This window comes from Pristis pectinata, chromosome 44, assembly GCF_009764475.1.
Source record: "Pristis pectinata isolate sPriPec2 chromosome 44, sPriPec2.1.pri, whole genome shotgun sequence".
NCBI classification, from domain to species: Eukaryota; Metazoa; Chordata; class Chondrichthyes; order Rhinopristiformes; family Pristidae; genus Pristis; species Pristis pectinata.
This window is the reverse complement of record NC_067447.1, coordinates 1,197,304-1,341,482: the sequence shown is the minus strand read 5'-3', so window position 1 is coordinate 1,341,482 and position 144,179 is coordinate 1,197,304. Positions and strand designations below refer to the sequence as shown.

Sequence of the window (144,179 nt, the reverse complement as noted above, 5' to 3'; positions counted from 1 at the left end):
GTGATTTGTGCTATTTGGAAGGTTAACACAGTTTGGATTGTCTCTACTGAACTTACCCCCTCTCACCTTACATGCAGGCCCTCTGGTATTGGATCGCTCAATAATGGGAAACAAAGAAATTGATTGTCCACCCTATCTATGCCCCTCATAATTTTATACACTTCCAACAGATCACCCCTCAGCCTCCGCCGCTCCAGGGAAAAGAGCCCAAGTTTGTCCAGCCTCTCATGATAGCACATGCCCTCTAATCCAGGAAGCATCCTAGTAAACCTCCTCTGCACCCTCTCTAAAGCCTCGACATCCTTCCTATCGTGAGCCGACCAGAACCGAACGCAATACTCTAAATGCGGCCTAACCAGAGCTCTATAGAGATGCAACATAACTTTTTGACCCCTATACGCAGTACCTCGATTAATGAAAGCAAGCCTTCCATAAGCCTTCTTAACTACCCTGTTTACCTGTGTAGCCACTTTCAATCAGCCATGGACTTGCACCCAAAGGTGTCTCTGCTCTTCAACACTGTTAAGGGTCTTGCCCTTAAGAGAGTACTGCCTCTTGGAAGTCGTCCTACCAAGGTGCAACACCTGACATTTATCCGGGTTAAACTCCATCTGCCACTTCTCTGCCTACGCCTGCAACTGATCTATATCACGCGGTATCCAGCGCAAATTGTCTACACGATTCACAATTCCACTAATCTTGGTATTTCTGCAAACTTACTGACCCATCCATCAACATACTCATCCAGGTGATTTATCTACATCACAATGTTTGAAAGGTCGTTGCTTTGAGTTACTTGCAGATTGTGTGACTTGCTACACAGCGGCTGATATCTTTTCAGGGTGCTCGATTGTTTTATAACATACTATTTTTTATTAGTCACATGTGCATCGAAACTCAGAGTGAAATGCATCTTTTTTTGCGTCGAGTTTTCTGGGGGGCAGCCCATAAGTGTCACCACGCTTCCAACGCCAACATAGCATGCCCACAACTTCCTAACCCGGACGTCTTTGGAATGTGGGAGGAAACCGGAGCAGCCGGAGGAAACCCAAGCAGACAAGGGGAGAACGTACAAGCTCCTTTCAGACGGTGACTGGGATTGAACCCGGGTCGCTGGCGCTGCAGTAGCGTCACGTTGACCACTACACTACCGTGCCTGCGCCGCTACACCACCGTGCCTAACGTCTTCCATGATGAGGTCTTGTCTGCTTGTGCTGTTGACTTGTTTGTATGGAGGTTGGATGGTTTACAGGGCAGTTGCTTGCTTTTAGGGCGTTGTCTTGTGTGGAAGCGTGTTTATCCTGTTTGCAGCGCGGTTATACAGTTGTGTTGTTCCCAGGATGGTTTCTTGTTTGCAGGGGTGTTGGGATCATTGACAGTGGTTGGATTGGTTGCATGGTGGTTGGCTTGTTTGCAGAGTCGTTGGCCTGTTTCAAGGGCTCTTAACGTGCTTGCAGTGGGGTTCTGTAGTTTGCAGGGTGGCTGACTTGTGGGCAGGGTGACTGTCTTATGTTTAGGCTGGTTGCCTTGCTTGGAATGCGGTTGGCTTGTTATCAGGTGCTTGTGTACCTTGCAATGCTTTTATTTTGCAGCGGCTCTATTGATCGGGGAGCTGGTATTGTTCAGAATGTGGTTGCACTGTCTTCATGGCTATGCAGAGAGGTGGCTTGCCTGCAGAGTGCTTTATATGTTTGCACAGTTTTTCTGTTGAGTGGAGGACGGTTGACTTGCGTGCAGGGTGCTGGTCCTGCTGCGAAATGATTGTCTGGTGTGCATTGTTGTTGTCTCGTTTTAACGTATTTTTGTTGGGATGTTGCCTGGATTGGAGGACTTTATCTGGGTGGGGACTTTGGATCACCTGGGCTTGTTTCTCCTGCAGCAAAAAAGGCCGAGGGGTGATCTGACAGATGCAGACAACATCATGAAAGGTATAGGCCGATTGGAGTGCCAGAATCCTTTTCTTTTCTCCATGATTGGGCTATGAAAAGGGGGTGTGAACCGAGGGCAAGGAGCTTTAAAGGGGATATGAGGGGTATTACCTGACACAGGTTGTGGTTGGGATCGGAACGGGCTTCCAGAGAAAGTGGTGGCATCAGATACAACCACAATGTTTAAAAGGCCTTCAGACGGACGCATAATGGACAAGACAGAGAAAGATACGATGCTAATGTGGGCCAATGGGGTTAGTGCAGGTGGGCAAAGAGGTCAGCATGGGGGTGGTGGGCCGAAGGGCCCGTCCCTGTGCGGAACAACTCCGACTTTCTCTGAGATGGTTGGCCTGTTGACAAAGTGGCTGTCTTGATTGCTGGGTTTCCGTGGGCTGACTCAAGAGCGTTGTGATCCTCCTCACTACCAACCGCGCCGGACAGCGTTTTAGATGGGATTGGCCAAGTGACTAAGTCTCACACACACACACACACACACACACACACACACACACACACACACACACACACACGCACGTACACACACATACATACACACAGACATACACACATACAGTGGGTGCAGAAGTGTGAGGGGTAAGGTTTCAGTGTTGACACACAGGGTGCTCAGTACACGGGCTTTGTCAGTGATCTGAGGGACAGACAGAAAGTGTCCCTTTATTGACAAGTAGGCCCTGATTCTGGCTTCAATGCGTGTAATTCGGCAACTTCGAGGTTAACGGGCTTTCACGCCTGACCTGTCTTGCACAATAACCTCACGCCTGGCTGCGTTTCATGAGCGTTACATCACTCTCAGCTCCGGGTCTCATCTGTCAGGCGGAGAAAGTTGTTTGTCAGTGAGCAGCTAAACCCTAGAGAACTTCTCCCACCGGGACCGCCCAAGAAAGGCAAACATCTCGAGTGAGGCCTAAAGATTTCAATCCAACATAGTACAAAGAAAATCACTTTTCTGTCTAAAATGTACTTCTTTTAGAAGAAACCCAGGGCTGGGGGTTGTGAGAAAAGTCCGGGCACATTCCCTCAGGCAGCTGATGGGGGAGACCGCCTGTGGTTCCTGCTGGGGAGCGTTTATCCAGGTTCAATCCCAGCCCAGGTACATACAGGCCTGGGTTCCCAGGGATACGAGAGGGCCTGGTTTCGGGGAGGTATGGGACAGCGGTTTGGAGAGAGTTGAGTCGGCACAGTGGCACAGGGAACTCGTGTTGATCCAAGCAGAGTCTCAGATTCCTGAGGACCCCAGGAGCACGGACTGTCCCACTGCAACAAACCTTGAAGATGAGCTAGGCAGGGCAGTGGGGGAGAGAGAGAGCCTCCAATGCTCCCAGCAGGTGGGAGAGACCTGCTGGTTCCTGACGGTTGGTCTGGTGGACACTGCTACATGGAGTATAAAAGATCTTTGGACAGTTTTATGGATAGGACAGGCTAGGAGGGGTGTGGGCCCAAGGTGGACCAGTGGTACGACCTGAGGTAGGGCCCTGGTAGTAAATGGCAGGGTCCTGGACAGTATTGCAGAGCAGAGAGACCTTGGGCTGCAGGTACATAGTTTGCTGGGCGTGGAGGCATTGTCAGGCAGGGGGGTGAAGAAGGCTTTTTGGCATGCTGGCCTTCATTACTCAGGGCACAGAGCACAGGATTTGGGATGTCATATTACAGCTGTACGAAATTTTGGCGAGACTGGAGTACTGTGAGCTGTTCTGGTCGCTGAGCTATAGGAAGGACGTCACTAAGCTGGAGAGGGAGCAGAGAATGTTACCGGGATTGGAGGACTTCAGTTATGAGGACAGGCGGGGACTATTTTCCCTGGATCGAAGGAGGCTGAAGGGTGACCTGATAGAGGTTTGTAACATCATGAGGGGCGCAGGTAAAGATAGGTGGTCACAGTCATTTCCTGCAGGGTATGGGAGTATAAAACTAGAGGGCAGAGGTTTCGAGTGAGAGGTGAGAGATTGAAAGGGGACCTCTTTCACACAGAAGGTGGTGAGTATATGGAACGAGCTGCCAGAGGAAAGTGGTTGAGGCAGGTACATTAACATTTAAGAGGGAATAACATGAACATGGACAGGAAAAGTTAATAATTCTCAGGAATGAATGGTCACAATCCTTTGCCCATGGTAGTGCACTCTAAAACTAAAGAGTAGACGTTTCGGGTGAGAGGGGAAATAGTTAGAAGGATCTAAAGGGCAACTTCTCCACACAGAGGTTGGTGGGTGGATGGACTGAGCTGATAGAGGAAGCGCTGGGCAGAAAGGAACTTCACAAGATCACAAGATCACAAGATAAGGGAGCAGAAGCAGGCCATTCGGCCCATCGAGTCTGCTCCAAGGAAAAGGGAAAAAGAAATGGGGTGGGAAAAAAAGAGAGAGAAAAAAAAAACTATTCTAATCCCATTTGCCAGCCTTATCCCCATATCCCTTGATACCCTGACTATTTAGATATCTGTCTATCTCCTCCTTGGACACCCCCACTGATCTGGCCTCCACTGCTGTGCGTGGCAAGGAGTTCCACAATTTCACCACCCTCTGGGTAAAGAAACTTCTCCTCATCTCTGTCTTGAAACTGTACCCTCTAATTCTAAGATTGTGCCCTCTGGTCCTGGACACGCCCACCAAGGGAAACAGCCTAGCCACATCTACTCTATCCTTACCTGTCAACATTTTAAATGTCGCTACGAGGTCCCCTCTCATCCTTCTGTACTCCAGCGAGTACAGTCCAAGAGCCGACAAACGCTCATCGTACTTAAGCCCTTTCATTCCTGGAATCATTCTCGTAAATCTCCTCTGAACCCTCTCCAACGTCAGCACATCCTTCCTAAGATGCGGGGCCCAAAACTGCGCACAGTATTCCAAATGAGGCCTCACTAGCGCCCCGTAGAGCCTCATCAACACTTCCTTACTTTTATACACTATACCTCTCGAGATGAATGCCAACATAGCATTCGCTTTCTTAACCACCGATCCAACCTGGTGGTTAACTTTTAAGGTATCTTGTATAAGTACCCCCAAGTCCCTTTGTACTACCGCACTATCAATCTTCTCTCCTTCTAGATAATAATCTACCCGCTTATTTCTACTTCCAAAGTGTACAACTGCACATTTCTCAACATTGAATCTCATCTGCCATTTTCTTGCCCATTCTCCTAAACTGTCTAGGTCCCTCTGCATTCTTTCTATTTCCTCTATGCTCCCTACTCCTCCACTTATCTTGGTGTCATCCGCAAACTTAGCCACACAACCATTTATTCCATCATCCAAATCATTGATGTACAAGGTAAAAAGGAGAGGCCCCAACACCGACCCTTGCGGCACACCACTAGTAACCGGTAACCAACCAGAACGAGATCCTTTTATTTCCACCCTTTGCTTCCTGCCAACCAGCCAATTCTCCACCCATTTTGCTACCCTGCCCATAATTCCATGACCTCTCATCTTATTAATCAGTCTCTTGTGAGGCACCTTATCAAAGGCCTTTTGAAAGTCTAAATACACAACATCTACCGCCTCTCCCTTATCCACCCTACCTGTGATTTCTTCAAAAAACTCCAATAGGTTGGTCAGACAGGACCTCCCCTTCACAAAACCATGTTGACTAGGTCCTATCTTGCCTTGCGCCTCTAGGTATTCGGTAACCTCCTCCTTGAGGATAGACTCCAATAATTTTCCCACCACTGACGTCAGACTAATAGGTCTGTAATTGCCTTTGTGCTGCCTCCCACCTTTCTTATATAACGGAACTACATTCGCTACCCTCCAGTCCTCCGGAACCATGCCAGAATCTATCGATTCCTGAAAAATAATCGCCAACGCCTCCGCTATCTCCACAGCCACCTCCTTCAGAACCCGGGGATGCACCTCATCCGGTCCGGGAGACTTATCAGCCTTAAGCCCCTTTAGTTTTCCAAGCACCTTCTCCCTATTAATCTCAATTGAACTCAGCTCCAATTCGTGAGACTCCTGACTAATGGGCACATTGCTTATGTCCTCCACGGTGAAGACCGATGCAAAATATTCATTCAATTCCCTTGCCATCTCACTATCATCCATTATAATACCTCCTGCACCGTTATCAATTGGTCAGAAAAACACAACATAGGGACGGTAGGAAAATGTTTAAAAGGATATGGACCAAATGCAAGCAAATGAGGGGAGGCTGGATGGGATCTCGGTCAGCATGGACCAGTTGGATAGGCGGAATCTTTCCCCCATAGTTAGACCAGCCTTGGAGTATCTGGTCTCCAGACAGCAAGAAGGATGCGGCGGGAATGGAGAGAGTGCGGAAAAGATTCACCAGGATGTTGCCTGGAATGGGAGGCATGTGACTACAAGCGAGATTGAATAGGCTGGGTTTATCATATAGAAATTTGGGCGAAGGGTGACTTTGTAAGAATTTCATAAAATTCTGAGCAGCGAAGACAGGATGTGAATTCTTTGAGGATGTGACAAAGCACATTGATGAAGGTAGAACAGTGGATGTGGTGTACATGGATTTTAATAAGGCGTTTGATAAGAGTCCTCTTGGAAGGCTCACTCAGAAGGTCAGGAGGTATGGGATCTAGGGAAACCTGGCTGTGTGGATTCAGAATTGACTCACCCATAGAAGACGGGTGGTGGTAGATGGAGCGTATTCTGTCTGGAGGTCAGTGACCAGTGGTGTTCCGCAGGGATCTGTTCTGGGACCCCTGCCCTTCGTGATTTTTGTAAATAACTTAGATGAGGATGTGGAAGGGTGGGGTAGCAAGTTTGCAGATAACACGACAGTTGGTGGTGTTGTGGAGAGTGTGGAAGATTATCGCAGGTTCCAGCGGGATATAGACAGGATGCAGGGCTGGGCGGAGAAGTGGAAGATGGAGTTCAACCCGGAAAAGTGTGAAGCGAAACACTTCGGAAGATTGAATTGGAAGGCAGAATACAAAGTTAATGGATGGACTCCTAGCAATGTGGAGAAACAGAGGGATCTTGGGGTCCACGTCCGTAGATCCCTCAAGGTTGCCACCCTGGTTTACAGGGTTGTTAAGAAGGCGTATGGTGTGTTGGCCTTCATCAGTCGGAGTATCGAGTTCAAGAGCAGAGAGGTGATAAAACTCAAGAGAACTCTGGTTAGATTACACTTGGAGTATTGTGTTCAGTTCTGGTCGCGTCATTATGGAGAGGACGTGGAAGCTTCAGAGAGGGTGCAGAGGAGATTTACCAGGATGCTGCCTGGATTTGAGAGCATGTCTTATGAGGACAGGTTGAGCGAGCTGGGGCTTCTCTCTTTGGTGTGAAGGAGAATGAGAGGTGACTTGATCGATGTGTACAAGATGATAAGAGGCCTAGATCGAGTGGACAGTCAGAGACTTTTTACCAATGCGAAAATGGCTCGCAGGAGGGTGCACAATTTTCTGGTGACTGGAGGAAGGTATAAGGGGGGATGTCAGAGGCAGTTTTTTTTTCCCACAGAAAGTGGTGGGTGCGCGGAACGTACTGCCGAAAGAGGTGGTGGGGGCAGATACATTGAGGACTTTTAAGGGATTCTTAGATAGCCACCTGGATGACAGAGAAATGGAGGGCTATGTGGGAGGGAAGGGTTAGATAGATCTTAGAGCAGGATAAAATGTCGGCAAAACATTGTGGGCCGTAGGGCCTGTACTGTGCTGTAATGCTCTATGATACGATATATAGACTTCTTTTTCTCTCCTCTCTCCTTAAACCTGACCCTTCCAATCCGAGACTCCCATGGAAGGGTCAGGTTTAAGGAGTGAGGGGAGAAATATGAAAGAGATCTGAGGGGTAAGTTTTCCACATAGTGGGCGGAGAAGATGCCAAGGTAAGGTTTAGAAGTCATTTGGACAGGAGCACAGCAGTTGGGATGTCACATGACAGCTGCACAAGATTTTGGCGAGACTGGAGCACTGTACGCTGGTCTGGTCGTTCAGCTATAGGAAGGACGTCACTAAGGTGGAGAAAGTGGATTGGAGAGTAACGGAGAAATGCGGGCCCAATCCGGACAAATGGGACAAGCATTGAGGGGCACAGCCAGCTTCATGGGCCCGTGTCCGTACTGAACGGCGCTCTGATTCAGTATCACAGAAACCTATGGTTCAGCACGTTTAACTCGAGTGCGGTCTGGTTCTGGGGCTGTATCGTTCGCAGGAGGAGGGGGTGGTGGGCACTGACATTGGCTGATTGTTCTACTCGTCATGACTGGGGCCCCGGGCTACGGTAGAAGGCAGTGGAGCAGATGAGTTCATGGTGAACGGCTTCGTGTACGGACGTGGCTCCGCAAGACCCGCTGTGAGAGTCGGCCCACCGCATCAGTGCCCACCGTTCTCTCCATCTGCAATGCTCCCGTTTGCCGCATAATTGTGTATTGGTATTGGTCTATTATCAGGACACCAGCATTTCACACCTTGCCGGTTTAAGTGTCTGTCCAAACGCCTCTTAAGCACGATTATTGTATCTGAATCCACCTCCTCCTCTGGCACCGAGTTCCAGATGTCAACCACTCCCTGTGTAAAAATAAATCCTCAAGTTCCCTCCTTCCTCTCACCGTAAGCCTCTGCCCTTTTGTGTGTTTTTTCCCAAGCATACCGTGGGAAAAAAGAAAAGATTATGGCTCTCTGCCCTCTCTGTGACTCTCGTAATCTTGTGTAATTCTATCAGGTGAGGGAGGAGAGGTTGGGCCTCCTGCCAGTATTGCGGCTGATGTGTCATTGCTGTTTGCTGGTGCGAGGGAGGAGGTACTGGATCCTTGAGCGATGGAGGGAGGAGAAGGGGAGTGGTGTGGTTGAGTCTGGGATGGGCAAGTGGTCGCCTCGTGTTCAACACGAGCAAAGGTGAACTTTAGAACATAGAGCATAGAACGCTACAGCACAGTACAGGCCCTTCGGCCCACAGTGTGATGCCGACATTTTATCCTACATCAAGATCTATCTAACCCTTCCCTCCCACATCGACCCCTATTTCTCTATCATTCGTGTGTCTATCTAAGAGTCTCTTAAATTACCCTAATGTGTCTGTCCCACAACCTCTGCCGCCAGTGGGTTCCACGCACCCACCATTCAGCTTCCCCAATAGATGGGACAGAATGTATTCAGTGAATCCGGGTGGGGTTCTTGACACAATATGTCGTAAGTCCAACTAGGGAAGAGGCCATTATATCAGGAGATGAGCCTTACCAGGTGATCGTAGTGTCAGTGGGGAGCATTTCGGGAATAGTGATCACAACTACGTACCTTGTCAGATAGTTGTGGATGAACGATAAAACTATAGCTCGGGGGCAAAAGCTAAATTGGGGTCAGTTAATTTTCAACATTATTAGTCTCCCAGTCTGGAGACAGTAGATCGGGAGAAGCTGCTGGTGGGCAAGTCCACCTCTGATTAGTTGGAGGTGTCTGAAGGCCAGATGTTCAGAATTCAGGACCAACATGTTCCCGTGAGGAAGTAAGACAAGGGTAGCACGGTTGGGGCATCTTGGATGAGAAAAGATGTTGAAACTTTAGTCGATATCGGAAGCACGTGTATGGTATTGGAAGCATAAATCAGACAGGGCGTCAGGAACATGAGCGAAACAGGGAAAAACTTACACAGGGAATCAGAAGAGCTGTTGCGGGCGTGGAATGGTCCTTGGTAGGGACGGTTAAAGGGAATCATGAGTGATTTTATACATCCATCAAGATCGAGAGCGTGACTTGGGACATGGGAGTGTCGTCGCCTATATCAACAGGGCTCTGATAACTTGCCCTCATTTCTCACCCACATTTTATTTACTCAGAACATCGAACACTACAGCACAGTACGGGCACTCCGGCTCACAATGTTGTGCTGACATTTTATCCTGCTCTAAGATCTATCTAACCCTTCCCTCCCACATAGCCCTCGATTTCTCTATCATTCATGGGTCTAACTAAGAGTCTGTTAGATGTCCCTAATGTATCTTCCCCCACAAACTCTGCTGGCAGGGAGTTCCACGCACCCACCACTCTCTGGGTTCTTGAGTATATGTAGGAAGTCCAACCAGGGGAGAGACCATTATATCAGGAGATGAGCCTGTCCAGGTGATCGGTGTGTCAGTGGGGAGCATTTCGGGGATAGTGATCACAACTACGTACCTTTTCAGATAGTTGTAGATGAAGAATAAAACTTTAACTCTGGGGCAAAAGGGGGATGTCGGGGTAAAAAAACTTACCCCTGACATCCCCCTTAGACCTTCCTCCAATCACCTTAAAATGACGTCCACTCATGTTAGCTATTATCGCCCTGGGGAAAAAAAGGTCTCTGACTGTCCACTCGATCTATGCCTCTTATCATCTTGTACACCTCTATCAGGTCACCTCTCACCCTCCTTCTCTCCAAAGAGAAAACTCCTAGTTTACGCAAACTATCCTCATAAGACATGCTCTCCAACCTAGGCAATAGCCTGGTAAATCTCGTCTGCACCTTCTCCAAAGCTTCCACAAAATGAGGCGACCAGAACCGAACACAGTACTCCTCGTGTGGTCTAACCAGAGTTCTATAGAGCTGCAACATCACCTCCCAGTTCTTAAACTCAGTACCCTGACTAATGAAGGCCAACACTCCATATGCCTTCTTAACTCCACGCCTTCTTACCTATGCACAGGGAAAACAATCCGGCCCCGGACCCCGAACTATTCAGCAAAGAAATGCCATTTTTATTCAGATGTTGACCAATTGAAATCTTGCGCACCTTAGAATACCTCATTTGTATGCATAAAATGTCAGTTACGTTACTTTAATATAGGTGACAATAACCAATGGAATCTACACGTTAAAGGCCAATAATCCCCTAGAGTTAGTGAAGTAATTGTCCAAGAGTTAGTGTGATCCTCGCATCCTTATCTTGTCTCGGTGTGCCTGGTGAGCTTTGATCCCAGGCTATACAAAGAGGAGCTTTCTCAGCACGGGTGATTGCAGATTGTCTCTGCCTGCAACACTATCTTAACCCTTGCCTCGCCACAGGGTCCACTGTAGGGCTACTTGAAAAGAGAGGAGGGAATTTATGCTTCGAAGCAGAGGAACCGGCGAGGTAGCAAATCAATATTTGGTATCGGTGTATTCAGCAAGCAGAGAAACGCGGAGAAAAGTGACATCAGGGAGGGATATCTTGACCTTCTCAGGCATGTTGTCATACAGAAGGATGGGATCATAAGGCACAGAAAGAGACCCTCCGGCCAAAGTGGCCCATGGCGACCAAGATGCCACATCCAACCTGGTCCCATTTGCCCGCGTTTAGCCCGTAGTCTGCCTGTACAACTGTCTTTAGAACCATAGAACAATACAGCAGAATACAGGCCCTTCGGCCCACCATGTTGTTCCGACCTTCAAACCAGGCCTATGACTATCTATCCCCTTCCTCCCACATATCCCTCTTTTATAAATTCCTCCATATGCTTATCTAACAATCTATTGAACTTGTCCAATGTATCAGTCTCCAGCACCACCCCACGCAGCGCATTCCATGCACCAACCACACTCTGGGTAAAAAAAACCTCCCTCTGATATCTCCCCTGAACTTCCCACCCATTACCTTAAAGTCACGTCCTCTTGTATTGAGCATCGGTGCCCTAGGAAAGAGGTGCTGGCTGTCCACTCTATCTATTCCTCTTAATATTTTGTACACCTCTATCATGCTTCATCTCATCCTCCATCTCTCCAATGAGTAAAGCCCGAGCTCCTTTAGTCTCTCCTCACAATCCATACTCTCCAATCCAGGCAGCATCCTGGTAAATCTCCTCTGCACCCTTTCCAACGCTTCCACATCCTTCCTATAATGAGGCGACCAGAATTGGACACAGTACTCTAAGTGTGAGCTAACCAGAGTTTTGTAAAGCTGCATCATTACCTCGCAGCTCTTAAACTCGATCCCACGACTTATGAAAGCTAACATCCCATAAGCTTTCTCAACTACCCTATCCACCTGTGAGGCAACTTTCGGTGATCTGTGGATATGAACCCCCAGATCCCGCTGCTCCTCCACACTGCCCAGAATCCTGCCATTAACCTTGTACTCCGCCTTGTACCGCCTCACTCTTCTCCGGATTAAACTCCATCTGCCACTTCTCAGCCCAGCTCTGCATCTTATCAATATCACTCTGTAAGTTTCGACAGCCCTCCACACTATCCCGTCTGCAAACTTGCTAACCCAGCCTTCCGCCCCCTCATCCAAGTCATTAATAAATATTTGCCTCTCAAATTTTTAAGTCTTTGCCCCTCTTACCTTAAAGCTATCCCCACTAGTTCTTGATTCCCCAACTCTGATTCCCCAAGAGCGAGTGCATTCACGTTTATATCAGGAGATGAGCCTGTCCAGGTGATCCGAGTTTCAGTGGGGAGCATTTTGGGAACAGTGATCAAAACTCCGTACCTTTCCTAATAGTTAGGGATGAACGATAAACCAGACCTCGGCAGCAAGAGCTAAGTTGGGGTAAGTCAAATTTCAATATTATTAGGCAGGATCTGGTGAGTGTAGATTTGGAGCAGTGGGTATGGTGGCGTAACGGTTAGCGTAACACTTTACAGCTCCAGCGACCCGGGTTCAAATCTCTGTGTGGTCTCCCTGTGTGTCTGCGTGGGTTTCCCTCCGGGTGCTCCGGCTTCCTCCCACATTCCAAAGACGTACAGTTAGGAAGTTGTGGGCGTGCTGTGATGGCGCCGGAAGCGTGGCGACACTTGTGGGCTGCCCCCAGAACACTCTTGTGTAAAAAAGGTGTATTTCACTGAGTGTTTTGATGTACATGTGACTAATAACGAAATCTTATCTTGTCCACATTTGCTGAGTTGGGAGTTGTTCGAGGGCCGGTTGGTCAGAATTCAGGACCAACGTGTTCCAATGAGGAAGAAAGCGGTAAGATAACCCGCTCTGAGGAATAAATTCCAAGCCTGTCCAATATCTCCCCATAACTCAGTCCCTCAAGTCCCGGCAGCATGCTTGTAAGTTGTTTCTGCAATGAAAATCTGTTCGGTGTTGGGGATCTTGCAGGGGATTAAGATGGATAAGCGGCGCAGTCTGATGGTACCTATCCCAGATTATTAAGAGAGGAAACACTTGGGGCATTGACAGAGACCTTTGTATCCTCCGTATCCACGAGCAAGATCCAGGAGTGGAGAATAGTCAGTGTGGTTCCTATATTTAATGTGCAGTGGAGACTAACCTGGAAATTATAGGCCGATGAGCCTTACATCAATGGCAAGCAAACCACTGGAGAAGTTCTTGAGACTGAAGCATCCACACACATCTGGAAGAGCAATCTGGGGCAGTCAGTATGGTTTTGTGCCGGAGAGGTCATGTCTTCCAAATGATTGACTCCTCTGACGAGGTGACCTTGGTGACCGATGAAGGTAGAGCGGTGGATGTTGTCTACCTGGACTTCACGAAAGCATTCGGTACGGTCCCTCGCGGGAGGCTGATCCAGAAGATCGCGGCACACCGTATCCACTGGGACTTGTAGTTTGGATTTAAAATGGGCTTAGCCCATGAGGGTTGAGGGGGTTGTTCTGGTTGGCAGTCCGTAACCAGTGGTTCCCGTAGTGAATGTATCTGATTCTACTGCCTCCTCTGTCAGCAGCTTCCAGATATCAGCGACTGTTTGTGTAAATAAAAAAACTCTGATCCCCTAAAAAAATATATCTTTTCACTTTATACCTGCGCCCGCTTGCTTTCGATTCCCGACCAGGAATGATTCTGACTACCTTCTACAGCTACGTAGTCTACGTAGAAAGACGGGGACTAATTTGCCACGGGCAGATCTGAGAGAATCGGTTGAAGAGGTAACAAAGCTATTCGACGAGGGCAGGGCAGTAGATATGGTTTACGTGGACTTCAGTCAGGCCTCTGACATAGGTCCGACATGGCAGACAGGTCCACAAGGTCAGGGCCCGTAGAACAAGTTGGCAATTTGGATTCAAAGTTGGCTCCACCACAGGAGACACAGATGATGTTCTTTCCTGTGACTGGACGCCTGTCACAAGTGGTGTTCTACAGGAATCAGAAGCTGGGACCCTTGATGTTTCAAGTATGCGTGAATGAGTCGGTGGTGGATGCAGGAGGCACGATAAGGAGGTCTGCAGATAGCACAGAAGTTCGGCGGATTTGCTGACAGAGTGGAGGGAAATCTCAGACTTACAGGGTGTTACCGACGCCTTGGTGACTTGGGCTGAGAAGTAGCAGATGGAGTTTAAGCCCGATGATCTGAGGTGATGCATTTTAGGAGCACTAATGAGGCTAGGACATACACCATGGATGGTTGGGCCCTGGGATGTGTTGAGAATCAGGCAGACCTCAGTGTTCAAACACATAGATCCTTGAGGGTGTCAGGGTAGGTAGATAACGCGGTTGACTTTTCTGAGGAGGTGCCCTTGGTGACTGAGGAAGGAAGAGCGGTGGATGTTGTCTACATGGACTTCATTAAAGCATTCGGAAAGGTCCCCCACGGGAGGCTGATCCAGAACATTGCGGCACACGGGACCCACGGGGACTTGTAGTTTGGATTTAATGTCGGCCTAGCCTTAGAAGACAGAGGGTTGAGGGGTTATTCTGGCTGTAGGTCCGTGACCTGTGAAAGTATATGATTACACCCCCTCTGATCCCCTAAAAATTATATCTTTTTATATCTAAAAATTAACCTATGTCCGTTTGCTTTTGATACCCGACCAGAAAGGATTCTAATTTCTATAGCTAGGTTGTCTACCATCTATCTATCACGTGGAAAGGCAGGGACTAATTTGTCAAGGGCTGATCTAGCAGAATCGGTTGAAGAGGTAACAAATTGTGTCGACGAGGGTAGGACAGTAGATGTGGTTTACGTGGAATTCAGTACTCAGACATAAGTCCGACATGGGAGACTGGTCCAAAAGGAGAGGCCTTCCCTCAAGGGCCAACAATCCAGAGAAAAACAATACACGTCTGTCCAACCTCTCCTGCCATCTAATCCAGGCAGCAAACTGGTGAACCTCTTCTGCACCCTCTCCAAAGCCTTCACGTCCTTCCTGTGATGTGGCGACTAGAACTGAACGCAATATTCCAAATGCGGCCTATCCAAAGCTTTATACAACATCCTCCCTCACTACTGCAGTGACAACCTCGTTAGTCAGCGTCGCAATATCCCCTCTTCTTTTACGTTTGCCCGCCTCGCTCCTGGACATGTTACACTCTGGATTATTGACATCCAAGTCCTGATGTTCCTTGAACAATGTCGATGCGATGGCCACAGTATCTGAATCCTGTGCCTTAAGCTGCACTCTCTTTATCCACCTTACCATAGAACCATAGTGTCGTCCAGCAGACAATCGGGGGATTGAGTACAAGAGCCGCGAGGTGATGTTGCAGCTCTGGTCAGACCACACTTGGAGTATTGTGTTCAATTCTGGTCGCCTCATTATAGGAAGGATGTGGAAGCTTTAGAGAGGGTGGAGAGGAGATTTACCAGGGTGTTTCCTGGATTGGAGACCATATCTTATGAGGATAGATTGACACTATAGCGCAGTACAGGCTAATCGGCCCACAATATTATATCCTGCTATAAGATCTGTACTCCATAGCACTCCATACGCCTAACATATAACACTCCAGACGCCTTCTTAACAACCCTATTGACCTGCGTGGCAAACTTCAGGGATATGGACGTGGACCCCAAGATCCCTCTGTTCCTCCACACTGCTAAGAGTCCTGCCATTAACCTTGTATTCCGCCTTCAGATTCGATCTTCCGAAGTGTATCACTTCACACTTATCCGGGTTGAACTCCACCTGCCACTTCTCAGCCCAGCTCTGCATCCTATCAAAACCTATTGTAAACTACAGCAACCTTCTATACTATCCACAACACCACCAACCTTTGTATCATCAGCAAACTTACTAACCCACCCTTCCACATCCTCATCCAAGTCATTTATAGAAATCACAAAGAGCAGGGGTCCCAGAACAGATCCCTTCGGAACACCACTGGTCACCGACCTCCAGGCAGAATACGCGTCATCTACCACCACCCTCTGTCTTCTATGGGTGAGCCAATTCTGAATCCACACAGCCAAGTTTCTCTGGATCCCATGCCTCCTGATTTTCTGAATAAACCTTCAATGAGGAACTTTATTAAACGCCTCACTAAAATCCATGTTCGCCACATACACTGCTCGACCTTCATCAATATGCTTTGTCACATCCTCAAAGAATTCAATCAGGCTGGTGAGGCACGACCTGCCCCTCACAAAGAAAAGGGAAACCCAACAAGGGGGCAGACACGGTAGTGTAGCTGTCCGTGTAATGTTATTACAGCGCCAGAGACCTGGGATCAATTCCGGCCGCTGTCCTGAAGGAGTTTGTACGTTCTCCCCGTGCGTCTGCGTGGGTTTCCCTACGGGTTATCCAGTTTTTACCACAGTCCAAAGACGTGGGGGTTGGGAAGTTGTGAGCATGCTATGGCGTGGCGACACTTGCGCGCTGTCCCCAGAACAACCCACGATGCATTTCACTGTGTGTTTCCACGTACATGTGATTAATAAAGAATTTTAACAATCAAGGTTGCCACGTAGGTCTATGGGGTTGTTAAGAAGGCGTATGGAGTGTTGCCCTTTATTCGTCGGGGGATTGAATTCAAGAGCTGCGATGTGATGTTGCAGCTCTATAGAAATCTGGTCAGACCTCACTTGGAGTATTGTGTTCAGTTCTGGTAGCCTCATTCTCGGAAGGATGTGGAAACGTTGTAGAGAGTGCAGAGGGGATTTACCAGGATGCTTTCTGGATTGTAGAGCATGTCTTATGAGGATAGGTTGAACACATCAGAAACCAAAGGTATCCAAGTTCAATAGAACAATAGTCTCCCATTCCCCTTGTACTCCTATTGTCGAGCCAATTTTGGCTCCAAGTTGTCACGCTGCCTTGGATCCCACGGGGCGCCAACCTGCTGGGCCAGTCTCCCGTGAGGGGCCTTGTCAAAGGCTTTACTGAAGTCCATGTAAATCACATCTACTGCCCGGCCCTGATCGTTATACCTCCTTTCCTCTCTCGAATTAGTTGGACAGGAGCTGCTCTTGATAAAACAGTCTGATTAATCAATGCCTTTGCAAGTTATTTAATCTGCCCCCAAGAACTGGGATACATCGGTTTCAGGTGAGAGGGGAGAGATTTAATAGGGATCTGAGGGGTAACCTTTTACACTTGGAGGGTGGTCAGTATATGGAACGAGCTACCAGAGTAAGTGGTTGAGGCAGGCACATTAACAACATTTACAATACACTTTACAGGTGCATAGGTAGGGAAGGTTTAGGGCAACTTAGGCCAAACACGGGTAAATGGGGCTAATTTAGATGGGAATCGTGGTAGGCATGCACTGGTTGGGCCAAAGGGCCTGCTTCCCTTCTGTCTGACTCTATAGCTCTGTTGAGAGGACCAGTGGAAGGTTGAATCTCAATGTGCGAAGTACGAAGTGATTCAGCATGGGAGATGCAATGGGGGTAGGGCATGCAGAATGATAGGGGGGGGGGCTAGAGAGTGTTGAGGAACCGAGGGACCTCGGTGCACGGGTACAACGTGGCAGCACAAGGCGGGGAGCATGCGGTGAGATGCTTGCCTTCGTTGGGCGGGGCATTGAATGTGCGGCCGGAGGAAGCTTGTGCAACGCCGGGGAGCCCACACCTGGGAGCAGTGCGCATCGATCTCATCCCCACACCACGGGTAGGCCGCGATTGCTCTGGGGTGGGTGCAAGGGAGGTGGTCTGGTCAGAGAGCGTTTCAGTTGCGAGAGGCTGGGTATGTTACACCACGAGTGGGAGGAGGTTGGTGGTGGGGGTTGGTGGCCTGGGGGTGTGGGAGCTGACCGAAGTGTACACAACTGAGGGCGTACGTTACCTGTCCTGGTCCATAGTCCATAGAGAGCAATAAATATTTCTATCCAACAGAGAGCATCGGTTTGGAGTAAGGGGTGAGTGGTTTGGAGGGAATTTGAGGAGGAATTTTCTCCCTTGAGGGAGGCTTCAATGTGGAACCCACCGCCTACTGGAGGCCGAGACTCTCACAACTTTTAAGACTTACCCAGACATACATTTGAATGGACAATGTGGAGAAGTCTGAGGAAATAGCGCTTGGAAATGGGAATAGTATGGATGGGTGCGTGATGTCAGAGTGGGTTTGGTGGGGCCTGAGGCCGGATCCAGGAGGATCTGCTGCAACTGACTGAAACGCCACTTGGGCGGTGGTGTTTGGCTCTGCCTCTCCCCTGTTTCTTTCCCGACCTCGGCTGCTGTCTTGTGTGCGTGGAGTCCCCACTTGTGTTCCGGTCTCCCTTCCAAATTCTTACGGCTGGTGCGATAACTGACCACCGTGAGGCACCCCTGGTGTGGGTTAATGGCAAAAGGCGTTCAAGAGGAATTTTGAGAGAAAGAATAACAGAGAATTCCAAAGATACTCTACTCCTTGGGAAAAGCAGTTTCTCCTCATTTCCGTCCTAAACCTACTCCCCTCCCCCGCCCCCGACTCTTGAGGCCTTGTCCGCTCTTTCTGGTCTCACCAATGGGCAGAGTTTTCCACAGATTCACCTCTCCCTGGGAAAAGCAGTTCCTCCTCACCTCCATCCTAAATCTACTCCTCCGAATATTGAGGCTGTGTCCACTCGTTCTTCTCTCACCAATGGGCAGAGAATTTCACAGATGCACCACTCTCTGGGAAAAGAAGTTCCTCCCCATCTCCGTCCTTAAGCTGCTTTCCCGAATCTTAAGGCTGTGCCCCCCTCGTTCTAGTGTCGCCTACCAGTGGTAACAACCTTCCTGCTTATATCTTATGTATCCTTTCCATGATTTTACATAAGCTCCCCTCTCACTCTTCTGAATTCCAGCCAGGGCAGTCCCAGGCGATCCAACCTCTCCTCGTAGACTAACCATCTCATCCTGGTGACATTCCTCTGCACCCTCACCAGAGCTACCACCTGCAGCGAGCAGAACCGCACAGAGACCTCCAGACATGGCCTGACTAAAGGTTTGTAAAAGTTGTCTGTGACCTCCATGCTCCTCTCTTCCATGGCTCAGTTGACGAAGGGAAGGCTCCCTCCTACGCCTAAGCCCCACTGTGGACTTGGGCACAGAAACCTCTCTGCTCCCAACAGCCCCACAGTTTACTCCAGGTTTTGTAAGTCCTCCCCAAAATGGTCCAGGTCACAATGGCCTAGCTTCGATTCCATGGGCCATTTCTCCACCAGTCGTAGCAACCGTGAGCAGGACTGAGTTGGGGGAGTGTGAAGGCTGATTGGTTTCACCGAGCAGAGAACAGTACAGCACAGAAGTAGGTTGTTCTGCTGTCTATGTCCAGGCCCACCCTGGTACCAGTCTAACCCAACTCATTCGCCTGCACGCAGTCCATATTCCTCGCTTCTCTGCCTGTTCTTTTGCCTGTCTCAATGCCTCGACAGCGCCTCCATCGTATCTGCCTCCACCACCACCCCTGGGGGAAAGTTCCAGGCACCCCACCACTCACTGTGTGGAAAGAAACTTACCCCGCCCAACTCCTTTGAACTTAACACCCCTCCCCGTCATCATCGACCTATAGTCCCCTCGCGTTGGTAATTTCCACCCTGGTGAAGATGGCTGTGGTCTGTTCACCCCCATGAATTTATCTCCGGTAGCTGTCTTGTTTGCAGGGCGGTTTGATTCTTGCAGAGTGGTTTGCGATTTTTTTTTAGGTCCGGGTGACTTACTTACTAGCAGGATGCTTGGTTTGTTTGCAAGCTGGTTGCCTTTGTTAGCAGGGTTCCTGTATTGTATGCAGAGTGGTTTGCTTGTTGCTGGGGTTCTTATCTTGTTTGCAGGGTGCTTGCTTTGCATGCAGGATGGTTCACTTCTGGTCAGAGGGACTCTTGGCCTATTTGAAGTGAGGGTTGCACTGTTAACAGGGTGATTGCCTTGCTTGGGAGAAGTGGTGGTCTGCTTTCCGTTCTTGGCATCTTCATCAACATGCTGGGGACTGATTGACATTTGATGGACTCTTGATGTTACAACATAGCTTTTTCACCAGTATTGTATCTGGATTTCAGACCCCCGCAGTCCAGGAGCTTGGGAGGATCAGAGCCAGTGGGTGCACGAATGTGTATGTGTGTGTGTTTGGGGGGGGGGGGGGGGGGGGGGGATGGTGAACGTATGAGCGTAGTGATCCTCCTCACTACCAACTGTGCTGGGAAGCGTTTCAGATTGGATTGGCCAAGTGACAAACACACACACACACCACACACACAGACACACACAGACATAGAAGCACAGACACACACAGACACACACGCAGGCATACACACACACACACACAGATACAGACATACAGAGGCACACACATATACATACACACACACAAACATACACACACACAGACACACACATACACATACGCACGCGCACACACGCACACAAGCACACACACACAGACGCACGCATACACACACAGACTCACACACGTACATACACACACACACACACACACACACACACACACACACAGAGGGAAAACGGGACTGGGCTTGAAAGAGGGTGGCTTGAGGGCTTGACTGCCAGCCAGTGAGTGCAAGAGTGTGTGGGGAGAGGTATTAGCGTTGACACACAGAGTGCTCAGTGCATGGACATTGACAGTGATCCGGGGGACAGAGAGAACGCGTCTCTGTATTGACAAGCAGGCGCTGATCCTGGCTTCAATGCGTGTAACTCGGCAACTTCGAGGTTTACGGTCTTTCACGCCTGACAGGTCCTGCACAATAACCTCACGCCTGGCTGCGTTTAATGAACGTTACATCACTCTCAGCTCCGGGTCTCATCTGTCAAGCGGAGAAACCTGTTTGTGAGTTATCAGCGAAACCCCAGAGAACTTGTCCCACCGGGACCGCCCAAGAAAGACAAACATCTCGAGTGAGGCCTAAAGATTTCAATCCAGTATAGCACAAAGAAAATCACTTTTCTATCTAAAATATACTAATTTTCAGAATAAAATCCAGGGCTGGAGCGTGTGAAAAGTGTCCGGACACATTCCCACAGGTGGCGGGCAGGTGCGACCGCCTGCGGTTTCTGCTGGGGACCGGCGATCCAGGTTCAAACCCGGCCCAGCACCAGTGACTGTCCTAGATACCGGGGATCTCGGAGAGGTCCTGGTTTCGGGAAGGGTCGGCTTGGTTGGAGGGGGGTGATCTTTACAGGGGCAACTTGTATCCCACAGTGTGGTGGTATCCGTGTTGGAACGAGCTGCCAGAGGCAGTGGCTGACGCATGTACAACAACAACTAAAAGGCAGTTGTGCAGGGAGATGGATTGGGAAAGGTTCAGAGGGATATGGGTCAAACGCTGGCAAATGGACTGGCTTCGATGGGGCATCTTGGTCAGCATGGGCCAGTTGGGTGTAACTCTCCGGGAACCCAGGGAGGAGAGTGAGAGAGCAGGGGAGACACAGGGACAAAGCGATATCCCAGGGTGAAGGGGTAACTGGGTTCAAGCCTCAATGCGAACAGCAAATGTCACGTAGGTGGGAGGGAAGGCTGCGGGTGAATGGCTGCGTGTTGCTCCGGGTCCCAGCGTCTGCAGTCTCTTGCATCTCCTGCTGAAGCTCTCCACAGCACGGTTCAGGCTGGCACACCACCCACCCACACACCCCGTGAGATGACGGGGGAGCTCCTGGGGAACCGTGCACAGTGGCGGTATCCTTCTCTGGGAAGGGGTAAGCTGCCACTTGGAGACTATATTCGCGGGGGCTGATTCCCGAGGTCAGACGGTTGTGTATGACAGGTAACCGGGGTCCTAGCTCACTTCAGGCCTGGACTCCCGTTATTTGGGCAGCACGGACTATCACCCTGTAACACTCGAGGACAATAGGGAGAGAGAGAGAGAGAGAGAGGGAGAGAGAGGGAGGGAGGGAGGGTGGGAGAGAGAGAGAAAGTTTAATTCGTTTAGCGTTTGACAGGGTTGGGGGAGATCTGCAGGCTCCTGGGCCGTTGCTGTGGTGGGCACTATGTGCCAGCACTTTGGAAATCAGGGACGTTTACGTTAACAGAAAGAGGACCCTCGACCCATCAGTACTAATCCCTGGATCCGGCACTTATTCCGTGGCCTTCCGGACCTTTGTAATTCAGGTGATCGTCCAGAAGCTCCAAAGTCACTCTGTCATTGTGAGAGTCTCTGCCTCATCCGACCCTTCAGACAGTGCGGTCTATATTCCAACCACCGCCTCATCAGACCCTTACTGAATCTCTTAGTCCTCACGCCCTGTCCGGAGGACACCTGGGGTACTCTAGTATCCCCCTTCCCTCCCCCTCAAAATAACAGCCTGTCCTCATGAGAGGAGGGGACAGAGGGAAGGCTCCATTCCAGGGCAACGTACTGGTGAACTACCTCGTCACCCTCTCCAGCGCAGTCACCCACTTCCCATAGTGTGCTGACCAGAACTGCAGGCAGTGCCCCAGCCGTGGCCTGACCAGCGTTGTGTAATCTCTCCTAACTGATGTTACGACCCGTTTATTTCAGCGCTTCAGAGTCGTGGCATTGGAAGCGGGTCCATCGCCAATGAGCAGGCGAAGGAAGAGGACTCACGTTGATTCTCCAGCAGGGAGACGCAAGAGAAGGCAGATGATCGAGATCCGGATTCTCCACCAGATCGACCCAGTGTTCGCGTCCCCACACATCTGCTCACTGATCCAGCCCTCGGCTCCCTTCTCCTCTCCCGGCTTGGTGACTTGCACCTTTCTCTCGCCGTCCATTGACAATTCTTCCCTTCCCAATCTCTTGCGGACAGCGGCAAAGAGCGTGGCGGTGGGGCCAGCGCGGGCCGTCGGCGAGTTCCTGTCCTGTGACAACTTGGGGAGAAGTGGGGTGGGGTGGTGTGCCGGTAAAACCCGTTTCACCCTCACGATCAGCATTGAACCATAGAGTCACACAGCAGGGAAGTTGTCCACTGTGCCCAAGTTGTCCATGCCGACGAAGTTGCCTACCTGGACGGATTGCCCCGGACCCCCTCTAAACATTCCCTATCCCTGCAAGTGCCTATATGCCCGTTAACCGTGGAAATTGTATCTGCTTCTAAAACCAGATAGGAGAGGTGAAACTGAGAGGGGATAATTTACAGGGACCTCGGGCGTAGAATTTTCATGCAGAGTGTGGTGAGTCAACGGAACGAGCTGCCAGTCGGTTGAGAGGAGAAAGTGTGGAGGGGCGTGGGAGAGGGTCTGATTAAAAGAAACATCAGCATATCCCACGGAAAGAAGGGTAGAGGCTGGTACAATGACAGAGTTTGAAAGACATTCGGACAAGTTCACGGACAAAACAAGTTGAGGGGGTTACGGCCAAACGCAATCAAAGGGGGCTTTTTCAGGTGAATGTACTGTTCGCCATGGACGAGGTAGGCTGAGGGGGAAAGACTCCTTGTTGGATCACGAACTACATTCAATGGATTCTTGACAGGAGGAAGGGGAAGACGAAGCAGCTGCGACATAGCTGAGGCTGGTGTCAGTTCATCCGCGGGGAGGAAAGAGACAGCTTCAGAAAGGGAAGAGAACAGGTAAGCAGGTGAAGACAGACAAGTGGCGGAATATGTCGGTAGGGTGATGATAAACTCAATTTCTGGAAGAGTGCAGGAAGCAAGAATCCAGCTCAGGCGTGGGTGGAGCGGAGAACATGTGGAGGGAGGAGAGGAGAGCCAATCCGACGGAAAGAGTGAGCAGTGCGTAAAAAAAAACATACAAAGGAAGGGAAGGGGTTGCAGGAGACGTTGATCACAGCGAGAAAACCAAGCGAGTGGCCAAGGAGTGTTGGCTAGAGGGAACGAGGTGGGAGAGAAAACAGGAGGAAGGGCAGGGGAAGCAGACGGCCTTGAAGTGGGATGGAGGTTACACAAATGGAGTAGAATATCGAAGTAGTCACAAAAACAGACGGTAGAATTAAGTGAGTGACACATTGTAGGTGGGGTAGCACTGATATCGAGAAACACTGTGGGGATGGACTGATGGAGAGACAAACTCTGGGGTAGTAGTGATGCAGTGAAACACTGCGGGGTAGTACTGATGTAGTAATACACAGTGGGGCAGTACTGATGCAGTGACACACTGTGGGGTAGTACTGATGTAGTAATACACTGTGGGGCAGTACTGATGCAGTGACACACTGGGCGGCAGGACTGATGTAGTGATACACTGTGGGGTAGTACTGATGTAGATATACACTGTGGGGTAGTACAATGTAGGGACACACTGCGGGGCAGGACTGATGTAGGGACACACTGTGGGGTAGTACTGATGTAGAGATACACTGTGGGGTAGTACTGATGTAGTGAAACACTGTGGGGTAGTAATGATGTACAGAAACACTGTGGGACAGTACTGATATAGTATGAAGTGGGGGGCAGTACTGATGTAGTGATGCACTGTGGGGCAAAACTGATGTCTGGAAACATGTGGCGCAGTACTGATGTAGTGATACACTGAGGGGTAGTAATGATGTACTGAAACACAGTGGGGCAGTACTGATGTAGTAACACACTCTGGGCAGTATTGATGTAGTGATACACTGTCGGGGAGTACTGACGTAGTGACACACTGTGGGGTGGTACTGATGTGGAGACACACTGTGGGGCAGGACTGATGTAGTGATACACTGTTGGTAGGTACTGATGTACAGACACACTGTGGGTCAGTACTGATGTAGTCTCACACTGTGGGGTAGTACTGATGTAGTGACACACTGTGGGGTAGTACTGATGTCGTGACACACTGTGGGGCTCTACTGATAAAGTGACACGCAGTGGGTAGCAGTGATGTAGAGACGCATTGTGGGGTAGTACAGATGTAGTGACACACTTTGGGGCAGTACTGATGCAGAGATACACTGTGGGGTAGTACTGACGTAAAGAAACACCCTGAGGCAGTACTGATGTAATGATGCACTGCGGAAAGTACTGATGTAGTGACACTGTGGGGCAGTTCTGATGCAGTGATACACTGTGGGCCAGTACTGATGTAGTGACAAACTGTGGTGCAGTACTGATGTAGTGACACACTGTGGGGTAGTACTGAAGTAGTGACACACTGTAGGTTAGTACTGATGTAGTGACACACTATGGGGTAGTACTGATGTACTGATACACAGTGGGGTAGTACTAATGTACTGAAACACTGTGGGGTGCACTGATGAAGTGATACACTGCGGGGCAGTACTGATGTAGTGAAACACTGTGGGGTAGTAATGATGTACTGAAACACTGTGGGGCAATACTGATGCAGTGATGCACTGTGGGGCAGTACTGATGTAATAATGCACTGTGGGGCAAAACTGATATATGGACACATGTGGGCAGTACTGATTGAGTGATACACTGTGTGGTAGTACTGATGTAGTGACTCACTGTGGGGCAGTACTGATTTAGTGATACACTGTGGGGTAGAAATGACGTAGTGAAACACTGTGGGGCAGTATTGATGTAGTGACACACTGCGGGCAGTTCTGATGTAATTATACACTGTCGGGGAGTACTGATGTAGAGTCACACTTTGGGGCAGTACTGAAATAGTGCTACACTGTGGGGCAGTACTGATTTAGTGATACACTGTGGGGCAGTACTGATGTATTGAGACACTGTGGGGTAGCACTGATGTAGTGACGCACTGTGTGGCAGTACTGATGTAGTGATACACTCTGGGGTAGTACTGATGTACTGAAACACTATGGGGCAGTAGTGATGTAATTACACACTGTGGGGCAGTACTGATGTAGTGAGACACTATGCGGCAGGACTGATGTAGTGACACAAAGTGCAGTAGTACAGAGGTAGTGAGGCATTGTGGGGTAGTACTGATGAAGTGACATACTGTGGGGTAGTACTGATGTAGTGATACCCTGTGGGGTAGTAATGATGTAGAGACACACTATGGGGTAGTAATGATGTACCGAAACAATGTGGAGCAGTACTGATGTAGTGATGCACTGTGGGGCAGTACTGGGGTAGTGATGCACTGTGGGGCAGTACTGATGAAGTGACACACTTTGGGGCAATACTGATGTAGTGACACACTGTGGGGCAGAACTGATGTAGTGACACTGTGGGGCAGTACTGATGCAGTGACACTGTGAGGTAGTACTGATGTAGTGATACATTGTGGGGCAGTACTGATGTAGTTACACACTGTGGGGCAGTACCGCTGTAGTGACATACTGTCGGGTTGTACTGATGTAGTGACACTCTGTGGGGCAGTACTGATGTGGTGACAGTCGGTTGGGTAGTACTGATGTCGTGACACACTGTGGGGCAGTACTGATGTAGTGACACACTGTGGGTCTCTACTGATAAAGTGACACACATTGGGTAGTACTGATGTTGTGAGGCATTGTGCGGTATTAGTGATGTTGTGACACACTGTGAGGAATTACTGATGTAGTGATAAACTGTGGGGTAGTACTGATGTAGTGACACCCTCTGGGGTAGTAATGATTTACTGAAACACTGTGGGGCAGTCCTGAAGTAGTAACACACTATGGGGTAGTACTGATGTAGTGATACACTGTGGGGCAGTACTGATATAGTAACACACTGTGGGGTAGTACTGATGTCGTGACACGCTGTGGGGCTGTACTGTTAAATTGACACACTGTGGCGTAGTACGGATGTAATGAAGCATTGTGTGGTAGTACTGATGTAGTGACACACCGTGGGGCAGTACTGATGCAGTGAGACACAGTGGGGTAGTACTGATGTACAGAAATACTGTGGGCCTCCACTGATGTAATGCTGCACTGTTGTTAGTTCTGATGTAGTGACACACTGTGGGCAGTCTTGATTTAGTGACACACTGTGGGGCAGTACTGATGTAGTGACACACTGCCGGGCAGTACTGATGTAGTGACTCACGGTGGGGTAGTACTGATGTCGTGACACACTGTGGGTCTCTACTGATAAAGTTAGACACAGTGGGGTAGAACTGATGTAGTGAGGCATTGTGGGGTAGTAGTGATGTAGTGATACACTGTGGGGTAGTACTGATGTTGTGCTACAATGTGGGGTAGTACTGATATAGAGTCACACTGTGGGGTACTAATGCTGTACTGAAACACTGTAGGGCAGTACTGAATTAGTGATGCCCTGTGGGGCAGTACTGATGTAGTGACACACTGCGGGGCAGTACTGATGTAGTGTCACACTGTGGGGCAGTACTGATGTGGTGACACACGGTTGGGTAGTACTGATGTTGTGACACACTGTGGTGCAGTACTAATGTCGTGACACACTGTGGGGCTCTACTGATAAAGTGACACACAGTGGGGTAGTACTGATGTTGTGAGGTATTGTTGGGTAGTAGTGATGTAGTGACACGCTGTGGGGTATTACTGATGTAGTGATACGCTGTGGTGTAGTACAGATGTAGTGACACCCTCTGGGGTAGTAATGATGTACTGAAACACTGTGGGCAGTGCAGAAGTAGTGATGCACTGTGGGGCAGTACTGATGCAGGAACACACTGTAGGGCAGTACTGATTTAGTGATGCACTGTGGGGCAGTACTGATGTAGTGATACACTGTGGGTCAGTACTGATGTAGGGACAGACTGTGGGGCAGTACTGACGTAGTGAGAAACTGCGGGGCAGTACTGATGTTGGGACACAATGTGAGGCAGTACTGATTCTGCGATACACAGTGCGGTAATACTGAGAAGGTGAGGCATTGTGGTGTAGTACTGATGTAGTGACACACTGTGGGGTAGTACTGATGTAGTGATACACTCTGGGGTAGTACTGATAGAGTGACACATTGTGGGGCAGTACTGAAGTAGTGTTGCACTGTGTGGCCGTACTGAGTTAATGATGAACTGTGTGGTAGTACTGACGTAGTGACACACCGTTGGGGGGAGTACTGAAGTAGTGACGCACTGTGGGGCAGTACTGATGTAGTGATACACTGTGGGTTAGTACTGATGTACTGAAACACTGTGGGGCAGTAGTGATCTAATGACAAACTGTGGGGCAGTACTGATGTAATGACGCAATGTGCGGAAGTACTGATACAGTGACACTGCATTAAACTAAGGAAGTGAGGCATTGTGGGGTAGTACTGATGTAGCGACACGCTGTTTTGTAGTACTGTTCAAGTGACACACTGTGGGGTAGTAATGATTTTCTGAAAAACTGTGGTTCAGTACTGATGAAGTGACACACTGTGGGACACGACTGATTTAGTGATACACTGTGGGGTAGTAATGATATACTGAAACACTGTGGGACAGTACCAAAGTAGTGACACACTGCAGGGCAGAACAGATATAGTGATGTACTGTCGGGTAGTTCTGATGTATGACACACTGTGGGGTAGTACTGATGTGGAGCTACACTGTGGAGTTCTACTAATTTATTGATACACTGTGGGGTAGTACTGAGTAGTGACGCACTGTGTGTATACTGTGTGACGCACTGTGGGCCAGTAGTGATGTCGTGATACACTCTGTGGTTAATACTGATTTTCTGACACACTGTGAGGCAGTACTGATACACTTGTTGTGGTACTCATGTAGCGACACACTGTGGGGCGGTACTGATGTAGTGACAGACTGTGGGGCGGTACTGATGTAGTGATACACTGTGGGGCAGTACTCTTGTAGTGACACACTGTGCTGCAGTACTGATGTAGTGATACACTGTGGGGAAGTACTGTTGTGGTGACACACTGTAGGGCGGTACTGATGTAGTGATAAACTGTGGGGCAGTACTGAGCTAGTAACACACTGTGGGGCAGTGTAGATTAGTGATGCACTATGGCGTAGTACTGATGTAGTGACACACTCTGAGGTTGTACTGATGTACTGAAACACTGTGGGCCAGTACTGATGTAGTGACACACTGTGGGGCAGTACTGACTTAGTGACACACGGTGGGGCAATACTGATGAAGTGGCACACGGTGGGTGAGTACTGATGTCGTGACACACTACGGGGCTTTACTACTAAGGAGATACACAATGGGGTAGTACTGATGTAGTGAGGCATTCTGGGATTGTAGTAATGTAGCGACACGCTGTGGGGTAGTACTGATGTAGTGCTACGCTGTAGGGTACTACTGATGTAGTGACACCCTCTGGGGTAGTAATGATGTACAGAATCACTGTGGGGCAGTACTGAAGTAGAAACACACTATGGGGTAGTACTGATGTAGTGAATCACTGTGGGGCAGTACTGATATAGTAACACACTGTGGGGTAGTACTGATGTCGTGACACGCTGTGGGGCTCTACTGTTCAACTGACACACTGTGGGGTAGTACGGATGTAATAAGGCATTGTGTGGTAGTACTGACGTAGTGAGACACAGTGGGGTAGAACTGATGAACTGAAATACTGTGGGGTTGTACTGATATAATGCTGCACTGTTGTCAGTACTGATGTAGTGACACACTGTGGGAAAGTACTAACGTAGTGTCATACTGTGGGGCAGTACTGATGTAGTGATACACTGTGGGACAGTACTTATTTAGTGACACACTGTGGGACAGTACTGATGTCGTGACACACTGTGGGGCTACACTGATAAAGTGACACAGTGGGGTACTACTGATGTTGCGAGGAATTGTGGGGTAGTAGTAATGTAGTGACGCACTGTGGGGTAGTACTGATGTAGTGATACAATGTGGGGTAGTACTGATGTAGTGATACAATGTGGGGTAGTACTGATGTAGTGACACAATGTGGGTTAGTAATGATGTATTGAAACTCTGTGGGGCAGTACTGAAGTTATGATGCACTGTGGGACAGTACTGATGTCGGAACACACTGTGGGGAAGTACTGATTTCGTATTACACTCTGGGGTAGTAATGATGTACTGAAACACTGTGGGGTAGTACTGATGTAGTGACACACTGTAGGGAAGTACTGATTTAGTGACGCACTGTGGGGCAGTACTGATGTAGTGATACACTGTGGAGCAGTACTGATGTACTGATAAACTCGGGCAGAACTAATGTAGTGACACACTTTGGGTCAGTACTGATGTAGTGACACTCTGTGCGGCAGTACTGATGTACAGATGCACTGTGGGGTAGTACTGATTTCCGGAAACACTGTGGGGCAGTACTGATGTCGTGATACACTGGGGGGCAGTAAGGATCTAGTGACTCACTGGTGGGCAGTACTGAAGTAGTGGCACACTGTGGGCCAGTAATCATGTAGTGACAACTGTGGGGCAGTGCTGTGGTAGTGATCCAATGTGGGGTAGAACTGATGTAGTGTCACAGTGTGGCGCAACACTGATGTTGAGATGCCCTGAGGAGTAAAACTCATGTAGTGATACACTGTAGGGCAGTACTGATGCAGTGTCACACTGTGAGGCAGTATTGATGTATTGATGCATTGTGGGGTAGTACTGAAGTAGTGACACATTGTGGGGCAGTATTAACGTAGTGACACACTGTGGGGCAAACTGATGTAATGATACACTGTGGGCTAGTAGTGATGTAGTGACGCAAGGTGGGCAGTACTGATGCAGAGACACACTATGGGGCAGTACTGAAGTAGTGATACACAGGGTGGTAGTACTGATCTAGTGACATACTGTGGGGCAGTACAGATGGATTGACACACTGTGGAGCAGTACGGATATAGAGATAGCTGTGGAGCTGTACTGATGTAGAGACACACTGTGGGACAGTAATGATGTTGTGACATCTGTGGGCAGTGCTGATGCAGTGATGCACTGTGGGGTAGTACAGATGTGGTGACACACTGTTGGGTAGTACTAATGTAGTGACACACTGTGGGGCAGTAGTGATGGAGTGATACACTCTGTGTAGTACTGATGAAGTGACCCAAGGTGTGGTGGTACTGATATAGTGATACACTGTGGGACAGTTCTGATGTAGTGACACACTGACTGCAGTACAGATTTAGTGATACACTGTGGGCAGTACTGTTCTAGTGACACACTGTGGGGCGGTACAGTTGTAGTGATGCACTGTGGGGCAGTACTCAGGTAGTATCACACTGTGGGGTAGTACTGATGTAGATATACACTGTGGGGCAGTATAGATGTAGAGGTTCACTCTGGGGCAGTACTGAGATAGTAACACACTGTTGGGTAGTACTGACGTATTGATACACTGTGGGGCAAAACTGATATAGTGACACACTGCGGGGTAGTACTGATGTCGTGACACACTGTGGAGCTCCACTGATAAAGAGATACACAAATGGTGTAGCACTGATGAAGTGAGGCATTCTGGGATAGTAGGAATGTAACGACACTGTGGGGCAGTACTGATGTAGTGCTACGCGGTGGGGTAGTACTGATGTAGTCAGACACTCTGGAGTAGTAATGATGTACTAAAACACTGTGGGGCAGTACTGATGTAGTGATACACTGTGGGGTAGTACTGATGTAGTGACGCAAGGTGGGCAGTACTGATGCAGAGATACACTGTGGGGCAGTACTGATCTAGTGATACACTGAGGGGATAAACTGATGTAGTGACGCGCTGTGGGTAGTACTGATGTAGTTACACACTGTGTGGCAGTAGTGATGTAATGATACACTCTGGGGATAATACTGATTTACTGACACACTGTGAGGCAGTACTGATACACTTGTTGCAGTACTGATGTAGTGACACACTGTGGGTCGGTACTGATGTAGTGACACTCTGGTGGGGCTGTACTGATGTCGTGACACACTGTGAGGCGGTACTGATGTAGTGATACACTGTCGGGTAGTACTGATGTAGTGACACACTGTGGGGCAGTTCTGATGTCGTGATACACTGTTGGGCCGTACTGAACTAGTTACACACTGTGTGGTAGTACTGACGTAGTGATAAACTGTGTGGCTGTACAGATTAGTGATACACTATGGGGTAGTACAGATGTAGTGACACACTCTGGAGTTGTACTGATGTACTGAAACACTGTGGGGCAGTTTTGACGTAATGATGCACTGTTGTCAGTACTGATTTAGTGATACACTGTGGGGCAGTACTGATGCAGTAACACACAGTGAGTCAGTACTGATGTAGTCACACACTCTGCGGCAGTACTGATGTAGTGACACACTGTGGGGCAGTACTGATGTAGTAATACACAGTGGGGTAGTACTGATTTACTGACACATTGAGGGGCAGTACAGATGTCGTGCTACTCTGTGTGGCAGTACTGTGTTAGTGATACACTGTGGGGTAGTATGAAGTAGTGACAACACTGTGGGGTAGTACTGAAGTAGTGACGCACTGTGGGGCAGTACTGATGTAGTAATACACAGTGGGGTAGTACTGATTTAGTGACACATTGAGGGGCAGTACAGATGTAGTGCTACTCTGTGTGGCAGTACTGTGTTAGTGATACACTGTGCGGTAGTACTGATGTAGTGACAACACTGTGGGGTAGTACTGATGTAGTGACACAGTGGAGGAGTACTGATGTAGTGATACACTGTTGGGCAGTACTGATGTACTGAAACACTGTGGGGCAGCAGTGATCTAATTTCACACAGTGGGGTAGTACTGATGTAGTGACACACTGAGGGGCAGTACTGATGTAGTGACACACTGTGGAGCAGTTTTGATGCAGTGACACACAGTGCCGTAAACTGAGGAAGTGAGGCATTGTGGGGGAGTACTGCTGTAGCGACACAGTGTGAAGTAGTACAGATGTAGTGACACGCTGTGGGGTAGTAATGATGTACTGAAACACTGTGGGTCTGTATTGATGTAGTGATGCCCTGTGGGGGAGTACTGATGTAGTGACAGACTGTGGGGCATTAATGATGTATTGAAACACTGAGGGGAAGTACTGATGTAGTGACACACTATGAGGCAGTACTGATTTATTGATACATTTTGTGGTTGTAATGATATACTGAAACATTGTGGGGCTGTACGAAAGTAGTGACACGCTGCAGGGCAGCACTGATGTAGTGATATACGGTCGGGTCGTAGTGATGTATGACACACTGTGGGGCAGTTCTGATGTAGAGCTACACTGTGGAGCACTACTGATTTAGTGATACACTGTCGGACAGTACTGATGCAGTAAACCTGCGGGGTAGTACTGACGTAGTGACGCACTGTGGGGCAGTACTGATGTAGTAATACCCTCTGGGCTAGTACTGATGTACTGAAACACTGCGGGGCAGTAGTGATATACTGATACACTGTGGGGTAGTACTGATGTCATGACACACTGTGGGGCAGTACTGATGTACAGATACACTGTCGGGTAGTACTGATGTAGTGAAACACTGGGGGGCAGTACTGATGTACTGATACACTGTCGGGTAGTACTGATGTAGTGAAACACTGGGGGGTAGTACTGATCGAGGGACACATTGTGGGGCAATACTGATTGAGTGACACTATGTGGGGCAGTACTGATGTAGTGACACACTGTGAGGCAGTACTGATGTAGTGACACACTGTGAGGCAGTACTTATGTAGTGACACACTATGAGGCAGTACTGATGTAGTGACACACTGTGGGGCAGTACTGATGTAGTGACACACTGTGGGGCAGTAATCATGTAGTAAGAACTGTGGGGCAGTGCTGAGGTAGTGATCCACTGTGGGGTAGTACTGATGTAGTGCGCACTATAGCGAACTACTGACAATGTACCGCACTGTGTGGTAGTGCAGTTGTAGTGGCACACTGTGGGGTAGTACTAATGTAGTGGCACACTGTGGGGCAGTACTGATGTAGTGACACACTGTGGGTAGTACTCATGTAGTAACACACTGTGGGGCAGTAGTGATATAGTGATACACTCTGGGGTTAATAATGATTTACCGACACACTGTGAGACAGTACAGATACACTTGTTGAAGTACTGATGTCGTGACACACTGTTGGGCAGTACTGATGTAGTGATACACTGTGGGGTAGTACTGTTGTGACACACTGTGTGGCGGTACTGATGTAGTGATGCACTGTGTAACAGTACTGATGTAGTGACACACTGTGGGGCAGTTCTGACGTAGTAATACACTTTGGGGTAGTACTGAGCTAGTAACACACTGTGGGGTAGTACTGAGGTAGTGATACACTGTGTGGCAGTACAGATTGGTGATACACTATGGGGTAGTACAGATGTAGTGACACACTCTGGAGTTGTACTGATGTACTGAAACATTGTGGGGCAGTACTGTTGCAGTGACACTCTGTGGGGCAGTACTGATATAGTGACACACTGTGGGGCTATGCTGATAAAATAACACACACTGGGGTAGTACTGATGTAATGAGGCATTGTCGGGTAGTACTGATGTAGTGAGACACTGTGGGGTACTACTGTTGTATTGAGACACTGTGGGGCAGTACTGATGTAATAATGCACTGTTGTCAGTACTGATGTATTGACGCACTGTGGGGCAGTACTGATGCATTGACACACAGTCGTTCAGTGCTGATGTATTGATACACCGTGGGGCAGTACTAATGAAGTGGCACGTCTGTGGGGCAGTACTGCTGTAGTGCTACACTGTGGGGCAGCACTGATGTAGTGATGCCCTGTGCAGTCGAACTCATGTAGTTATACACTATGGGGCAGTACTGATATAGTGCCACACTGTGGGGCCGTACTGATGTATTGATGCATTGTGGGGTAGTACTGATGTAGTGACGCACTGTGGGGAAGTACTGACAATGTAACACACTGTGGGGTAGTATTGATGTAGTGACACACTGTGGGGCATTTCTGATGTAGTGATACACTCTGGGGGTAATGCTGATTTACTGACACACTGTGAGGCAGTACTGATGCACTTGTTGTAGTATGATGTAGTGACACACTGTGGGGCCGTACTGATGCTGTGACACTCTGATGGGGCGACACTGATGTAGTGACACACTGTGGGGCATTTCTGATGTAGTGACACTCTGTGGGGCATTTCTGATGTAGTGATACACTGTGGGGCAGTACTGAGCTTGTAACACACTGTAGGGTAGTACTGATGTAGTGACACACTCTGGGGTTATACTGATGTACTGAAACACTGTGGGGCTGTACTGACGTAGTGACACACTGTGGGGCAGTACTGATATAGTGACACACTGTGGGAAAGTACTGATGTCGTGACACACTGTGGGGCTCTACTCATAAAGTGACACACAGTGGGGTAGTACTGATGTAATGAGATATTGTGGGGTAGTATTGATGTACTGAAACACTGTCGGGCAGTACTGATGTAATGATGCACTGTGGGGCTGTACTGATGTTGTGAAACACTGATTGTCAGTACTGATGCAGTGATACACTGTGTGGCAGTACTGATGTAGTGACACACTGTGGGGCTCGACTCATAAAGTGACTCACAGTCGGGTAGTACTGATGTAATGTGGTATTGTGGGGTAGTACTGATGTAGTGATACACTGTGGGGCTCTACTCATAAAGTGACACACAGTGCGGTAGTACTGATGTAATGAGATATTGTGGGGTAGTACTGATGTAGTGGCACGCTGTGGGGCAGTACTGATGTGGTGAGACACTGTTGGGTAGTACTGATGTACTGAAACGATGTCGGGCAGTACTGATGTAATGATGCACTGTGGGGCAGTACTGATGTTGTGAAACACTGATGGTCAGTACTGATGCAGTGATACACTGTGGGGAAGTACTGTGTAGTGACACACTGTGGGGCTCTACTCATAAAGTGACACACAGTGGCGTAGTACTGATGTAATGAGGTATTGTGGGGAAGTACTGATGTAGTGATACACTGTGGGGCAGTACTAATGTAGTGACACACAGTGGGGCAGTACGGATACAGTGACACACAATGGGACAGTACTGATGTAGTGATACACAGTGCGGCAGTACTGATGTTGTGAAACACTGATGATCAGTACTGATGCAGTGATACACTGTGGGGCAGTACTGATGTAGTGACGCACTGTGGGGTAGTACTGATGTGACACCCTGTGGGGAAGTAGTGATGTAGTGATATACTCTGGGGGTAATGCTGATTTACTGACACACTGTGAGGCAGTACTGATCCACTTCTTGTCGTACTGATGTAGTGACACACTGTGGGGCCGCACTGATGTTGTGACACTCTGATGGGGCGATACTGATGTAGTGACACACTGTGGGGTATTTCTGATGTAGTGACACACTGTGGGGCTTTCTGATGTAGTGATACACTGTGCAGCAGTATTGAGTTTGTAACACACTGTAGGGTAGTACTGATGTAGTGATACACTCTGGGGTTATACTGATGTACTAAAACACTGTTGGGCTGTACTGATGTAGTGACACACTGTGGGGCTCTACTCATAAAGTGACACACAGTGGGGTAGTACTGATGTAATGAGATATTGTGGGGTACTACTGATGGGTTGACACACTGTGGGGCTGTTCTGATGTAGTGAGACACTGTTGGGTAGCACTGATGTACTGAAACACTGTTGGGCAGTACTGATGTAATGATGCACTGTGGGGCAGTACTGATGTTGTGAAACACTGATGGTCAGTACTGATGCAGTGATACACTGTGGGGCAGTACTGATGTAGTGACACAGTGGGGCTCTACTCATAAAGTGACACACAGTGGGGTAGTACTGATGTAATGAGGTATTGTGGGGTAGTACTGATATAGTGATACACTGTGGGGCAGTACTAATGTAGTGACATACAGTGGGGCAGTACTGATGTAGTGACAGAGTGGGGCTCTACTCGTAAAGTGACACAGAGTGGGGCAGTACTGATGTAATGAGGTATTGTGGGGTCGTACTGATGTAGTGATACGCTGTGGGGCAGTACTAATGTAGTGACACACAGTGGGGCAGTACTGATGCAGTGACACACAATGGGACAGTGCTGATGTAGTCATACACTGTGGGGCAGTACTGATGTTGTGAAACACTGATGGTCAGTACTGATGCAGTGATACACTGTGGGGCAGTACTGAGGTAGTAACAGACTTTGGGGTAGTACTGCTGTAGTGACACACTGTGGTGTAGTACTGATGTAGTGACACGCTGTGGGGCAGTACTGATGTAGTGACACACCGTGGGGCAGTACTGATGTTGTGATAGACTGTTGGGCAGTGCTGATGTAATGACACACTCTGGGGTAGTACTGATGTAGTGACACACTGTGGGGCAGTACTGAGGTAGTGACACGCTGTGGGGCAGTACTGATGTAGTGACACACTGTGGGGCAGTACTGATGTAGTGACACGCTGTGGGGCAGTACTGATGTAGTGACACGCTGTGGGGCAGTACTGATGTAGTGACACACTGTGGGGCAGTACTGATGTAGTGACACACTGTGGCTAGTACAGATGGAGTGACAATCTCTGCTTTTGTGTGTGTCCCACTTTCTTTGTGTTTGTCTCCCTGTCCCTATTTGTGTGTGTGTCTCTCTCCGCGTGTGTGTGCCCCCTCTCTCCGTTTGTGTGTGTGTGTGTGTTCCTCTTTGCTCGTGTGTGTGTTCACTTTACGTGTCCCACTCTGCGCGTTGTGTGTGCCTCCCTCCGCTTATGTATGTGTCACTCAGTGTCCGATTGTGTGTGTCCCTCTCTCTCTCTGCTTGTGTGTGTATGTGTGTGTTCCTCTCTCTCCGCTTGTGTGTGTCCCTCTCTCTCCACTTGTGCGTGTGTCTCTCTCCGCTTGTGTGTTTGTCCCTCTCTCTCTCTGCGCGTGTGTCCCTCTCTCTTTGCTTGTGTGTTTTTGTGCCCGTCTCTCTGCTTGTGTATGCGTTTCTCTCTCTCTGCCTGTGTATGTGTTCCTCAATCTCAGCTTGTGTGTGTGACCTCAGTCTCTCCTAATGTGTGTCCCTGTCTCCGCGTGTGTGTGTGCCTGCCTCTCTCTGCTTGTGTGTCTGTGTCCCTCTCCCTCCGCTTGCGTGTTTATCCCTTTCTCTCTGCTTGTGTGTGTGTCCCTCATCCTCTGCTTGTGTGTGTCCCTCTCTCTCCACTTCTGTGTGTGGTTCTCTCTCTGTCGCTCCATCTCTTATCTCGTGCTCCTGATACATTCTTTGCGATTGATTGTGTGTGTGTGTGTGTTCTGTTTTTCTGTCTGTGTGTGAGAGTTCTGTGTGTTTGCCTGTGTTCTGTGTGTGTATTCTGTGTGTGAGTGTGTGTGTTCTCTGTGCGTGTCCGTGTGATATTTGTGTATATTGTGTGTGTGTGTGTGTGTGTGTGCGTGCGTGCGCGTGTGTGTGTGTGTGTGTATTTCCCAGTTGTCTCTCTGATCTTCCACTGTTTATTTGTTCTCTCTCTCTCTGCCTCTCACTCTTTTTTTGCTGCGTATCGCAGCGTCTCTTTGCATTTGTAAGCACTTCTCTGCCTCATTCTCTCTCCCGCTCTCTCTCCCCGTCTCTCTCCTCCTCTCTCCCTCCCCTCTCTTTCCTCTCTCTTTTTCTTTCTCTCTCTTATCTCTTTCAATTTCTGTCCCTCTACTTCTCTCTCTCCTCCCCTCTCTCGCTTCTCTTTCCCCCTCTCTCTCCCCTCTCACTTCCTCTTTCTCCCTCCTCTCTCTCTGTCTCTTTCCTTCTCTCTCTGCCTTTCTCCGTCGCTCTCCCCTTCTCTGTTTTTTGTCTCTCTCACCCCTCTCCTCTCCCCTCTCTCTGCCCCCTCTCCTCTTCCGCTCTCTCTCTCTCCCTCTCCTCTTCTCTCTCTCTCTCTCTCTCTCTCTCTCTCTCCTCTCTCTCTCTCTCTCTCTCTCTCTCTCCCTCCCTCACATCGTGTATGTTTCTGGTCCGCCTCTGATATAATGATGTCGTGATGAGTCTGTCTGTCCGTGCGTGGTCCGTTTCCTTTCGTTTCTATGTTTCTCTCGCTGTGTGTGTGGGGTTGTGTCTCCCACACCTTAGCAATGCGTCGTCACTTACATTTTGTACCGGCCAATTTGAGAGGGACTACGGCGTGGTCAAATTGCTTCTGGTTGTCTAACTGTGGGCTTTGGTGAATACCCGGCTTCGGTGAGGGGGTTGGGGGGCAAAGCAAGGTGAGGTTTTTCTACAACTTCCTAAGCTAGTCAATCAGCTTCCTCAAAGCTGTTAAGAATGAGTCTCTATGTGTCTCTCTGTGTCTCTCTATCCCTGTGTCCCTGTCTCTCTCTCTGAGTCTCTGTGTCTCTGAGTCTCTCTGAGTCTCTGTGTCTCTCTGTGTCTCTGAGTCTGTGTCGCTCTACTCTGTCTCTCTGTCTCTCTGAGTCTCTGACTCTCTCTGTTTCTCTCTGTCCCTGTGTCTCTGAGTCTCTGTCTCTCTGTGTCTCTCTGTCCCTGTGTCTCTGAATCACTGTGTCTCTGAGTCTCTGTGTCTCTCTGTGTCTCTCTGTCTCTCTGTCACTCTCTGAGTCTCTCTGTGTCTCTCTGTGTCTTTGTGTCCCTGTGCCTTTGAGCCTTTGTGTCTCTCTGTCTCTCTCTCTGAGCCTCTGTCTCTCTGAGTCTCTCTGTGTCTGTGTCTCTCTAACTCTGTGTTTCTGAGTCTGTCTGTCTGTCTGTCTGTCTCTCTCTCTCTCTGTTTCTCTCTGTCTCGACCCGCTGAGCTCGCGGAGCGCCTGTGGAGGAGGCAATGGGATTGTCGATGTCTCGCGTCGAGACCCTGCATCGGGACTGTGGGTACAGAGGGAAGATGGCTGGTACAAAGAGGTGAAAGACAGAGACAGGCGACAGGTGGACCCAGGTGAGGTGGGGTTGATTGGCAGATAGGGTCAGGTGGGGGAGTGGGCGGATGAAGATGAAGAAGCTTGAAGGTGATAGGCGGAGACAACAAAGTGCCGCATATGATGGTGTCTGTCAGGAAAGGAAGGTGCTGAGTGGAACTAAATAAGGGAGGGTTGCTGGGAATCGTTCCAAGGAGAATGTCCAGCGTCAGTCTGAGACGGAGAGGTGAGCTTATGGAGCGAGACAAAATCATGAGGGGCATAGGTACGGTGAATGAACTCTTTTTCCGGGGGTTGGGGGGCGCAGGTTTAAGGTGAGAGGGGAGAGATTTAACAGGAGCCTGAGGGACGACTCTTGTACACAAAGGGTGGTATCCATGTGGATTGAGCTGCCAGAGGAAGGGGTTCATCAGATAAGATAAGATATCGTTATCAGCCACGTCTACATCGAAACATACAGTGAAATGCATCTTTCTGCACAGAGTGCTCTGGGGCAGCCCACAAGTGTCGCCACGCTTTCGGCGCTCACATAACTTCACATGCCGGCAACTTCCCAACCTCTACGGCTTTTGAATGTGAGAGGAAACCGGAGCACCCGGAGGAAACCCACACAGTCACGGGGAGACAGACAGCGGCGGGAGTTGAACCCGGGTGGATGGCACTGTAAAGCGTTGCGCTAACCGATAGAACTACCGTGAGGCAGGAACAATAACGGATTTTAAAAGGCGGTTGGACAGGTACATGGAAGGGAAAGGTTCGGAAGGTTATGGGCCAAACGGTGGCAAATGGGACGAGCTTGGATGGGACATCTTGGGCGGGGTAAGTCGGTTGGGTCGAATGGCCTGTTTCCGTGCTGTATATCTCTATGACTATACGAATGGACCAAATTGAATTGGGTCTTTTTCTGGATAGTACCCACGGCGTATACATCTAAGGAAATGTGTCTGGGTACATCGCTATGCAAAGAGGCTCGGAGGCATTTACGGGGATATTCGGGGAGAAATAACCCAATGTTCCTGACGTACATCTCGGGGTAGGTTGTGCAGGTGATTGTTTCTGGGACAGTCTCCAGTGTAAATGTTCCCACAGCGAATATTTCAAGAATAATCTCTTGAGTTAAAGAGAGGAAGGGAAATGCTTCTTGGATCATCTCCGTAGAAAAAAAATCCGGGGGGAGGGGAACTCGTAATACATATGGATGGGAGGGGGGTGGAATACAGTCCCGGGGAAAAAAATGAAATATCTTTATTAGTCACATGTACATCGAAGCACACAGTGCAATGCATCTTTTGCGTAGAGTGTTCTGGGAGCAGCTCACCAGTGTCACTAGTCTTCAGGAGCCAACATGGCATGCCCACAACTTCCTGACCCGTACGTCTTTGGAATGGGGTAGAAAACCTTTCTTTGTACATATTTTTGATAAGAACGTCAGGAACGGGAGCAGGAGGAGGCCACCTGGCCCGTCCGTCCTGCTCCGCCGTTCAATAAGGTCATGGCTGATATGGCCGTGGACTCAGCTCCACCTACCTGCCTTTACTCCAGAACTCTTAATTACGCTGCTACGTAAAAGTTTATCCAACTGTGCCTTAAATATAATGAGGTAGCCGCTGATGCTTCCCTGGACAGAAAATTCCGCAGATTCACTACTCTCTGGTAAAAGCAGTTCTTCGTCTTCTCCGTCCTATATCTACTCCCCCGAATCTTGAGGCCGTGTTCCCGGTTCTAGTCTCACCCATAAGATAAGATTTCTTTATTAGTCACATGTACATCGAAACACACAGTGAAATGCATCTTTTACGCAGAGTGTTCCGGGGGCAGCCTTAAGTGTCACCATGCTTCCGGCGCCAACGTAACATGCCCACAACTTCCTGACCTGTACTTATTTAGAATGTGGGAGGAAGCCGGATCACTCGGAGGAAACCCACGGAGCCACACGGGGAAAGAACCTACAAACTCCTTACAGATAGCGGCCGGAATTGAATCCTGGTCGCTGGCGCTGTAATAGCGGCACGCTAACCGCGACACAACCGTGCACTATCTGTGAAATATCTGTTGCAAGCAGATTATGTGCTTCTCTGCTTCAGGATACACTTACCACGGGGACACAAGTCATGAAGTAGTTCAAGCAATCTGCCCGGGGTAAATAGAGCCTGAGGAAATATTTCCGTGGAAAGACCCACTGAATATAGACCAGGGGGATATCTGTCGGCAATAATTCTGGCGGGAAATACGAGAGTGAAAATGACACGTTCCTGGGAAATAACATGGTGAGATAGAACAATATATGAGGATAAATTCCGGGATAAAGTGCCCCTGGGAACATACGTTGGGGTTTAGACCGGCAACAATAGTCCCGAAAAAATGTGCCTGAGATAATCTCCAGGGTTCGCACACGTCTCAAAAACTAGTGAAATTGTGGGAGGATGATAACTTCGTCAAAGGATACAGCAGGATACAGACAGGTTGCAGATATGGGCGGATAAATGGCAGTTGAGGCCTTGCATTTTGAGAGATCAAATATTAAGGGAGAGTACACTGTTGTGGGGTCACATAAATTGGGGATATATAAGACACTCTCAGATAGCCACATGAATGATAGAGAAACGCAGGGCTCTGAGGGAGGGAAGGGTTAGATAGATCTCAGAGCAGGATAAAATGTCAGCACAACATTGTGGGCCGAAGGGCCTGTACTGTGCTGTAACGTTCTACAATGTTAACGGAAAGACAATCAACAGTGTTGATGCGCAGTGGGATCTTGTGGTGGAAGTCCGTGGCTCCTCAAAGTGGCAATACAAGTGGAAAGGGGTGTTAAATAGGCGGACGGCATGCTCGTCTCAATGCTCTATGTAATGAAATAATCTGTATGAACTGTATGCAAGACAAGTTTTTCACTGCACCTCTGTACATGTGATAATAATAAAAACCAAACAGGAAATTGATGCTTTGTTTGCGTGGTATTTAAGGAGTTATGGTGCGTGCGGGTATTGACTTCCAATTTAAAAGCAGCGCCTGAACAGGGATTTGAACCCTGGGCCCTCAGATTAAAAGTCTGATGCTCTACCGACTGAGCTCCCCAGGCTGTGTGGTGATGGTGCTCTAGGACGCCCAACAGTGGGTGAACCCAATCGTCACACCACCTGCGTTCTGCACTTTTCGGCACAAGTCACCAAAACTGCACACAGTACTCCAAGTGCTGCCTCGCCAACGACTAATACAACCACCTGTCCCAACGCCTGTACTCAATGCCCTGACTGATGAAGGGCAGCGTGATAATCGCCTATTTTACCACCCTGTCTACCTGTGGTCACTTTCAAAGATCTATGCAATTGTACTCCTGGGTCTCTCTGTTCCATTGCACTCCCCAGTGCCCCACCATTCATAGTGTATGTCCTACACTGGTTTGACTTTTCAAATAGCATCACTTCACATTCATCTGTATTGAAACCCGTTCGCCACTTCCTCAAGTTATCCCTAACTGTCTGGGATAATCTCCAGGGTTGGCACATGTAACAATTGATTAAGTTGCAGGTGTAGAAGAAGTTCGTCAACGGTTACAGCAGTATATAGAGCAGTCACAATTGAATTTAGGAGGGAATTGAATTTAGGAGCCGAGAGGTATTGTTGCAGCTGTATAGGTCCCTGGTCAGACCCCACTTGGAGTATTGTGCTCAGTTCTGGACACCTCACTACAGGAAGGATGTGGAAGCCATAGAGAAGGTGCAGAGGAAATTTACAAGGATGCTGCCTGGAATGCGGAGCATGCCTTATGAAAGCAGGTTGAGGGAACTTGGCCTTTTCTCCTTGGAGAGACGGAGGATGAGGGGGGACCTGATAGAGGTGTGTAAGATGATGAGAGGCATTGATCAGGTTGATAGTCAGAGGCTTTTCCCCAGGGCTGAAATGGTGACCACAAGAGGACATAGGTTTACGGTGCTGGGGAGTAGATATAGAGGAGATGTCAGGGGTAAGTTCTTTACTCAGAGAGTGGTGAGTGCGTGTAATGAGCTGCCGGAAACGGTGGTGGAGGCTGATACGATAGGGTCTTCCAAGAGACTGTTAGAGAGGTACATGGAGCTGAGTAAAATAGAGGTCTATGGGTAAACCTAGTAATTTCTAAGGTAGGGACACGTTCGGCACAGCTTTGTGTGCCGAAGGGCCTGAACTGTGCTGTAGGTTTTTCTATACGTTCTACATCGGTGGAGAAATGGCACTTGAGGACTTGCACTTTGGGAAATGAAATATTAAGGGACAGCACACTGTTGTGGGGGCAGATACATTGGGGATATTCAAGAATCGCTTAGCTAGCCACGTGGATGATAGGAAAATGAGGGGCTATGTGGGAGGGAAGGGTTAGATAGATATTAGAGCAGGATAACATGTCGGCACAACTTTGTGGTCCGATTGGCCTGTACTATGCTGTAATATTCTACAGTGTTAACGGCATGATATTTTAACAGTGTTGTTGTACAGCGGGATCTTGTGGTGAAAGTCCGTGGCTCCCTGGAAGATGCAATGCAAGTATAAAGAAGTGATAAAGAAGCCGGATGGCATACTCGCCTTCCCCGGGCGTGGCACTTGAGTATAGCAGGAAGGAAGTCAGGTTGCAGCGGTCTAAAACTTTGGTCAGGCCTCGCTTGGCGTACCGTGTGCACTTCTGGTCGCCTCCAATACCGGACGGAATGGGGAGGCTTTGGAGAGGGAGCAGAAGAGGTTCACCAGGCTGCTGCCTGGATGAGAGGGCATGAGCTATAAGGAGAGGTTGGACAAACTTGGGTTGTTTCCTCTGGCGCGGCGGAGGCTGAGGGGAGACCTGATAGAGGTTTAAAAATAAGTATGAGAGACATAGATAGCATAGACAGCTGAAGTCTTTATCCCGGCGCAGAGATGTCAAATACGAGAGGGAAGAGCTTCAAAAGGAGAAGGGGAAAGCTTGCAGTGGCGGTGTGGGGCAGGTATTTTTTACACAGAGAGTAGTGGGTGCCTGGAACTCTCTGCCAGGGGTGGTTGTGGAAGAAGATAAGGTAAGGGCGTTCAAGAGGGATTTTCGTTAGCTCTTGAACATGCAGGGTATGGTGGGTTATGGATCCTACACAGATAGATAGGTTCTGTTTAATTCGGCATCACGCTCGGCGCAGACAAGATGGGCCGAAGGGCCTGTTCCTGTGTTGGATCGTTATATGTCTCAAGTCTTTGCACCGGAAAATGTTTCTGTGTATAAATAGCATCAGGCGGCGTGTTTCAGTGATATATGTCTTGGTGTAATAGTTCCAAAGGGGAAATATCTCTGATGATCCCAGAAGGAAACAGAAATGTGTCTACGACCATCTCCCGGGGAAACAGACCTTGGAGAAACGTTACAAGGAGAAGGATCGGGATCCACCAGGTCTGGCACTGAAGGCGGGCCAATGTCATTCCCACAAGGAAGGAGCGAGCACACGCAGAGTGGGAACATTTTCTGGCGGGTAAGTCTTCATCTGCAGGACGAGAAGCACTCAAGGGTGAGGTAGCAACAGATCAAGGCCATCCTGTGTAGAGTGAAACAGCAGCGACACAGGCCATTCGGCCCAACGCGTCCTTGCCGACTATCGTGCCCACCAAGCCGGTCCCATTTGCCCTCGTTTAGACCTTATCCCTATAAACCTTTCCTATCCATCGACGTATCCAGGTCCTCCTTAAATGACACTCTTCCTCCCTCAAACACTTCCTCTGGCATCTCGTTCCACATACCTACCACCCTCTGCGTGAAAAAGTTGCCCCTCGTGTCCTTTTTAAATCTTTCCCCTCTCAACCTCAACCTCTGCTCCTCTAGTATTGGACCCCTCTCCCTGAAGAGGGAACCTGCAGAAGACAAGTGGGTTGGGCCTGCTTCGCTGTGGGTGTGCGATCTGGGGCGAGACCTCTCCAGGGCCTGGGTAGCTCAGTCGGTGGAGCATCAGACTTTTAATCTGAGGGTCCAGGGTTCAAGTCCCTGTTCAGGCGTTGGTTTTTCAATCCAAAGATACAACGAACTGCTTCACACAGTTGCTCGAACCATATATTCACCACGTCCAACCCGTTTCAATTTCGCCCCCTTTTATCTCTCTCCCGATCTCAAGAGATCATTAAACAGTTCGACAGGGAGAAGCTCCCAGATAAAAACTGGCAAATGTTGGGACCTCACCTTACGACTGCATACAAGGTTGGTCAGACCGATGAATGAGTACTGTATTCAGTTCTGGTTACCACACTACGGGGAGGATGTCATTCACCTGGAGAGGGCGCAGAAACATTTTTACAAGGATGTTGGCCGGGTTTGAGACCTTGAGTTGCGAGGAGAGGTTGGAGAGGATGGGTCTGTTTTCTCAGGGATGAAGAGGTCTGGAAGGTTGAGTCCCGTGGAATCGGTGGAGAGATAGTTAGATGGATTCAAAATTGGCTCGGAGGTAGGAAGCAGAGTGGCGTGGCTGAAGAGTGTTTATTTCACAATGGAGGCCGGTGACTAGTGGTGTGCCCCGGGGGTCGGTGTTGGGACCCTTGCTATTCGTTATTGCTATCAATGATTTGGATGCGAATGTACAAGGTCTGACAAGTAAGTTTGCAGATGACGCGCTATCGGAAGGTGTTGTTGATAGTGAAGCAGGTCATCGTAGATCACAGGGGGGTCTTGAACAGTTTGGGAAGTGGCGAACGGGTTTAAATACGTATAAGTGTGAGGTGATGCATTTCGGAAAGTTAAGCCAGCGTAGCTCTTATGCTATGAATGATAGAGCACTCGGGAAGTGTAGTGGAACAGAGGGACCAAGGAGTACAAGTGCATAGTTCGTTGAAAGCTTCAACATAAGTAGACTGGGTGGTGAAAAAAAGGCACTTATCACGCTGGCCTCCATCAGTCAGGGCACTGAGTATAGGAGTTGGAACATCATGTTGTATAAGTTGTTGCTGAGGCCGCACTTTGGACACTGTGGACAGTTCTGGTCACTGGAGACGAAAAATGCAGAACCACAGGTGATGTGACTGTTGGGTTCACCCACTGGTGGGCGCTCTGGAGTAACATCACTGCAGAGCCTGGGTAGCTCAGTCGGTAGAGCATCAGACTTTTAATCTGAGGGTCCAGGGTTCAAGTCCCTGCTCAGGCGCTGATTTTGAATTGGCAGTCAATTCCCGCACGTAACACAGCTCGTTCAATGCCATGCATAGCGTCATTTTCATGCTAAGTTATTATTGTCATCTCTACCGAAATACAATGAAAAACATGTCTTGCATACCGTTCACACAGATCATTTCATTGCAACAGAGCATTGAGGTAGTGCAATGTAAAACAATAACAGAATGCAGAATAAAGTGTTACAGTTACAGAGAAAGTGCAATGCAGGCAGACAATGAGGTGCAAAGTCATATCGATGCAGATTGTGAGGTCAAGAGTCCATCTTGTCTTACTGGGAGATAGTTCAATAGGCTTATAACAGCAGGATAGAAACTGTCCTTGGGCCTGGTTGTACGTGCTTTCTGGCATTTTTATCTCCTTCTCGATGGGAGGGGCGTGAAGAGACAAAATTCCGGGTGGGTGGGGGTCTTTGATTATGCCGGCTGCTTTCCCGAGGCGGTGAGAAGTGTAGACAAGAGTCCACGGAGGGGAGGCTGGTGTCCGTGATGCGCTGGGCTGTGTCCGCACCTCTCTGCGATTCCTTGCCGTCCCGGACAGAGCAGTCGCCGGCCCAAGCCGTGATGCATCCTGATAGGATGATTTCTATGACGCTTCGATAAAAATTAGTGAGGGTCAAAGGGAACATACCGAAGTTATTCAGCCTCTTGAGGAAGCAGAGACGCTGGTGAACTTTCCTGACATCACCACGGATGACATGCTCATAGTCATTTTTATAGACATAAATTATTAATACACCAGGGCATTATCTTGAGCCGAGCTGGGTGGCGGACATGATCGGCATGAGACGTTACTGCATCTGTGCTCTATGACTCTAATATCAATGGATAATAATCAAACACGACTTGGAGAGCTTACCGAATTTTGAAATTTTGTGACAGTTCAATCAATAACAAGCAGTGGGAAACCCACTGAGCACGCCCTGGCCAACTCCCCTTCCTTCTGACAAGCTTTACTCTCGAAGAACCCAAGCAGTTTTTAAGCTGTCCTGGGCAACTTGGTTGCCGTTCATTGCCTTCACCTGGGACCCTACGATTTGGACCCTCCTCTGCTGTGAAGGGAGCTCTGGTCTGATTAGTTGAGGTGGACAACCCGTGAGGTTCGCCGGCTCATTGCACCAGGCTCCTCCGTTTATAACTCTCCCTTGTTACCAGCTCCTTCCACTGATCAGCCGCAATGCATGCGGACAAATGTATCTCCTGAATTCCATTACTTATCCGCATCACAGTTCAATATAACTCCCAAGTTTGTGTCAACGACCGAGACATAAGAACTTCTGCAGATGCTAGCATCTGGAGCAACACGCTCACAGAAAAGTGCTTGAGGAACTCAGCAGGTCAGGCAGCATGCGTAGAGGGAAATAAACCGTCGACGTTTCGGACCGAGACCCTTCGTTCGAGACTGGAAAGTAAGAGGGCAGAAGCCAGAATATGAAGGTGTCAAAGACCAATTAGGAAATAAGCCACAGTACACCTAAGTTTACAACCATAAAAATATAGTCCCTGTCATGTTCTGTTGCATCTCGCTGTTGTAAATGCATCTATTTTTTCTAAATATTTTCTGCAGTAATCATTTCACACTAGCAACATCCACCACGTCCTGTTCAACATCTGTGCTTCTCTCCGGCGAGAAACGTGGTTGGTTCATACGGGGCACCTCAATCTGCACGCATCCCGAATGATACTCGTTCAATCGTCTGCGGCTCTTCACCGTCCCGAATAACAAGGGAAGTTAACGATGGCATGTAACTCTTCTAACTGCCGTCACCGGTCGCCAAGGAAACCACTGCGCCTTCGTGACATCATTCCGGGCGAAGCCCTGGATCGCGCTTCCCACCATCGCGTCATCGCTTTCAGCGATCCGACGTTGAGCGTCACTGCGTTCACCGGTTCTCTCAGTGGGCGTAGGCCACGCAGGGAAGAACAGATCCCCATTGCCCCCGTTCTCCATGGATATGCACGTTATTCCATAGAAATCTAACGCAATGATGTCGATCCCTTGTTGAATGGGTCTCCGGGCGGAGAATGTGAGGCAAAACTGTAATACAATATGTCATTGCTTTGATGTGCGCGGGTCGGGAGTGTTCTAGTCCCATTCGCATCTGGGTCTCCGATTAGAGATTCTGACCGGGACGTGATCAGGGACACCATTCCTGGGAATCTATTTGGAAATCCATGATAGAACAATTGATCCGATCTTAGAAACCTTACGCTTCAACATTGACAATATCGTCGATACCGACAGCGTGGGCCGAAGGGCCTGTTCCTGTGCTACACTGTTCGATCTTCCGTGTCCAGTTTCATATTCTATCAATAAGGTTTGTTTTGATTCCGGAGTTCGTCAACCGAACTCCACTCTATTTAGACGGGGTGACTGGAAGACAGTCATGTAGGTGGAGTCATAAAGTCACAGAGTCATGAAGAACGGAAACAAACCATTCGGCGCAACTCGTCCATTCCGACCAAAATTCTCATCTAAGCTGGCCCCATATGTCCGCGTTTGGTCCATATCACATAAACCTTTCCCAGCTATGTACATGTCCAAGTAACTTTTAAATGTTGTTAATGTACGTGTCTCAACCACTTCGCTGGCAGCTCATTCCATATACTAACCACTCTCAGGGTGAAACAAGTTGCCCCTCAAGTTCCTGTTACATCTTTCCCCTCTCACCTTAAACCTGTGCCCTCCAGTTCTTGATTCCTCAACACTGGGGAAAGGACTGTTCACATTCACCTTATCTGTGCACCTCGTGATGTCTTTTGACCTCTGTTAGATCACTGCTCATTCTCCTACGCTCGAAACAAAATAACCCTCAACCTGCCCAACCACTCTCCGTAACTCAGTCCCGGCAACATCCACGTAAATCTCCCTCTGTACTCTTTCCAGATTAAAAGCATTTTTTTTTTTTTGCGGAACAGAGTGACCAAAACTGAACACGGTATTCCAAATGCTCTCATTCAACAATTAACGTTTGATGTTGGTATTGGTTTATTATCGTCACTTGTACCAAGGTACAGTGAAAAACGTGTCTTGCATACCGATCGTACAGGTCAATTCATTACACAATGCAGTTACATTGAGTTAGTACAAAGTGCATTGGTGTAGTACAAGTAAAAACAATAACAGTACAAAGTGTCACAACTACAGAAAAAATGCAGTGCAGTGCAATAAGGTGCAAGGTCACAACAAGGTAGATCGTGAGGTCATAGTCCATCTCATTGTATAAGGGAACCGTTCAATAGTCTTATCACAGTGGGGTTGAAGCTGTCTTTTAGTCTGGTGGTCCGTGCCCTCAGGCTCCTGTACCTTCTACCCGATGGGAGAGGGGAGAAGAGAGAATGTCCCGGGTGGGTGGCGTCTTTGATTATTCCGGCTGCTACACCAAGACAACGAGAGGTAAAGACGGAGTCCAAAGAAGGGAGGCTGGTGTTTCCTGATGCGCTGGGCTGTGTCCACAACTCTCTGAAGCTTCTTGCGGTCTTGGGCAGAGCAGTTGCCGTACCAAGCCGTGATACATCCAGATAGGATGCTTTCTATGGTGCATCGGTAAAAGTTGGTGAGAGTCAAAAGGGGACAAACCAAATTTCTTTAGCCTCCTGAGGAAGTAAGAGGCGCTGGTGATTTACGCTCCTGTTTCTACGCGTTGTTACTTTGTTACGTTTCAGAGACAGTTGGGGGGCACTGAAATAGGCCCTAGGAGGGGAAACTACCCAGGGGTTATATGAGGTGCTGCTCTTATCGTTTGCTTTTAGCCTCACGGTCCTCATGCAGGGGCTGCGATCCAGGTGGATGGGCATCAGAGGATACGGAGACATGCTGGCCAAGACGCTGGAGGAACTCAGCAGGTCAGACAGCATCCGTGAAGGGAAATGGACGCGACCCTTTCGGGACTAGACCCTTGGCCTGGACGAAAAGAGGGGAGATCGACAGGTTGAAGAGGTGAAGGTGCAGGGGTAGAGCAAAGGCTGGCGAGTGATGCGTGGGCGCATGTGTGGGTTATTGATGGGAAGATGGAGGAGGGGAGACTGGATATGGAGACAAGAGCTTGGAGGTGATAGGTGGAGGCGAAGAACAGCTACTGATGGTGGGATCTGACTGGAGAGGAAGGAGGAGGATGGAACCGAATAAGGGAGGTGGCGTGGGGCAAGTGAGGGCAGAGGGAGGGAGGGGAGCCTCGTGGGAGGTGTGTGTTGGTGTTGAGCAGACGGAGTGGATGGAGGAAGGGCAAAGAGTGTGACGGAGAGGGGTCTGGGGTCAGTGTACGAGGAATTGGGTAGATCAGGAGGAGGGAGCCTTCTCACTCCGACCGCCTTCCGGCTGCCTGCGCTTCAGAGGCACCACTCGTCCACCCCGTTACACGACACGCAATCTTCGCCCGGCCACTGACTAGGGAAAGACAGGGTTGACTTTGCTTCTGTCTCCTCTCCACCCACCCAGCCACACCGACGTCCGAGAGCCACTCCTTCGTCCCTCCCTCCCTCCTCTCCTCCAGGCAGCCTGACTGTCCTTGCCCTGTATAATGGGCAGGGCAACAATCGGCCAGACCTGATATCCCAGGAGTCAAAGGCGGGAGGGGCGGGTGCGGTGTGGGCGTGATAGGGGGTTACAAATGAAGTTAGAACCTGGAGGAGATGTGGCAGCGGTTAGAAAAAAAGGAATAAATTGTGAAGGGAATAAGTAGCGTGGATAGTCAGGCAGGGGAGTCTAGGACGATAAGGCACAGGTTTAATGTGAGGGGGAGAAATTTAAATGTCTCGGGCATAAAATTTTCATACACTGAATGGGATGCCAGAGAAGGTGGTGGGGATTGACACAACTGGAACGTTTAACAAGTATTTGGACAGGTGCTTGTGTACAAAAGGCAGAGACGGATATGAGTCTAATGCGGGCAAATGAGGTTAAGGTCGATAAGGCTAAGTCGTTGGCATGGACAATGCGGGCCAAAAGGGTCTTGTTTTTCTGCTGTACAGTTCTATAATCTATGAACTCAACAGACAAGTTGGTATTACATTGTGTTTACAATGGTCAAGTGTTCAGTGTGCTCACAAAACCAGAGTGTATTTAACAGCAATTTTGAGAACTGATCACTGAGGATATTCTTTTTTCTTTTACCGAATATAACATTTCTCCTGGAGAGCAGGTATTCTAACTAGGACTAAGGATTCTCAAATGTACACCAACATTCCTGTGAGGCATCTGCAGAAATAGAACTGGGTGGGAAGGACTCCGCTGTCTTGTGAGTAGAGTGAAGAGGATTGTAGGGGGTTGGAGGCACTCAGCCGGTCAGGTAGCATCCGTGGGGGGGGGAATGGAATTTCGACGTTTCCGGGCGAGTCCCTGAGTGCAGAAGGGAGGGAGGGGAGACGGGAGGGAGAGGAGAGAGGGAGGGAAAAGAGAGGGAGGGGAGAAGGGAGGGGGAGACAGGAGGGAAAGGAGAAGAGGGAGGGTGGAGAGGGAGAGAAGGGAGGAAGTGGAGAGAGGAGTGAAGGGAGCGAGGGGAGAAGAGAGCGGAGAGGTGAGAGGTGGAGGGGACAGAGGGCTTCCGGTGGTGCAGTCTGATAGGAGAGGAGGGTTGAGTGTGGAAAACGAATAAGGCAGGCGGGGAGGGGGCAGGAGGGAACAGTGGCAGGGAGGGGACCCAGAGGGAGGAGTGTGCCGTTGATGCGCTGACAGGGTGCGTGGAGGAAGGGGAGGGAAACAGGGTGATGGGTTGTCTGGTGCGGTGGAACTGGGCAGATCAGGAGGAGAGACGAAACGGACGGAGGATGGGGCGATCGACATAAAGATGGAGCGTTGGATGTTGGTGCCGTCGAATGGCAGGTTTCCCGGGACGAGATAACTCGCTGGTCCTCGAGGTTACTTACGGCCTCCTGAACCGGAGCGGGGAATACGATCAGTGTAGACAGGCAATTTCGTGGGCTTTGACGTGAGGGGCCGAAGGGCCTGCGTGTGCGCTACAAATCTACGATTCCGTGACTGTAAAACCTTGGACGTTGTAGAAAGAGGTTATTGGACGATTTAGCCCAGAGGGGTTCTTCTAATGCAGATACTTGGTCGGTCCCGCCTCATGCCCTCCTCTCTGTTCAATATCTATTTTCCGATTCAGGGTCGGAGGATCCCTTTACCTAAAGTACAGGTAGGTCTTTCTGCAGGAGAGCTGACGAGGTGATGATAAGGAGGTGTAATCGTTTTGCCGCTGCTTTACAAAGAAATGGGACCCAGAAACGCCAGGACGCACAACCCTGCCATTGCGGACACTGCGGCCCCCTCACTCCGCATCACCCTCATCTCGCCGCGCTTGCCCCGCTCTACTTTCACCGGGATCCCGGTCATCCCCACCCCCTTGAGAGAAATGTTGGCCTTTCCGTTACTGGTGAAGGACTCGGTGACAATAAACACTTCGTAGGGTGGTATCAACACCTCCTTCTCCTCCGGGTAACGCGAGTATTTTTGGATCGGTGCGCCCAGCTGAGAGCTGATTTCGAAGAAAGTTCTGTTGGAGAATTTCATGGCGATGTTTATATCCAGAGAGGAAGAGGCGAAGTAGCCGAATCTCATGTTCAATCCCTTCTGGCCCACGACCAGCCTCCCCATCCCTCTGTAGGTCGTCTCCGGCTCACTGGCCGAGATACCTCTCAGTCTATGGAGGGCAACCGACAGAAGATAATGGAAGCTCTTGAATGGGAATTTCTCCGCGTAGACCTCGTCGTTGGTTCCGTACGACCTGACCGCCCGGTTGAACACGCTGTAGAAGTTGTTGCATTTGCTCTCCGTGTAGGCGAAGACAGCCAACATGTGCTCCGTTCGCAGCCCCTGGGGGACTGGGGCGTACCCCCTGTTCTTCAGTGCGCACAGCCACACTTGGTCAAGTAAATGGTTCATCCTCCTCTCCTCCACCAGGTAGCCGATGGCCAACCGGTCGGAGGCCTCGCTCTGGGTGAAGATGTAGGCGGCTGAGTTCTCCACCATGCCCAGCTGGATGGCGTCTATGGGGCTCTGCTCTACAGCTGGGAATGGGAAACAGAAACGAGTATCAGGGATCCGTGGGATTGTTATACCCAGAGAGCGGCGACAGAGCGGCACCCAGAGGCCCGGGTCTCCATCCCGACTGCCGCCTGTGCGGAGTTTGTACGTTCTCTCAGCGACCGTGTCCCAACCGGGTGCCCCGGTTCACTGCCAAGCCGGGAGGGGGAGGTTGTTGGGTTAATTGGCCGCTGTAAACCTGGGCATAGTTTGCAGGTGAATGGCAGGATATAGGGCGAGTTGGCGAGAAATGTGGGAAGAATTATGAAATGGATCGGCGCCGCATGAGTGTAAATGGGTGATTGATAGTCAGCGTTGACCCTGTCTCTCTCCATAGCCCCAGGTGTGGTCAGAGGGAGAAGGGAGCAAAAAAACAGAGGCGGCCACGGAACGAATTCCCCTGTCTTAACAAACCGCAGGTCAATATTCTTGCAGGGGACGGGGTGCGCGATCGCCGGTGGATATCCGCACGGCGGATCGACCAATGAGGCTATATGGGTTGTACGAAAGAACAGCGATCACTTTGATGGGATTGTACTATCCCTCCTTCCCCCCCCCCCCCCCATAGTCAGCGGGAATTATATCGGGAGTGGTGGATTCGTGCAGTACGGAAACAGGCCTTTCGGCCCAACTGGTCCATGATTATCAAGATGTCCCATCTAAGCTAGTCCCATTTGCCTGGGTTTGGCCGATGTTTCCCCCAAACCTTGCCCATCCATGCAACTGTCCAATAGCCCTTCAGACTTTGCGAATGAACCAGCCTCAACCGCCTTCTCTGGCGGGGCACTCCTTGTCCAGACCGCCCTCTGGGTGGGAAAAGGTTGCCTCTCAGGTTCCTATTAAATCTCAATTAAAGGGTCTCTAGTTTTTGAAGAAGGTAGCATACAGCAGTCGGAACAATAGGGTTGGAAAAGTAGGTGATTTTAACTTCCTTGGTGTTGGCTGGGACTGACAAAGACCTGAGGGATTGGATGGGCCGGGATTTTTGAAGCGTTGTCCAGGAAAGATTTCTCAAGAAATCTGTAGATGGCGCTACTGGGGAAAGGGGATCCACTCGATCTCACCCCGGTTACTGAAGCCGAGGAAATGGCTGATGTCTCAGTGCAGGGGCACTTTGGGACCAGTGACTATAATTCTATTTAGTTTAGTAAGATTATGAGAGGCATATACAGCATAGGTATCAAAATCTTATTTCAACTGGTAGAAGTATCAAAAAAGGATGTTTTGGATTCATTGTCCATATACATTTATCCAACTTGCCCGCACCAGCATCGTACACTTGCCTTAAACAAAGCAATTGTAACTGGTTTCACCACCTCCTCCGATATGTTCCAGATATCAACTAGTCTCCGTGAAAATTGAACTTACCGCCCAAATCCCCTTGATAACTCACCTCTTTCTCCTTAAACCCGTGCGCTGTGTTTTTTGATACCCCCCACCCACATGGAATATAAACGAACACCTGCCCTATCCATGTCTCTCACAACCTTATAAATTTCTATCAGGTCGCCCCTCGGCTTTCTGCGTTCCAGGGAAAACTGGCTAAAAAAATGTCGCCCTGTAATTCAAGTTCTCCAACTTGAATGCATCTACTACATCCGGTGCTCCAAGTGTGGCCTCCTTTAAACTGGCGAGACCAAACGCAGAGCAGGTGTCCGTTTCGCAGAACACCTGCGCCCTGTCGGTCACCGCGACCTGCATCTCCGCGTTGCCGGTCACGTCAACTCCCCCCCCCCCCTCACTATCACTGATATGTCAGTCCTCGGCCTCGTCCACTGCCAGGAGAATTCCAAGCGCAAACTGGAGGAACAGCATCTCATTTTCCGTCTTGGAACCTTACAGCCTATCGACATCATTACTGAATTCTCTCACTTTAAGTAATCCCCACACCCCTTGCCCACCACACAATCCCCCCTCCCCAACTATGCTTTTTCTCTTTCCCAAACTTCTCTTTTTTCTACCCTATTTCCCCTCCATCCTTACCTTTGACCCATCCCCCGGAGGATTTGCTCTCCCCACCGGTCTATCAATCTCTCTGACCTGCATCTACCAATCACCAGCTTGTGCCCACCCCGACTCCCCGCTTGAGTCCACCTATCACTGCTCTGCTTTTCCCTCCTAGACATTGGGCTCCCCCTTTTCCTATCTTCAGTCCTGAAGAAGGGTCCTGACCCGAAACATCGGCCGCCTGATTTTCTCCATGGATGCCGCCTGGCCTGCTGGGTTCCCAGAGCATCACCGTGTTTCCCTTTCAGATTCCAGCATCGGCAGTCCTTTGTTTCTCCTATCAGAACATGCAGAATTCATAAGATCCTGCTGAATTTCCACGACACTATCTCCGACGCAATCACATCCTTGCATGGAGACCAGAACTGCGCACCGTACTCCAAGTGGAGCGGAACAAGTTGTCTTAACTTTGCAACATAACATTCCAATCTCTGCCCCTAAATATAAGCATACAACATAGAACATGACAGCACAGTACAGGCCCTTCGGCCCACACTGTTGTGCCGACATTTTATCCTGAGATCTATCTAACCCTTCCCTCCCACATAGCCCTCCATTTCTCTATCATTCATGTGTCTATCTAGGAGTCACTTAAATGTCCCTAATGTATCTGCCCCCATAATCTCTGCAGGCAGTGCGTTCCACGCACCCACCACGCTCTTTGTAAAAAAAAACTTGCGCCTGACATCCCCCTTATACCTTCCTCCAATCACCTTAAAATTATGTCCCCTCGTGTTAGCCATTGTGACCCTGGGAAAAAGTCTCTAACTGTTCACTCTATCTATGCCTCTTATCATCTTGTACACCTCTATTAAGTCACCTGTCATCCTCCTCCCCTCCAAAGAGAAAAGCCCCAGCTCACTCAACCTCGCCTCATAAGACGTGCTCTCCAATCCAAGCAGCATCCTGGTAAATCTCCTCTGCACCCTCTCTGAAGCTTCCACATCCTTCCTATAATGAGGCGACCAGAACTGAACACAATACTCCAAGTGTAGTCCAACCAGAGTTCTATAGAGCTGCAACATCACCGCGCGGCTCTTGAAATCACTACCCCGACTAATGAAGGCTAACAGACCATATGCCTTCTTAATAACCTATCGCCATGTTCGGCAACCTTGTGAGATCTGCGGACGTGAACCCAAAGATCCCTCTGTTCCTCCACACTGCTAAGATTCCTGCCATCAATCTTATATTCTGCCTTCAAATTCGATCTCCCGAAGTGCATCACTTAGCACTTGTCCGGGTTGGCCTCCATCTGCCAGTCGTCAGCTCAGGTCTGCAGTCTATCAATACCCTGTTGTAATCTACAGGCAAACATGTTATAAGCCTTCTTTATTGTCTGTGTTGGCACTTTCGTTGAACTTCAGACTTGTTCAGCATTCCTCAACAGTTTATTGCTCATGCCCAACCTCTATGTCACTTGCAACGTGGAGGACTGAGAAGTGAACTAATTTCCGACGAACGTAGCAGATTGAGGTGCGACCTGATCGAGGTATACAAGATCAAGAGGGGCATAGACACGGTGAAAGCACATAGTATGTTTCCCAGGGAGGGGGTGCAAAAACCAAGAGGGCATAAGTTTAAGATCAGAGGCGAGAGATTTAAAAGGGACATCAGGGGCGGCTTCTTCACACAGAGGGCGGTGCGTATTTGGAACGAGCCGCCAGAAACAGTGGTTGAGGCGGACACAATAACAACGTTTAAAAGTCATCTGGATAAGTACATGAATGGGAGGGGTTGAAATGCTCATGGATCAAAGGCGGGTAGATGGGACCTGCTCGCTCGGCAACACAATCGGCATGGACGAATTCCGTGCTGTATAACTCTTGTGACTGTGGGTGTCCGCGTGTGTTTAATCCGGAGGCTCCTGTTCCCACCCACAACTTGGGAAGTCATGAAGTCCACTTTGGAGGTCAATATTCCCGGGCCGCTGGACCTGGCAGGCAGAATCTCCAGCATCTGCTGATCTGCTAGGTTAACTGTTTCCCTTTCGACCCTACCTCTGCCGCTGGGTGTTTCCGGTATGTTCTGTGTTTTATTACCTGCCTGTAAGGTCGCTGCTGCGCCCGTTGAGACTGAGCCAACAATTGCGGAGAATGACAGACTATCAGGGAGTAAACTCAAATCGAGTCATAGAGCTCTCCAGCACGGTCAAAACCCTTCGACCCATCCGTGTCCATGCCAACCAAGATGGATAATCAGGTTCATCCCATTTCCCAGCACTTGACCCGTATCCCTTCAGAACTCTTATCTTCCGTAGATTCATCCACGTATTTCTTAAATGTATCTATGGCACAAGTAGTCACTGTGGCAACTGATTCCATACATCTCCCACAGTTGCCCCCTCTGGTTCTTATTAAACATTCCACCTCTGACCTTCAAACTGTGTCCCCTACTTTTCCGTTCCCCAACCCTGGAACAAGAGATCACCCTTCTGTCTCCTACGCTGCAAGGAGTAAAGGCCCAGCCTGTCCAACCGCTCCCTGTAACTCAGTCGCCCCCCAGTCCCGGGAACATCCTTTCAAATCTTTTTTGCGCGCTCTTTCCAGTTTAATCACGTCTTTCCTATAAGGGGGTGACCAAAACTGTACACAATACTCCAAGTTTGGCCTCATGAACGTCTTGTACAACCAAAACATAACCTCCCGAATTCCATACAGTGCACTGACAGATGAAGGCCAGAGTGCCAGAAGCTGTCTTCACCTCCCTGTCTACCTGTGACCACTTTAAGGGAAATATGCACCTGTGGTCCCAAGGTACTACAACAGCACCCAGGGCCCTCCCGTTCAATGTATAAATCCTACCTTGGTTTGTACTTCCAAAATGTAACACTCCGCACTTACCTGAATTAAATTCCATCTGACATTCCTCAACCCACCTACCGAGCCGATCAAGGTCCTATTACAATTCTTGATATTCTTCACCTGTCTATGACACCACCTGTTTTCGTGTTATCTGCAAACTTACTAACTACTCCTCGTATATTGTCATCCAAATCGACAAAAATCAATGGGCCCAGTACCGACCCCTTGGGCACACCACTTGTCACACACCTGCAGTCTGAGAAACATCCTTCCAACATAACCCTCTGTTGCCAACAGCAACATAGGATGCAGACCTGGGCTGAGAAGTGGAAAATGGAATTCAACCCGGATAAGTGTGAAGTGATGCACTTCGGCAGATCGAATTTGAAGGCAGAATACAAGGCTAATGGCAGGACTCTTATCAGTGTGGAGGAACAGAGGGATCCTGGGGTCTACGTCCATAGAAACCTCAAGGTTGCCACGCAGGTCGATAGGGTTATTAAGAAGGCGTATGGTGTGTTGGCCTTCATTAGTCGGGGGATTGAGTGTTCAAGAGCCGCGAGGTGATGTTGCAGTTCTACAGATCTCTGGTTAGACTACACTTGGAGAATTGTGTTCAGTTCTGGTCACCTCATCATTGGAAGTATGTAGAAGCTTCAGAGAGGGTGCAGAGGGGATGTACCAGGATTATGCCGGGATTGGAGAGCCATGTCCTGTGAGGGATAGGTTAAGCGGGCTATGGCTTTTCGCTTCGGAACGACGCAGAACGAGGGGCGACTTGATAGAGGTTTATAGCATGATGAGGGGCACAGACAGATTGGACAACCAGCACCTTATCCCCAGGCCAATACCAGAGGACATTCGTTTAAAGTCAGAGGAAGAACGTTCAAGGGAGATGTCAGAGGTAGATTATTTACATGAAGAGTTATGGGTGCCTGGAACGCACTGCCGGGGTTGGAGGTAGAGGCTGACACAATGGGGACATTTAAATGGTTCTTGGAGGCAGATGGATGCAAGAAAAATGGAGGGTTCTCGGCGCTGCGGGAGAGAAAGGTGAGATTGATCATAAAGTAGGTGTCCATACAGGTCGGCAGAACATCGAGGGCCGAAGAGCCCACACTGTGCTGTACTCTTCCCTAAATATTGAACAGACGCTTCCAGGGGGAAAATTAGGAAAAACTTCCAGATACACGAACAGGAGAAGTTTGATAATGTCTTCTGCAACTGAAAGCGAGGACCTGATCAAAACTAAGAGGCAACGTCTGATTTTGTTGGATTCCAGTTAAACAGACAAATTACTCAACCGGTGGGTGACGGCGCCTGCTGCGGTCATTGATTGGAAACCTCTGTTTCCACCTTCCCAGGATCATCATCGGAACAGGGAGTTGCAGCGGAGGGAAGGAACAGACCACTGGACCCGATCCCTTTCAACCTACACAGATTCTTCCTCAGTGTATTGAACCGAGAATGCAGGTACTTACAGAAAGGGTAGAGCATAATAACAAGGATCAGAAGGCAGGAACACATTTGTTTTGTTTCCATTCTCGGTGAAGTAAGAACTAGTTCCTCCTTGCTGAAAGGGCTGCGATGTGATTGTCCTTTCTCCAACAGTGCACCCGGTGAAACTGTAGTTTTGCTGGTCGGTTGCAGGCTCCCGTGTCACTGAAAACGTAAAGAATAAATACTAATTTCGGCGCCTGGAAGAATACTCCCCGGCTTCGTCTTCAATCCCACTGTAAATTTTCTTTCTCAACGTCAGCGCTAGGTGTGTGCAAGATGAATAAGCCGCTTACAGAGAAGTTGCATTGAGGATTTGTTTCATGAAGGCCATCATTTTACAGGGATTTCTCAGATTTAAAGACACGAGGGAGTGACGGCTCGGATGAAGGTTCTGTGATCCCACATGGGATCTTTATCACAGCGGGTTATATCTCTCTCGTTCTCTCTCTGTCCCTTTCTCGCCCTCCCTCTCTTTCTGACCCTTCTCCTTCCCCTCTTTCTCTCTCTCCCTCCCTTTTCCCTCTCTCTCCCCCTCTCTCTTTCTCACCCACTGTCTGTCTCTCTCTCATCCCTCTTTCTCTCTCTCCCTCTCTCTCTCATCCCTCTACCACTTCTCTCCATCTCTCGCACTCCCCTTTCTCCCCTTCTCTCCCCCTCCCCTCTCTCCCCCCACTATCCCCTCTCCCTGTTCTCTCTCCCCCTCTTTCTCCCGCTATCACATCTCTCCCCCTCTCCCCCTCGCTCCCCACTCTTTTTCACCCCCGGTCTGACTCGCTCTCTCTCCCCACTCTCTATCCACCCACTCTCTCCCCCGTCCCTGCCTTCCCCTCTCTCCCCTTACTGTAGCCCATTCTCTCTCCCACTCTCTCTCCTCTCTCTCCCTCCCCATCTCTCCCCATCTCCACCCCTCTCTCTCTCCTTTCTCACCTCCTTTATACCTCGTTCTCTCTCCCCAATATCCACCCTCTCTCTCCCCATCTCCTTGTATCACCACTCTCTCCAGTCTCTCTCCTTAGCCCCTTCTCTCGCCCCCTCTCTTCCTTCCCCACACTCTCCCCCGCTCCAACTTCCCCTCTATAATCCCTCTCTTTCCCCTCCCTTCCCCCTTTCCCACCTCTCTGTTCCCCCTCTCTGTCTGCCTCTGATTCTCTGTTGCACCCCACTTGTCTCCCCGCTGTCGCCCACTCACTCTCCCCCTCTCTTTGTCCGCCCTCTCTCTCGTCCCCTCTAGGCCCCCCTCTACCATTTATCTCTCTCCCGCCTCTCCCTCTCACTCCCTTCTCCCCATCACCCTATCTTTTCGTCTCTCTCCCCCTTCTCTCTCTGTCCTTTATTTCACCCCTCTCTGTCTCTTTGTCTCCCAATCTATCTAATCACTCTCTACCCCTTCTCTCTGCTCGTAGTTTCCCCACTCTCTCCCCCTCTGTCTCATTCTACTCTCTCTCCCGCTCTTCCACCCTCCCCTCTCTCTCTCCCTCTCCCTATCTCGCTATCATCCCTCTCCCCTTCGATCTCTGCCCCCTAACTCCCCTCTCCCGGTCTCCCTCGCCGTCTCTCTCTCTCGCTCTCTCTCCATCCTCTATCACCACCTCTCTCTCCCTACTCTCTCTCTACCCTCTCTCCCCCTCTCTCTCCCCTCTCTCTCCCCCTCCCTCTCCCCTCTTCCCTCTCTCCCCTCTACCCCCTCTCTCCCTACTCTCTCTTCTTCTCTCTTCTCCCCTTGTCTCTCCCCCCCTCTCTAATAGTCCCTCTGGATCTTTCTGCCTGCAAACTCTCTCTCTCCCTCCCTCTCTCTCACGCCTTCTGTCTCATCTCCGCACACCCTTCTACTTTTCTCTGTCCCCTTCTCTCTCTCTATCTATCTATCTCCCTTTTCCTGGAAATGTTGACAATGACACTGTGTGAGAAATTGCGATAACTCGTCAAGAACACCCTAATCTGTGCAGGTGCATCTTCAAAATTAAATTAACGCCATATTTTATCTTATTCTGTCTGTCTTTCTGTTCGCGCTCTCTTTCTATCTGCAATCTCTCTCTATCTCCATCCATCCCTCTCTCAAACTCTCTCTGTCCCTCTCGCCTACTCTACCCCTCTTTCACTTCCCCTCGCTCTCATATTTCTCTCTCTGTCTCACATACGTTCTGTCCCTTTCTCGTTCTCTGTTTGTGTCTCTTGCTCTCACTACCTCCACCCCATCTTTCAGTCTCCCTCTGCCCCCTCGCTTCCTCTATCTCTGTTCCTCTCTTTCTTCCTTCCTCTTTTTGTCAGCTCTATCTTTTAGTCTAACCTCACTTTTCACCGTTCACCCGTCTCGAAGTCCCTCTGGCCCCGTCTGCCGCCTCTTTTCTGCTTCTGTCGATACTGACATTAAACAAACTTCTGTTCACCCCGTAACTCGTGGCGGGGGGAGTGATCGGGCGGGAGGAGAGAACTGGTGAAACTCACCTCCAAATTTTCTGTCAAATTTCTCTTCCTTTGTCCCTACGGGAGACAAGCAGCTGGTTTCCAACTAACTGCATATGGATCAGTTCGACCTCCAGACTTTGCACCCGATGCGGAGATTAACACAAATACTTTTACTTTCCGTGTGTTTATTGTGCTATTCACCTGCGTCGATTAACTTTACACTCGGCTCAGCTTGCAAACTTGAGGCTTCATTTTCTAGCAAGCACCGCTTATCTCAGCGATGCGTCGAGGGAATAGACCCTCACACAGTCCGTGTGTTGATTACAAGCTGCCCCGGGAAGTCTCGACAAAGTGCAAAAGCTAACTGTTTCGTAAACTGAACAGAATGGAAAATTAACTGACACAGTTCAAAAGGCGAGTAAACAATAGTTACTTTATGTTGACAGATCACATGAGAGGATAAACGTCCCCACACCGGGTGCAAAGTCGAACCGAGCTGCCAACTGCTTCCTCCTGCTTAAAGCAAGGAATAGAGGCGGGGCCAAAGGGCAGTTTAAAGCGATCTTTACGAAATCCCTCGTCCCTCGCCTACCGCCCTGTAAACGCGTGTCGGAAGGGAATGAATGTTCGTTTTATGACGAATGCCTGCAGCTGCTAAAGAAGGCCGAGATTCGTGGCCGAACTGGATAGGATGAAGTTAACAGGTTATGTGGATAAAAAGGAGAGAAATGTGGGGTCAGAGCAAAGCTATAGGCGATAGACTTCGAGTGTGTGTAGGGGGCGGAGATTACCAAGAGGGAGAGAGTGACAGAGACAGAGACAGAGAGAGACAGAGAGAAAGAGAGACAGAGACAGAAGACAGAGAGTAAGAGAGAGAGAGACGTTCGAGAGACAGAGCGCGCGAGAGATAGAGAGAGCAAGAGAGGTACAGAGATAGAGAGAAATTCAGAGAGAGACAAGCAGAGCGACAGAGAAAGAGAGAGAAAGAAAGATAGAGAAGATTGAGACAGACATAAAGACAGATAGAGAGAGTCAGAGAGAGAGAGACAGAGAGAGAGGGACAGAGAGAGACAGAGACAGAGAGAACGACTGAGACAAAGAAAGACGGAGACGGAGAGGCGGGCGGACAGACAGAGAAATCAGAAAATTTGGAGTCACATGGGGAAAAGAATGAGGTGAACAGCGGTAGAAAACGAAAGGCAAATAAGTAGAGAAGAGAGAGACAGATATACAGAAATGAACGTTGGTAGGGAGGTAGGTTAGGAGGGATGGAGGTAAGGAGGGAGGTAGGTAAGGAGGGAGGGAGGTAGGGAAGTAGTTAAGGAGGGATGGAGGTAAGGAGGTAGGGAGGGAGGTATAGAGGGAGGTAGGGAGGTAAGGAGGTAGGTTAGGAGGGATGGAGATAGGGAGGTAGGTAGGGAGGTAGGTAAGGAGGGATGGAGGTAAGAAGGTAGGGAGGGAGGTATAGAGGGAGGTAGGGAGGTAGGTTAGGAGGGATGGAGGTAGGGAGGTAGGTAGGGAGGTAGGTAAGGAGGGAGGGGTAGGACCGTAGGTAAGGAGGCAGGGAGAGGTGGTGTTTCTCAGTGTTTATGGGAGAGAATCCTTGACGCCAGAAGTGAACCTTTCACACATCCTCAAGTCGTAGTCCGAACATATTTATTCAGGGGATAATTTTTCCCTTATTTTTCTCTTTTTCAATCTTTTTGTTAAATTTGAAATTAACACACATAGCAATAGTGATTCTACACATGATGCGCAGAGATCTGGATTACAATAATAACAGTTGACATATACAAACCCAGGAAGTAAAATATATAATCTGAACCTCCCAATCTCTTACTAAGTGAACACGATACAAAAGAATTGAAAAGAAATTTGATTATATGAAAAGAGAACCCCAGAATTAAAAGAAGCACAACAGGACAACAAAAAGAAACAGAAGCAAACCAAAATCTACAAAAAAAAAAGCTGGACTGTCATATTTCTTCGCTTGAAAACCATTATTATGTTGTTAGCTCCGCTGCTCTATATTCAGATAGAAGGTTATTGTAAGTGAATCGAAAAGCGGTCTGTTTACATCATCTGGAAATACTGGGCTCCATCAGGGGGGTCATTTTGATCATGATCATCATTTTCCCAATTAATTCTCACTAATTCCTGCGTCAGACTCTCGTAATATGCCCTCTCCCGCCACGTCCATACTTATCCTTATCTACAGGTAACTCCTGAAGTTTTATCTCGCACACCTCTCACTTATCGGAATTAAACTCCCTTTGTTTTTCCTTGGCACACTTACCTAATGAAGATTCTGCTGTAAATCATCACCGCATTGTACATTCTACTAACCATGCCTTGTACATTATTTTCCAAACATTAATACAGATGACAAAGAAAAATTGGCCCCGCACCATCCCCAGAGCCACATCAATTGTCACGAAAAAATCCTTCCACCATCACCTTCCAATTAGCCAGCTTTCCCTGAATCATATGCGATGTAACCTTCCAGAACAGTCTACCATGCGGAAACTTCGCAAAGGCCTTACTGAGGTCCATGTAGACCAAGTCCACCACCCAGTCCTCATCGACCTTCTTGGGTACTTCCTCAAAAGCAATTCCACTTGCTTATCGTAAAAAAAAGATTCAGGGGAAAGTAAGCAAGAATTGTCTTCACACAGAGAGTGTTGGAATCTGGAGGGCACTGCCTGATGTGGCGATAACTAAGAAGTTGACAAGCCCATGGATTAAGGAGTCGCACATGGGATTAGCGGAGATAGATACTTGATGATGGAGCCTTGAGTTAGAAACATAGAAACATAGAAGAACCTACAGCACAATTCAGGCCCTTCAGCACGCAAATCTGTGCCGAACATGTCACTGCCCTAGAAATTACCCATAGCCTTTTCTCATCTCCATGTACCCATCTAACAGTCTCTTAAAAGACCCTATCGTATCCGCCTCCACAACCGTTGGCAGCAGCCCATTCCACGCACTCGCCACTCTCTGAGTGAAAATCTTACCCCTGACATCTCCTCTATACCTACTTCCCAGCACCTTAAACCTATGTCCTCTTGTGGCCACCATTTCAGCCCTGGGGAATAGCCTCTGACTACCTACCTGATCAATGCCTCTCATCATCTTATACACCTCTATCAGTTCCCCCCTCATCCTCCGTCGCTCCAAGGAGAAAAGACCGAGTTCCCTCAACCTGCCTTCATAAGGCATGATCCGCATTCCATCTCCTCTGCACCCTCTCTATGGGTTTTACATCCTTCCGTTCAACAAAAATATTGCCTCAACCTACTTCGCTGCCCATCAACCATTTTCCTGTTTTTCGTGCTGTCAGGTATGATTTTTAGATGGTTTATGGAGTGTTGATCTTGGTGCGTTCAACAGAGACCAGGAACGGCTGGCTAATACAGAACCCCGGCTTTCAGGAGTAAAATCTGGTAGCACTTCCAAAACACACGGGCGGGAAATATTTGCCAATCCCTTTTGTACAGAACTTGATATCTGATTCCAAAAAAAGAGGCAAGAAGTTAAAAGACAGATTTTGTTGGATTCTAGTGAAACCGAGAAATTGGGCAACTCCAGGCAAGGATGCGTGTTGGACGAAGGTTGAGAATAAGCTGTGATCCCGGTGGGTGAAGTAATTTGAATCTACCCTCCCCACCTTCCCAGACTCAACACTGCAACAAGGAGAAGTGGCGAGAACAGACCAAGGTTGAAAATTACCCCCTCAACGCTTTGAACGCAGAATTCAGTCACTTGCAGAACGAACAGAGCAGAATGCAAAGGAGCAGAAGCCATGAACAGAGTCGATTTGATGCCATTCTTCGTGAAGTAAGAAATAGTTTCTCCCGGGCTTGGAGGCAATCTTCCTTTCGCTTCTCGCAGGTATCCCTGATGAAACGGAATGTTTGCACATTAGGCTCCAGTAACACTGAAATACAAAGAAGGAAAAACAATCGAACGACTGTGTTGCAACAGACATCCGAAGAAATGCACTCCAGCTGCGACTGCAACCTCACTCTATTCCGTTCGCTTTCATATTCATCACTCGGTCTGTTGGCGATATCCATGGGGCCCGGTGAGAAGATCCATCTTTCTTTACATTCATTCGAGGAAATATGTGTGCAGGGATTTCACATCATCAAGGAGTCATAGCCGAGTGAGATGTGACCCCGCTGAGACCTCCCCGAATCTTTGGAAGAGCGATCCAGTCGGTGCGACTCGCCAGACCTCTCGATGTTTCGGTCAGATGTGCGTTTCTCGGTTTTTCTGTCCTCCTTTGGATTTCTAATATTGAACTTGCCCTGTTGGCACACTGCAGACAGAAACTATCTGTGCGAAACAACGTTTGTGTCTTTTACCCCGCATGAAGTTCCCCTCATTCCCTGTACCGCTATCATTAGCCAACGCACGACAGGGAACGGGTTCTGTTCTGTCCAACCCAGAGTACGTCATTGTATCAGCACTACTCCATAGTGTGTCACTCCATCAGGAGAACCCCACAGTGTGTCACTGCATCGGTACAGCCCCACAGAGTGTCATTACATCATTACTACCCCACAGTGTATCATTACATTAGATCTGCCCCACAGTGTATCACTATGTCACTACTGCCCCACAGTGTGTCACTACTCAGTACTACCCCACAGTGTGTCACTCCATCAGTACAGCCCGATGGTGTGTCACTACATCAGCACTAACCCACAGGGTGACACTATATCAGTACTACCCCACAGTGCATCAGTACATCAGTACTGCCCCACAGTGCATCACTACATCAGTACTGACCCACAGTGTATCACTGCTTCAGTACAAGCCAGTATGTCACGACATCAGTACTGCCGCACAGTGGATCACTACATCAGTACTGCCCCAAAGCTTGTCACTACATCAGTAGAGCCAGACAGTGTCACTACAACAGTAGTACCCCACAGTGTCACTATATCAGTACTACCCACAGTGCATCACTACTTCAGTACTGCCTCACAGTATGTAATTACATTAGTACTCCCCTAGAGTGTGTCATTACAACAGTAGTGGCCTGCATACTTAGTACGGGAGAGTGAGTCACACCACCAGTACTTCACAAAATTGTGTCATTTCATTAGTTCTACCACACAGTGTATCGCTATATCAGTACTATCAGCAGTGTGTCACTACATCAGTACTGCCCCACAGTGTGACACTATATCAGTACTGGCCACAGTGTGTCACTATATCAGTACTACCCCTCAGTGTATCACTGCAACAGTAGTGACGCACAGTGTGTCACTGCATCAGTACTGCCCCACAGTGTGTCACTACATCAGTGCACACCCCACAGTGTATCACTAGATCAGTACTGACGCACAGTGTGTCACTACATCAGTACTGCCCCACAGTGTGTCACTACATGAGTACTGCCCCACAGTGCGTCACTACTTGAGTACTGCCCACAGTTTGTCACGACATCAGTACTGGCCACAGTGTGTATCCATATCAGTACTGCCCCACAGTGTGTCACGACATCAGTACTACTCCAAAGTGTGTCACGACATCAGTACTGGCCCACATTGTGTCACTACATCAGCACTAACCCACAGGGTGACACTATATCAGTACTACCCCACAGTGCATCAGTACATCAGTACTGCCCCACAGTGGATCAATACATCGGTACTGACCCACAGTGCATCACTACATCGGTTCTACCCTACTGTGTATCACTACACCATTTCTAACACACAGTGCATCACTACATCAGTAATGCCCCACAGAGTGTCAATATATCTGTACTACCCCACAGTGTGTCACTACATCAGTACTGCCCCACAGTGTGTCAATACATCAGTACTACACCACAGTGTATCACTACCCAGTAATGCCCTATTTTGTGTCACTACATCAGTACTGTTCCACAGTGATTCACCACATCAGTACTACCCCACAGTGTGTCACTACATCAGTACTGCCCCACAGACAGTCACTACATCAGTTCTTCCCCACAGGGTGTCACTACATCAGGACTGCCCACAGTGTGTCACTGCACATTTACTGCCTAACAGTGTGTCATTACATCCGTAGTACCCCACAGTGTGTCACTACATCAGTTCTGCCCCACAGACAGTCACTACATCAGTTCTTCCCCACAGGGTGTCACTACATCAGGACTGCCCACAGTGTGTCACTGCACATTTACTGCCTAACAGTGTGTCATTACATCAGTAGTACCCCACAGTGTGTCACTACATCAGTTCTGCCCCACAGTGTGTCACTACATCAGGAGTGTCCCACAGTGTCTCATTACATCAGTACTGACCCACGGCGTGTCACCACATCAGTACTGCCCCACTGTGTGTCAATACTTCAGTACTACACCACAATGTGTCACTACATCAGTACTGCCCCACAGTGTGTCACTACAGAAGGTCGGCCCCACAGCGTGTTACTACATCAGGACTGCCCCCAGTGTGTCACAACATCTGTACTGCCCCACAGTGTGTCAATACATCAGTACTATCCCACAGTGTGTCACTACATCAGTACTGCCTAACAGTGTGTCACTACATCAGTTCTGCCCCACAATGTGTCACTACATCAGGACTGCCACAGTGTGTCACTATATCTGGACTGCTCCACAGTGTGTCACTACATCAGTACAACCCCACAGTGTTTCACTACATCAGTTCTACCACACCGTTAGTCATTACATTAGTACTGCCACACAGTGCATCGCCACATCAGTACTGCCCAAACATTGTGTCACTAGATCAGTTTTGCCCCACAGTGTGTCACTACATCAGGGCTGTCAACAGGGTGCCACTACATCTGTACTACCCCACAGTGTGTCACTAGATCAATACAGCCCCACAGTGTGTCACGACATCAGTACTGCCCCACGGTTTATCTCTACATCAATACTGTCCCACAGTGGATCACTACATCAGTACTGCCCCGCACTATGTCACTAGATCAATACTGCCCTACAGTGTGTCAATACATCAGGGTTGCCGAGAATGTGTCACTATATTTGTACTGGACCACAGTGTGTCACTACATCAGTTCTGCCCCGGAGTGTGTCACGACATCAGTACTACCCCACAGTGTGTAACTACATCAGTACTGCCCCAACGTGTGTAAATACATCAGTACTACACCACAGTGTGTCACTACATCAGTACTGCCTCACAGTTTATCTCTACATCAATACTGTCCCACAGTGGATCACTACATCAGTACTGCCCCAAAGTGTGTCAGTACATCAGTACAGCCCGACAGTATCTCTACAACAGTACTACCCCACAGTGTCACTATATCAGTACTACCCACAGTGCATCACTACATCAGTACTGCCTCACAGTGTGTCATTGCATTAGTACTCCCCTAGAGTGTGTCATTACAACAGTAGTGGCCTGCATACTTAGTACGGGAGAGTGAGTCACACCACCAGTACTTCACAAAATTGTGTCATTTCATCAGTTCTACCACACAGTGTATCGCTATATCAGTACTATCAGCAGTGTGTCACTACATCAGTACTGACCCACAGTGTGACACTATATCAGTACTGGCCACAGAGTGTCACTATATCAGTACTACCCCTCAGTGTATCACTACAACAGTAGTGGCACACAGTGTGTCACTGCGTCAGTACTGCCCCACAGTGTGTCACTACATCAGTACCACCCCACAGTGTATCACTACATCAGTACTGACGCACAGTGTGTCACTACATCAGTACTGCCCAACAGTGTGTCAGTACAACAGTAGTGTCCAACATACCTAGTACGGGAGAGTGAGTCACACCACCAGTACTTCACAAAATTGTGTCATTTCATCAGTTCTACCACACAGTGTATCGCTATATCAGTACTGGCCACAGGGTGTCACTAAATCAGTACTACCCCTCAGTGTATCACTGCAACAGTAGTGACGCACAGTGTGTCACTGCATCAGTACTGCCCCACAGTGTGTCACTACATCAGTGCACACCCCACAGTGTATCACTAGATCAGTACTGACGCACAGTGTGTCACTACGTCAGTACTGCCCCACAGTGCGTCACTACTTGAGTACTGCCCACAGTGTGTCACGGCACCAGTACTACCACACAGTGTGTATCCACATCAGTACTGCCCCACAGTGTGTCACGACATCAGTACTACTCCAAAGTGTCTCACGACATCAGTACTGGCCCACATTGTGTCACTACATCAGTACTACCCCACAGTGTAACTCTACATCAGTACTGCCCCAGAGTGTGTCACGGCAGCAGTACTGCCCCACAGTGTGTCACTACTCAGTACTACCCAACAGTGTGTCACTCCATCAGTACAGCCCGACTGTGTGTCACTACATCAGCACTAACCCAGAGGGTGACACTATATCAGTACTACCTCACAGTGCATCAGTACATCAGTACTGCCCCACAGTGGATCAATACATCGGTACTGCCCCACAGTGCATCACTACATCAGTACTACCCTACTGTGTATCACTACACCAGTTCTAACACACAGTGCATCACTACATCAGTAATGCCCCACAGAGTGTCAATATATCTGTACTACCCCACAGTGTGTCACTACATCAGTACTGCCCCACAGTGTGTCAATACATCAGTACTACACCACAGTGTATCACTACCCAGTAATGCCCCACTTTGTGTCACCACATCAGTACTGTTCCACAGTGATTCACCACATCAGTACTACCCCACAGTGTGTCACTACATCAGTACTGCCCCACAGACAGTCACTACATCAGTTCTTCCCCACAGGGTGTCACTACATCAGGACTGCCCACAGTGTGTCACTGCACATTTACTGCCTAACAGTGTGTCATTACATCCGTAGTACCCCATAGTGAGTCACTACATCAGTTCTGCCCCACAGTGTGTCACTACATCAGTACTGCCCCACTGTGTGTCTCTGCTTCAGTACTACCCCACAGTGTGTCACTACATCAGTACTGCCCCACGGTGTATGGCTACATCAGTACTACCCCACAGTGTCACTACTTCATTACCTCTGCACAGTGTGTCACTACAGCAGTACTGCCCCACAGTGTTTCACTACATCAGTACTGCCCCACTGTGTGTCACTACATCAGTACTGCCCGACAGTATATGACTGCATCAGTACTACCCCACAGTGTCACTGCATCAGTACTGCTGCACACTGTGTCACTACATCAGTACTGCCCCACTGTGTGTCACTACATCAGTACTGCCACACAGTGTTCCACTACATCAGTTCTGCCCCACAGTGTGTCACTACGTCTGTACTGTTCCACAGTGTGTAACTACATCAGTACAACCCCACAGTGTGTCACTACATCAGAACTGCCCCACTATGTGTCACTGCTTCAGTACTACCCCACAGTGTGTTACTAGATCAATACTACCCCACAGTGTATCACTACATCAGTACTGTCCCACAGAGTGTCAGTACATCAGTACTGCCCCACTGTGTGTATCTGCTTCAGTACTACCCCAGAGTGTGTCACTAGATCAATACTACCCCACAGTGTATCACTACATCAGTACTGCCCCACGGTGTATGACTACCTCAGTCCTACCCCACAGTGTCACCACTTCAGTACTGCTGCACAGTGTGTCACTACAGCAGTACTGCCCCACAGTGTTGCACTGCATCAGTACTGCCCCACAGTGTGTCTCTTCATCAGTACTGCCCAACAGTGTGTCACAACGTCAGTACTGCCCAACAGTGTCACTACATCAGTACTGCTGCACAGTGTGTCATTACATCAGTACTACCCCACTGTGTATCTCTACATCAGTGCTACCCTATAATGTGTCACTACATTCGTACTGCCCCATGGTGTATCACTACAACAGTACTACCCAACAGTGTGTCACTACGTCAGTACTACCCCACAGTGTGTCACTGCATCAGTAGTACGCGACGGTGTATATCCACATATGTGGCACCTCACTGTGTATCACTGTATCATTTTTTCACACAGATGTTTGTGAATATCTGGAGCGAGCTGCCAGAGGATGCAGTATAGAGAGTAAAATTACGCCTGAAGGGCACTTGCTTAGGTGCCTGGGAGGGAACGACGCGGAACACTGGCCAAATGCAGGCAAATGAGATCGGCGCTGACAGACCTCACGGTAGGTCGTAAAGGCCCGTCTCTCTGCTGTACATTTCTTGCGATGTTGTGACTTCATGGTTCACTGGTTATGTCCATTCCCAGATAACTTCCCGAAATGCAAAGCCCCGCACCGATCGGGACTGACTTCCATCTCCAACGCTCCGCCCACCTTTCTGTCTGATCGATATCCCGCGAAGCCTTGGTTTAATTTTAAATTTATTTTCTCACTTTTCGCCTTCTTTTCCCTTCTCCTCTTACGTTCTCACTACTTCGATCTCTTTCTGCCCTTTTCCTCCATTCTCTCTCTCTTCTGTATGTACTGACACCCAAAGAAAACCCCGTAAACATTCTTTCACGGCTGGGTGGGTGGGTGGTTTGGTGAAGACTTTGCAAAACTAAACTTAAGTTGCCTTGGAGAGAAACGGCTCTTTATAAACCCGAACGGCACGCTTGCAGCTCTCAGCGCCGATCATTTGGTTCCTGCTACATGCTCCCTGGAAAGCGGTCAACCCACAGGACACTCACGGCAGGAAACGAGAAACTGTTCCTTCTTCAGCCTCACTGGACGATTTGCCGGATACGAGATACGGGGATCACGTGTTACCATGCCTGGACTTCCGTTTTCAAGTGTTCTCTTTCTGGGAAGTTCTGTGTTTACAGTAACTCTACTGGCATTTTTGGGTTGTTGATTCAACAATAGAAAAAAACTCTCAGTTCAGAAGCAGAGTCAGTTCTCATCCCCCTGTGCTGATATTTGCTCCTCCCCCATTTAACCGTAGAAGGCGAAACACAGACTCATTTGCCGCCACTCTCCTGTTTTTTTTTCTACCCGACTGACCTAAGTCACTTAATTTTATATTCTTTTCAGCTTGCAAACTGCTCGCTTCAGCACTTGGGTTTGGGACTTTCTCTGCAACTGTTAGCAGGTGTTTCCGGTTCAGACTGCACTTTTCGAGCGGCCGGAACACTTCTGAGAAAGGCCTGGGCGTTCGGGGGCCCACAGGTTGCAACTGATACCGTGGCGAATCCGGCCCTGACCTGTTCTGCAAAGGAAGTGAATTCTCAGCAGCAACTTCGGCGCGTATGTCTCCCACTTCATGCTCTGTGCCGGTGCGCTCTCTCTTTCTCTCCCAAGGACAGATGCACCAGCATACACACACACACACACACACACACACACACACACACACACACACACACACACACACACACACACACACACACGCACACGCACACAAACACACACATATACACAGTCACACACGCGCTCGCACACACGCATACACGCACGCACACGCACAAACACCCAATCATACACAGACATACACACATACACAAACACATGCACACCCACATGCACACATACATACACACAGACACACACAAATACATACACACATACACGCACACACAAACACACACGCACACAAACGCACGCACGCCCACGCACGCAAGCACATGGACTCCCACCACATATACAAATATAGGCACACTCATGACACACGCACACACACAGAGACGCACAGACACACACATTCACGCACACACACGACACACAGCTTGGGATAGTAGGCAAAAAAGTGACAGATGGAATAGAGCGTAGGGATGTGGTTGTTCACTTTGGGAGGAAGATTAAAAGAGTAGACTATTTTCTAACTGGTGAGAGAGTTCAGAAATCAGAGGTGCGAAGGGACTTGGTGATCCTACTTCAGGATTCCCTTAAGGTTAACTTGCCGGTTGAGTCGGTTGTAAGGAAGGCAAATGCAATGATAGCATTCATTTCGAAAGTACTAGAACATAAAAGCAAGGATTTAATGCTAAGTCTTTATAAGGCGTTGGTCAACCCTCATTTGGGATACTGTGAGCAGTTTTGGGCCCTGTATCTAAGGAAAGATTTGTTAGCCCTGGGAGGGGTCAAAGAAGGTTCAGAAGAATGATCCTGGGGGGTGAAAGGCTTAACATATGAGGAGCGTTTGATGTCTCTGGGCCTGCACTCTGTGGAATTCAGAATCATGGGGTGGTTCTCCTTAAAACCTTCCGGACACTGGAAGGCCTGGAAAGATGTTTCCATCAGTATGAAAGTATAGGATCCGACGCCACATCGTCAGAATCAAGGTCGGTTCCTTTATAACTGAGGTGAGACGGAATGTCTTCAGCCAGAGGGTGGTGAATCTGTGGAATTCATTGGCGGCCAATTCATTGGATGTAATTAAGCAAGCGATTGATAGTTTCCTGATTGGTCACCGGATAAGGTTTACGGGAAGAAGGCGGGACAATGGAGTTGAAAACAATAAGCCATGAAAAATGGCGGAGCAGACTCGATGGGCTGAATGGCCTAATTTTGCTCCTATATCTCCTTGTCTTATGATCTAAGCTGTGGTTGTTTTTCCTGGAGGTTGGAAGTGGAGATTGAGGGTACACGGGATCGGTTATAGTATTATGAGAGGCACAAATAGAGTAGACAGCCGGTATTTTTTTCTCAGAGCTCAAATGTATAATACCAGATGGCATGCATTTAAGGTGAGAGGGTTGATTTCAAAGGAGATGTGCTGGCAAGTTATTTTACACAAGAAGGTGGTGGATGCCTAACGTGTGCTGCCAGGGGTGGTTGTTGAGGTAAATACGAGAGAGGCCTTTAAAAGGCTCTTAGATAGGCACATGAACGTGCAGAGAAGGGAGGGATGTGGTTACTGTGTGGGCAGAAGGGATTCGTTTAGTTCGGCGTTTAATCACCAGTTTAGTTAGCTCGGCACAACGTGGTGGACAGAAGGGCGTTCTCCTGTGCTGCACTGTTCTGTGTTCTGTGTTCCAACTGCAAAGCGGGAGACGGAGCTGAGTGGAAAACGTGTTCTCTGGCCCTCACAGTGGTCGATATGTGTTTACAGAACAGCAAGAAAATGGATTCTCGATGAAGCAGCGTTGCTGTCAGGTTTGAGAGATGTGCCAGGATGTGGTGAGGTGTGCAACGGCCCTTCGGGGGTAACACAAAACATGACGGGGAAGTGTCTGTGATCAACGCCGGGAAAGGGCCATGACAAAGTGCTGAAGCGAGAGGTCTTTGCAGACTCTGCAGAGAGCGTGTCTCAGCGAGGCAGTTGCGGTTCTTCACCAGAAAGCTGATGCTGAGAGAGCTGCACGACCATTTCCGTCGTCTATCGGTGAACTGTCTCACGCTTGCGGCGGGCGGGGGAGGTTGGGGAGTGGTGCGAATGAGGAAAAGTTTGGCTTGGAAACAGTTTAAGGTCAGTGTTCCCCACGCCACAACTTCGGTCCCTCGCCGCCCCGAGAAACACTCTGGGGTTACCGGGTGAATGGAAGATTGCCCAGTCAACAGAGGAGGTGGAAGGAAGGCCGCAGAGGGAGCTTCACGGGGAAGGTGAAGGAGGAGGAGGTCATAGAGGTTATAGCGGAAGGAAGGAAAGAGAGAAGAACTCAGAGGGAGAGAGAGAGCTGGGGGGGAGAGAGAGAGAGAGCAAGATGCATTCCCAGGCTCGTTCCATTGCTAACGTTTGGCTCATATCCCTCTGAACCTCCTCTATGTATTTGCTTGTCCAAGTAGCTTTCACAAGTAGCCTGGGTAGCTCAGTCGGTAGACCACCAGACTTTTAATCAGGAGAGGCTGGAAACAATCAGCTGGTCGAGCAGCTTCTGAGCAGGGAGGAGGAGACTTGATGAATCAGGTGGACGACCCAAGAACAGCAAGTGTGGGGGTGTTCCCCACAGCACTGATCAACCTGATCCTGATGTAGGTGTCAACACATCCCTCCCCGCGCTCTTTATACATTCATAGACAGTTTGTGCAGTGAAACTGGTTCAAAAACTGAATATTAATTTCATAGTCTGTAACACTCTGTAGCCTCTGGCGATCCTGCACATCGGAGCCTCCATACCAGGCAGTAATGCAACCAGTCAGAATGCTCTCCTCCGTACATCTGGAGAAATGTCCAGGAGTCTTTGGTGACAGTGGAAATCTCGTCAAACTCACGACGAAGTAGAGCCGCTGGCGTGCCTTCTTCGTGATTGCATTACTGTGTTGGGCCCAGGATAGATCCTCCGAGATGCTGACTCCCAGGAACATGAAGCTTCTCACGCTTTCCAGCAATGATCCCACAATGAGGACCGTCCCGTGTTCATCAGATTTCCCCTTCCTGAAGTCCTCAATCAGTTCCTTGGTCTTGCCGACGTTGAGTGCGAGGTTGTTGTTGCGACACCACTCAAACAGCCGATCTATCACACTCCTGTACTCTTCCTCGTTGCCATGTTATATACATTAAAACCATTAAAGTTTATTGAAGACTTAGATGTTAATGTAGGGGTATGCTTAGTAATTTTGAAGATGACCCGAAAATATTAACGATGCTGTAGATTGCGAGTCGACTTGAGTTAGGCTGCAGCAGGATATAGGTCTATTGCAACCAAGGGCGGAACAGTGGGAGATGGAATGATATCCCAAAAAAGTGCAAAGTGATGCATTTTGGAAGATCATATAAGAGTAGGACATGAACATTTAAATTGCAAGTTGCCAGGATTGTTGATGAAAGGAATAACATCAGGGTACCAGTTAGTACATCGTTGAAAGTAACAGAACGTATAGGTAGGGGGAGGAAGGCGGATGTAATGCATGTCTTGTCAGCCGTCGCAGAGACTATAAGCGTTAGGGCTTTCTGTTAAGATTCTATGAAACATGGAGTGACCATACCTGGAGTTTGGCGTGCAGTTCTCGTCGCACCTTATTGGAAAGATCTGACTGCACTGGCGACAATGCAGAGGGGTTTCACCAGCATGTTTCCGGGATTGGAGGGCTTTAGTTACGGGGAGAGATTGAATAGCCTAAGATTAACTTCCCTGGAGCGGGGGTCTTTCATGTATTGGTGACGCTGTTATACGAAATAAATCACTAAGCTGCAAAGAGAGCACACAGTATTTTCGAGAATGTTTAGAGGACTTAGGGTACTGAGGAGAGGTTGATCAGGTTTTATTCACTGGAGCGTAGGAGACTGAGAGGTGACATATAGAGGTAAGTAAAATCATGAGGGGAAGAGATGGAGTGAATACACGCAGTCTGGGGAGTAGAGATAACCCTGGGAATTACTGGCCAGTGAGTTTTAGTTCAGTGGTGAGCAGATTACTGGAGAATATTCTCAGACGCAGGATTTATGGGCATTGGGAAAAACAAAGGCTGATTAGGAACAGTCGCCATAGCTTTGTGAGGGGCAGGTCGTGCCTCTCGGGCCTGAATGAATTAATTGTGGATGTAATATTGTTGAAAGTAGAGCAGAGAATGTGGTGTACATGAATTTCTAGTAAGGCGTTTGATGAACTTCCTCATGGAAGACTCGTTCAGAAAGTCAGGAGGCATGAGATCCATGGAAACTTGGCTGTATTGATTCAGAATTAGCTTGTCCTTAGAAGACAGAGGGTGGTGGGATATGGAGTTTATTCTGCCTGGAGGTCAGTGACCAGTGGTGTTCCGCAGGGATCTGTTCTGGGAGGCCTGCACTTCTGTGATTTTTATAAATGACTTGGAAGAGGATGTGGAAGGGTGGGTTCGTAAGTTTTCAGATGACACGATGGTCGGTGGTGTTGTGGATAGTGCAGAAGGTTGATGTAGATTACAACAGGTCATTGATAGAATGCAGAGCCCGACTGAGAAGTGTCAGATGGAGTTCAATCCGGGGAAGTGTGAAGTGATACACTTTGTAAGATCGAATTTGGAAGCAGAATACAAGGTTAATGGCAGGACACTTCGCAGTGTGGAGGAACAGAGGGATCCCGGGGTCCAGGTCCATAGATCCCTCAAGGTTTTCCCGCAGGTTGATCGGGTTGTTAAGAAGGCGTATTCGTCAGTCGGGATATCCAGTTCAAGAGCTGCGTGGTAATGTTGCATCTCAGAAGAACTCTGGTTAGACCAGATGGAGTATTGTGTTCAGTTCTGGCCGCCTCATTATAGGAAGGATGTGGAAGCTTTGGAAAGGGTGCAGAGGAGATTTACCAGGATGGGGCGTGGATTGCAGAGCATGCTGTATAAGTTGAGCGAGCTAGGGCTTTTCTCTTTGGGGAGAAGGAGGATGAGAGGTGACTTGATAGAGGTTTACAAGATGATAAGAGGCATAGATCGAGTGGAAAGTCAGATATGTTTTCCCAGGGCGACAATGGCTAACGCGAGGGGCACAATTTTAAGGTGATTGGAGAACGGTATAGAGGGGATGTCAGAGGTACGTTTTTCTACACAGAGAGTGGCGGGTGCGTGGAACGCACTACCGGAAGATGTGGTGGGGGTAGATACATTAGGGACAATTAAGAGACTTAGACAGCCAAATGAATGACGGAAAAATTGAGGACTATTTGGGAGGGAAGGGTTAGCTGGATCTTACAGCAGGATAAAATGTCGGCACAACATTTCAGGCCGAGAGGCCTACACTATGCCATAATGTTCTACGTTCTTTTCTCAGGCAAAGGGAATCTAAAACCAGAGGGCAGAGGTTTAGGGTGAAAGTGGGAAGATTTAAAGGGGGTCTGAAGGGCAATTTTTCCAGACAGAGGGATTTGGATATATGAAACGAACTGGCAGAGTAAGGGATTAAGTCATGGACTCATACAGCACGGAATCGGGCCTTCCTATTATACAGCTGTGGTATGAATTCCTTACTCTGAAACTCAACACCTCCTAATGACAGCAAGTGATCCATGCGTCTTCTTTACCATTTTATCCACATGCGTAGCCACTTTCAGTGAACTGTGTACCTGGACCCCAAGATCCAGCTGTATCTCAATGCTATTAGGGAGACTACAATTAACAATATACTTTCTCAGTTCATTTGACCTCCCAAAGTGCAACACCTCACATTTGACCGGATTAAACTGCTTCTGGCACTTCTCTGCGCATATATTTAACTGATCTATATTCCAGTTGTATTAATTGATAGTCCTTTACACTGTCCACAACTCACGAATCGAGGTGTCATCCACAAAATTGCTAATCCACCCATTCACATTTTTGTCCAAGTCATTGACATATCTCACAAATAACAGGTCCCAGCACCAATCCTTGCGGAACACTGCTGTTCACAGACCTCCAGTCACAATGACAGCCTACTCTCTGTCTTCTCTGGGCAAGCCAGTTCTGAATCCAGACGTACAATTCACTCTGGATCCCGTGCATCTTTATCTTCTGGATCAACCTACCATGCGGTAATGTCAGATAACTTACTGAAGTTTATGTAGATAACGTCCACTTCCTTACCTTCATCAAACACCTTTGTCACCTCCTCAAAAGCTCGGTCAAGTTTGTAAGGCATGACCTACCCCGCACAAAACCAGGTTGACTGCCGCTGAGCAGGCCGTGCCTTTCCAAATGCCCATAAATCCTATCCATCAGTATCCTCTCCAATAACTTCCCTGCCGCTGACGTGAGGCCCGCAGGCCTATAATTACCTGGAATATTCCTATTTCCCTTCTTGAACAAAGGCAGAATATTTGTTACTCTGCAGTCCTCTTGTATCTCGCCTGTTGCTGGTGAGGACAAAAAGATCTTTCTCAAAGCCCCAGAAATCTCCTCAGTTATTTCCGTCAATATTCTGGGAGATATGCCATCGGGTCCTGGGGATTTATACAACTTAATGCTTTTCAGAAGACCCAGCACTTCCTTCCTCCTTTATCCCAAAATGTCTCTGCACCTTAGCATGCCCCACTCTGTATTCACTGTCCTCCAATTTCTTATCCTCGGTAAATACCGACGCAATGTACTCATTTAGTACCTCAGACACTTGCTCCGACTCCAAGCACAAATTCCCTCCTTCATTCTTGGGTGCACCTACCCTCTTTCTCATAATATAAGTAGAAAATGTCTTGGCATTTTCCTTGACCATGTTCAAGGGCATTTTATAGACCCTTTTGTCCTTCCTAGTCGCCGGCTTGAGCACTTCCCTGCTGTCTGCGGCACGGTAGCGTAGCGGTTAGCGAGTCGGGGTTAGATTCCCGTCGCTGTCTGTAAGGAGTATGTACGTTCTCCTGCGTCTGCGTGGGTTTCCTCCGGGTGCTCCGGTTTCGTCCCACATTCCAAAGACGTACGGGTAGGTTAATTTGGGTTTAAAATGGGAGGCGCGGACTCGTTGGGCCTGTTACCACGTTGTAAATATTTTAAAAAAATTAATCTTAATATTCCACAAGGGCCCAGTCTGATTATTAGCTTCGTAAACCTTCCTGATTGCTTCTGACCAAATTTAGGACCTCCCAAGTCATCCAAAGTTGCCTTATCTTGACATCTTTGTCCTTAGTCCTTACGGGAACATGACGATCCTGAGCTCTCTCAGCTGGTCCTGAAACAAATCTCACTTGTCACAAGTGGGCTTGTCTGACATCAACTGCTCCCCGTCAACGCCCCTTAGCTCCTCTCTTAACCTGTCGTAATTTGCCTTCCTCCAATTTAGCACCTTCCTCAAGACCCAATGTTATCCTCAGTCATAACTTTTCTCTAACTCATAACTGTGGTCACTATTCCCCAAATGTTCACCCACTACCAGTTGTATCAGCTGGCCGGGCTCATTACCCAAACCCAGGTCCACTATGTTCTCTCCTGTAGTTGGACGCTTCACTTACTGTTTCAGGAACCCCACTTGGATGCATTGAGGAAGTCACCCCACTCCACCCTACCCAACCACCACCACCCACCAACCCCAATTTAAGCTTCTGGTATGAAAGAATTTCGTATCATTAAAGGCCGCCACTGTGACAACCCTGCTGTTTCTGAACTTTGCCATAACCGGTCTCCAGATATGTTCCTCCAGCTGTCAGTAACTACTGGGAGGTCCAGATTATAATAGCACCAGTGTAATCCCACGTATCCTATTTCTTAACTACACCCAAATTGCCTATGTGGATGAGCCCCCCAGTATGTCCTCTCTGAGTACTGTTGTGACACTCTCCCTTATCAGAAGTGCAATCTCTTCACTTCGTTTACCTCCCTCCCTATCACGTCTAAAACGGCGAAACCCAGGAACGCTGAGCTGCCATTCCTGTCCCTCACGCAACAAACTCTCTGCAATGGCAACAACGTCGTATTTCCAAGCATTGATGCAGGCTCCGAGTTCATCCTCTTTTTGTGGTTCTTCTTCCTGTGGTGAGGAGTACGAGCTCGGGAGCGGGAAGTATCGTCTGCTGGGGTAAGTATGGCGAGAACCAGAGGGAGAAGCAGTTCAAAGAAAACGTCAGCCCATTTCTGTCGTTCTTGTTGCTGTGGTGAGTTTATAGGCCTGTTGATTAGTTAATTGCACAATTAAGCAACAGCTGCCAATAACAAAGTGTTACGGTCAAGCGACGAGGCCACTTTGGGAGTGGAACAGTGTTAGAAATTCTAGCTTTGGCTCAAGAGGCTTCGGTGTAAAGAGACGGAGTAGGTGAGCGGACGTTTCTGCTAGGTTCTTTTTTTTTCTTTGATATTTGTGATTTTCTTGGCATAGAACAGTGGGAATGACAGTCACGGCAGAAGTATGCTTCTCCTGTAGAATGTGTGAAGTCGAGGATAACTCCAGTGTCTCTGATGACAACACCTCCTGGAAGTGCGTCCACCTGCACCTCCTTACAGACCACGTTAGCGAGCTGGGGCTTCAGCTGGAAGAACTCCGGATCATTCGGGAATCTGAGGATATGATATACAGGAGTTACCAGGAGTCAGTTACACCTAAGTTGCGGGATATAGGTAGCTGGGTGACCGTTAGGGGAGGGAAATGGAATGGGCAGTCGGTACAGGATACTCGGGTGACCGTTTGACTTGATAACAAGTGTATCGATTTGGTTACTGTTGGGAGGATGGGCACGAATCACCGGTGGAGATCCACAGCAGCCGGATCTCTGGCACGGAGTCTGGCTCCGTAGCTTGGAAAGGAAGGGGGTTTTAATAGGAGTGTGATAGTAATAGGGGATTCGTTGGTGAGAGGAACAGACAGGAGACTCTGTTGACAAGAACGACCCTCCCAGATAGTGTGTTTCCTCCCAGCTACCAGGGTCAGGGACGTCTCGGATTGAGTGCACAGTACTCCTAAGGGGGAGAGTGAGCAGCCAGAAGTCGTGCTACACCTTGGCACCAACAGGGATAAAGTCCTTAAGAGCGAGTTTTGGGAGTTCAGAAGGGATTTTAAAAGCAGTACCTCAAGGATATTAATCTCTGAATTATTGCCTGTGCCACACGCCAGAAAAAGAAAGAATAGGACGATAAGGTAGACTAATGAGTGGCTGAAGAGTGGGTGAAGGGGACAAGGCTTCAGATTTGTGGATTGTTGATATCTACTCAGGGGTACATACGACTTGTACAGAGGGACGGGTTACACTTGAACTCGAGAGGGCCCAAAGTTGTTGCGGGCAGGTTTTCTCGAGCTATTGAGGAGGGTTTAAATTAGGTTGGCAGGAGGATGGTAACGGGAGTGTTGATATCTGTTGGGGTAGAAGAAGTTGAGATGTGTACTGAAAATATGACGAAGGATAGGCAGGGGATAGGGCATAAATGCAGTCAGTTTGATGGGTTGAAATGCGAGAAGTGTTAGAAATAAGGGTGATGACCTTAGAGCATGGATAAATACATGACATTACGATGTTGTGGCCGTTATAGAGACTTAGCTGTCACAAGGGCGAGAGTGGCTGCTTGATGTTCCGCGGCTTCCATGTTTCAAAAAAAATAGGAGAGTAGAACGGGTGGGGTGGCGTTGTTATTTAGGGATAGTATCACAGCTGAAGGAAGGGAGGGCACCATAGAGGGATCGTCTATTAAATCAGTGTCGGTGGCAGTCATAAAGTGGAAGGAGGCTATCACTCTATTGTGTGTATTATATAGGTCCGCAAATAGCCACCGGGGCACTGGGGATCAGATAAGTCGGCAGATTTTGGAAAGGTGCAAACATAACAGGGTTGCTGTCATGGGTGACTTTAACTTTCCTAATATTGATTGGAAATATCCTTCTTAAGATATTTTCAATATTCTGGGCATTTAGGAACAGATATGAAGGCAGATAAGGAGAAGATGTAAAAACAACATGGTTGTTCCAGTGAGTGATTTCAACCTCCATAATAGAGACTGGGAATTCCTTGGTGCAAGCGACTTATATGTGACAGAATTTGTTAGGTGCATCCAAGAGGGTTTCTTAAGTCAGTATATGTATAGTCCAACGAGAGGCGGAACCGTACAAAATCAAGTACTGGGAAATTAACCTGGCCACATGACTTGCCTTTCATTGGGAGAATATTTTCGGAACAGCGATCACAACTCCTGAAGTATCAAGCTAGCGTTGAGTATTAAATTAGGACAGGGCAAACTACCAGGGTGTCAGGCAGGATCTGGGGGGGTTAATTGGGAACAGTTGTTTTTTTTTTGGGAAAGTCCACATCTGGCATGTGTTGGGTGTTTAAGGACCAAGTGCATAGAGTACAGGATAGGTGTGTTCCTGTACGAAGGAAGGACAACAAGGCAGAGTAAGGGAACCTTGGATGTCGAGAGAGGTGGCGAATTCAGTCAAGATGAAAAAGGAAGCGTATCTAAGATCTGAGGATCGAAGATCAAACGGAGCCCTTGAGGATTATAAAAAGTTAGAAAATAACTCTGAAAGGGAATTGACTGAGCCAGGAGGGGCCATGACAAGTGCTTGGAAAGTAGGATGAAGGAGAATCCTAAGATATTCTGGACGTTCGTCAAGAGCGAAAGGATAACTCGGGAATGGGCAGGGATACTCCAGGGGAGATCATGTTCTTGGAGGGGGAGGATGTGGGCGAAGTCCAAACCGAGTATGTTGCATCAGTATTTACCAAGCAGAAGGACGTGGAGGACACGGAGCCTAATTAGCGTGGACTGTGCTAATATGCTAGGGCGTTTTGGGATGACGAAAGAGGTAATGTTTGGTCCCTTGAAGAAAGTTAATGCGGATGGCCCCAGGACCTGATGGGATATACCCCATGTAACTGAGAGAGTCAAGAGATGAGATTGCTGTGGCCGGGACCATGATCTTCGTGCCCTTTCTAGCCACAGTCGCAGTCCAGGACGACTGGCGAGAAGCTAATCTTGTTCCCTTATTCAAGAAGGGAAATGCGGATAATCCTGGACACTATAGACCGATAACTCTCGTCAGTTTTCGGGAAGCTATTGTAGAAGAATCTTAGGAATGGGATTTATGAGCATTTGGAAAACCATGGCTTAATTAGGGACAGTCAGCGTGACTTTGTGCGGGGCTAATAGGTCTTTACGACTTGACTGAGTTTGTTTGAGGAGGTTACAACGTTGATTGGTGAAGCCAGACCTGTGAATATTGTCTACTAAGGTCCTTCAAGGTAGGTTGATCTCAAAGATTAAGATGCAGGGGAACCAAGGTGAATTTGCCGTTTACATTCAGAATTCGCTCTTCCATAGAACAGGATAGTGGTCGATGGGACTTATTCTGGCTGAAGGTCCGTGACCAGACGTGTACAGCAGTGATCCGTAGTGGGACCTCTGCTGTTTGTGATGTATATATACATGACCTGGATGGAAATGTAGATGGGTGGGTTACTAAATTCTCAGACCATATAAAACGAGTGCAGAGCTCCCTAAAATTGGCCGCACAGGTTGATAAGGTGATAAAGGAAGCCTACGGTATGCTTGCTTTTATCAGTTAAGACACTGAGTTCAAGAGTCAGGAGGTGATGTTGCAGCTGTATGAAACTCTACTTCGCCACACTGGAGTATTGCATTCGTTTCTGGTCTCCCCATTACAGGAAGGATGCGAAGGCTTTGGAGAAGGAGCAGAAGAGGTTTACTAGGATGCTTCCCGGAATAGAGAGGGAGTTTGATAAATCCGGGTTGCTTTCTCTAGCGCGGCGGAGGCTGAGGGGAGACCTGACAGATGTTTATAAGACGATGAGAGGCATAGATACAGTAGACAGCCGGGATCTTTTTTTTCCAGGGTGGAAATGTTTAATAATAGAGGGCGTACATTTTAAGTGAGGGGAGTAAATTCAAAGGAAATGTGGGGTGAAACTTTATTTTACACAGAGCGGTGGGCGTCTGGAATGTGCTGCCAAGGGTGATAGGGGAGGCAGATACGATAGAGGCGTTTAAGAGGCCCTTAGGCACAGGAATGTGCAGAGAATGGGAGATGTGGACGTCCTGGGAGAAAGGACTAGTTTAGTCTAATTACCAGTTCAATTAGTTCGGTTACTTCGTGGGCCCAAGTACCTGCTCCGGTGCTGTATTGTTCCATGAGATGTACGAAGCATGTTTACGATAGAGTGGTGGGTGCCTGCAATACGCAGTCAAGGATAGTGGTATTTAAGAGACTCTTAGATGGGCACAGGAATATGCAGAGAATGGTGGAGTGTGGACATTGCGAAGTCAGACGGGATTAGCTTAGTTATGCATTTAATTTCCAGTTTGGACGGAAGAACATGTTCCTTTGCTGAAGCATTCTATGCACTCTCTCTCTTGCTCTGAAAATTGGTGTGTAGTGGCCAGGGGTGAAAGATATATGATATTGCAACAGGATATAGATGACGGGGGTCTGCGAATGGCAGATGGTATTTAAAACGGACAAATATGAAAGTTGCTGATTGGTTGGTTAAAACGGGATAGGACTTGCACAGTGAGAAGCAGGACCATGGCGTGTGTTGTCTTTGGTGTGGAAGTATAGATTGAAAGATTTTGAGGCGGGTACAATCACAAAGTTTAAAACACATATTGAAAGCTATATGGAGAGGAATGGTTCCGAGGGTTCCGGGCCAAACTCAGTCAATGGGACCAGTTCATGCAGGCAACTTGGTCAGCAAGGCAAGGACGAATTGGACGCAAGAGTCTGTTTCTGTGCTGCATGGCCCTCTGTCTGGCTGTCGGCTCTCTGGTTGTCGGCTCTCTATACATTCATCCGCTGACGCCTTTCAACAGTACAGGTAACTTCAGTGATTCTTCAAGCAACGATTCCCTCACACCGTGTGTAGGTATCGATTACAAGCTGCCTGGGGGAGTCTCAGAAAATTGCTCAAACGAACAGTTCCGCAAGCTGACCAGATTGTATTGTTGCAGATAATCAATTCATGTTGCAACAGGAATTGATGAGGCACAGAGAGGATCTGTATAAACTGACAAATACCTTTATTGGTTCGCTTAAGAACAAACACGCAAGTCATACAAAAGTAAATGCCTGTGCGCTCACCCACACTCCGTTTCACTCACCCTCCATGAACAGTTAAAGAATAGAAAAGGGATAGGTGTTCACGCTGGCCATGCATATTGGTATTGGGATTGGTTTATTATTGTCACTTGTACCGAGGTCCAGTGAAAAGCTTGTCTTCCAAACCGAAAGTACAGGTCAGTTCATTACACAGTGCAGTTACACTGAGTTGCTACAAAGTGCATTGAGGTAGTACAGGTAAAAACAGTAACAGTACAGAGTAAAGTGTCACAGCTACAGAGAAAGTGCAGTGCAATGAGGTGCAAGGTCACAACAGGGTAGATCGTGAGGCCATAGGCCATCTCATTGTATAAGGGAACTGTTCAATAGTCTTATCACAGTGGGGTAGAAGCTGTACTTAAGTCCGGTGGGACGTGCCCTTAGGCTCCTGTATCTTCTACCCGATGGAAGAGAAGAGAAGAGAGAATGGCCCGGGTGGGTGGGGTCTTTGATTATGCTGGCTGCTTCACCGAGACAACGAGAGGTAAAGACAGCGTCCAAGGAGGGGAGACTGATGTCCGTGATGCGCTGGGCTGTGTCCACAACTCTCTGCACTTTCTTGCGGTCTTGGGCAGACCAGTTGCCGTACCAAGCCGTGATACATCCAGATAGGATGTTTTCTATGGTGCATCGGTAAAAGTTGGTGAGAGTCAAAAGGGACAAACCAAATTTCTTTAGCCTCCTGAGGAAGTAGAGGCGTTGGTAAGCGTTCCTTCTGATCCCGACGTAATCTGCACGTTTCCAACGTGGGCTCGTGGACTTGCGCGATGGTTGGTCTCCAGAGTTTTCGCTGCTTCTGCACCCAAAATGCTCCATTCCTATCCACTTTCTTGTTAGATCGAATTGTTCTGTTTCAATTACGTTGGCTCAGGCTCATCTGACTGGCCTGTGCCGGGTTATCATTAGACCTGGCCCAAGGCTACAACCAGTATTGCCGTATTGCTCTTTCACCAGACTCGTGTCCCGTGTCTCTGCCTGAGAGATACCAGCTCAAACCACTTGAGCCAGGTCAGCCAAACACTGGGCTCACGTTACTTCAGGTCACAGGCTGTTCTTTCCACAAGCCTGCCATTTCTACCTGACCAAAATCAACAGCTTCTTATTTGGAAATGATCTCAGGCTTGGCAAATCTTCGGCAGGAACCTCACTGTGTCCACTTTCAGTTGTCTCTGATCAAGATCAAAGCATCCCTGATCAACAGCCAGTTCACCAAACAGCTCACAAAATGGAAGCCTCCATTACCTCGGCCACATGGAAAGACAAACATTTGGTTTGTCTTCGTCCAGTGCCCTTGGCTCAGTTCATTTCGTTGATTTGCAGATTTTAGCTCCTTTTGTAGAACTGGGTGAAACAAATCAAAAGGATAATAAATCCAACGAAACTGGAATTTGTTGCGTTTCTGCTCGGAAATCACGTGAGATGTTAAACATCGTCACACCGGATGTAAAGCCCGGGAGTAGAACTGATAAGCGAACTGTGAATTAGATGCGCGTACTTTTGGGCTGGAAGAGATGACTGGTTGGCAAAGTGGCAGGTTGAAGTGAGTTCTGCAGATTTCCTCCTCCCTCGCGCACCAATCCACTGCTCTATGTTACTGTGTGAGACAGTTTCGGTGCCGAAATAGTTAAGAGTGGGTTCGCGGGTAAAGCACACAGAAGACGAGGGAGAGGTGGCGTCAGAGGTCATGAGCGAGGGAGGGGGAGGAGGAGGGAGAAACAAGATGGGGGCGGACAGACAAGCAGAGGAAAGAGAGCGTGTGAGAGGCAGATCGGAGTGTACGGCGAGACAGTCAGGTAAAGAGGACGGAGAGACGGAATGGGGATGGATGGATGGAGAAACGAGAGAGAGAGAGAGGGTACTAAAAGGAGATCTGGGCGTGCAGAGAGTAAGCAGAGAGACAGACAGACAGAGAGAGAGACTTTGCTACTCGGTGTGTGTTGCACAAGTTGTATTTGTCATCTCTATCAACCGAATTACCTTCCTCTCCTCCGTGTAGCCGCGAGGTCTGGCGGGGGGGTGAGGGGGGGGTGGTGGGGGGTGGCGACGGGTCGGGAGAGTGGAGAGCTTCTGCGGATTTCCAGAGCTGGTGTCCGCAGCCTGGGCCGGTTGTCCGTCCGGGAACCACGGTCGGGAACGCGGGTTCTGCACGACTGCAACATCGAAAGGTTTACACATAATCTGAAACTGATAATCAAAATTTGCTCCATACATTCAAGGGTTATCACTGTACGTCCTTCATAGCCTTCATAGAGCCACATTTTCTTCTCTTGTTTTTGGTTAGCCGCGCTGAGATCGAGGGCCAATCCATGAATTTGCACCGATAACTGTTGTGCAAAAGAGTTCCGAACTTCCACCATTCTCTGTGTGCAGGAGATCTCCCCAAGAAACCTCATACCGAAAATCCAGGCTGTTAACCTCGGGCCAAGCGCTGCTGGCCCGACACTGACTAATTCCAGTAGATTGTTTTTTCTTTCTGCAATCATCCAGCGATTTTCCTTTAACGTCTGGGAATAAAGATCTCCTCTGAACTTTTTAAATCCCGATTCTATCACTAACCGTAATTGGACATTTAGCATCGTTTAGGTGAGAGGTAACAGTCTTTTCCCCAGGGCAGTGGCGGCCCTTGGAGGAATGTTGTCCGAACGCAGGAAATTGGAACCAGCTGGGTGGGCACAGTGGTCAGTATGGAGTGTTTGGGCCGAAGGTCCTGTATCCGTGCTGTATTTCTCTGTGACTCCATGAATGTAAGACGGTGGTGAGACGGCAGTTTGAGTGTTGTGTACAGACATGGTCGCCCTGAAATAGGAGAAAGACGTCCTTCATCAGGAAGTGGTGCAGGGAAGATTCACGAGGATGTTCCCAGGACACAAGCTGCTGAGTTGATAAGAAGATGTAAAGCAGGTTAGGTCTTTATTCCTTGCGGTGTAAAAGATTGAGGGGTGACCATACAGAAGAGCATGCAATCATGACGGGGTGAACTCACATTGTCTTTTTTCCCCCGGGAAAGAGGAACTAAAATCTAGAGGGCACAGGTTTAAAATGAGAGGTGAAAAAATTTAAGAGACCTGAGGGGCAACTTTTTCACGCAGTGGGTGGTGTGATTATGGAACCAGCTGTCAGAGGAAGGGAAGTGGTTGAGACAACAACAACATCCAAAAGACATTTGCATAAGTAAATGGATAGGAGGGGTTGGGAGGGATATGGGTCAAAGGCGGGCAAATGGTACTAGCTTAGTGAGCACCCATGTCAGCATGGACGATTTCGGCCGAATAGCCTGTTTCCGTGTTGTATTAATCTATGGCTTTCTGCGCGGGGCGATAGAGGTCGCGGCTGGAGGAGAGCTGCAGATTCTGGGCTGTAAAGGATAAGTCCGAGACACTCAGGGGACATCTGTGGAAAGCGAAGCAATATTTCTGGACGGAAACTCTTTCTCGGAGCTGGGGACGAGGGGTAAAGTAAAAGATTTGTGTGGAGGAGAAAATGGCGAGAGGATTGTATTAGACAAAACAACATCTGGATCAGGTTGAGATCAAGATCATTGAGTTAATGGGGAAGATGGAATGCGATTAAGTTTGTTTTTGTCGAACTTTTCTGTTACTCACAGCAGCAACGTGGATTACGTAGCGGAGAGAAAAACCTGGGGTGAATTCCATATTGATTTAATTCTATCCATGCATCCGTAGTGTTTGGAATGTTATTGACGAGTTACCGACACCTCCCGCCTATAGAAATAGGAACTTTCAAAGTCTTTGCTTTTCAGATTTACTGGATCCTGCATTTAACCTACAAACATTCGTTTCACCAGGTTAATCTTCAGTGAAAGGAAGATCCCCTCACAACCCCGTTAGTCGAGAGGAACGTGTTCTTCCTTCGCCAATAATGGATAAAACTCGATGTATCCTCCTGTTTGTGATCTCTATTATACTGTTAGTTGGTAAGTATCTTCATTCTGTACACAATACGATCAACAAGAGTTTTAAAAGGTTCGATATTGGTCGGTTGCATTTCGCCGCACTTCCTTGTTCCACTGTTGAGCCTGTGAAGGCGGGACCAGGGGTTTTAAGTTAAGATAATATATCTTTATTAGTCACATGTAAATCGAAAAACTCGGTGAAATACAACTTTTTGCGTAGTGTTCTGGAGGCAGCCCGCGAGTGTCACCACGCTTCCGGCGCCAACACAGCCTGCCCACAAATTCCTAACCAGTACCTGTTTGGAATGTGGCAGGAAACCGGAGCACCCGGAGGAAACCCACGGGTTCACGGGGAGAACGTACAAACGTTTTACACAGAGCTGCCGGAATTAAACCCTGGTCGCTGGCGCTGCAGTGAAGTCTCTCTGACCGCGACACTACTGTGGCTTCCCAAATTCCCGAAGCACTCTCCATCACCCACCGGGATCGCAACTGATGCGCGATATACCCCCAAAACCCATCCCTGGCGGCTGTTGATTATTTTTTTCTGTTCAGCTGAAACCCATCAAAATCAGCTGTTACAGTATTATCTCATGGGGCAACAATTTCAGTTCTCTGAAGAGATTTCCAAGGCTCCCCGTCACGCACCGGAAAGAGGGACCGAGTTTTCACTTTGGAAAAGCCGGACATGACTTATTCGCCCCCTCCCTCTGGGTTTTGTTCAACCGGCCGACACTTACTAGTCACATCCCTGGTCAAGTCACCTCTTCACCCAGGAATGCAACGTGAGAGTGCGCGAGTTCCACACGGAACCGAAAGAATGTGACACCCAACCCATTGGGATGGGGGTTGCTCGCGCCGCAATGACGTCCCACGTGACCGATCAGCAGGGGAACCTCCGGGGGAACAGGGGTCAGGACCACGGTTTCGGTGCCTAGAGAACGGTGAGTGACTCTAATTGGATGACCACGCTGGAGGGCAGAGTCCGTCTGCCTGCCCTTCGCCGTGAGTTACTGGTGAGTAACGTGGACGGAGTGTTTACGCTGTTGTTGGCTCACCCGTACATCACCCAGCGAGAAGGTGCACGTATACAATCCCCCAAACTTCACCCTATTACTTCAGTGTCGGCTCAATATCTTATTTTCGAAATCTAAGGACCTGCAGCGCCTTTTGTAACTGACACTGACGAAGAGTTAAAGAATCAGTGAGCGCGGATGCAAGCCCTTCGGCCCTCGAAGGAGATTTGCGGTAAGGATCAGGAGATTAGGGGACATCTGGAGGGGCCTTTTTAATCCCTCAGAGAGAGAGGTTAGTAGCTCCAATATACTTCCAGAGATGCTGGTGGAAGCAAAATCGCTGACAGTACTAAACAGTCGACGTCTGTTATATTGCAACAACGGCAACATGTAGACCAGCCCCGACCCAGATACTAACTGGTTTTGAAGCAGTTAGGATAATGGATAGTAGTCAGTGTTCGCTTCGATCGCAACGCCGCCTCTCCATCAGCTGTACGTGATTCCTGCTTCTTTTTTAGGTATTTATTAGTCACATGTACATAGAAACACAGTGAAATGTCTCTTTTGGCGTTACTGAGAATGTGCTGGGGGAGCAGAGCGCAAGTGTCGCCACTCTTCCAACGCCAACACAGCATGCCCACAGCTCCTAACCCGTACGTCTTTAGAATGTGGGACGAAACCGGAGCACCCGGGGAAAACTCAAAAGAAGAGTTTACAAACTTTTACAGACAGTGGCGGCAATTGAATCCGGGTGGCTGACGCTGTGATAGCGTTACGGAAATCGCGAAACTACCGCTTCTGTCCTCTTGCAGGTGGGGAGACTCTGGCTTTTAGCGCTGGATGTCAATGTCCCCATTAGATCATCCTAAATATCTTATCCTTGTGTATTCACCTCTGTGGATTAAATTCTCCAGCAGGACTGCAGTGATTCATGTTATCTCAAATTCCTGTTTATTTTCCCCTCCCAGGTGGTGTATCCATCGGCGTTTATTTTGCAACTCGTTGTGACTACCTGGGCATGGAGGAGAACTCTGCCGCTTACCTGTTTACCCAGAGCGAAGCATCCGATCAGTTGGCCATCGGATATCTCCAGAAGGAGCAAAAGAATAGCAAAGTATTTAGCTGCACGTGGAATGAAGCAATGAAGAAAAGGAGAGACAACCAGCGTCTTCGCCATGTCACAGTACCCGATGGACTCAAAGAGCAACACTTGTTGGCCGTCATTGCCTATACGTTGCCGCCGATTGGGAAATGCGGAAACTTTTCCAATGACTTCAAAAAGGCGATTAAATCGTCCGGAAGGAGCAACAGGGACTATCAGAAATTCCCGTTTAAGAGTTTCCATTATCTTCTGTCTGTTGCCCTCGAGAAACTGAGAGGGATCTCGGGCAGTGCGCCCCCGCACATCTACAGAGGGGAGAGCAAATATTCCTGCTGTAAGGTGGGAACACTAATGAGATTTGGATATTTCGCTTCCTCTTCGAAGAGTAATGACGTCGCCAACGATTTCGGGAAAGGAACCACGTTTACCATAAACTCAAAGTATGGCGTCAGCATAGAGAAATACTCAGTTAACGAACGTCAGCATGAGGTGCTGATTCCTCCCTATGAAAAGTTCAACATCACGGCAATCTCCAAACGGAGTGACGGGGTTGACATTTCTCTCAGGGCGGCGGGTGTAGAATGGATCCCGGTGAAGGTGGAGCGGGACGAACAAGGCGGCATGCGGGTGGTGCGTAGTGATGGGGCGCCCATTGCCGCAGTGGCGGGGCTGTGCATCCTGGCGCTGCTCGGTCCCATTTCCGTGTAAGGTTCACGCAGAACGTTCGCACCTTCAGGTTATATTTCAACCGAGCTTAGACCATATGTGCAGAATAAGGCTTTTCGGCGCATCGAGTCTGCTTTGCTATTCCGTCATGGCTGATTTAATTTTCGCTCTCAACCCCATTCTCCTGCCTTCTCCCTGTACCCTTTGACGCCCTTAATAATGGAGAACCTATCAACCTCCACTTTAAATATACCAAAAGACCAGGCCTCCACAGCCGTCCAACACCAGCAGATTCTTCCTTAGATGGGGACCGCAAACTTCTCACAGTACTCTAAATGTGGTCTCGCCATTGCTTTATACTGCCTCAGCAGTACGACCTACCCGTATCTGCATGGGCTTCCTCCCACATTCCAAAGATATACGGTTTAGGAAGTTGTGTACATCCTATGTTGGCGCCGGAAGCGTGGCGACACTTGCGGGCTGCCCCAGTGCACCCTACGCAAAAGATGTATTTCAATGCGTGTTTTGATGCACGTGTGACTAATAAAGATATCGTATCTTATTCTAGTCCTTTCTAAATGAATGCTAACATTGCATTTGCCTTCCTTACTAACGACTCAAACTGCAGGTTAACCTTCAGGGAATCCCTCAGCTGGAGTCCCGATTTCCGAATTCGCTCCCATTTAGAAAATAGTCTACGACTTTATTCCTTCTACCAAATTGCATTACCGTACACTTCCTGCACCATTCTTCAAAATATTGCCCTTTTTGCGGAAAATACAGCAGAAATGATAAACAGCGCAAACTAAATTGCTGGAAACACATAAAAGGTCAGGCAGCATGTGCGGAAGTGAAGCATGGTCTAACATTTCAAGTCGGAGACCGTTCGTCTGGTTTCGGCTGAGGATCTGGCGATGGCTTCTTGAAACATTGAACATAGAACAGTACAGCACAGTACCGGCCCTTCGGCCTTCAATTTTCTGCCCACATAGTTAATCCCTCCCACCTATAGAACACCCGTATTCCTCTCATTCATATACCCATCCCAGCCCCTCTTCAAAGCCCCCAATGAATTTGCTTCCACCACCCTATCAGGCAACGCACTCCATGTAACTGCACTGTGTAATGTATTGATCTGTGCGATCGGTTTTTATGATCAAGCTTTTCACTGTACCTCTATACAAGTGACAATAATAAACCAATATCATTACCAATCCTAATGATATCTTATCTTATATTATTCTAGTCCTCTCGAATTGAATGCTAAAATTGCATGTGCCTTGCTTACTACCGACTTTAACCTGCAGGTTAACCTTCAGGGAATCCTGCATGCATACTCCCGATTTCCGAATTCGCTCCCGTTTAAGATAGTCCACGATATTATTCATTCTACCAAAGTACATTACCCTACACTTCCTGCTCATTCTTCAAAATCTTGCCCCATTTTGCGGAAAATACAGCAGAATGAGAAGCAACGCAAATTAAATTGCTGGACACACATAACAGGTCAGGCAGCATGCGCAGAACTGAAGCATGGTCTAACATTTCAAGAAGGAGATTCTTGAAACATAGAACGTCGAACAGTGCAGCACAGAACAGGCCCTCCAGCCCACAATGTTGTGCCCACATAGCCAATCCCTCCTAACCATAGAATGCCCGTATCCCTCTATTTTACTCTCATTCATGTGCCCACCCCAGGCCCTCTTAACAACCCTGAATGAATTTGCCTCTAGCACCCTATCAGGCAACGCATTCCAGGCATCCACTGCTCTCTGATTAAAAATCGTACCCCGCACGTATGTTCTGAACCTCACCTCCCTCTCACATTAAATGCATAAAGGAGATACGTGTTTGAGAGATAAGGGGATTGAGTGTTATGGAACGGCGGGGGCATTGAGGCGTTTCCATTCGTGAGATAGTGGCGAACAGAAAGATGTCGTTACAGATTTATCAGCATCTTCTCCTCGCGGAGGTTTCTACCCCTCTAGAATTCTCTACCTCAGAGGCATCTGGAGCAGGGATCATTGGGATATTTGAAGAAGATGTAGATAACTTACTGAAAGACCGGGGGATTGCGTGCCACGGGGACCTGGTGAAGAACAGATTAGCCGTGGTTATATTGAATGGAGGGGTAGTCTTGAAGGGCCGAGTGGGTTGCTTCTGTTTGTCCTGTGCGCCCAGAAAACAGCAAGGGGGCAGCAATGAGGCCAAGGTGTCTGGGTTCATACTCGCTCACCACATTACACGCCAGACCAGACCGGGAGGAGTCTCGTCGGAGGCAAGGAAACCGGGGCCAAACAGAGTTCTCGTGATGGAAGCAACAATGCAAAACCAACGGCTGAGAGTGAGAGTGAAAGTGACCTGCTGACCTCGGGGTGAAGGATTTGCTTGCAGCTGCAGTTTCTGGTCAGAACGCGTGGGCGTCACGGTCTGCGGGACCCACACAATTCAGCCAGTTGAACCCCAAACTGACTTGGCAATGGGACGTTATAGCGGGGGGTTTCGTTTGCGATCTGTGAAGAGGGCTTGCTCTATGCTGGGTCCTTCACACTTAATAATCTGGAAGCGAATTCTGCAGCGGTAAATGAAGATCGCTGGCGTTTGAGCAGCGAGGAGGGTCGTCTTCAGTGATAGAGTAGAGAATACAGGGCAACCAGACCACTCGGCCCTTCTACCTTTGATCCGCCCAACTATTAATCAGAATCACCGTGCCACCCGCCGTCTCCCCAAATAGCACTTAACCCTTTATCACTAAGCACTATGTCGACGTCTTTTTTGAATATGTCCAGTGAATAGTTTTCAGTGGAGAATTTGACTTACCAAGCTCTGAGTTAAGGTTTCTTCCCAATCTCGGCTCCCGACCACGTTAAACATTTCTCTCCCGTAGACCGTGTCCCTTGATTTGGAACACGCTATCCGCCGGGGAAGTCCACACCGTAATTTGTCCTGTTGGTGAGTACACACAGATATCCAACATATATCCCATCACACCTGGGTCCCGCTGCCCCACAATCACAGCGGTAAACCGTCAGGGCACTGTGCACCTGGACCGTTTCTCCCTGTTCCATACTCAAAATATCGGGAATGTCAGGGAATTGCAGGATCTGCAAAGGAAACTTAAACGTCCTATGAAACCTCCTGTATATCCATCTCTGTCTGTCTGTCTCTCTCTTGACGGATGTATGTATGTATGTTTGTATCTATCTATCTATCTATCTATCTATCTATCTATCTATCTATCTATCTATCTATCTATCTATCTATCTATCTATCTATCTATCTATCTATCTATCTATCTATCTATCTATCTATCTATCTATCTATCTATCTATCTATCTATCTATCTATCTATCTATCTATCTATCTATCTATCTATCTATCTATCTATCTGTCTGTCTATCTATCTGTGTCTGTCTATCTCTCGTACTCTCTATCTATCTATCTATCTATCTATCTATCTATCTATCTATCTATCTATCTATCTATCTATCTATCTATCTATCTATCTATCTATCTATCTATCTATCTATCTATCTATCTATCTATCTATCTATCTAATGTGAAGCGCGAACGAGTTTGGGGAGAAGTCATGGGTTGGTTAGTGGGCACGACTCTATCTCTTCCTCATATTTCATCTTTCTCTGGCCCTCTCACTCTCTGCCTGTGTTTATCTCGCTCCCGTTCGTTTTCCCGCTTACTCTGTTTCTCTGTATCTGCGTGTGTGTGTCTCTCTCTCAATCCCCCTGTTCCTCTCTCTGACTCTGAATATCACACTCTCTCTCTCTTCTCTCTGAGTCTATCTCTCTCTCCTCTCTCTCTCATCTCTTATTACTATTGTTCTTTGTATCTCTCCCCGTGAGACTGAGACAAATCAGGAAGAGACAGAGTCGAGGAGCTATTAGAAGATAGGTGGAGAAGGAGCCAGAAAGATACGAAGGGGGAAGGGTTAGCAAGGAGGAGGGAAGGAGCGATGGAGGGAGGATGTGGTGCGATATGTGATACTGAGAGATATGAAATGTGCGTAATGGGTGTGTAAATAGCAGGTCAGGTGTGTTTCTTGTGAGCAGAGGTTTTGAGTAAAGCTGAGTGTCCGTCAGTCAAAGTTACCTTTACAGGCAGAGAGGGAGACAGATAGAAGAGAAATAAAGAGCATGACAGAGAGATGTGTGCACATTTCCTTCATATGAACCTGCAGTCAATATGACGTTCATTTTCAAATTTTACACATTCACATGACCGCTGAAAAATATCCTCAGCCTCACCTGTTATTTGCACTCGCACTGAGCATACCTCACACCACTCAGCTTCACACATCAGACTGCATGTTCCCTCTCTCCCTTCCTCCCAGTCACATATCCCCTTCGAAAACCTCTAGCTCCCCAATTCCCTGCCTCCCAGCGGGTCCTGAACTCCCTCCGTTACGGACTCGTCTCTTTGTGTCAGAGGGAGAGAAAGAGTGAGCGACAGAGAGGGTGAGAAACAGAGGGACAGCGTGTGCCTTGAGAGAGGTACAGAGTGAGGACCAGCAGCCACAGAGAAGAGAGGGAGAGAGGGAGAGGGAGAGAGAGAGAGAGAGAGAGAGGAAAGGAAGAGAGAGACGGGGAAGGAGACAAAAGTAAAGGTAGAGAGAGAGAGATGGAAAGCGACATGTATTCACGGGTAGAGAAAGCGAGAGGGGATGAGAGAGAGATACACGCGGGTGTATCTTTCTTATTCCTTCTCCATCTCTACCTCGATCGCTATACATCATTTCACCTCTCTCTCTCTCTCTCTCTCTCTCTCTCTCCAGTCTCTTTTTAACTCTCTCTCTCACCTCCACTCTTGCTTTCACTCACCCCTCTCAACATAGACGTGTCCACAAATGCAGGGGAAAAGCAGGCAGAGCGACGGAAGAACAATCTGCGAGGGAGACCCGGAGAGAGTGAGAGAACCAGAAGACATGCAACGAGAGAGAGTTGGGAGAGGGAGATTCAGAGAGAGCGATAGAGAGAGAGAGAGAGAGAGAGAGAGAGAGAGAGAGAGAGAGAGAGAGAGAGGGAGAGAGAGAGAGAGAGAGGAGCGATGTTCACGGGCAGAACGAGATAGAATAGAGAGAAACATCACAAGATCAGAAGATCACAAGACAAGGGAGCAGAAGTAGGCCATTCGGCTCATCGAATCTGCTAAAAAGAAAAGGGAAAAAAGACAAGGAAATGAGAAATTGGGGGGCAAAAAAAGACTATTCTAACCCCAATTTCCGGCCTTATCCCCATATCCCTTGATACCCCAACTATTTAGATATCTATATATCTCTTCCTTAAACGCCTTCAATGACCTGGCCTCCATTGCTGTACGTGGCAAGGAATTCCACAAATTAACCACACTCTGGCTAAAGAAATTTCTCCTCATCTCTGTGTTAAACCTGTACCCTCTAATTCTAAGATTGTGCTCTCTGGTCCTGGACTGACCCACCAAGGGTAACAGCTTGACCACATCTGCTCTGTCCAGCCCTTTCAACATTTTAAATGTCGCTATGAGGTCCCCTTTCAATCTTCTGTACTCCAGTGAGTACAGTCCAAGAGCCGACAAACGCCCATCATACGCAAGCCATTTCATTCCGTGAATCATCCTCGTAAATCTCCTCTGAAGCCTCTCCAACATATGTACATCCTTCCTAAGATTTGGGGCCCAAATTTATTCACAGCATTCCAAATGAGGCCTCACTAGTGCCCCGTAGAGCCTCATCAACACTTCCTTACTTTTATACGCTATACCTCTCGAAATGAATGCCAACATAGCATTCGCTTTCTTTACCACCGATCCGACCTGCTGGTTAACCTTTAAGGTATCCTGCACGATTACCCCCAAGTCCCTTTGTACATCTGTACTCCGAATGTTCTCCCCTTCTAGATAATAATCTGTCCGTTTATATTTGTTTTCAAAGTGTACAACTGCACATTTCTCAACATTGAATCTCATCTGTCATTTCCTTGACTATTCTCCTAAACTATCTAGGTCTCTCTGCAAACTTCCTGTCTCCTCAATACTCCCTACTCCTCCACCTATCTTGGCGTCATCCGCAAACTTAGCCACAAAACCATTTACTCCATCATCAGAAGAGAGACATGTACACCGAAACAAGGAAAGCAGAGCAAATTGGAGAGAGCCATAGACAGAGACAGGGTGTGAGAGGGAATGAGGGGAGGGAAATCAGAAGGATAAAGAGTGATACAGACATGGAAATAGAGAGAGAGAAGGAGTGATACACACGTGTCCTTCCTCCGTGCCTTGTTGAGCTGCAGCTTTTGCGGGCAAGTCCGTGAACTGCCCTTCTCGTGATCAAGTATTTTAAGATTTATTAGTCACATGCACATCGACACACACAGTGAAATGCATCTTTTGCATAGAGTGTTATGGAACAGCCCGAGTCTTTTACCGACAACACTCTTCTGTTTTGAAAAATCTGAGAATTTAACTGTCAGTGGCGTTGACATTGTATCGAATCCCCATCCTGTAGCATACTTTTCGAAGAAATTTATTGAGCATCAAAAGATTTATTCCACTATAGAGAAGGAATTATTGTCGCTTATTTTGGCTTTGTACAATTTTGATGTTTATGTTTGCACAGCTCAGAAGCCACCCGCTGGGTATACAGATCATAATCCACTGTTATTTCTGAGAAGAGTGAAAAACAAGGGCAGAATATTGTTAAATTGGAGTTAAATTTTACAAGAATATGATCACATGTTAACTGACATTAAAGGCAAATATGCCTTTCCAGATGTTATATTTGAAATGTATCTTACTAATTTACTTTTTTTTCTCGTAAATAATGATGTAATATGATAATGGTAACGCATTGCTCTACCCTTTCTAATCCGCGGTAAAAAGTTTGCTTTTCCAGATCATTTTTTTTTGCTTTTGGCGGGGAGGTGTCATGAGCCAGGATGCTACTTGGTGAGTGTCCCTTTAAGGCACCTGGACGGAAGTGTGGTAGGGTGTGTGGCTTTATCTGTCTACTAAGAGTGGGAGCGGAATAAGCGTCTGTAACTGGAATGATGTAAGAGTCTGAAGGCGAATCACATACGTGGTGGCAACTGCACAGTCTGGCAGACTAAGAGAAAGAGAGAGAGAGAAAGAGACAGAGAGTTGGTAGCACTCACTGCCAGTCTCTGTATCTAAGAGTGACGCACAATCGTTGTGACTGTCACTGCACATGCATACATGGATTTGTGGAGGAATCTGTGGAGTCCACTTTGTCGTTAACCTGTACCAGGAATCAGGTTAAGTGCCATCCAAGTAGCAGATATCTGTGCCTGAAAGCAACAGAGCTCTTCGGCTATTGAGCTGTCGTATTGGTTCCATCGTGGAAGTTGTGGAATTCGTAACCTGTTCTCTACATTCTCTCTACTTTCTACTGTGGTTTTCAGAAGCCTTTGCTCATCGTTTTGCTTCATGACATGCGGAACTGAACTTTGAGAACTAATCCTAGACTTGGGGTTTGGTAACTTGCCACACATACACACACCGAGTTTATCTTGGGTCAATGTCTAAGATATAACGTTTTTATTTCTCTTTTATTACAAGTAGTTATTAATAAATAGATTCCAACATTTATACATGGCTCGTTGTGTTTCTCTTGTTGCTGGTACAAAACACATCCTTTTTTCTGGTTCCCTGACATATTACTCTGACTTCTAAAGATTTTGATAATCTCCAAGAGTTGACAGGGAACAAAACTATTATGACAGAGTTGCCTTCAATGCGGAGAGACCAGCGGCGCCGCCGACTGGACAAGTTCTCCCACACAAGCCGTGGACAGTTGCAACAAGCTCCATTTCACTGACCTCCCAACTCCTCCTCGTTATTTGGGGAATGCCGATCCAATAAAAGTTGGAGGCACCATTGGTTCTCAGCTGTAGATCTGGTGACTTTACTCTGGGAACGTGTTCAGAAGTCCAGGAGCTTACAATCCGTGAGAAGCAAATGCGCGACATTCATCGTGAAAGAGGAAATTAATTTGTTTCGTTGTGACTGGTTCATGAGCATTGGGGTGGGGGGAGGGTAGTTTTGGAGATGGGGGGAGGTCTACAGTCACGGAATGCGCCAGGATAAACACGGCCATCCAGAAACCAGGACCCCATAGGCGAAGGAAGAATACCATCTGTTCGTTGCCCGAACGCGGACAGAGGGAGTTTCTTTATTCACCCCTCCGAACCCCACCCCCTCCCCGAGGAAGTAGAGTCGCTAGTGAGCTTTCTTGGCCGTGGCGTCTACGTGGTTGGTCTAGGACAGGCTATTGATGATGAGGCATAAATGGAGTATACAACCGGTATTCTTTTTCCAAGGGTCGAAATATATCATCATAGCGGGAATGCATTTAAGATGTGTGCTAAGTTCAAAGGAGATGTGCGGGGCGACCTTTCTTTTTACACAGAGTGGTGGTGCCTGGAACGCCCTGTCAGGGGTGGTGGTAGAAGCAGGTACGATAGCATGGTTTACAGTGCTGTGAGACAGGCACTGAGTCATGTAGGGAATGGAGGGATACTGAGGGATCAGTTGTTCGGCACAACATGGTGAGCCGGTGGGGTTGTGTTTGCGCTGAACTATTCCGGGTTCTATGCTCCAGATGCATGTCGGCATCATCAAAATCAAGGCCATTCAAGAGAAAGTCTGGAGAATTTCGCGTAATAAAGAACGTAGATACGAGAAGATACAAAGAAACCAAGGGTGCACTGCAGTCCACATTTCCTCTGTCCGCGTTGGTGGAACGAACGGATAGTATTCTTCCTTCGCCCCTGGGGGCTTGGTTTCAGGCTGGCTATGTTTATCCTGGAGCATTCCATGACTATAAACCTCCCCGCAATTTTCAGCCCCCTCCCCCCCCCCACACACACACGCACCCCCCCCCCCCCACCCCCGCACTCCACATGATCCAGGTATGGGATTAATTTCCTCTTTCACGGTGAATGTCGCGCATTTGCTTCTCACGGATTGTAACCTCCTGGACTTCTGGACACGTTCCCAGAGTAAAGTCACCAGATTTACAGCTTAGAACCAATGGTGCCTCCAACTTTTATTGGATCGGCATTCCCCAAATAACGAGGAGGAGTTGGGAGGTCAGTGAAATGGAGTTCGATGCAACTGTCCACGGCTTGTGTGGGAGAACTTGTCCAGTCGGCGGCGCCGCTGGTCTCTCCGTATTGAAGGTCACTCTGTCATAATAGTTTTGTTCCCTGTCAACTCTTGAAGATTATCAAAATCTTTAGAAGTGATTGAATAATATGTCAGGGAACCAGAAAAAATGATGTGTTTTGTACCAGCAACAAGAGAAACACAACGAGCCATGTGTAAAATTTAGAATCTATTTATTAATAACTACTTGTAATAATAAGAGAAAAAAACGTTGGATATTAGACATTGACACAAAGATAAAATCGGTATGTGTGTGGCAAGTTCCCATACCCCAAGTCTAGGATTAGTTCTCAGAGTTCAGTTCCGTAAGTCATGAAGCAAAACGATGAGCAAAGGTTTCTGAAAACCACTGTAGAGTGTATAGAGAATATAGTTTACGAATTCCACAACTTCCACGATGGAACCAACACGACACCTCAATCGCCGAAGAGCTCTGTTGCTTTTAGTCAGAGATATCTGCTGCTTGGAGGGCACTTGATACGTGGTCGCCCACAGATATACCTGATTCCTTGTACAGGTTAACGACAAAGCGGGCTCCGCAGATTCCTCCACAAGTCCATGTATGCATGTGCAGTGACAGTCACAACGATTGTTCGTCACTCTTAGATACAGAGACTGGCAGTGAGTGCCACCAACACTCTCTCTCTCTCTCTCTCTCTCTTTCTCTTAGTCTGTCAGACTGTGCTGTTGCCAGCCCGTAAGTGATTCGCCTTCAGACTCTTACATCATTCCAGTTACAGACGCTTATTCCGCTCCCACTCTTAGTAGTCAGATAAAGCCACACACACCAACGCAGTACCGTTCAGGTGCCTTAAAGGGACACTCACCAAGTAGCAACCTGGCTCATGACACCTCCCCCCCAAAAGAAAAAAATGATCTGGAAAAGCAAAATTTTTACCACGGATTACAAAGAGTAGAGCAATCCATTACCATTATCATATTACATCATTATATACGAGAAAAAAAATCAATTAGTAAGATACATTTCAAACCTAACATCTGGATCGGCATCTTTGCCTTTGATGTGAGTTATCATGAGATCATACTTCTGTAAAATTTAACTCCAATTTAACAATATTCTGCCCTTGTTTTTCACGCTCCTCAGAAAGAACAGTGGGTTATGATCTGTATACCCAGCAGGTGGTTTTTGAGCTGTGCAAACATAAACATCAAGATGCCGCAAAGCCAAAATGGTGGAATAAATCTTTTGATGGTCATTAAATTTCTTAGAAAATTATGCTACAGGATGGGGATTCGATACAATGTCAACACCACTGACAGTTAAATTCTCAGACTGTTCAAAACCGAAGAGTGTTGTCGGTAAAAGATTCGGGCTGTCCCAGAACGCTCTATGCAAAAGATGCATTTCACTGTGTGTGTCGATGCACATGTGACTAATAAATCTTAACATATTTGATCACGAGAAGGGCAGTTCACGGACTTGCTCTCAAAAGCTGCAGCTCAACAAGGCACGGAGGAAGGACACTTGTGTGTATCACTCCTTCTCTCTCTCTATTTCCATGTCTATATCAATCTCTCTACCACTGATTTCCCCTCCCCTCATTCCCTCTCACACCCTGTCTGTCTATGGCTCTCTTCAGTTTGCTCTGCTTTCCTTGTCTAAATGTGCATGTCTCTCTTCTGATGATGGAGTAAATAGTTTTGTGGCTAAGTTTGCGGATGACGCCAAGATAGGTGGAGGAGTGGAGAGTATTGAGGAGACAGGAAGTTTGCAGTGGGCCTAGATAGTTTAGGAGAATGGGCAAGGAAGTGGCAGAGGAGATTCAATGTTGAGATATGTGCAGTTGTACACTTTAGAAACAGAAATAAACGGGCAGATTATTATCTAGAAGGGGAGAAAATTCAAAGTACAGAAGTACAAAGGGACTTGGGGGTACTCATGCAGGATACCTTAAAGTTTAACCAGCAGGTCGGATCGGTGGTAAAGAAAGCGAATGCTATGTTGGCATTCATTTCGAGAGGTATAGTGTATAAAAGTAAGGAAGTGTTGATGAGGCTCTACGGGGCAGTAGTGAGGCCTCATTTGGAATACTGTGCACAGTTTTGGGCCCCAAATCTTAGGAAAGATGTGCTGATGTTGGAGAGAGTTCAGAGGAGATTTACGAGGATGATTCCCGGAATGAAATGGCTTACGTATGATGGGCGTTTGTCGGCTCTTGTACTGTACTCACTGGAGTACAGACGAATGAGAGGGGACCTCGTAGAGAAATTTAAAATGTTGAAAGGACTGGACAGAGTAGATGTTGTCAAGCTGTTTCCCTTGGTGGGTGAGTACCGGACCAGACGGTACAATCTTAGAATTAGAGGGTACAGGTTTAAAACAGAGAAGAGGAGAAATTTCTTTAGACAAAGGGTGGTGAATTTGTGGAATTCCTTGCCATGTACAACAGTGGACGCCAGATCATTGAAGGCGTTTAATGAAGAGATTGATAGATATCTAAATGTTTGGAGTATGGATATGTGGATAAGGTAGGAAATTGGGGTTAGAATAGTGTCCCCACCCCAATTTCTCATTTCTTTGTTTTTCTCCCCTTTTCTTTGGAGCAGACTCGATGGGCCGAATGGCCTACTTCTGCTCCCTTTTCTTGTGATCTTGTGATCTTGTGATTTTCTGTCACTTCTGTCTCGCTCTGCCAGTGAATATCGCTCATCTCGCTGTCTCCCTCTCTCTCCATCCCTCTCTCTGAATTTCCCTCACCCGCCTCTCTCTTGTTGCTTGTCTGCTGCTTCTCTCACTCTCTCCGGGTCTCCCTCGCAGATTGTTCTTCCGTCACTCTTCCTGCTTTTTCCCCTGCCTTTGGTGTTTAGAGGGATGAGAGATAGGAAGAGGAGATACCAGAGAGAGAGAGAGAAAGACTGGAGAGAGAGAGGTGAGATGACACAGCGATAGAGGTAGAGATGGAGAAGGAATGAGCAAGTTACACCTGTGTGTATCTATCTCTCATTCCCTGTCGCTTTCTCTACCCGTGAATACATGTCGCTGTCCATCTCTCTCTCTCTATCTCTAGCTTTGCCTCTTTCTCTCCCTCTCTCTCTCTCTCTCTCTCCCTCTCTCTCTCTCTCTCTCTCTCTCTCTCTCTCTCTCTCTCTCTCTCTCTCTATCCCCATCCCTCCCCCTCCCTCTCTCTCTCTCTGGCTCTCTGATCCTCACTCTGTAACTCTTTCCAGGCACACGCTCTCCCTCTCTTTCTCACCCGCTCTGTCGCTCACTTTCTCTCCCTCTGAGACAGAGAGACGAGTCCGTAACGGAAAGAATTCAGGGCCCGCTGGGAGACAGGGGATTGGGGAGACAGAATTTGTGAAGGGGATCTGTGACTAGGAGGAAGGGACGGAGGGAGCATGCGGTCTGATGTGTGTAACTGAGTGGTGTGAGGTGTGCTCATTGCGAGCGCAAATGACAGGTGAGGCTGAGGATTTTTTCAGCTGTCATGTGAATGTGTAAAATCTGAAAATGAACGTCACTTTGAATACAAGTCCATATGAAGGGAAGGTGTGCACATGTCTCTCTGTCATGCTCTTTCTCTCTCTTCTGTCTGTCTCCCTCTCTGCCTGTGACGGTACTTTGATTGACAGGCACTCAGCTTAACGCAAAACCTCTGCTTACAAGAAAAAGACCTGACCTGTTATTTCCACATGCATTAAGCACATTTCATATCTCCCATTATCACATATCGCACCACATACTCCCTCCATCATTCGCTCACTCCTCCTTCCTAACCCTTCCCCCTTCACAACGGTCTGGCTCCTTCTCCACCTATCTTCTAATAGCTCCTCGACTCTGTCTTCCTGATTTGTCTCAGTCTCAAGGGGAGAGATACAAAGAACAAGAATAAGAATAAGAGATGAAAGGGAGAGGGAGATAGTGATATTCACAGTCAGATATATGGACTGGGGGATTGAGAGAGAGAAGGGGAGAGAGAAAGAGAGGGGTGGAGACAGAGAGAGAGCATATGAGAGAGAGACAGAGACAGAGACAGAGACAGAGAGAGATGAACAGGCAAAGCAGCAAACGAACTAGAGAGAGATAACCACAGGCAGAGAGTGAGACGGCCAGAGAAATATGAAATACGAGCGAGAGAGAGTCATGCCCACAAACCAACCTATGACTTCTCCCCAAACACTTTCACGCTTCACATTAGATATATATATATATATATATATATATATATATATATATATATATATATATATATATATATATATATATATATATATATATATACATATATATATATATATATATATATATGTATAGATAGATAGATAGATAGATAGATAGATAGATAGATAGATAGATAGATAGATAGATAGATAGATAGATAGATAGATAGATAGATAGATAGATAGATACTAACAAACATAGATACATCCGTCAGGAGAGAGAGAGACAGACAGAGATACAGAGACAGGAAGTTTCATAGGACGTTTTAGTTTCCTTTGCAGATTCTGCAATTCCCTGACATTCCCAATATTTTGTGGATGTAACAGGGAGAAAAGGTCCAGGTGTACAGTGCCTTGACGGTTTACCGCTGTGATTCTGGGGCAGCGGGACTCAGGAGTGACGGGAGGTTATGTTGGATATCTGTGTGTACTGCTCAACAAGACAAAATACGACGTGGACGTTTCTGACGGATAGCGAGTTCCAAATCAAGGGACACGGTTTACGGGAGTGAGATGTTTAACGTGGTTGGGAGCCGATACTGGGAAGAAATCTTAACCCAGAGCTTGGTAATGTGAAATTCTCCACTGAAAAATATTCACTGGACATATTCAAAAAGGGCGTCGACATAGTCCTTAGTTATAAAGGGTCAAGTGATATTTGGGGAGACGGCGGGTGGCGTGTTGATTCTGATTAACATTTGGGCGGACTAAAGGTAGAAGGGCCGTGTGGCCTAGTTGCCCTTTATTCTCTACTCTATCACTGAAGACGACTCTCCTCGCTGCTCAAACGCCAGCGATCTTCACTTACAGCTGCAGAATTCGCTTCTGGATCATTAGCGGTAAAGGACCCAGCACAGAGAGAGCCCTCGTCACAAATCGCAAACGAACAATCCACCCCCCCCCCCCGCCATAACGTCGCATTACCAAGCCAGTTTGGGGTTCAATTGGCTGACTTGTGTGGGTCCCGAAGACCCTACCGCCTACGCGTCCCGTCCAGAAACTGCAGCCTCAAGCAAATCCCTCCCCCCACCCCCGAGCTCAGCAGCTCACTTTCTCTCTGAGCAGTTTGTTCCGCAATGTTGCTTCCATTACGATAACTCTCTTTGACCCCGGTTTTCTTGCCTCCGAGGAGACTCTTTCAGTGAGATATCTACCTCTTCTTCAAATATCCCAATGATCCCTGATCCACATGCCTCTGAGATGGAGAATTCTAGAGGTTCAGAAACCTCTGCGAGCAGAAGATCCCGATAAACCTGTAAAGACGGCTCTCTTTTCGCCACTATCTCACGAATGCAAATGCCTCAACGTTCCCGCCGCTTCATCGCCCTCAACCCCCTGATCTCTGAAACACCTATCTACTTCATGAATTTAAAAGGGAGGTTAGGTTAAGAACCGACATGCCTGGACTGCGTTGCCTGACGTGGTGGTGGAGGCAAATTCTTTGCGGGCTTTGAAGAGGGGCTGGGATGAGTTCATGAATGTGAGGAAATTAGAGGGATACGGGTATTCTATAGGTAGGAGGGATAAAATATGTAGGCAGAACATTGCAGGCCGAAGGGCCTCTACTGTGCTGTATTGTTCTATGTTCAATGTTTCAAGAATCCATCGCCAGATTCTCAGCCGAAACCAGACGAACATTCTCCGACTTGAAATGTTAGACCATGCTTCACTTCAGCCCATGCTGCCTGACCTTTTATGTGTTTCCAGCAATTTAGTTTCCGTTGTTTATCACTTCTGCTGTATTTTCCGCAAAATGGGTCAAGATTTTGAAGAATGGTGCAGGAAGTGTACGGTAATGCAGTTTGGTAGAAGGATTAAAGTCGTAGACTATTTTCTAAATGGGAGCGAATTCGGAAATCGGGAGACCAGGTGCGGGATTCCATGAAGGTTTACTTGCAGATTGAGTCGCTAGTAAGGAAGGCAAATGCAATGTTAGCACTCATTTAGGGAGGACTAGAATAAGATATCTTTATTAGTCACATGAGCATCGAAACACGCAGTGAAATACATCTTTTGTGTAGAGTGCTCTGGGGACAGCCCGCAAGTATCGCCACGCTTCCGGCGCCAACATAGGATGTACACACCTTCCTAAACCCTATATCTTTGGAATGTGGGAGGAATCCCATGCAGACGAGGAGAGAACGTACTGCTGAGGAGTTATGAAACAATGGCCAGAATACATTTGGACTACTGTAAGCAGTTTGGGGTCCGGTATATAAAGAAGGATGTGCTGGCGTTGGAGATTCCAGGGGAGGTTTATGAGAACGATCCTGGGGGTGAAAGGGTTAGCGTATGAGGTGTGTTTTGAGTTTAGTTGTGCAACTGTATTCGCTGGGGCTTGGAAGGATGAGGGGGAATCTCGTTGAAACCTACCGAATACTCAATGGCGTGGATAGCGTGGACGTGGAGAGGATGCTTCAGTAGTTGGAGAGTCTAGGACCAGAGGGCACAGTCTCAGAATAGAAGGGCGTCCCTTTGGAGCAGAGATGAGCAGGAATTTCTTCACCCAGAGAGTGGTGAATCTGTGAAATTCATTGCCACAGACGGCTGTGGAGGCCTAGTCATTAGGTATATTTAAAGCGGAGGTTGATAGGTTTTCCATTAGTAAGGGCGTGAAAGGTTACGGGGAAAAGGCAGGAGAATAGGGACGCGAGAGAAAATTAAATCAGCCATGATCGAATGGCGGAGCAGACTCGATGGGCCGAAAGACCTTATTCTGCTCCGATATCTAATCATACATGATCGGTTGAAATATAACCCGGAGATGCGAATGTTCTGCGTGAACCTTACACGGAAATGGGACCCAGTAGTGCCAGGATGCACAGCCCCGCCACTGCGGAAATGGGCGCCCCATCACTACGCACCACCCGCATGCCGCCTTGCTCGTCCCGCTCCACCTTCACCGGGATCCATTGCACACCCACCGCACTCAGAGAAATGTCAACCCCGTCACTCCGTTTGGAGATTGCCGTGATGTTGAACTTTTCATAGGGAGGAATCAGCACCTCATGCTGACGTTCGTTAACTGAGTATTTCTCTATGCTGACGCCGTACTCTGAGTTTATCGTGAACGTGGTTTCTCTCCCGAAATCGTTGGCAACATCCTTGCTCTTCGAAGAGGAAGCGAAATATCCAAATATCATTGGTTTTCCCACCGTACCCCGGGAATATCTCTTCATCCCTCTGTAGATGACCGGGGGTGCACTGCCCGAGATCTCTCTCAGTCTCTTGAGGGCAACAGTCAGAAGATAATGGAAACTCTTAAACGGGAATTTCTGATAGTCCCTGTTGCTCTTTCCGGACGATTTAATCGCCTTTTTGAAGTCATTGGGAAAGTTTCCGCATTTCCCAATCGGCGGCAACGTATAGGCAATGACGGCCAACAAGTGTTGCTCTTTGAGTCCATCGGGTACTGTGACATGGCGAAGACGCTGGTTGTCTCTCCTTTTCTTCATTGCTTCATTCCACGTGCAGCTAAATACTTTGCTATTCTTTTGCTCCTTCTGGAGATATCCGATGGCCAACTGATCGGATGCTTCGCTCTGGGTAAACAGGTAAGCGGCAGAGTTCTCCTCCATGCCCAGGTAGTCACAACGAGTTGCAAAATAAACGCCGATGGATACAACACCTGGGAGGGGAAAATAAACAGGAATTTGAGATAACATGAATCACTGCAGTCCTGCTGGAGAATTTAATCCACAGAGGTGAATACACAAGGATAAGATATTTAGGATGATCTAATGGGGACATTGACATCCAGCGCTAAAAGCCAGAGTCTCCCCACCTGCAAGAGGACAGAAGCGGTAGTTTCGCGATTTCCGTAACGCTATCACAGCGTCAGCCACCCGGATTCAATTGCCGCCACTGTCTGTAAAAGTTTGTAAACTCTTCCCCTGAGTTTTCCCCGGGTGCTCCGGTTTCGTCCCACATTCTAAAGACGTACGGGTTAGGAGCTGTGGGCATGCTGTGTTGGCGTTGGAAGAGTGGCGACACTTGCGCTCTGCTCCCCCAGCACATTCTCAGTAACGCCAAAAGAGACATTTCACTGTGTTTCTATGTACATGTGACTAATAAATACCTAAAAAAGAAGCAGGAATCACGTACAGCTGATGGAGAGGCGGCGTTGCGATCGAAGCGAACACTGACTACTATCCATTATCCTAACTGCTTCAAAACCAGTTAGTATCTGGGTCGGGGCTGGTCTACATGTTGCCGTTGTTGCAATATAACAGACGTCGACTGTTTAGTACTGTCAGCGATTTTGCTTCCACCAGCATCTATGGAAGTATATTGGAGCTACTAACCTCTCTCTCTGAGGGATTAAAAAGGCCCCTCCAGATGTCCCCTAATCTCCTGATCCTTATCGCAAATCTCCTTGGAGGGCCGAAGGGCTTGCATCCGCGCTCACTGATTCTTTAACTCTTCGTCAGTGTCAGTTTCAAAAGGCGCTGCAGGTCCTTAGATTTCGAAAATAAGATATTGAGCCGACGCTGAAGTAATATGGTGAAGTTTGGGGGATTGTATACGTGCACCTTCTCGCTGGGTGATGTACGGGTGAGCCAACAACAGCGTAAACACTCCGTCCACGTTACTCACCAGTAGCTCACGGGGAAGGGCAGGCAGACGGACTCTGCCCTCCAGCGTGGTCATCCAATCAGAGTCACTCACCGTTCTCTAGGCACCGAAACCGTGGTCCTGACCCCTGTTCCCCCGGAGGTTCCCCTGCTGATCGGTCACGTGGGACGTCATTGCGGCGCGAGCAACCCCCATCCCAATGGGTTGGGTGTCACATTCTTTCGGTTCCGTGTGGAACTCGCGCACTCTCACGTTGCATTCCTGGGTGAAGAGGTGACTTGACCAGGGATGTGACTAGTAAGTGTCGGCCGGTTGAACAAAACCCAGAGGGAGGGGGCGAATAAGTCATGTCCGGCTTTTCCAAAGTGAAAACTCGGTCCCTCTTTCCGGTGCGTGACGGGGAGCCTTGGAAATCTCTTCAGAGAACTGAAATTGTTGCCCCATGAGATAATACTGTAACAGCTGATTTTGATGGGTTTCAGCTGAACAGAAAAAAATAATCAACAGCCGCCAGGGATGGGTTTTGGGGGTATATCGCGCATCAGTTGCGATCCCGGTGGGTGATGGAAAGTGCTTCGGGAATTTGGGAAGGCACAGTAGTGTCGCGGTCAGAGAGACTTCACTGCAGCGCCAGCGACCAGGGTTTAATTCCGGCAGCTCTGTGTAAAAAGTTTGTACGTTCTCCCCGTGAACCCGTGGGTTTCCTCCGGGTGCTCCGGTTTCCTGCCTCATTCCAAACAGGTACGGGTTAGGAATTTGTGGGCAGGCTGTGTTGGCGCCGGAAGCGTGGTGACACTCGCGGGCTGCCTCCAGAACACTACGCAAAAAGTTGTATTTCACCGAGTTTTTCGATTTACATGTGACTAATAAAGATATATTATCTTAACTTTTACAGGCTCAACAGTGGAACAAGGAAGTGCGGCGAAATGCAACCGACCAATATCGAACCTTTTAAAACTCTTGTTGATCGTATTGTGTACAGAATGAAGATACTTACCAACTAACAGTATAATAGAGATCACAAACAGGAGGATACATCGAGTTTTATCCATTATTGGCGAAGGAAGAACACGTTCCTCTCGACTAACGGGGTTGTGAGGGGATCTTCCTTTCACTGAAGATTAACCTGGTGAAACGAATGTTTGTAGGTTAAATGCAGGATCCAGTAAATCTGAAAAGCAAAGACTTTGAAAGTTCCTATTTCTATAGGCGGGAGGTGTCGGTAACTCGTCAATAACATTCCAAACACTACGGATGCATGGATAGAATTAAATCAATATGGAATTCACCCCAGGTTTTTCTCTCCGCTACGTAATCCACGTTGCTGCTGTGAGTAACAGAAAAGTTCGACAAAAACAAACTTAATCGCATTCCATCTTCCCCATTAACTCAATGATCTTGATCTCAACCTGATCCAGATGTTGTTTTGTCTAATCCAATCCTCTCGCCATTTTCTCCTCCACACAAATCTTTTACTTTACCCCTCGTCCCCAGCTCCGAGAAAGAGTTTCCGTCCAGAAATATTGCTTCGCTTTCCACAGATGTCCCCTGAGTGTCTCGGACTTATCCTTTACAGCCCAGAATCTGCAGCTCTCCTCCAGCCGCGACCTCTATCGCCCCGCGCAGAAAGCCATAGATTAATACAACACGGAAACAGGCTATTCGGCCGAAATCGTCCATGCTGACATGGGTGCTCACTAAGCTAGTACCATTTGCCCGCCTTTGACCCATATCCCTCCCAACCCCTCCTATCCATTTACTTATGCAAATGTCTTTTGGATGTTGTTGTTGTCTCAACCACTTCCCTTCCTCTGACAGCTGGTTCCATAATCACACCACCCACTGCGTGAAAAAGTTGCCCCTCAGGTCTCTTAAATTTTTTCACCTCTCATTTTAAACCTGTACCCTCTAGATTTTAGTTCCTCTTTCCCGGGGGAAAAAAGACAATGTGAGTTCACCCCGTCATGATTGCATGCTCTTCTGTATGGTCACCCCTCAATCTTTTACACCGCAAGGAATAAAGACCTAACCTGCTTTACATCTTCTTATCAACTCAGCAGCTTGTGTCCTGGGAACATCCTCGTGAATCTTCCCTGCACCACTTCCTGATGAAGGACGTCTTTCTCCTATTTCAGGGCGACCATGTCTGTACACAACACTCAAACTGCCGTCTCACCACCGTCTTACATTCATGGAGTCACAGAGAAATACAGCACGGATACAGGACCTTCGGCCCAAACACTCCATACTGACCACTGTGCCCACCCAGCTGGTTCCAATTTCCTGCGTTCGGACAACATTCCTCCAAGGGCCGCCACTGCCCTGGGGAAAAGACTGTTACCTCTCACCTAAACGATGCTAAATGTCCAATTACGGTTAGTGATAGAATCGGGATTTAAAAAGTTCAGAGGAGATCTTTATTCCCAGACGTTAAAGGAAAATCGCTGGATGATTGCAGAAAGAAAAAAAAATCTACTGGAATTAGTCAGTGTCCGGCCAGCAGCGCTTGGCCCGAGTTTAGCAGCCTGGATTTGCGTTCTGAGGTTTCTTGGGGAGATCTCCTGCACACAGAGAATGGTGGAAGTTCGGAACTCTTTTGCACAACAGTTATCGGTGCAAATTCATGGATTGGCGCTCGATCTCAGCGCGGCTAACCAAAAACAAGAGAAGAAAATGCGGCTCTATGAAGGCTATGAAGGACGTACAGTGATAACCCTTGAATGTATGGAGCAAATTTTGATTATCAGTTTCAGATTATGTGTAATCCTTTCGTGGTTCCCGGACGGACAACCGGCCCAGGCTGCGGACACCAGCCTGGATATCCGCAAAAGCTCTCCACTTTCCTGACCCGCCGCCCCCCACCACCACCACCGCCCCCCACCCCCCCCCCCCCAACCCGCCCGACCTCGCGGCTACACGGAGGAGAGTAAGGTAATTCAGTTGATAGAGATGACACATACAAATACACCGAGAAACAAAGTCTCTCTCTCTCGGTCTTTGTCTCCTTACTTACTCTCTGCACGCCCAGATCTCCTTTTAGTACCCTCTCTCTCTCTCGTTTCTCCATCCATCCATCCCCATTCCGTCTCTCCGTCCTCTTTACCTGACTGTCTCGCTGTACACTCCGATCTGCCTCTCACACGCTCTCTTTCCTCTGCTTTTCAGTCCGCCCCCATCTTGTTTCTCCATCCTCCTCCCCCTTCTCCGCTCATGAACTCTGACGCCAGCTCTCGCTCGTCTTCTGTGTGCTTTACCCGCGAACACACTCTTAACTATTTCGGCACCGTAAACTGTCTCACACAGTAACATACAGCAGTGGATTGGTGAGCGAGGGAGGAGGAAATCTGCAGAACTCACTTCAACCTGCCACTTTGCCAACCAGTCATCTCTTCCAGCCCAAAAGTACGCGCATATAATTCACAGTTCGCTTATCAGTTCTACTCCTGGGCTTTACATCCCGGTGTGACGATGTTTAACATCTCACGTGATTTCCGAGCAGAAACGCAACAAATTCCAGTTTCGTTGGATTTATTATCCTTTTGATTTGTTTCACCCAGTTCTACAAAAGGAGCTAACATCTGCAAATCAACGAAATGAACTGAGCCAAGGGCACTGGACGAAGACAAACCAAATGTGTTTGTTCTTTCCATGTGGCCGAAGTAATGGAGGCTGTCATTTTGTGAGCTGTTTTGTGAACTGGCTGTTGATCAGGGATGCTTTGATCTTGATCAGAGCAACTGAAAGTGGACACAATGAGGTTCCTGCCGAAGATTTGCCAAGCCTGAGATCATTTCCAAATAAGAAGCTGCTGATTGTGGTCAGGTAGAATTGGCAGGCTTGTGGAAAGAACAGCCTGTGACCTGAAGTAACCTGAGCCCAGTGTTTGGCTGACCTGGCTCAAGTGGTTTGAGCTGGTATCTTTCAGGCAGAGGCACGGGACATGAATCTGGTGAAAGAGCAATACGGCAATACTGGTTGTAGCCTTGGGCCAGGTCCAATGATAACCTGGCACAGGCCAGTCAGATGAGCCTGAGCCAACGTAATTGAAACAGAACAATTCGATCTAATAAGAAGGTGGATAAAAATGGAGCATTTTGGGTGCAGAAGCAGCGAAAACTCTGGAGACCAACCATCGCGGAATTCCACGACCCCACGTTGGAAACGTGCAGATTACGTTGGGATCAAAAGGAACGCTTACCAGCGCCTCTACGTCCTCAGGAGGCTAAAGAAATTTGGTTTGTCCCTTTTGACTCTCACCAACTTTTACCGATGCACCATAGGAAACACCCTATCTGGATGTATCACGGCTTGGTATGGCAACTGGTCTGCCCAAGACCGCAAGAAACTTGAGAGAGGTGTGGACACAGCCCAGCGCATCACGGACATCAGCCTCCCCTCCTTGGACGCTGTCTTTACCTCTTGTTGTCTCGGTGTAGCAGCCGGCATAATCAAAGACCCCACCCACCCGGCAAAATTCTCTCTTCTCTCCTCTTCCATCGGGTAGAAGATACAGGAGCCTGAGGGCACGTACCACCAGACTTAAGGACAGCTTCTACCCCACTGTGATAAGACTATTGAACGGTTCCCTTATACAATGAGATGGCCTATGGCCTCACGATCTACCCTGTTGTGAGCTTGCACCTTATTGCACTGCACTTTCTCTGTAGCTGTGACACTTTACTCTGTACTGTTACTGGTTTTACCTGTACTACATCAATGCACTTTGTAGCAACTCAGTGTAACTGCACTGTGTAATGAACTGACCTGTACGTTCGGTTTGGAAGACAAGCTTTTCACTGTACCTCGGTACAAGTGACAATAATAAACCAATACCAATACCAATATGCATGGCCAGCGTGAACACCTATCCCCGGCTATTCTCTTTTCTATTCTTTAACTGTTCATGGAGGGTGAGTGAAACGGAGTGTGGGTGAGCGCACAGGCATTTACTTTTGTATGACCTGCGTGTTTGTTGTTAAGCGAACCTCATGAATTACTGTTGCAACATGAATTGATTATCTGCAACAATACAATCTGGTCAGCTTGCGAAACTGTTCGTTTGAGCAATTTTCTGAGTTCCCCCAGGCCGCTTGTAATCGATACCTACACACAATGTGAGGAAATCGTTGCTTGAAGAATCACTGAAGTTACCTGTTCTGTTGAAAGGCGTCAGCTGATGAATGTATAGTGACCCGACAGCCAGAGAGCCGACAGCCAGACAGAGGGCCATGCAGCACAGAAACAGACTCTTGTGTCCAATTCGTCCTTGCCTTGCTGACCAAGTTGCCTGCATGAACTGGTCGCATTGACTGAGTTTGGCCCGGAACCCTCGGAACCATTCCCCTCCATATACCTTTCAATATGTATTTTAAACTTTGTGATTGTACCCGCCTCAAAATCTTTCAACCTATACTTGTACACCAAAGACAACACACGCCATGGTCCTGCTTCTCACTGTGCAAGTCCTGTCGCGTTATAACCAACCAATCAGCAACTTTCACACTTGTCCGTTTTAAATACCATCTGCCATTCGCAGACCCCCGTCATCTATATCCTGTCGCAATATCAGATAACTTTCACCCCTGGCCACTACACACCAATTTTGAGACCGAGAGAGAGAGAGAGTACATAGAACACTTCAGCAAAGGAACAGGTTCTACTGTCCAAACTGGAAATTAAATGCTTAACTAAGCTAATCCCGTCTGACTTCGCAATGTCCACACTTCACCATTCTCTGCATATTCCTGTGCCCATCTAAGAGTCTCTTAAATACACTATCCTTGACTGCGTATTGCAGGCACCCACCACTCTGTCGTAAACATGCTTCGTACATCTCATGGAACAATACAGCACCGGAGCAGGTACTTGGGCTCACGAAGTAACCGAACTAATTGAACTGGGGATTAGACTACACTTGTCATTTCTCCCAGGACGTCCACATCCCCCATTCTCTGCAAATTCCTGTGTTTAAGGGCCTCTTAAACGCCTCTATCGTATTTGCCTCCGCTATCACCCTTGGCAGCACATTCCAGACGCCCACCGCTCTGTGTAAAAAAAAACTTTCACCCCACATCTCCTTTGAATTTACCCCCCTCACCTAAAATGCACGCCCTCTAGTAAAAAAGATCCCCGCTGTCTACTGTATCTATGCCTCTCATCGTCTTATAAACATCTATCAGGTCTACCCTCAGCCTCCGCCGCGCTAGAGAAAGCAACCCGGATTTATCAAACTCCCTCTCTATTCCGGTCAGCATCCTAGTAAACCTATTTTGCTCCTTCTCCAAAGCCTTCGCATCCTTCCTGTAATGGGAAGACCAGAAATGAAAGCAATACTCCAGTGTGGCGAAGTCGAGTTTCATACAGCTGCAACATCACCTCCTGACTCTTGAACTCAGTGCCTCAACTGATAAAAACAAGCATACCGTACGCTTCCTTTATCACCTTATCAACCTGTGCGGCCACTTTTCGGGAGCTGTGCACTAGTTCTATATGGTCTGAGAATTTAGTAACCCACCCATCTACATTTCCATCCAGGTCATTTATATATATACATCTCAAACAGCAGAGGTCCCAGTACGGATCACTGCTGTACACGTCTGGTCACGGACCTTCAGCCAGAGTAAGTCCCATCGACCACTACCCTCTTCTATGGATGAGGGAATTCTGAATGTAAGCGGCAAATTCACTTTGGTTCCCCTGCGTCTTAATCTTTGAGATCAGCCTACCTTGAAGGACCTTAGTAGACAATATCCACAGGTCTGGCTTCACCAATCAACCTTGTAACCTCCTCAAACAAACTCAGTCAAGTCATAAAGACCTGTTAGCCCCGCACTAAGTCACGCTGACTGTCCCTAATTAGGCCATGGTTTTCCAAATGCTCATAAATCCCATTCCTAAGATTCTTCTACAATAGCTTCCCGAAAACTGACGAGAGATTCATGGGTCTATAGTTTCCAGGATTAACCGCATTTCCCTTCTTGAATAAGGGAACAAGATTTGCTTCTCGCCAGTCGTCCAGGACTGCGACTGTGGCGAGAAAGGGCACGAAGATCATGGTCCAGGCCACAGCAATCTCATCTCTTGACTCTCTCAGTTACATGGGGTATATCCCATCAGGTCCTGGGGCCATCCGCATTAACTTGAAGAAACCAAACATTACCTCTTTCGTTATCACCAAACGCCCTAGCATATTAGCACAGTCCACGCTAATTAGGCTCCGTGTCCTCCACGTCCTTCTGCTTGGTAAATACTGATGCAAAATAATCAGTTTGGACTTCGCCCACATCCTCCCCCTCCAAGAACATGTTCTCCCCTGGAGTAGCCCTGCCCATTCCCGAGTTATCCTTTTCTTCTTGACGAACGTACAGAATGTCTTAGGATTCTCCTTCATCCTACTTGCCAAGAACTTTTCATGGCTCCTCCTGGCTCACTCAATTCCCTTTCAGTTCTTTTCTAGCTTTTTTATAATCCTCAAGGGCTCCGTTTTATCTTCGATCTTTGATCTTAGATACGCTTCCTTTTTCATCTTGACTGAATTCATCACCTCTCTCGACATCCAAGGTTCCCTTACTCTGCCTTGTTGTGCTTCCTTTGTACAGGAATACACCTGTCCTGTACTCTCTGCACTTGATCCTTAAACACCCTACACATGTCAGATGTGGTCTTTCCCAAAAAAAAACAACTGTTCCCAATTAACCGCCCCCCCCCCAGATCCTGCCTGACACCCTGGTAGTTTGCCCTATCCTAATTTAATACTCCCCGCTATCTTGATACTTCAGGAGTTGTGATCGTTGTTCCGAAAATATTCTCCCACTGAAAGGCAAGTCATGTGGCCAGGTTAATTTCCCAGCGCTTGATTTTGTACGGTTCCGCCTCTCGTTGGACTATACACATACTGACAAGGAATAATACTGCACATACTGCACCTAACAAATTCAGTCGCATATAAGTCGCTTGCACCAAGGAATTCCCAGTCTCTATTATGGAGGTTGAAATCACTCACGGGAACAACCGTGTTGTTTTTAAACCTTCCCCTTATCTGCCTTCATATCTGTTCCTAAATGCCCAGAATATTGAAAATATTCTAATCAATATTAGGAAAGTTACAGTCACCCATGACAGCAACCCTGTTATTTTTGCACCTTTCCGAAATCTGCCGAATTATCTGATCCCCAGTGTCCCGGTGGCTATTTGCGGACCTATGTAATACACACAATAGAGTGATTGCCTCCTTCCACTTTTTGACTGCCACCGACACTGACTTAATAGACGACCCCTCTATGATGTCCTCCCTTGCTTCAGCTGTGATACTATCCCTAAATAACAACGCCACCCCACCCTTTCTACTCTCCTATTTTTTTTTGAAACATAGAAACCGCGGAACATCAAGCAGCCCCTCTCGCCCTTGTGACAGTTAAGTGCCTATAACGGCCACAACATCGTAATTCCATGTATTTATCCATGCTCTAAGGTCATCACCCTTATTTCTAACACTTCACGCATTTCAACCCATCAAACTGACTGCATTTATGCCCCATCCCCAGCCTATCCTTCGTCACATTTTCAGTACACATCTCATCTTCTTCTACCCCAACAGATATCAACACTTTCGTTCCCATGCTCCTGCCAACCTAATTTAAACCCTCCTCAATAGCTCGAGCAAACCTGCCCGCAACAACTTTGGGCCCTCTCGAGTTCAAGTGTAACCCGTCCCTCTGTACAAGTCGTATGTACCCCTGGGTAGATATCAACAATCCACAAATCTGAACCCTTGTACCCTGCACCCACTCTTCAGCCACTCATTAGTCTACCTTATCTTCCTATTCTTTCTTTTTCTGGCGTGTGGCACAGGTAGTAATTCAGAGATTAATATCCTTGAGGTCCTGCTTTTAAAATCCCTTCTGAACTCCCAAAACTCGCTCTTGCGGACTTTATCCCTTATCGTACCTCTGTCGTTGGTGCCAAGGTGTAGCACGACTCCTGGCTGCTCACTCTCCCCCTTAGGAATACTGTGCACTCGATCCGAGACGTCCCTGACCCTGGTAGCCCGGAGGAAACACACTATCTGGGAGTGTCGTTCTTGTCTACAGAGTGTCCTGTCTGTTCCTCTCACCAACGAATCCCTTATCACTATCACACTCCTATTATCCCCCTTCCTTTCTAAGCCAGCGAGCCAGACTCCGTTCCATAGATCCGGCTGCTGTGGATCTCCACCGGTGATTCGTGCCCATCCTCCAAACAGTAACCAAATCGATATACTTGTTATCAAGGGAAACGGTCACCGGAGTATACTGTACCGACTGCCCATTCTATTTCCCTCCCCTGACGGTCACCCAACTACCTATATCCCGCACCCGAGGTATAACTGACTCCTGGTAACCCCTGTCTATCATATCCTCAGCTTCCCGAATGATCCGGAGTTCTTCCAGCTCCAGCTCCAGCTCGCTAACGTGGTCTGTAAGGAGCTGCAGGTGGACCCACTTTCTGGAGGTGTAGTCATCAAGGGCACTGGAGGTCTCCTCGACTTCCCACATTCTACAGGAGAAGCATACTTCTGCCGTGACTGACATTCCCATTGTTCTATGCCAAGAAAATCACAAATATCAAAGAAAAAAAAGAACCTATCAGAAACCTCCGCTCACCTACTCCGTCTCTTTACACCGAAGCCTCTTGAGCTAAAGCCAGACTTTCTAACACTGTTGCACTCCGAAAATGGCCGCGTCGCTCGACCCTAACTTCTTGTTATTAGCATATGCTGCCTAATTGTATAATTAGCTAATCAACAGGCCTATAAACTCACCACTACAACAAGAACGACAGAAATGGGCTGACTTTTTTTTTTGAACAGCTTCTCCCTCTGGTTCTCGCGATACTTAACCCAGAAAACGAGATTTCCCGCTCCTGAGCTCGTACTCCTCACCACAGGAAGGAGAACCACAAAAAGAGGATGAACTCGGAGCCTGCATCAATGCGTGGAAATACGACGTTGTTGCCATTGCAGAGAGTTTGTTGCGTGAGGGACAAGAATGGCAGCTCAGCGTTCCTGGGTTTCGCCGTTTTAGACGTGATAGGGAGGGAGGTAAACGAAGTGAATAGATTGCACTTCTGATAAGCGGGTGTCACAACAGTACTCAGAGAGGACACACTGGGGGGGCTCATCCACATAGGCAATTTGGGTGTAGTTCAGAAATAGGATACGTGGGATTACACTGGTGCTATTATAATCTGGACCTCCCAGTAGTTACTGACAGCTGGAGGAACATATCTGTAGACCGGTTATGGCAAAGTTCAGAAACAGCAGGGTTGTCACAGTGGCGGCCTTTAATGATTCGAAATTCTTTCATAGCAGAAGCTTAGATTGGGGTGTGTGGGTGGTGGTGGTTGGGTGCGGTGGAATGGGGTGACTTCTTCAGCGAATCCAAGTGGGGTTCCTGAAACAGTAGGTGGAGCGTCCAACTACAGGAGAGAACATAGTGGACCTGGGTTTGGGTAATGAGCCGGCCAGCTGATACAACTGGTAGTGGGTGAACATTTGGGGAATAGTGACCACAGTTATGAGTTAGATAAAAGTTATGACTGAAGATAGCATTGGGTGTTGCGGGAAGGTGCTAAATTGGAGGAAGGCAAATTACGACAAGATAAGAGAGGAGCTAAGGGGCGTTGACGGGGAGCAGTTGATGTCAGACAAGCCCACTTGTGACAAGTGAGATTTGTTTCAGGACCAGCTGAGAGAGCTCAGGATCGTCATGTTCCGGTAAGGACTAAGGACAAAGATGTCAAGATACGGCAACTCTGGATGACTTGGGAGGTCCTAAATTTGGTCAGAAGCAATCAGGAAGGTTTACGAAGCTAATAATCAGACTGGGCCCTTGTGGAATATAAAGATTAATTTAAAAAAATATTTACAGCCTGGTAACAGGCCCAACGAGTCCGCGCCGCCCATTTTAAACCCAAATTAACCTACCCGTACGTCTTTGGAATGTGGGACGAAACCGGAGCACCCGGAGGAAACCCACGCAGACACAGGAGAACGTATAAACTCCTTACAGACAGCGATGGGAATCGAACCCCGATTCGCTAACCGCTACGCTACCGTGCCGCAGACAGCAGGGAAGTGCTCAAGCCGGCGACTAGGAAGGACAAAAGGGTCTAGAAAATGCCTTTGAAGTTGGTCAAGGAAAATGCCAAGGCATTTTCTACTTATATTATAAGAAAGAGGGTAGGTCCACCCAAGGATGAAGGAGGGAATTTGTGCTTGGAGTCGGAGCAAGTGACTGAGGTACTAAATGAGTACATTGCGTCGGTATTTACCGAGGATAAGAAATTGGAGGAGAGTGACTACAGAGTGGGGCATGCTAAGGTGCAGAGACATTTTGGGATAAAGGAGGAGGGAAGTGCTGGGTCTTCTGAAAAGCATTAAGTTGTATAAATCCCCAGGACCCAATGGCATATCTCCCAGAATATGGACGAAAATAACTGAGGAGATTTCTGGGGCTTTGACAAAGATCTTCGTGTCCTCACCAGCAACAGGCGAGATCCAAGAGGACTGCAGAGTAACAAATATTCTGCCTTTGTTCAAGAAGGGAAATAGGAATATTCCAGGTAATTATAGGCCTGAGGGCCTCACGTCAGCTGCAGGGAAGGTATTGGAGAGTATACTGATGGATAGGATTTATGCGCATTTGGAAAGGCACGGCCTGCTCAGCGGCAGTCAACCTGGTTTTGTGCGGCGTAGGTCATGCCTTACAAACTTGACCGAGCTTTTGAGGAGGTGACAAAGTTGTTTTATGAAGGTAAGGCAGTGGACGTTATCTACATAAACTTCAGTAAGTCATTTGACAAGTTACCTCATGGTAGGTTCATCCAGAAGATAAAGTTGCACGGGATCCAGGGTGAATTGTACGTTTGGATTCAGAACTGGCTTGGCCAGAGAAGACAGAGAGTAGGCTGTCATTGTGACTGGAGGTCTGTGAACAGCAATGTTCCGTAAGGATTGGTGCTGGGACCTGTTATTTGTGAGATATGTCAATGACTTGGACAAAAATGTGAATGGGTGGATTAACAATTTTGTGGATGACACCTCGATTCGTGAGTTGTGGACAGTGTAAAGGACTATCAATTAATACAACTGGAATATAGATCAGTTAAGTATATGCGCAGAGAAGTGTCAGATGCAGTTTAATCCGGTCAAGTGTGAGGTGTTGCACTTTGGGAGGTCAAATGAACTGAGAAAATATATTGTTAATTGTAGTCTCCCTAATAGCATTGAGATACAGCTGGATCTTGGGGTCCAGGTACACAGTTCACTGAAAGTGGCTACGCATGTGGATAAAATGGTAAAGAAGACGCATGGAACACTTGCTGTCATTAGGAGGTGTTGAGTTTCAGAGTAAGGAATTCATACCACAGCTGTATAATAGGAAGGCCTGATTCCGTGCTGTATGAGTCCATGACTCAATCACTTACTCTTCCAGTTCGTTTCATATATCCAAATCCCTCTGTCAGGAAAAATTGCCCTTCAGACCCCCTTTAAATCTTCCCACTTTCACCCTAAACCTCTGCCCTCTGGTTTTAGATTCCCTTTGCCTGAGAAAAGAACGTAGAACATTATGGCATAGTGCAGGCCTCTCGGCCTGAAATGTTGTGCCGACATTTTATCCTGCTATAAGATCCAGCTAACCCTTCCCTCCCAAATAGCCCTCAATTTTTTCCGTCATTCATTTGGCTGTCTAAGTCTCTTAATTGTCCCTAATGTATCTACCCCCACCACATCTTCAGGTAGTGCGTTCCACGCACCCGCCACTCTCTGTGTAGAAAAACTTACCTCTGACATCCCCTCTATACCGTTCTCCAATCACCTTAAAATTTTGCCCCTCACGTTAGCCATTGTCGCCCTGGGAAAAAAAATATCTGACTTTCCACTCGATCTATGCCTCTTATCATCTTGTAAACCTCTATCAAGTCACCTCTCATCCTCCTTCTCCCCAAAGAGGAAAGCCCTAGCTCGCTCAATTTATCCTCATAAATCATGCTCTGCAATCCACGCCGCATCCTGATAAATCTCCTCTGCACCCTTTCCAAAGCTTTCACATCCTTCCTATAGTGAGGCGGCCAGAACTGAACACAATACTCCATCTGGTCAAACCAGAGTTCTTCTGAGATGCAACATTACCACGCAAATCTTGAACTGGATATCCCGACTGATGAATACGCCTTCTTAACTACCCTATCAACCTGCGGGGCAACCTTGAGGGATCTATGGACCTGGACCCCGGGATCCCTCTGTTCCTCCACACTGCGAAGTGTCCTGCCATTAACCTTGTATTCTGCTTCCAAATTCGATCTTACAAAGTGTCTCACTTCACACTTCCCCGGGTTGAACTCCATCTGACACTTCTCAGCGGGGTTCTGCATCCTATCAATGTCCTGTTGTAATCTACAGCAACCTTCTGCACCCTCCACAACACCACCAACCATCGTATCATCTGAAAACTTACGAACCCACCCTTCCACATCCTCTTCCAAGTCATTTATAAAAACTTACAAAAATGCAGGCCTCCCAGAACAGATCCCTGCGGAACACTACTGGTCACTGACCTCCAGGCAGAATAAACTCCACATATCCCACCACCCTCTGTCTTCTAAGGACAAGCCATTTCTGAATCAGCACAGCCAATTTCCCCTGGATGTCATGCCTCCTGACTTTCTGAACGAGTCTTCCATGAGGAAGTTCATCAAACGCCTTATTAAAATCTATGTACACCACATTCTCTGCTCTATTTTCAACAATGTTACATCAACAAGTAATTCATTCAGGCTTGACAGGCAGGACCTGCCCCTCACAAAACTATGGCGACAGTCTTTGTTTTTCCCAATGCCCATAAATCCTGCGTCTGGGAATATTCTCCAGTGATCTGCTCACCACTGAAGTAAAGCTTACTGGCCAGTAATTCCCAGGGTTTTCCCTACTCCCCAGACTGCGTGTATTCATTCCACCTATTCCGCTCATGATTTTACGTACCTCTATATGTCACCTCTCAGTCTCCTACGCTCCAGTGAATAAAACCTGAACAACCTCTCCTCAGTACCCCAAGTCCTCTAAACATTCTCGAAAATACCGTGTGCTCTCTTTGCAGCTTAGTGATTTATTTCGTATAACAGCGTATCCAACACATGAAAGACCCCCGCTCCAGGGAAGTTAATCTTAGCCTATTCCATCTCTTCCCGTAACTAGAGTCCTCCAATCCCGGAAACATGCTGGTGACTCCCCTCTGCATTATCGCCAGTGCAGTTAGCTGCTTCCAATAAGGTGCGACGAGAACTGCACGCCAAACTCCAGGTATGGTCACACCATGTTTCATAGAATCTTAACGGAACGCCCTAATGTTTATATTCTCCACGACGCCTCAAGAAGGCATGCATTTCATACGCCTTCCTCCCCCTATCTACTCGTTCTGTCACTTCCAACGACGTACTAACTGGTACCCTGATGTTACTCCGTTTATCAACAATCCTGGCAACTTTCAATTTAAATGTTCATGTCCTACTCTTATGTGATCCTCCAAAATGCATCACTTTGAACGTTTTGGGATATCATTCCATCTTCCACTGCTAAGTACGAGAGGACATGGCTTTAGGGTGAAAGGGGAAAGGTTTAGGGGGAACATTAGAGGGAACTTCTTCGCCCAAAGAGTGGTGGGAGTGTGGAATGGACTGCCATCTGATGTGGTAAATGCGGGCTCGCTCTTAACTTTTAAGAGTAAATTCGATAGATACATGGACGATAGAGGTTTGGAGGGGTATGGGCTGGGGGCAGATAAATGGGACTAGCAGAATAATGTTTCGGTACAGACTAGAAGGGCCAAATGGCCTGTTTTCTGTGCTGTACTTTTCTATGGTTTCTATGGTTTTCTATGCTCCGCCCTGGTTTGCAATAGACCTATATCCTGCTGCAGCCTAACTCAAGTCGATTCGCAATCTACAGCATCGTCAATATTTTCGGGTCATCTTCAAAATTACTAAGCATACCCCTACATTAACATCTAAGTCTTCACCGATAGACGACGGAAATGGTCGTGTAGCTCTCTCAGCACCAACTTTCTGCAGAAGAACCGGAACAGCCTCGCTGAGACTCGCTCTCTGCAGAGCCTGCAAAGACCCCTCGACTTCAACACTTTGTCAAGGCACTTCCCCGGCGTTGGTCGCAGAGACTTCCTCGTCATGTTTTGTGTTTCCCCCGAGCGCCGTTGAACACTTCACCACATCCTGGCATATCTCTCAAACCTGACAAGAACGTTGTTTCATCGAGAAACCATTCCCTTCCTGCTCTGTAAACACATATCGACCACTGTGAGGGCCAGGAAACACGTTTTCCACTCAGCTCCGGCTCCCGCTTTGCAGTTGGAACACAGAACACAGAACAATGCAACACAGGAGCAGGCCCTTCCGTCCACCATGTTGTGCTGAACTAACTAAACTGGTGATTAAACGCCTAACTAAACGAATCCCTTCTGCCCACACAGTATCCACATCCCTCAATTCTCTGCACATCCATGTGCCTATCTCAGAGCCTTTTAAACGCCTCCCTCGTATCCACCTACACCACCATCCCTGGCAGCACATCCCAGGCACCCCACCACCTTCTTGTGTAAAATAACTTGCCCGCACATCTCCTTTGAAATAACCGCCTCTCACCTTAAATGCATGCCATCTGGTATTATACATTTGAGCTCTGAGAAAATGATACCGGCTGTCGACTCTATTTGTGCCTCTCATAATGCTATAACTTCAATCCTCTGTACCCTCAGTCTCCACGTCCAACCTACAGGTAAAACAACCACAGCTTATATCATAAGACTAGGAGATATAGGAGCAAAATTAGGCCATTCAACCCATCGAGTCTGCTCCGCAATTTTTCATGGTTTATTATTTTCAACTCCATTGTCCTGCCTTCTCGCCGTAAACCTTAATCCGGTGACCAATCAGGAAACTATCAATCGCTTGCTTAATTACATCCAATGACTTGGTCGGCAATGAAGTCCACAGATTCACCACCCTCTGGCTGAAGACCTTCCGTCTCACCTCAGTTATAAAGGAACCGACCTTGATTGTGAGGCTGTGCCGTCGGATCCTGGACTTTCATACTGATGGAAACATCTTCTCAGGCCTTTCTGTGTCAGGAAGGTTTTAAGGAGAACCACCCGATGATTCTGAATTCCACAGAGTACAGGCCCAGAGACATCAAAAGCTCCTCATATTTTTAAGCGTTTCACCCTCCCCCCCCCCCCCCGGACAATTCTTCTGAACCTTCTTTGACCCCTCCCAGGGCTAGGAAATCTTTCCATAGATACAGGGCCCAAAACTGCTCACTGTATCCCAAATGCGGGTTGACCAACTCCTTAGAAAGACTTGCTTTTATGTTCTAGTATTTTCGAAATGAATGCTAACATTGCATTTGCCTTCCTTCCAACCGCCTCAACCGGCAAGTTAACCTTAAGGGAATCCTGAAGTAGGATGACCAAGTCCCTTCGCACCTCTGATTTCTGAATTCTCTCACCAGTAAGAAAATGGTCTACACTTTTAATCTTCCTCCCAAAGCAAACAACCACATCCCTACGTTGTATTACATCTGTCATTTGTTTGCCTACTCTCCCAAGCTCTGTGTGTGTGTGTGTGTGTGTGTGTGTGTGTGTGTGTGTGTGTGTGTGTGTGTGTGTGTGTGTGTGTGTGTGTGTATGCTGGTGCATCTGTGCTTGGGAGAGAAAGAGAGCGCGCACTGGCACAGAGCATGAAGCGTAGGTGAGTGGGAGACATACGCGCCGAAGTTGCTGCTGAGAATTCACTTCTTTTGCAGAACAGGTCAGGGCCGGATTCGTCACGGTACCACTTGCAACCTGAGGGCCCTGAACGCCCACGCCTTTCTCAGAAGTGTTCCGGCGCTCGCAAAGTGCAGTCTGAACCGGAAACACCTGCCCACAGTTGCAGAGTCCAAAACCCAAGTGCTGAGCGACCAGTTTGCAAGCTGAACAGAATATAAAATTAGGTAACTCAGGTCAGTCGGGTAAAACAAAAACAGAAGGAGAGTGGAGGCAAATGAGTCTGTGTTTCGCGTTCAACTGTTATATGGGGTAGGAGCAAATATCAGCACAGGGGGATGAGAACTGGCTCTGCTTCAAAACTGACAGTTTTTTTATTGTTCAATCAACAACCGAGGAAATGCCAGTAGAGTTACTGTAAACACAAAACTTCCCAGAAAGAGAACACCTGAAACTTAAGTCCAGGCATGGTAACACGTGACCCCCGTATCCCATATCCTGCAAAACGTCCAGTGAGGTTAAGGAAGGAACAGTTTCTCGTTTCTCCCATGAGTGTCCTGTGGGTTGACCGCTTTCCAGGGAATATGTAGCAGGAACCAACCGATCGGCGCTGCAAGCTGCAAGCGTGCCGCTCGGGTTTATAAAGAGCCGTTTCTCACCAAGGCAACTTAAGGTTAGTTTTACAAAGTCTTCACCCAAACACCCACCCACCCAGCCGTGAAAGAATGTTAACGGGCTGAAGGAGGTTTTCTTTGGGGATCAGTACATACAGAAAGAGAGGGAGGGGAGGGAAAAGGCAAGAAGAGATAGAAGTAGGGAGAGTAAAAGAGGAGAAGGGAAAGGAAGGAGAAAGAGCAAGAAAATAAATTTAAAATAAAACAAAGGCTTCGCGGGATATCGATCAGATAAAAGGTGGGCGGAGCGTTGGAGCTGGACGTTAGCCCCGGTAGGTGCGAGGCTGTGCATTTTCGGAGGTTATCTGGGATTGAACATATGCAGTGAAACATCAAGTCACAACATCGCAGAAATCTACAGCAGAGAGACGGGCCTTTACGGCCTGCCGTGAGGCCTGTCAGCGCCGATCGCATTTGCCTGCATTCGGCCAGAGTCCCTCCCAGGCATCGACGCAAATGACCCAAAGGCGTAATTTTACTCTCTCTACTGCATCCTTTGGCAGATCGCTTCAGATGTTCACAAATATGTGTGAGAAAAAATGATACAGTGATACACAGTGGGATGCCACAGATGTAGATATACACCGTGGCGTAGTACTGATGTAGTGACACACGGTGGGGCGGTATTGCCGTAGTGACACACTGTGGGGCAGGACTGATGTAGTGATGCACTGTGGGGTAGCACTGATGTAGTGATACACTGTGGGGCAGTATTGATGTAGTGACACACTGTGGGGTAGTACTGCTGAAGTGACACACAGTGGGGTAGCACTGATGTAGTGACACACTGTGGGGTAGTACTGATGTAGTGATACACTGTGGGGCAGTATTGATGTAGTGACAAACTGTGGGCCAGTACTGATGTAGTGACACACTGTGGGGCAGGACTGATGTAGTGATGCACTGTGGGGTAGTACTGATGTAGTGACACACTGTAGCGTAGTACAGATGGTAGAACACATTGTGCCGTAGTACGAATGGAGTGATTCACTGTGTGACAGTACTGACGTAGTGACACACTGTGGGGCACTACAGATGTAGTGACACACTGTTGGGCACTACAGATATAGTGACACACTGTGGGCAGTCCCGATATAGTGACACACTGTGGGGCAGAACTGATAGAGTGACACACTGTTGGGCAGAACTGACGTAGTGACACACTCTGGGGCAGTACTGATGTAGTGATGCACTGTGGGGCAGTACTGATGTAGTGACACACTGTGGGGCAGTACAGATGTGGTGACACACTGTGGGGCAGAATTGATGTGGTGACACACTGTGGGCGAGTACTGATGTGGTGACACACTGTGGGGCAGAATTGATGTAGTGACATTGTGGGGTTGTACTGATGTAGTGACACACTCTGGGGCAGTAAAGATGTAGTGACACACTGTGGGCAGTCCTGATGTAGTGACACTCTGTGGGGCAGTACTGATGCAGTGACACACTGTGGGGCAGTACTGATATAGTGACACACTCTGGGTCAGTATTGATGTAGTGACACACTGTGGGGCAGTACTGATATAGTGACACACTCTGGGTCAGTATTGATGTAGTGACACACTGTGCGGCAGTACAGATGTATTGACAGACTGTGGGGTAGTACTCATGTATTGATACTCTGTTGGGTACTACTAATGTTGTGACACACTGTGGGGCAGTACTGATGTAGTGACACACTGTGGGGCAGTACTGATGTAGTGACACACTGTGGGGTAGTACTGATGTAGTGATACACTGTGGGGCAGTATTGATGTAGTGACACACTCTGGGTCAGTATTGATGTAGTGACACACTGTGCGGCAGTACAGATGTATTGACAGACTGTGGGGTAGTACTCATGTATTGATACCCTGTTGGGTACTACTGATGTTGTAACACACTGTGGGGCAGTACTGATGTAGTGACACAGTGTGGGGTAGTACTGATGTAGTGATACACTGTGGGGCAGTATTGATGTAGTGACAAACTGTGGGCCAGTACCGATGTAGTGACATACTGTGGGGCAGGACTGATGTGGTGATGCACTGTGGGGTAGTACTGATGTAGTGACACACTGTAGCGTAGTACAGATGGTAGAACACACTGTGCCGTAGTACGAATGGAGTGATTCACTGTGTGACAGTACTGACGTAGTGACACACTGTGGGTAGTACTGATGTAGTGACACACAATGGGGAAGCGTTGATGTCGTGACACACTGTGTGGCAGTATTGATGTAGTGACCCTCAGTGGGGCGGTACGATTGTAGTGATGCTCTGTGGTGTAGTACTGAAGTAGTGACAAACTGTGGGGCCGTACTGATGTATTGACACAATTTGGGTAGTTTTCATTTATTGACACACTGTGGGGCATTACTGATGTATTTATACACTGTGGGGCAGTAGTGCTGTAGTGACACACTGTGCGTCAGTACTGATATAGTGATACACTCTGGGGTGGTACTGGTGTAGTGAAACTGTGGGGCAGTACTGATGTAGTGACAATCTGTTGGATAGTATTGATGTCGTGATACACTCTGTGGTAGAACTGATGAAATGACACAATTTTGTGAAGTACTGCTGTAATGACTCACTCTGCCGTACTACGTATGTTGGCCAATACTGTTGTAATGACACACTCTAGGGTAGTACTGCTGTAGTGACACACTGTAGGGTAGTCCGGATGCTATAACACACTGTGCCGTAGAACGGATGGAGTGATTCACTGTGGAACAGTACTGATGTAGTGTTAAACTGTGGGGCAGTACTGATGAAGTGACTCACTGTGGGGCAGTACAGATGTAGTGATACACTGTGGGGCAGTACTGATGTAGTGACACACTGTGGAGAAGTACTGATTTAGCGACACTCAGTGGAGCAGTACTGGTGTAGTGACACACTGTGGGGTAGTACTGATGTAGTGACACACTCTGGGGCAGTAAAGATGTAGTGACACAATGTGGGCAGTCCTGATGTAGTGATTCACTGTGGTGCAGTACTGATATAGTGACACTAGATGGGCAGTACAGATGTAGTGACACACTGTGGGTTGTACTGATGCAGTGACACACTGTGGGTCAGTACTGATGTAGTGACACACTGTGGAGCAGTACTGATGTTTTGATAAACTGTGGGGCAGTACTGATATAGTGGTACATTGTGGGGCACTACTGATGTAGTGATACTCTGTGGGGTATTAATGATGTACTGACACTCTGTGGGACTGTTCCGATGCAGTAACACACTGTGGGGTACACCTGATGAATTGACACACTATGGAGTTGTGCTGATACAATGACGTTCTCTGGGCGTACAGAACAGAACCCGTTCCCTGTCGTGCGTTGTTTAATAATAGCGGGACAGGGAATGAAGGGAACTCGCAAAGCGGCGTAAAAGACACAAACGTTGTTTCACGCAGATGGTTTCTGTCTGGAGTGTGCCACCGGGGCAGGTTCAACATTAGAAATCAAAAGAGCACAGAAAAACATTGAAACGCAGATTTTAACGAAACAGCGAGAGGAGTGGCGCGTTGTACCGACTGGATCGCTCTTCCAAAGATTCGGTGAGGTCTCAGCGGGTCGCAATTCACTCGTCTATGTCCCCTCGATGATGTGAAATCCCTGCGTACGGATTTCTTTGCACCATGGATATCGCCAACAGATCGAGTGATGAATATGAACGCGAACAGAATCGAATGAGGTTGGATTCACAGCTGGAGTGCATTTCTTCGGATGTGTGTTGCAACACAGTCGTTCAATTGTTTTTCCGTCTTTGTGTTTCAGTGTTACTGCAGCCTAATTTGCAAACATTCCCTTTCACCAGGGATTCCTGCGAAATCTGAAAGGAAAATTGAGTCGCAGCCCGGGAGAAACTATTTCTTACTCCACGCTGAATGGCAGCAAATCGACTCTGTTCATGGCTTCTGTTCCTGGGCATTCTGCTCTGTTCGTTCTGTAAGTGACTGCGTTCTGCGTTCAAAACGTTGAGGGGGTAATTGTCAGCCTTGAGGGGGATCGGTTCCGTTGGTCTGTTCTCGCCACTTCTCCTTGTTACAGTGTTGAGTCTGGGAAAGTGGGGAGGGTAGATTCAAATTACTTCACCCACCGGGATCACAGCTTATTCTCAACCTTCGTCCAACACGCATCCTTGCCGGGAGTTGCCCAATTTCTCGGTTTCACTAGAATCCAACAAAATCTGTCTTTTAACTTCTTTCCTTTTTATTTGGAATCAGATATCAAGTTCAGTTTCAAAGGGATTGGCAAACATTTTCCGCTCGTGTGTTTTGGATGTGCTTCGTGATTTTCGTCCTGAAAGCCGGGGTTCTGTATTTAGCCAGCCGTTCCTGGTCTCTATTGAACGCACCAAGATCAACACTTCATAAATCATGTAAAAAATCATACCTGACAGCACAAAAAAACAGGCAAATGGTTGATGGGCAGCGAAATGGGTTGAGGAAATATTTTTGTTGGAAGGAAAGATGTGGAAGCCATAGAGAGGGTGCAGAGGAGATTTACAAGGATGCTGCCTGGAATGCGGATCATGCCTTATGAAAGCAGGTTGAGGGAACTCGGCCTTTTCTCCTTGGAGCGACGGAGGATGGGGGGGGGACCTGACGGATGTGTATAAGATGATGAGAGGTATTGATCAGGTTGATAATCAGAGGCTTTTCCCCAGGGCTGAAATGGTGGCCACACGAGGACATAGGTTTAAGGTGCTGGGGAGTAGGTATAGAGGAGAAGTCAGGGATTAAGTTTGTTACTCAGAGAGTGGTAAGTGCGTGGACTGGGCTACCGGCAACCGTGGTGGAGGCGGATATGATAGGGTCTTTTAAGAGACTGTTAGATTGGTACATGGAGATGAGAAAAAGTTGAGGGCTATGGGTAATTTCTAGGGTAGGGACATGTTCGGCACAGCATTGTGTGCTGAAGGGCCTGAATTGTTCTGTACGTTCTTCTATGTTTCTATGGTTCTAACTCAAGGCTCCATCATCAAGTATCCATCTCCGCTAATCCCATGTGCGACTCCCTAATCCATGGGCTTGTCAACTTCTTAGGTATCGCCACATCAGGCAGTGCCCTCCAGATTCCAACACTCTCTGTGTGAAGACAATTCTTGCTTAATTTCCCCTGAATCTTTTTTTTTACGATAAGCAAGTGGAATTGCTTTTGAGGAAGTACCCAAGAAGGTCGACGAGGACTGGGTGGTGGACTTGATGTACGTGGACCTCAGCAAGGCCTTTGCGAAGGTTCTGCATGGTAGACTGTTCTGGAAGATTACATTGCATATGATCCAGGGAAAGCAGGCTAATTGGAAGGTGATGATGGAAGGTTTTTTTTCGTGACCACTGATGTGGCTCAGGGGATGGTGCGGGGCCAATTTTTCTTTGTCATCTGAATCAATGTTCGGAAAATAATGTACAAAGCATGGTTAGTAGAATGTACAAGGAGGTGAGGATTTACAGCAGAATCTTCATTAGGTAAGTGGGCCAAGGAAAAACAAAGTAAGTTTAATTCCGATAAGTGAGAGGTGTGCGAGATAAAACTTCAGGAGTTACCTGTAGATAAGGATAAGTATGGACGTGGCGGGAGAGTATTAAATTGGAGCAGGGAATATTACGAGAGCATGACGCAGGAATTAGTGAGAACTAATTGGGCAAGTCCAAATCTGACGATTGGAGAGTGTTTAAAGACTAACTGCACAAGAGGACAGGACAGGTACGTTCCGGTAAGAAGGAAGGATGCCGAGGTAAAAAGGACCTTGGATGTCGAGAGAAACCGTGAATTTAGTTAAAAAGAAAACAGAAGAAAAAGGTCTGTAAAGCTTAGGAATCTAGGATCAAGCAGAGGATTAAAAGAACCCAGAAGGAACTCAGGAAGGGAATTAGGAAAACCAGGAGGGGTCATGGCAAGTCATTGGCCAGTCGGATTAAAGTGAATCCCAAGGCATTCTATTCATACGTCAAGAGCAAGAGAATAACTAGGGAGAGGGTAGGACCACTCAAGGATAAAGGAGGGAACATATGCTTGGAAGCGAAGGATGTGGGTGAGGTCCTTAATGCGCATTTTGCATCAGTAATGCATATTTTCCATCAGTATTTACCAAACAAAACGACATGATGGATAGGGAGATCAGTGTAGAGCATGTCAATCCGCTAGGGCATTTCGAGGTAAAGGAGGAGGTCGTGTTGGGTCTCTTAGAGTTCATTAAGGTGGATATCCCATGACCTGATGCGACATACCCCAGGTTATTGATCGAGGCAAGAGATGAGATTGCTGAGGACTTGACCAATATCTTCGTGTCCTCTCCAACCACGGGCAAGGTCCTGGAGGACTGGCGAGTAACTGATGTTGTTCCATTATTCAAAAAGGGAAACACGGACAATCCTGGAAATGATAGACAGTTGAGTCTCATGCAACAGGCAGTGAAGTTACTGGAGAGGATTTATCAGCATTTGGGAAACCATAACCTGATTAGGGACAGTCAGCATGGCTTTGTGCAAGGCAAGTCGTGCCTGCTAAGTTAATTGAGATTTTGAAGAGGTGACGATGGTGATTGATGAAGGTAGAGCTGTGGATGTTGTCTGCATGCATTTTAGTAAGGTGTTTGACAATGTCCCTCATGGGACACTCGCGCAGGACATTAAGATGCATGGGATCCACGATGAATTGGCCGTTTGTATTCAGAACTGGTTTACTTGTAGAAGACAGAGGGTAGTGGTCAATTGGACTTACTTTAGCTGGAGGTCTGTGACTAGTGGTTTTCCGCAGGGATCCGTACTGGGACCTCTGCTGTTTGTTAGGTACTGTATACAAATGACCTGGATGAAAATGTACATGGGTGGGTTAGTAAGTTTGTAGACGATACGAAGATTTGCGCTGTTCTGGATAGTTTACAAAGGGATATATATCACTTGCAGATATAGGCGTAGAAATGGCAGATGGAGTTCAAACTGGCCAAATGTGATGTGCTGCACCTTGAGAGATCAAACGTAAAGAGACAGTACACAGTTAATGGGAAGACCCTTAACAGTGTTGATGAACAGAGGGATCTTGGGGTCCAAGTTCATAGCTCCCTGAAAGTGGCTGCACAGGTTGATAGGGCATACAGAAGGCGGACGGCATGCTTACCTTCATTAGTCGAGTTCAAGAATCAGGAAGTTATGTTGCAACCCTATAAAACATTAGTTCGGCCGCATCTGGAGTATCGCATTCAGTTCTGGTCGCCACATTATGTTGAGGCTATAGAGAGGGTGCAGAAGAGGTTTACCGAGATGCTACTTGGATTAGAGGGCATGTGCTACGAGGACAGGTTGGACAAACTTGGGTTGTTCACTCTGGAGCGGGGGAGGCAGACGAGAGACCTGAAAGAGGTTTATAAAATTATTAGAGATATCGATAGAGTAGACAGCAGGTATCTTTTTTTCCCAGAGTCGGATTGCCTAGCACTGGAGGCAATACACTTAAGGTGAGAGGGACCATGTTCAAAGGGGATGTGCGGCTCAAGGTTTTTACACAGAGAACCGTGGGTGCCTGGAATACGCTGAAAGGGCTGGCGGTGGAAGCCGATCCGATAGAGGCGCTCAGGAGGCTCTTAGGCACATGAATGTGAGGGAATGATAGGATATGGACATTATGTAGGCATAAGGGATTTGAGTGGTTGGGCATTTGATGACTTATGTAATTGGTTCGGCACAACATTGTGGGCCGAAGAGCCTGTTCTTGTGCTGTACTGTTTTATGTTCTATGTCACAATTTGGGAATACAAATTAAATTAAGACTTTCACAGTGAACGGTGGGGCAACAGAGGACTTCTGAGTTCAAATACACATTCTCTGCAAGGGGTATCACAGGTAGAGGAGGTGGTGAGGAAGCTTTCTTTCCGGCGGGTCCTCAGTCAGGGCACTGAGTAGAGAAGTTGGGATGTTCTGTCTGCAGTTGTACAAGACGTTGACGGGGCCGCCCTTGGAATATTGTGTTCAGTTTTGGTCACGCTGATGTCGGAAACATGTCATTAAACTGGAAAGGATGCAGAGGAGATTTAAGAGGATGTCGCCGGGACTCGGGGGCCTGAGTTACGGAGAGAGATTTTAGCAGGTTGGGACTGGGGAGTGAGGGCTGATCCAAAAGAAGTACAGAAAAACAAGTGGGAGGTTGAACGCGCACAGTGTTTTCCCAGGGTTGGGTGACCAAGAACTAGAGGACGTAGGTTAAAGGTGAGAGGGAAGAGATTTCACGGAAACCTGAGGGGAATCTTTTTCACCCAGAGGTCGGTCCGTACATGTAACGAGGTGCCAGAGGAAATGGTTAAGGCAGTTAGGTTAACAACATTTCAAGGACACTGGGACAGGTGAATGGATAGGGAAGGTTTCGGGGGATATGGCCCAAATGCGGGAAAATGGGTCTGAATGAAATGGGAATCTTGGTCGGCATGGACCAGTGGGGCCGAAGGGCCTGCTTGCGTGCCGTATGATTCCAGGGATCTATGAATCAGTTTCTTTACTCTCAGACACCTCTTCTGAGGCGAATATCTACATCTACCTTACATTTGTCTCTCATGAGTTTGCACACCTCTATCAGGCTCCCCACCCCATCACCCAAAAGCCCCACCCTCCAACGCTCCGAGATAAACAACGCCCAGCCTATGCAGTCTCGGGAACCTTCCATCCCCGGCAAAATCCTGGTGAAACTCCTCTGCACTCCTTAAGGTGCAGTCACGGCCTTCCCACCATGTAGCAAAGCGAATGTGACACAATACTTCAGATGTGTCATGCACTTACGTCCTGCTTTGAGATTGCATGCCCCGATCGATGCAGACTACCGCCCCGTACTCCTTCCGCAAATCATATATACCTCTGCTGCCACCTCTTGGACTTTGTACAACGACCTACCTCGGTTTCTCAATGTTAACTGGACCACTCTTAGAGTTATAGAGCAACACAACACGGCCGCAGGACCTTCAGCCCATCGAGTCCATGCGGACCACTGTGCCCTCCCAAATTTCCCTCGTTCGGTCCATATCCCTCCAAGCCCCGCCCAATCCTCTCTGTACCTATCCAAGTGATTCTTAGAACCATAGAACAGTACAGCACAATACAGGCCCATCGGCCCATCATGTTTTGCTGACCTTTAAACCACGCCTAAGACTATCTAACCCCTTCCTCCCACATATCCCCTTATTTTAAATTCCTCCATATGCTTATCTAGCAATCTATTGAACTTGACCAACGTATCAGCCTCCACCACCACCCCAGGCAGCGCATTCTATGCACCAACAACTCTCTGGGTGAAAAACCTCACTCTGAAGTCTCCCTTGACCTTCCCACCCATTACCTTAAAGCCATGCCCTCTTGTATTGAGCATTGGTGCCCTGGGAAAGAGGCGCTGGCTGTCCACTCTATCTATTCCTCTTAATATTTTGTATAGCTCTATCATGTCTCCCCTCATCCTCCTTCTCGCCAAAGAGTAAAGCCCTCGCTCCCTTAGTTCTCCTCATAATCCATACTCTCTAATCCAGGCAGCATCCTGGTAAATCTCCTCTGCACCCTTTCCAACGTTGCCAGATCCTTCCTATAATGAGCCGACCAGAATGATACTGTTGCACCTGCCCCAAACACTTCCTCTGGCAGTTCGTCCCAGACACTCACCACCCTCTGCGTGAGAAAATTGCCCTCAGGTCCCTTTTAAATCTTTCCTTTCTCACCCCAAACCTCTGCCCCATTGTTTTGGACTCCACTATGCTGGGAAAAAGACTGTTACTGTCAACCTTATCTATGCTCCTGATAATTTTAAACGCTCCTTATATGGTCGCACGTTAGTGTAGCGGTTAGCGTAACACTATTACAGCGCCAGCGACCTGGGTTCAAATCCAGCCACTGTCTGTAAGCTGTTTGTACGCTCTTCCCCTGTGTCTGAGTGGGTTCTCTCCAGGTGCTCCGGTTTCCTCCCATATTCCAAAGACGTACCAGTTAGGAGGTTATGGGCATGCTATGTTGGTGTCGGAAGCGTGGTGACACTTGCGGACTGCCCCCAGACACTCCATGAAAAAGATGCGATTTACTGTGTGTTTTGATGTACGTGTTACTGATAAAGCTATCTTATCTTACCATTCTCCTACGTTCCAAGGAATAAAGACCTCGCCTGGCCATCCTCTCCCTGTAAATCAGGTCCTCTAGTACTGGCAACATCTTCGTAAATTTTCTCTACGCTCTTTCCGGTTTAACCACGTCTTTCCTGTAACAGGGTGACCAGAACTGTACACAAGTACTCCAAGTGCGGCCTCACCAACCACCTGCACAACTGCAACATAATCTCCCATCTCCCAGTTCAATGCCCTGACTATGTCTCAGCAGACATTCTGCATGGTTGCCTTTACTTGTCTCCTAAACCGAATCACTTCTGACTTACCTAGGTTCGATTTACTATCTTCTTCTACACATCTTTCCCACTCCGCCATCAACAAAATCACCAATTTTCGCGCCAGATCAAAGCTTTCTAATCATAAACCCCGCATCCGTATCCACGTCGCTGGATATGGACATGACAACGAGTGATGGTTCCCCGCACCGATGTGTGTGGGACATCATTGGCCACTGACTTGCAGTCACAAACGCAACCCCTTTACCACCATCCATTGTTCCAGTTTACATTCCCGGGCTAGTTTTGGATCCAATGCGCTAACATGCCTAAACTTGGACCACCATCACAGATCGGAACTGGTAAGTCTCTTTCCTGAAGCCCACGTAGACTGCAAGCTGAACTGCGTCAGATTATTGGTATTGGTTTATTATTGTCACTTGCACCGAAGTACAGTGAAAAGCGTGTCTTACAAACCGATCGTACAGGTCAATTCATTTCCCAGTGCAGTTACATTGAGTTAGTACAGAGTGCATTGAGGTAGTACAGGACCCTTCTCCAGGCAGGTACGGTGACTCTATGCAAAGTGCAAGCGCAATCGAACTGTTGCAACTCTTTGACACACTCCCCAAACCACTCAACCACGCATATTTCATTCGAGGGGAGAGAGGACGGCTCACCGGGAGAAGGGGCACCGCCGGTGCCTCGGGAAACTCTGATTGGACGGCCGAGGCTGAGAGCTGAGTCCGGCAGATTTACAGTCCCTGTAGGTCATTGGGGGGAAGTGGCTAATGCGCTGGTAGTCTGTCAACTGTTGCCGATGCTAATCTCTTCTTCCCAGGCCTACCACTGGGCATTGGAAATACGATCCCAAGACCCCACCCCCCAGTTGTCAATCAAGTCGAGTTTACTGTCATATGCACACGGCGGCGTGGTGCAGATGTAATGCAAAAGCTGCCTACAGTAGCATCAGAGGCAACTACGCAGAACATAGAACACTACAGCACAGTACAGGCCCTTCGGCTCACAATGTTGTGCCGACATTTTATCCTGCTCGAAGATCTATCAAACCCTCCCCTCCAACATAACCCACTATTTTGCTGTCATTTTAGTGTCCATCTAAGAGTTTTTAAAATGTCCCTAATGTATCTGCCCACACAACCACTATAGGCAGTGCGTTCCACACACCCACCACTCTCTGTGTAAAAAACTTACCCCTGACATCCCTGTTAAACCTTCCTCCAATCACCTTAAAATTATGTCCCCTCATGTTAGCCATTGTCGCCCTGGGAAAAGTCTCTGACTGTCCACTCGATCTATGCCTCTTATTTTATTGTACACTTCCATTAAGTCACATCTCATCCTCCTTCTCTCCAAACATAAAAGCCCCAGCTCACTCAACCTATCCTCATAAGACATGCTCTCCAATTCAGGCCACATCCTGGTATCTCTGCCTCATCCTCTCTAAAGCTTCCACATCCTTCCTATATGAGGCGACCAGAAATGAACACAACACTCCAAGTGTGGTCTGATCAGAGTTCAATTGAGCTGCAACATCACCTCGCGGCTCTTGAACTCAATACCCCGACTAATGAAGGCCAACACACCATATGCCTTCCTAACAACCCAATCGACCTACGTAGCAACCTTGAGAGATCTGCGGACGTGGACCCCAAGATCCCTCTGTTTCTTCACACTGGATTCATGCAATTAGATTCATATAACAACACACAGAACAGAAATTGCATAAATGTTCAGATTAAGGCTTCTTTATTTGTCACATGTACATAGAAGCACACAGTGAAATGCATCTTTTGCACAGATTGTTCTGGGGGCAGTCCGCAAATTTGTGCCGAAAGCTCCCACGTTTCCGGCGCAAACTTAGCATGCCCGCAACTTGCTAACAGGAGAATCCGGGGGAAACCCACGGGGAGAACGTACAAATTCCTTACAGACAGCAGCGGGAATTGAACCGGTTCACTGGCGCTGTAATAGATTTACGCTAACCACTACACTGCCGTGGTATACAAGGCAATGAAGATTAATTTTGGTGCAAAACTCGACACTACTGCAAAGAAAATAAAACGATCAGAGACAGGTCCATGGCAGAGGGAAAGTGGTCCGCAGAGTTCCCCTGCTGAGGTCGTGATTAGGGATCTGCAGGTCGGTTCAGGAACCCTGGAGCTGTCAGAAAGTAGCTGTGCCTGTACCTAGTGGTGTGGGACTTCAGGCCTCTGTAACTCATGCCCGACGGTAGCAGCGAGAGGATGGCACTATCCGGATGATGGGGATCGTTGATGATAGATACTGCCTTCTTGAAGCAGCGCCTCGGCAGTAACTTCAATGGTGGGCAGGGCTGTGCCCGTGGTGGACTGGGTTGCGTTCCACTACACTCTGCGGCCTCTTGCGTTCCCCACGCGTTGGAATTGTCATCTAAGGCCATAATACAACCAGTCAGGATGCTTTCAACTGTGCGTCTGGGGAAGTTTGTTCGAGTATTTGATGACATGACAAATCTCGTTGAGCATCTCAGGAAGTGGAGGCGTTAGCGGGTATTCTTCCTGAGAGATCTAACGTTAATTTCTCCCCATATTCCTGTCAATCACACCAGGATTCTCTCACTGACAACACGCGTAGTCCAATGACCCTACCGACTTCCAGTTGTTTCGGGATAGAACCATAGATTCATTGAACAGTACAGCATAATACAGGCCCTTCGGCCCATTATGTTGTGCAGACCTTTAAACCACGCCTAAGACTATCTAACCCCTTCCTCCCTTCTGGTAGGGAGTAGAAAATTAGGCACCCGGAGCCCACCAAATGCTCACATGGAAAAACCTTGAATTCCACACAGGTAATGGAGGAGTCCGGATCGAACCCAGGCCTCCGGCGCTCCGAGGCAACCGCCCCTACTGACTGCATTCACCGTGTCACCCTCCCCACATGGTCTTCCAAGGAAGCTCTGATTCTTGTTTTCCTTCCACTCCCAGGTGGCGATTCCGGCGCTGACGGCGGCACGACGGTTGGATAGAATGACGGCATTAACCTGGGCATGGTGGGGAACATCTTCACCCAGAGCGAAGCCTCCGACCGATTGGCCGTCTACTACCTGCTGGAGGATCGACACAGGAGCCAACCGCTTGACCAAGTCTAGGAGTGTGCACTTCGGCAGACGGAGATGTCCCCTTACCCGCCGGCCTCCGTAAAGTGCACCTGCTGGTTGTGAGCACCTACACGGAGAACAATTGCAGCAACTTCTACAGGGTGTTCAACCAGGCAATGAGGATGTACGGAGCCCTCCGTAGACTGATAGAGACCTCGGCCGTGCATCCGCGACGACCTACCGAGCGATGGGGAGGCTGAGTCAGGAGAGACTGAGAATGAGATTCGGCAACTTCGCATCTTCCTCTCGGGATAGAAACGTCGCCACGAAGTTCGGCGGAAGAACCTTATTCGTGATAGACTCAAGAGTTCTGTGCCCCCATCGAAATGTACTCGCGTTACCCCGAGGAGAAGGAGGTGCTGATCTCCCCCCCCCCCACCACCCGATGAAGTGGTTGACATCACCGAATACGTCGCCAGGAACGAGAGATTCAACGTTTCTCTCACCGAGGTGAGAGTGAAAGGAATCCCGGTGAACGCGGAGCGGGAGACGGGCGGAGAGATGAGGGTGGTGCGGAGTGGAGGGGCCGCCAATTCCACAGTGGCGGGGGAGTACATCCTGGCTCTACTGTGCCCCATTTTGCTGTAGAGCTTGCGTAAATACTTATTGTCTACTTGCCAGGAATTTTAGGTGTCTTCTCATTTGTTTGCCATTCATCAGAGGCCTTCGGAAGACTCAACTGTGGTTGAGGTAGCAGGATCCACGGTTCCTGAGCGGACAATATACGAGAGGACTGGGGAGGGAGAAAGGGGTAGAGCCCGACTGAAGACATAGTTGCATCAAAGGGCCATTTTCGGATAAAGTGGGCCAAATGGCCTCCCTATATAATGCCCAAGGTTTTACCCCGTCGCAGAAACACCGTGCTGTACAGCAAAGGCGTTTCGGCTCACCATGTACACAAATTCAATTAACCGTATCAAGTACCGTTTCCTGATATGCCTTGCTTATTTCAAATGTTGTCTCAACGGTTCTTGAATGTAGTTATGCATCAATAATTGCATTCAGTGATTAACTTCATTGTTGAAAACAGTCAACGAACATCGATTTACCTAGTTAAGATAAGATATCTTCATTATTCACATGTACATCGAAACACACAGTGAAATGTATCTTTTGCGTAGTGTTCTGGGGGCAGCCCGCAAGTGTCGCCACGCTTCCCGCGCCAACATAGCACGCCCACAACTTCCTAACCCGTCCGTCTTTGGAATGTGGAAGGAAACCGGAGCACCCGTAGGAAACCCACGCAGACGTGCGGAGAATGTACAAAATCCTGACCAACAGCGGTGCGAATTGAACCCGGGTCGCTGGCGCTGTAATAGCGTTACGCTAACCGTGAAGGACAGTCACTCCCGCCTAAATAGAGTGGATTTCAGTTGAATAATAACTCGAGAATTGACGCCCCGTTTGGCAACACTGATGTAGCTCCACGTTCATAAAGAATGATCAACTCTTCTGACGCAGCTGGTGTAATGGATATTTGCGACTCGTATCCTTGCGCTCGTCCCGGCGCGTTTCAAACTCGCCAATCAGCTGCTCAGATGCCCTTGTGACCAAATCATACCCGGCACCTGGGAATCTGGATTAAAATAATGACTATTTGCAATCTGGCTGTGCCCCACAAGCTACACCCGGTCACACGTTCAGCAGAGGACCGGCCTCAATTCTCTGGACCAGCGTGTGACTCCACAGAAACAACTCGGGAGAAATGGGGATTGACTCCATCCTTCCCTGACGTGTCTCACACACAGAGATGGTGAACGCAATGACTTCGAACGTTAGACCGATGAACGTAATAATTGGAAGGGCCCCCCTGGAACATCAAATTATGTTAAGAAGGTGCAATGGTCTATTTGCCTTTGATGTGTCTTTTTCTATCGACCACTGATTTCCGGGAGTT

The 144,179-nt window shown here is 48.1% G+C and overlaps 3 protein-coding genes and 3 non-coding genes across 20 annotated transcripts; 3 read left to right on the top strand and 3 right to left on the bottom strand.

The window, feature by feature from the left end:
• Positions 1-42,505: 42,505 nt before the first annotated feature.
• On the bottom strand, positions 42,506-42,578 carry trnak-uuu (transfer RNA lysine (anticodon UUU)). The gene has a single exon. It is a non-coding gene; the product is annotated as a tRNA-Lys (tRNA).
• Positions 42,579-45,405: 2,827 nt separating this feature from the next.
• Positions 45,406-45,478, top strand: trnak-uuu (transfer RNA lysine (anticodon UUU)). Its single transcript has one exon. It is a non-coding gene; the product is annotated as a tRNA-Lys (tRNA).
• A 1,063-nt stretch (positions 45,479-46,541) lies between these two features.
• Positions 46,542-46,614, top strand: trnak-uuu (transfer RNA lysine (anticodon UUU)). The gene has a single exon. It is a non-coding gene; the product is annotated as a tRNA-Lys (tRNA).
• Positions 46,615-49,610: 2,996 nt separating this feature from the next.
• LOC127566690 (ecto-ADP-ribosyltransferase 5-like) lies at positions 49,611-72,984 on the bottom strand. Of its 2 annotated transcripts, none has more exons than XM_052009253.1 (3): positions 72,501-72,984; positions 59,956-60,136; positions 49,611-53,647 (listed from the first exon to the last, which is right to left on the bottom strand). In XM_052009253.1, the coding sequence occupies exons 2-3, from the start codon at positions 60,014-60,016 to the stop codon at positions 52,842-52,844; spliced, it is 867 nt and encodes a 288-aa protein (XP_051865213.1). In that variant the 5' UTR covers positions 60,017-60,136; positions 72,501-72,984; the 3' UTR covers positions 49,611-52,841. The 2 variants fall into 2 exon arrangements, with proteins under 2 accessions (XP_051865213.1, XP_051865212.1); XM_052009252.1 differs by lacking the exon at positions 72,501-72,984 and adding an exon at positions 62,420-62,756.
• On the top strand, positions 72,441-94,565 carry LOC127566689 (erythroblast NAD(P)(+)--arginine ADP-ribosyltransferase-like). Of its 9 annotated transcripts, XM_052009243.1 has the most exons (5): positions 72,441-72,506; positions 73,356-73,568; positions 75,373-75,729; positions 90,473-90,601; positions 92,565-94,565. In XM_052009243.1, the coding sequence occupies exons 4-5, from the start codon at positions 90,547-90,549 to the stop codon at positions 93,404-93,406; spliced, it is 897 nt and encodes a 298-aa protein (XP_051865203.1). In that variant the 5' UTR covers positions 72,441-72,506; positions 73,356-73,568; positions 75,373-75,729; positions 90,473-90,546; the 3' UTR covers positions 93,407-94,565. The 9 variants fall into 9 exon arrangements, with proteins under 9 accessions (XP_051865203.1, XP_051865202.1, XP_051865207.1 ...); XM_052009242.1 differs by lacking the exon at positions 72,441-72,506 and having other exon boundaries at positions 73,276-73,568; XM_052009247.1 differs by lacking the exon at positions 72,441-72,506 and having other exon boundaries at positions 73,276-73,597.
• A 14,117-nt stretch (positions 94,566-108,682) lies between these two features.
• LOC127566679 (erythroblast NAD(P)(+)--arginine ADP-ribosyltransferase-like) lies at positions 108,683-121,140 on the bottom strand. Of its 6 annotated transcripts, none has more exons than XM_052009216.1 (3): positions 121,095-121,140; positions 112,293-112,421; positions 108,683-110,348 (listed from the first exon to the last, which is right to left on the bottom strand). In XM_052009216.1, the coding sequence occupies exons 2-3, from the start codon at positions 112,345-112,347 to the stop codon at positions 109,507-109,509; spliced, it is 897 nt and encodes a 298-aa protein (XP_051865176.1). In that variant the 5' UTR covers positions 112,348-112,421; positions 121,095-121,140; the 3' UTR covers positions 108,683-109,506. The 6 variants fall into 6 exon arrangements, with proteins under 6 accessions (XP_051865176.1, XP_051865172.1, XP_051865177.1 ...); XM_052009212.1 differs by lacking the exon at positions 121,095-121,140 and adding an exon at positions 120,937-121,088; XM_052009217.1 differs by lacking the exon at positions 121,095-121,140 and adding an exon at positions 116,447-116,574.
• Between the last annotated feature and the right edge of the window lie 23,039 nt (positions 121,141-144,179).

Bases quoted from the DNA above. Each gene is read 5' to 3' on its own strand.
- LOC127566689 (XM_052009243.1), top strand. From the start codon at position 90,547: ATGGATAAAACTCGATGTATCCTCCTGTTTGTGATCTCTATTATACTG. The intron at 90,602-92,564 runs GTAAGTATCTTC...TTCCCCTCCCAG, and splicing joins CTCTATTATACTGTTAGTTG to GTGGTGTATCCATCGGCGTT.
- LOC127566690 (XM_052009253.1), bottom strand. From the start codon at position 60,016: ATGGAAACAAAACAAATGTGTTCCTGCCTTCTGATCCTTGTTATTATG. The intron at 53,648-59,955 runs GTAAGTACCTGC...TCCCATTCCCAG, and splicing joins TATTATGCTCTACCCTTTCT to CTGTAGAGCAGAGCCCCATA.
- LOC127566679 (XM_052009216.1), bottom strand. From the start codon at position 112,347: ATGGATAAAACTCGATGTATCCTCCTGTTTGTGATCTCTATTATACTG. The intron at 110,349-112,292 runs GTAAGTATCTTC...TTCCCCTCCCAG, and splicing joins CTCTATTATACTGTTAGTTG to GTGTTGTATCCATCGGCGTT.